Source organism: Hippoglossus stenolepis, chromosome 23, assembly GCF_022539355.2.
Source record: "Hippoglossus stenolepis isolate QCI-W04-F060 chromosome 23, HSTE1.2, whole genome shotgun sequence".
Lineage (NCBI taxonomy): Eukaryota > Metazoa > Chordata > Actinopteri > Pleuronectiformes > Pleuronectidae > Hippoglossus > Hippoglossus stenolepis.
Genome location: NC_061505.1, coordinates 16,103,874 through 16,247,373, shown reverse-complemented (window position 1 = coordinate 16,247,373; position 143,500 = coordinate 16,103,874). Strand labels below are relative to the sequence as shown.

General features: G+C 41.3%; 9 protein-coding genes and 1 non-coding gene across 14 annotated transcripts in view; 7 read left to right on the top strand and 3 right to left on the bottom strand.

Moving 5' to 3' along the window:
* Positions 1 to 5,019: 5,019 nt before the first annotated feature.
* On the top strand, positions 5,020 to 28,320 carry senp3b (SUMO specific peptidase 3b). Of its 2 annotated transcripts, none has more exons than XM_035148877.2 (12): positions 5,020 to 5,384; positions 6,547 to 6,672; positions 7,209 to 7,946; positions 8,488 to 8,601; positions 10,253 to 10,364; positions 10,909 to 11,056; positions 13,810 to 13,857; positions 16,675 to 16,752; positions 24,697 to 24,834; positions 25,955 to 26,038; positions 26,251 to 26,301; positions 26,739 to 28,320. In XM_035148877.2, exons 2-12 carry the CDS (start codon positions 6,585 to 6,587, stop codon positions 26,847 to 26,849), a joined length of 1,710 nt encoding a protein of 569 aa, XP_035004768.2. In that variant the 5' UTR covers positions 5,020 to 5,384; positions 6,547 to 6,584; the 3' UTR covers positions 26,850 to 28,320. The 2 variants fall into 2 exon arrangements, with proteins under 2 accessions (XP_035004768.2, XP_035004769.2); XM_035148878.2 differs by lacking the exon at positions 5,020 to 5,384 and adding an exon at positions 5,406 to 5,550.
* A 1,815-nt stretch (positions 28,321 to 30,135) lies between these two features.
* Positions 30,136 to 37,157, top strand: eif4a1a (eukaryotic translation initiation factor 4A1A). The gene is made up of 11 exons (XM_035148786.2): positions 30,136 to 30,252; positions 31,602 to 31,644; positions 31,829 to 31,961; positions 32,185 to 32,324; positions 32,760 to 32,928; positions 33,962 to 34,071; positions 34,286 to 34,429; positions 34,543 to 34,680; positions 35,195 to 35,284; positions 35,819 to 35,898; positions 36,370 to 37,157. The coding sequence occupies exons 1-11, from the start codon at positions 30,230 to 30,232 to the stop codon at positions 36,512 to 36,514; spliced, it is 1,215 nt and encodes a 404-aa protein (XP_035004677.1). The 5' UTR covers positions 30,136 to 30,229; the 3' UTR covers positions 36,515 to 37,157.
* Positions 33,060 to 33,198, top strand: LOC118103092. The gene has a single exon (XR_004694819.1). It is a non-coding gene; the product is annotated as a small nucleolar RNA SNORD10 (small nucleolar RNA).
* Positions 37,158 to 50,358: 13,201 nt separating the features above from the next.
* Positions 50,359 to 55,960, top strand: sox19b (SRY-box transcription factor 19b). Its single transcript, XM_035148329.2, has 2 exons — positions 50,359 to 51,425; positions 53,967 to 55,960. The coding sequence occupies exons 1-2, from the start codon at positions 50,773 to 50,775 to the stop codon at positions 54,226 to 54,228; spliced, it is 915 nt and encodes a 304-aa protein (XP_035004220.1). The 5' UTR covers positions 50,359 to 50,772; the 3' UTR covers positions 54,229 to 55,960.
* Positions 55,961 to 64,091: 8,131 nt separating this feature from the next.
* Positions 64,092 to 72,255, bottom strand: mpdu1b (mannose-P-dolichol utilization defect 1b). Its single transcript, XM_035149401.2, has 7 exons — positions 72,084 to 72,255; positions 69,217 to 69,282; positions 69,001 to 69,133; positions 68,734 to 68,819; positions 66,222 to 66,340; positions 65,162 to 65,272; positions 64,092 to 64,661 (listed from the first exon to the last, which is right to left on the bottom strand). Exons 1-7 carry the CDS (start codon positions 72,208 to 72,210, stop codon positions 64,527 to 64,529), a joined length of 777 nt encoding a protein of 258 aa, XP_035005292.1. The 5' UTR covers positions 72,211 to 72,255; the 3' UTR covers positions 64,092 to 64,526.
* Positions 72,256 to 73,933: 1,678 nt separating this feature from the next.
* mblac1 (metallo-beta-lactamase domain containing 1) lies at positions 73,934 to 77,609 on the top strand. Of its 2 annotated transcripts, none has more exons than XM_035148174.2 (2): positions 73,934 to 74,524; positions 76,966 to 77,609. In XM_035148174.2, the coding sequence occupies exons 1-2, from the start codon at positions 73,997 to 73,999 to the stop codon at positions 77,206 to 77,208; spliced, it is 771 nt and encodes a 256-aa protein (XP_035004065.1). In that variant the 5' UTR covers positions 73,934 to 73,996; the 3' UTR covers positions 77,209 to 77,609. The 2 variants fall into 2 exon arrangements, with proteins under 2 accessions (XP_035004065.1, XP_035004066.1); XM_035148175.2 differs by having other exon boundaries at positions 73,937 to 74,485; positions 76,966 to 77,606.
* A 1,167-nt stretch (positions 77,610 to 78,776) lies between these two features.
* LOC118102261 (lysophosphatidic acid receptor 6) lies at positions 78,777 to 82,452 on the top strand. The gene is made up of 2 exons (XM_035148328.1): positions 78,777 to 78,944; positions 80,534 to 82,452. Exons 1-2 carry the CDS (start codon positions 78,936 to 78,938, stop codon positions 81,482 to 81,484), a joined length of 960 nt encoding a protein of 319 aa, XP_035004219.1. The 5' UTR covers positions 78,777 to 78,935; the 3' UTR covers positions 81,485 to 82,452.
* A 1,534-nt stretch (positions 82,453 to 83,986) lies between these two features.
* On the bottom strand, positions 83,987 to 101,002 carry htra3b (HtrA serine peptidase 3b). The gene is made up of 10 exons (XM_035149586.2): positions 100,223 to 101,002; positions 92,791 to 92,890; positions 92,143 to 92,275; positions 89,622 to 89,711; positions 86,946 to 87,140; positions 86,826 to 86,858; positions 86,497 to 86,611; positions 86,364 to 86,421; positions 85,209 to 85,304; positions 83,987 to 85,098 (listed from the first exon to the last, which is right to left on the bottom strand). Exons 1-10 carry the CDS (start codon positions 100,635 to 100,637, stop codon positions 84,930 to 84,932), a joined length of 1,404 nt encoding a protein of 467 aa, XP_035005477.2. The 5' UTR covers positions 100,638 to 101,002; the 3' UTR covers positions 83,987 to 84,929.
* Positions 101,003 to 107,384: 6,382 nt separating this feature from the next.
* LOC118103062 (SH3 domain and tetratricopeptide repeat-containing protein 1) lies at positions 107,385 to 128,819 on the bottom strand. 2 transcript variants are annotated; one of them, XM_047338708.1, is made up of 19 exons: positions 128,663 to 128,819; positions 126,957 to 127,010; positions 122,937 to 123,067; positions 121,622 to 121,727; positions 121,293 to 121,433; positions 120,956 to 121,154; positions 120,747 to 120,823; positions 118,980 to 119,175; positions 118,734 to 118,864; positions 117,848 to 117,886; positions 116,388 to 117,746; positions 115,630 to 115,770; positions 115,323 to 115,544; positions 115,024 to 115,204; positions 114,697 to 114,847; positions 113,495 to 113,617; positions 113,106 to 113,256; positions 111,931 to 112,127; positions 107,385 to 108,254 (listed from the first exon to the last, which is right to left on the bottom strand). In XM_047338708.1, exons 1-19 carry the CDS (start codon positions 128,691 to 128,693, stop codon positions 108,018 to 108,020), a joined length of 3,867 nt encoding a protein of 1,288 aa, XP_047194664.1. In that variant the 5' UTR covers positions 128,694 to 128,819; the 3' UTR covers positions 107,385 to 108,017. The 2 variants fall into 2 exon arrangements, with proteins under 2 accessions (XP_047194664.1, XP_047194665.1); XM_047338709.1 differs by lacking the exons at positions 107,385 to 108,254; positions 113,106 to 113,256 and having other exon boundaries at positions 111,986 to 112,127.
* Positions 128,820 to 133,819: 5,000 nt separating this feature from the next.
* Positions 133,820 to 143,500, top strand: part of znf16l (zinc finger protein 16 like) — a 10,820-nt gene continuing 1,139 nt past the window's right edge. The window contains exons 1-3 of one of the 2 annotated variants that reach the window (XM_047338968.1): positions 133,820 to 134,672; positions 136,258 to 136,476; positions 137,048 to 137,611. In XM_047338968.1, coding sequence (XP_047194924.1) covers positions 133,946 to 134,672; positions 136,258 to 136,476; positions 137,048 to 137,571 — 1,470 coding nt within the window. In that variant the 5' untranslated portion in view covers positions 133,820 to 133,945 and the 3' untranslated portion in view covers positions 137,572 to 137,611. Of the gene's footprint in view, positions 134,673 to 136,257; positions 136,477 to 137,047; positions 137,612 to 140,563 lie in introns of those variants that run through there. The other variant, XM_035149400.2, reaches the window with a different exon arrangement.

Below are 143,500 nucleotides of genomic sequence, written 5' to 3'. Positions count from 1 at the left end.
ACAATAAGATCATTTCCAGGGCTTTTACAGTTACAGAAAGAACATGCATTATCACAGGCCAAGCAAACAACCCATTCCAAACAGGCATCAGGCCAAAAACAAGCACTCGCACTAGTTTATCTAATATACAATATTCAATGTAAAAAATTAAGTTATGCATGTGTTTGATGTTTGACACTAATGTTTTTATACTGAACATGACATAAGATGTATTCTGTAAATTACATATTTTAGTATAATGAAATTGAATAATTCTAAATGATATTTGTGCACACACCATCACACACTGCGGAATCTGGATGTATAAATGAAAACCAGAAGTGACACTAAACGCAGAGCCATTTCGGAGCTGAAACAGCTTCCTCTTATTGCTGAGCTGAGCTAAATCATCTGGATTCCTCATCACTCTGTAACCCTTTGATCCCTTTCTAGTATTCTTTTAATTATCTACACATTTCCAAGTATAGACTGGACTGAATATTTTCAGGCAAGTACTCAAGAAGTAGGGGTGTTCTTGTGAGAACTGCCAATCTCTCATTGTAGATTTAAACTGCTTTCAGACATGCGCTGAACTCCAAATACTCTCCTGAAATTATGAATTTAAGAACGCAAATCAAAGAGTCAGAGGCTTCGTATTTCCTCTGGAGTTTTCCCTGCCAGCTGCCCTGGTATAAAAACTCAAGAGTGAGCCCATATGATAATAAGATGTAACATTTCCTCTATGCAAACAAAGGGGCTTATCCCCATTTGCCTCACAGATTGCAACCCATCTCCTTTGCATATAGTTGATCATGTTATTGATTGTGGCCTGTGGAATATTGGTCCACTCCTCTTCAATGGCCAAGACAAGTTGCTGGGTATTGGCTGGAATTGGAACCTGCTGTCATGCATGAGTGCCGTGTGAGGGGCTTTTCTTGTTCTCTGGGTACATATTACAGAAGAAGAGAGCTGTTTTGTCTCCTAAAAACATAAACAGATATTAATGTCTCAGACATAGGCTGAATGTCAAGGAGGTCCCTTTCAAATTTGTAAAGGGACTCTTAACAAAGGAGAAGAGTGGAAGTCTCTCGATGTCAAAGACAGATCAGGAGAAACATCTGAAAAAGGCAGATAACAGACGCCACGGAAAGATCACCCTCCCACCTGCCATGCCTCCAATCCCCCCACCAGAGCACCAGCTAGATACCAGATGGAAACTGTGCATAGAACAAGGGCCTCATCAGCTCCAGGTCCTAATGGAGTTCCGTACAGGTTTTAAGAAAAATGCAGGAGATCCCAGTGTCATGGCAGAGAGCCAGAGGAATCCTGATTCCCAAGGAAAAGGACTCATCTGTAAGGTTGAGGGAAATATCTTCGTCAGCGTGGTGGCTCAAAGACTATGGCGTAACCTGCCAAAAAAACATCTGATTGGCACGTGAATCCAGAAAGCAGGGGTCTCAGGCTTTTCCGACTGTCTGGAACACACTAGCACCATCTGGCATCAGATCCAGGCCACCGGGAAGGAGAGGACAGATCTTCAAGTGGTGTTTCTGAACCATTGCCAACATCCTCTGGACTGCCTTTTTCAGATTCCCAGCGGCCCTCGCAGACCTCGTCAAGGCCTATATCCAGGACGTTCAGCTATGCTTGACAACATCAGACTTTGACAGGGCCCCCATTGATAAGCCGGAAATCAAAATTCCAACCCAAGGTTATTACGGACAGGTTCAAGTCCACTCTCATTGACCTCTCTACAGTTTTGCCCCTGAGAATTTACATCATTTGTGTCCAGTTCACACCCTATCCATCTATGTGGAGTGCACAAGTTGTGTATATATATATATATTTTATGATTATTGCAAATATATATATATATATGTATAATCTCCCTCCACTGAATACCTCAGTAGCAGCTGAGTCCCATGTTTGTTTTCGCCAAGTGACTCCCCCTCGCCCCTTCTCCTACTCAAAATTGTGAGGAATGTTGATCTACAGTGACGTAAAAGTCGCATTGTATTCCGATATGGGTCACATGGCTGTTCAGACTGAGGTCACATTTAAAAAAATCGGATCTTTATCTGATTTAGAACCACATATCGAAGTGGCCCAAAGCAGATTCCATGTTATTTGTGCTTGGCTGGGAGTGTCGGATTCGGGCCACTTGGGATGTTGACAAACCAGTCTCGACAACCCAACCTACACCTCACCTCCCATCTTTCGCTTTCCCACACAAGCCAATTGGCTTGCTAATGCAAAGTAATCAAAGTTGTCTAGCTATGAGCGACGACTCCAGTAGTAGTATGCACACACTTTTGCAACAGATATGTCATATGAGGTAAAGGACCTTAGGAGTTTCCTCAAAAGTCTGAGGGCTGAAGCGGCACGGAGGGGCAAAAGAGGATGGGGAACATCTCTGAATGGTGAACGATATTGTGGTTTAGGGGTTTAGTTTCAGCATGGACTCGAAAATGGCTCCCCAGATTCCCACTCACGAGAGGTTGCTAATGGTAGGAGGCAGCCCAGCTTTGATTAGAATGTTTTGACCGTTTCATTTATATATATATGCTATGAAGTAGAGCGCTCCCAATGGTCGAATCTATGTCAGCATTATCCCTGCAAGGTCCAAAATGGTTTGAAACACTAAATGGCGTCATGAGCCATGATCCACCAATAAATGTTACATTTTTTGTGTCAGAAACAGGCTCCATGAGGGTGGCACGAGGGCCCGACCTACTCTAGTGGGACCTGTGCTCAGCACTGTGCAGCTTGATTGGCAATCGTTCCCATTTTCTTCACAGATGATAGAAGTGCTTACAGGCGCGTGAGGATACCATGAGTTGCCGTGATGAAATTCATGTAAGTTGGATCAGCCTATGATTTACATTTTTTACTTAGATTTTCTGTGTGGTTTTGAATCCATTCATCCATTGACCATTGTTACGTCATATAGTTCTCCACAAATTATACAATGTACATCAGAAAAGATTTTCAACTTGAAAATTTCATTCATCAAGATCTGATGTGTGATTTAAGTGTTGCACTGAATCATTATGTTAGGTAGATATTAGGATTTTCCAGACCTTGGATAAACTTTCTTAATCTTGACCTTTTTTTTTTTTTAAAGATACCATCAACATTGTCTTTGCTTTTTTATTAACGCATGGTACAAAAACATAACTTCACTTATTGTATAAAATGCATTCATTCTAACCAGCAACTGCAGACTTCTATACCACTTTGGCCTTTACTCATAGGACAGAATTTAAGTGAGAATGTGGGAGAGAGCATGGGAAACACACACACAGCAGAGGTCAGAACCAAATCTACGGCCACTGCAGAGGACCCAAGCCTCAAGCTTGCTTTTTGCAATTTGAATTAATTATTTTCTAATACAGAGGACAAATAGTGCATGTTGATAGGAAAAGCTCAAAATGGTTGAAAGAAAAAAATATTAGAAAATAGAAAATTGTAGCCCAATCCTACTTTACCCCATGATAAATGATCTGTTTGGAAATACTGGTGGAAGGTTGGGACAGTGAGTAGTTACAGTAGTGGTGCCATTTTGGGAAGAGGAAAATATCCATTAACAACTGTACAGGGCTTTAGTTTCGGTTGGGGAATTGGGCAGATAAATAGGGTTTTAAGATCCCAGTTGCAAAGTCCAGACTCATCATCTTTGGTTTCAGAAGACAGGTATGAATCTCCTCGAGAGAGGTGAAAGAATTCCAAGGTGTTTGGTTTTATGAACAAATCCCTGTCTACATACTATACCAAGCAATGATAAATATGTCAAATTGATATGGAGATTTTATCTTTGTCTCTGCTACTGAGACAGTGCTTGAAATATATGCTGTAGACAAAGGCCAAGACTCTGCTGTGGGGCTTTTGGAACTTTAGTTCCTGCACAGGTTATTGAAATTGAAGAAGTGCCCTTCAGCTTGAGATGCATTAAGCTGATACTGTAAAACTGGGGGAAACTAACTGGCGAATCACACTTCTACAGTAAAGTGTATTTTTCCAGGGACTGGTGGCAAGTACAAAACCAGATAATTTCTCAAGGTGACCAGAAAACAGAGAATAGAGCAGGAAAGCATAGTAAATCATGCAGACTGAGTATGTATTCTTTTTAAGGCAAATGCAAGAATCAGACATTCATTTAACCTTTCTACACGATAACCTTGCAAGTGTGACAGATTCTTAAAGTAAGGGGAAATTATTTTAAAATTATTCTGATGGTTTGAAGAACCCAGAGAGTGAGAAAGGAGGACGCTGGGTGTATGTGGTAGGCTACAGCTTACATGATCAGTGTGTCACATGGAATCTGTTTTCACAACAGTTTTCTGGACTTTGTGGTGGACAGAGAATACCAGACCAAGACAAAGTATGTTCTGTTGGTTAAATCAGTATTTGCAGGAAAACATCCAACTGGAATGTTCAAATATGGAAGTTCTACAGTCAAGCATGTTTTTTCTAGAATGTGGCACTTATTACACAGAGAGAAAAGGATTTATAAGAGTTTGTCAAACCAAGGTGTTATTCTGTTGATTTGTTCTTTGGCCAAAATAATAGTTATCTTCTGTTTACAAAAACAATTACTGCAGGGTATAGATCAATATACAAAAAAATATGAAACGTGGTTGATTTCTATTCTGCAGGGGGAAGTAGTACGTCTAATAGCCTGTATACTGCCCAAAACACATAAGACGATTAACTCCTGTAGTAGAGCTTTCAGGGGCTCATCACCACATCCCAGTTTTTTTGGGAGAATGCAAGTGTATGCAAAGTGAATGCATGGTTCATTGTATCATATGAAATCAATGAACCATAACCAAATCTGACTAACCCAACAAAGCCAAATCAGAAGGAAAGATACAAATGAACCCTGTATTTAAACCGCTCACCTTTATTTAACTCCAAATACTGGAGGCCAATTTGTTTGGTTTCGTTCAATCTTAATTGTTTGATTTGTGTTTCGTAATAGACTATAGGCGAGGGTCCAAAATGAAAGGCTACCCTTAAAAAGCATAGTCGGTGTGACGCAATCCTTACGCGACGGAGTTGAAAGAGCGAAAAAGCAGCCAGCGGTCCGGGGCTCCGCCACCATTGGTCTCCGTACAGACATTTTAAACCGAATTGAAACAAATTGTCCCTGTCCATTTCACGTATGCCTTCGACAGGGATCCGCCGTCGCTGATTCGTATTTACGTGTTTTCGCTGAACCGGAAGACCTAAATGAAATCAAAGTTCGCAGGGAGGTGACATCTAGCCGCTCCACACCTGACTTCATTGAATTGGGTTTTACAACAATTAGCATTTGTTTTGGTTCCATCCCGACCCAGCATTAAACACGCCCAACTTCCAGTCCGAAGCAACTGGACTCACTCGTATAAACCTGCAGGCTAACGGTAAGCACGCCAATGCAACACTTCGCTATGCAAGGAGCACACGAGCCAGGAATTGGATTTTGTTGTTGCTAATATGGTATCTGCCTAAGTAACGCTCTGCTAGCTGACGACAACATGGCTAACAAGCTAACGTGTTAGCTCGGATGGACAACAAATTACTGATTAGGTCTGGTTATTTCGGATTCTTCGTAATGGTGGTGCGGTGGTTTCAACTTTCTATAGTGACCGGCAATGTGATGTTTTCAACCGGTGGGGTTTTTATGGCGGTTTAAGTGGTAGAACCGTGACGTTGTTTTGGCTAATGCTCACCGCGCACAAGCTAGCCCTGGTGAGGACTGCCCCCTGCATCGGTAAGAATGGTTCTCACCACGTAGCAGCTGCTCTGGAAGGTTTTCTATTGGACACGCAACCACTCCCAGCTAACGATTTACTATTATATTTGCGATTTAATCCCACTGCTCCTTTTATTCGCGCAGCCGAGCGTTGGTACCGTAAATCGAGTCAGTGTAGCTAGCAAGCTAAGTTGCACATCCGCACTCTTGACTAGGTGCACATGGCAACGATGTTGTTGCACTCTATTCTCATTATCTAACAATACCAGGAGGGTTTTACAACTGTTACAACAGATCCTGTGGGTTTAATGAAATGAAACACGCACACGTGGTCTGTTAAAAGACCTTTAGTCATTAGAGCTACTGTGTATTTCATTGGAGAAAAAAAAAGGGTGCCAGTTACATGACCGTGTGTTTTGAAAATGGACTTGCCGGTGTAGCTCAGTCAATATTGCGGGATTAGTACCATTAGTACCTGTCCAGCTTGGGGTTGCATCTACAATTGGACATGGGTCTTCTCACAGTTGTCTCGAGGTTGAATCGTGTATGGAGGGAGACTGGGGCACTGTGCAGCTGCTGTGTTCATAGTAATCTTCTGTCAGTCCGATATAACTAGAAATATAAAGTGAAGTGTCTTCCTCTGACATCGACTCAGGTGGTTTTCACAAAGCTGGCCGAGCTCTTGACAGACCCTGCTGTGACAGCAAAGCTTGTCCGGATCATTTTCCCGAACTTGCAACAAAATTCAGTTTTTCGAATCTAATTTGTGAGATGTCAATACTATTACTGCCACACTGTAAACTGTTTGATTTTTTTTGTTGTGGTTGTAGGTGACGAGCTGGCGCAGGTCGTGGGTTGTCCGTGGATAATGCGAGACAGTGGCGGTAGCCTGGCCCAGAACTGCTGGCAAGGCGACCTGGGTCTTACGGCTGTGGGGCAGGATGATACAGGGGGAGGTAGGCATTTCACCTCTGCTTAATAATATGTTTACCTTCTAGTTAGGTTTGTATAATTAAGAATAATGCTTGTGCAAATGTGTCAAGTACAGGTTATAAGTGACCGCGAGTACCTTCACATAAAGCATATTTGGAAGCACTTTACAAGCATTTATTTCTGCAGTTCTGTTGTTTGGAGCAGGCACTAGCAATACTTACATTTGTATTTAATCCTCTTCCAAGTGAAGTGCAGTTCAGTGTTGGTTAGCAGCAAGTATATCCTATGATGAGTAATAGAAAACCTCATCAACAGTTAGAAGGTACAGCATACAGCAGATGCCAGACATAAATCATTTCAGTAAATCCCCACCATCAGTTAAATAGCACTGAATTAATGAGTTGTTGTACTATACATTCCAACTATCACACAGAGTCGACCAATAACAAATTGTCTTGAAAGTGTAGATCTGAAGGAAAAAAACAAGTTGTTTGTGTCAAGACTGCACATGGTTGTACACAGTTGAAAAAAATTAATCACTGTTTATGTTGGTGTTTAGGTGGGATTCCTGGAGACCACCTCATAGTCCCAGTGTCAGGTCACAGTGTACAGAGTCCCATGCACCTCAGACTGGGGCAGAAAGAGAAAGTATGGACACGCGAGTATGTCGATGATGAGGAGGAGGAGGAGGAGGAGGATGAGGAGGGTGGGATTGAGCCAATAGGTGACGAGGAAGAAGAAAACTATCTGGATGGGGAGGACAAGGGTGAGTTTGAAGGCAAAGATTGGGATAACATTGAGGAGGAAGACGAAGAAGAAGAAGAAGAAGAAGAAGAAGAGGAGGTGGAAGAGGGAGGAGACCAAGCAGAGGTGCAGTGGGAGATCCCCGACTTTCCCTTTCAGTCCACCCAGCACTCTAATTCACAACAACTTCAACATTATGGACCACAACAGAAGGCAGAAGAAGGTGGTGTTGTCAATGTAGAGGATACTCTCTCCCACACCGAAGTAGGGGGCTTGATCAGGCCCCACCTCAGCAGGTACAGGGCTCTGAGGAGGTTCAGGCGCTGGCAGCGTTTGCGATCTCATGGAGGTCTTCAATTTCGGCTAAGTCAGCACTGGAAGAGCTGGCGCCAGCGTGCTCAGTGGATATGCTTTCTAGGGCATCAGTGGAGTCGGAAGGGGAAAAGCTACAAACTGTATGGAAAACAGAGGAGGATAAAAAGGTATCAACAATCCCCCTACACAGATGGAGAGGATGACAGCAACAATGAGCGGTTCAAAGAGTCTGACAAAGGTACTGACGTACACCACATTTACTTCTTAACGAGACTTGTTGATGAATATAAAGATGGCACAGTTCTATATTTTTCATAGGACAAGGAAAAGACAAAAGCAGCTAAACGTCATTCTGTTTCATTGACCTGTTTTTAATAATTGTTGTATACTAACAGAAAACACGTAACGGAGGTCCTCTCAGTTTCTGTGTTACTTCTGGATTGGCAAAGTATTTTGCATAGCATGCAATATTTGCACAAAAGAGCAGTAATTTGCACAAGGAAATAATTGCACAATAAATAATGAAGACAAGCACTGAATGCATTCAAAAGGTGTGTGTGTGTGTGTGTGCGTGTGCGTGTGCGTGCGTGTGTGTGTGTGTGTGTGTGCGTGTGCGTGTGTGTGTGTGTGTGTGTGTGTGTGTGTGTGTGTGTGTGTGTGTGTGTGTGTGTGTGTGTGTGTGTGTGTGTGTGTGTGTGTGTGTGTGTGTGTGTGTGTGAGAGATTTGAGTCTACGAATCTGCACAGGGAATATAAAATGTATTTTCTTTTCTCTGGCAGATCACCAAATAAATGGGCGCTCTCCAGACAACCAAGAGGACAGGGGGAGAAGGGAAGCTGAGGTCAAACCTTTGGAGCTGGCCCTTAACGAAGAACACATGAGCTGTGTGACAGGTATGGAACTGAGAGTTTTAGCTTGTGTTCACCGCCAAATAAATCTGCTGTGCTATGTCTAACAAGATTTTGTCTTAGCTTTGTGAATCACTCTGAAATACAAAAGCTGTTGGTGTAGCCTAATTTCCTATGGCCGTCAGATGATAAGTAAGCTGTTAATGTCACATCTGTCTTGGTCACACTTTTCATTTAGCTCCCCTTTTGTTTCCCTGTTCGCTTTGCTTTAAAGTATGGTTAGTGGATCATTATCTACATCTGGTGTAGATCCAGAAAATTGTCAAGAGAGACAATGGGTCTCATGAATGAACTGTTAGTATGAAGAGATGTAGTCTTTAGTTACATCTAAAAATGATTCAGCAGAGCTTGCCAACTTCACTGATTTTTTTTCAAATATTTTTAGATTTCCTTGCAGTACAAACTAACCAGATGTGATAGGAGTAGGAGGTGGGAATTGTGTAATATTGCAGTGAATGAGGGTGTTCCACTGCCTAATCCAGGAACAGCAGAAAACATGCCAGTGCAGCATCACATATTATTGCACATATTTTTCATCCAGATCAATGACAGACCTCCCCCCTTGAACTTCAACAAAAATGTTTTGTTTTTTTTTCAAGCATTTTCATATCAAGCCAGTTCTTTTTTTCAGTGACAGGTGACACAACATTAACAGTGCTGCTATAGTTGGTTTCTTAGTACCACTGCTGATGCTGCTAAAAATGATCAACTTTGCTCTCTGGATTTGTGAAAGTAGGACATCAATCTCTGAGCTTTTATTTTTTTACCTTTTTTTTTTTTAATTTAGTTTTCAACAACAAAACAACATGCATTTTCAGACAGTTACTTTCTTTGTCCATTTTGTATACATGATATCCAGGTACAGTGTGCAATGCATAGAAAGAACAACAAACATCAGATAGTGCTCAGTCCAAGAGAAAAAGAGGGGGAATAAGAATAAATGATTGATTACATACATAAATAATTAAATTAAAACAAAAAAAAACAAGGGATGCAGAAATAGTAATTGTCCACTCCTGAATGTAGTATCATAGGTGCTATATATGCTTTTCAGAGAGGATGGTGTATCAAAGACTTCTCTCCAGTATGTGTTTAACTTAGGGCAGAGCCAGAATATATGTGTGTGATTGGCAGCACGTGTTCCACAGTTCCGCCAACACAAGTTGGAATGCGTCGGGAATCTCTGAACTTTTAAAGCTCTTTTTACACTTTCATGACAATTTCATGAATGAACACTTCTTGACATGAGGCAGGAAGCATAGCCTTATATGGTATTATTGAGGCATTAATTATCCTAATTTGCCATCTGCTCAAACGCGTGAAGGTGGCATTCATCATGCTTATGCAGGTCATCTACACTCTTTTCTGAAGGTAGAAATGTTTGAATCTGACATGTCATGTTCTCACAAACAACCCTTAAGAATTTTAGGATAAGAACACGTATGATCTTGCATGAGCCCCAATATTTTAAATTTTTGCTCCTTTTTTTTCCTAATTTGAAACTGGAATTATACGCAAAAACTACAGAAATATTCTAAAGAAAACATTGTTCCACTTGCATGGACACCATAGTATATATATATGTCCGGATTTTTGTGAAGACAATTGTTTTGTCTTATGACTCCTCTGTCTCAAGGTATTCTCGAGGAGTCTCTACAGCAGTACGGCAGTTTGATCCCCATCCATGTGGATGACATCGTGGAGAAGCTTCAAGACATCTTCAGTGAGAGCTTCTCACAGCCGAACAGGTCAGACACAGTGTTTGGTGGCTACTTTAGTGTTTGATGATATGGTTTGTAGGTAATGGAGGAATTGTATATAGATAAAGCTTAGCTTTTATGATACCCTCTACTGTAACTCTGCTGTCATAATTTCTGTTTGTCTGTTTTGGTTCCTGACAAGACTGTAACAAGTAAGAGTTGGGTTGCAAAGAATAGTGTGACTGAACCGCTGTTAGGTTGTACAGGAGGCTCTTCAAATGTCATGTAGAGTTCTAATAAATCTTTTTTATTATTATTTAAATTTTCCACTCAGTGAATCATCAATGTTAACCACAGTAATCATCAGAAAACTTTATTCAGGCCAAATGCATACATTGTGATTACCCATAATGATGTTTGAAGTGAACAAATAAGACTTAGTTAGTTACAATCCAAGGTCTGGTCCATTGACACTGTAGTTTGATCCATTTCACAATTCATGACATTTGTTACATAATCCAGAGGATAAATTAAAATAATGGGTATATTTTTTCCCCTTCTAATATGACTTCATGTTTGATTTGTTCATTAGGAAAGCATTGGTTCAGCACCTAATACAGTCCTTCCAGCGTTCATCAGGATCAGCATTGGCTAAAACATTTCGAGTCAACTACAAACGCCACGTTCTGACTATGGACGACCTGGGCACTCTGTATGGACAGAACTGGCTCAACGACCAGGTGAGGCATGACAGACTTGTAACTCTTAATACAATAAACTGTTTTCATGTACGACATTTTACTTGTCACAGTAAAAAGCTTTAGTGAAACCCAATTCGTCAATGAAAAACATCAGAATCAAGCTTTGCTTACTTTTTCTATTATAATTAGGGTTGGGCGATGTCAACTTATCGCATATGACAATGTATGCAGTGAAACATCGCGATGCCGATCTAATATCTTGGAACATGTGTTTTTCAGACCATATTTAGTTGACCAATCAGCTCCACAATTTTATCATCCAGGAATACCTTACCATACCTTGCCTGCACAACTATGCTGGCGCACAGTGCAACAATGGTTCAATTCCATTATCTTCATAAGGCATTTCCAATTTTCACTTCTTTAGTCTCTGTCAAAAACACTCCCACATTTGAGATGATCTGATCCTATGTGAGATTTTGTAGCGGCATCTTTTAAAAAAAACAACTTTAAATCAGATAATTTCTTCTTTATTTCACTGACAATGGGACCCACAGGTAACACAGCAATAACGCCACTGCTTTAGTTATTTAGTTCCACTGTTGATACTGCAAAAACTAAGACTTTCCTCTTTGGATCTCTGAAAGCTTGCAGTAGGCTGAAAGGTCTCAAAAAGCAATAATGCTGCAAACTCACTCTCTGCATTTACCGCAGCAGTAGCATGTTACACTCCGTGTCATTTATTTCATTAGTGATATCACTGCCGTAGTCACCAAACAATCTGTCGTTCTTCGCCTCCACCTCACTCACAAGCTCCTCTGTGTCAGAAAAGATGCGCTTCTTCTAGCTTGATGAAATGATTCACCATAGAAACCCATTGATCATTTGGGTCATTTAATATTCATGAGGTGCTTTGCATTGACCATTTATGGCTGAATGTGGGCATGTAGAGGGTGGGTTATAAGGCAGATCAATCAATCAAATTTTATTTGTATAGCCCATATTCACAAATCACAATTTGTCTCATAGGGCTTTAACAAGGTGTGATATCCTCTGCCCTTAACCCTCCAGATCCATCTATGCACTTTTCCAGGTTTACTGTGATAAAGGAAACATTGCATTCAGGTGTGCATGCACATGGGTTTTATAAATCAGATTATTTTTTGGCTTGTGGATTTTCGGCTTTTGTGCGCACACGCTTTTGTACTCTTTTAGTATTAATCCTATGCACTGTTTTTATAAATTAGGCCCCTAGTACTCCAGGGAACCATGGTTAGAACTATTAGAAGATAATTGATTATTCTGTTGACTATTACTTCGATTAATCTATTATTAATAGATAAAAAGCTACATTTGAACTTTTCCAGCAGTTTATTCAATAAGCAAATTTGTCTTTTTGTATAATGCTGTTTCTATATGTATTACAGACATCTGCAACTTAATTATGAGTATAAGATATCTTTTAATGTTTAATGTCAGAATGGGGGTTCTCAACTGGAATTATAGTAATTCAACTGACTTATATGTATATATCTATGATGAGAAACCCCACCCACAAAATCTTGTGACTGTAGTATATTTTATTGTGTATAACTTTTCCACAATAAAATATAGATACAATCACAAGAAACGTTAACCAGGTGATTTTTAATTAGATTTTTAATTACAGTAAATTGGATTTGGAACCAATAAGGACACAACAGGTCCTTCGGCAAAGCCCATGAATCTGTCTCTTGGGAGGAGACCCAGAGGTGCACACCTGTAGACAGAGAAACACATTCACAGACAAACAGGAGCTAATTAGGCCTGGGCTAGAACAGCTTCATATGACAAACGTACTACTTCTCATAGGCTCTGCCTCTGCCCTTTTCTCTGCTGTATCATTTGTAGTGTTTGCCTTCCCCGCTTTCGAAGGTTTACACCAGAGAGGAGACGACAACGTCACATGAGCTACACAAGGCACAGCATAGACCATTTTCACACGGCAGCCATTCAACTCACACATGCACAACACAGCGGGAGGTTTTCGGCACGGACGTGTTCACAACAGCATCAAATCCTCCGCATTATTCAGACTAGAGGTGGAGCAGACAGAGGCAGGAAGTGATGTATTAACTCCGCTGCGAAGATCACGTGATTTTTGTTTACAGCACCTCAACACCGTCATCAGCTCTTATTACCCTAAACTCTTTTGACATCTTCGTCAGTGTCTTCTACGTGCAGGTCACTGGTTTTTCACTGGGAGATAAAAAAAATTAAATTTTTGTGTCTCATGTGTTACAAATGCCATCAACGTCATTACATGTGACATAAAGCAAACACAGCATTACACATTAAGAACATAATACCAACAGCCAAACACGGTGGTGGAAGTGTAATGTTCAAAATGATTGTACATTGGATGGCCCTCATGTTGCCTGTCTGTCCTATGTGTAAGTTGATGTTCAGTTTCTTCCTTGAGAAAAGTATCTTGAGACACAACCCTGGGTGTAATTACTTCAACCTTTTTGAAGTTTTGTAATGGTTACAATGATATAAATACTTTTAAAACCCCAGTATTCTAAGAAAACTTACCTCTCTGCCCGAATAAATGAAAAAAAAATTCATCGGACTGGGTGGCAGACTGCTTACACATGAGAAACTCTGCCATTGCAGCACTTTCTTTTCTTTGTGCTAAGAGCAGTGTTATTGTTGATCTCAGACAGAAGTTATTCACTGATCAGAGAATGTCCTGTATCCTTCTTAAAGATGTTTGTTTACATATGTCATCTTCAATTTTTTTGTTTTTTTAGGTTATGAACATGTATGGTGACCTGGTCATGGATTCTGTGCCAGAGAGGGTAAGGAAATAATAATGTACCAACTACTGATTTTACACAGAAACAACTCTGTGAAACAAGTAAAAAAAAATAATAAAGTTTGAAGCCCAGGTTTCTTTCTTCGAGTCCTCGAGGGGGAGTCTGTTTTACAAATTGCCATAGATCTGGATGTGATTGGTTTGTTAAACATGGTTAAAACCAAATCTGATTACATTAAGCTTCCTACGTGTTTATGCCCACGTTGCACAAGTTACTGAATAAGGTTGGGGTGTCGAATCTATTTCTATTCAATTTATAATTTGGTATCCAAACTTGATTCTCTTAGAGGCTCTTGCAATCAGTTGTGTGCATCAGGTGGGAATTGTTTTGTCCAGGATAATAGACTACAACCAAAAACTGCAATCAAATGCTTCAGAAGGAATTTGTTACCATTCTTCCTCACTAAACTGCTTCAGCTCAGCTGAGGTCATTCCACAGCACCTCTATTGGGTCTAGGTCTGGGCTCTGACTAGGCAACTCCAAAAGGTGGATTTACATTGTTTAAGCTGGTGTGTGTGTGTGTGTGTGTGTGTGTGTGTGTGTGTGTGTGTGTGTGTGTGTGTGTGTGTGTGTGTGTGTGTGTGTGTGTGTGTGTGTGTGTGTGTGTGTGTGTGTGTGTGTGTGTGTGTGTGTGTGTGTGTGTGTGTGTGTGTGTGTGTGTGTTCTCTATCCAAATAATTCGACTTAAGTTTCATCAGTCCACAAAATGTTTCCCCGGCAGTGTAGATTGTCATGGTGCTCTTGTGCAAACTTCAGGCGTGCAGCAATGTTTTTTTTGGAGAGCAGCGGCTTTCTTCTCGATGTTCTGCCATGGACACCCTGCTTATTTAAGGTTTAGTGTATGGTTGGCTCCTGAACAGAGATGTTAGCCAGTTTCAATAATTCCTTCAGGCTTCCAAAGTGTTACTCCAGTGTTCTTCTTTACCTCATTGAGGATTCTGCAACGTGCCTTTGGAGTCAACTTGGCCACTTGTAGGGAGACTAACCACTGTACCATATCGTCTCCATTTATCAACAATTTGCCTAACTGTAGACTGATGGAAATCTAAAGTCTCTGAGAAGACTTTGTAACCCTTTCCAGCTTCATGCCAGTTAACTACTCTTGATCGTAGGTTGTCTGAGATCCCCTTTTTCTGAGGCATGGTTCACATCAGCAGATACTTCTTCTGAATAGCAAACTTAAAAAGTTACAAAAATGTTTGCGTCAAACTAGCTTTATCCGACACCTCCAAATTTGTCTAACTTATTGGACTCCATATTGTCTTATATCTTTCTAAGACATTTCCTAAGTTTTTTTCCCCACACAACTAAGTACATGTGTCAAATTATTCCAAGGGATCTTGAGGGGATCCCTGCAATATCTTGTAGGGGGTCCTTGGCTGGGAAAAAACACTCGTACAAACACTCTTTACCTCCCTCCCCAGCACACAACGTCATTCACTACACACAATCACTCGCTATCTCTCATAAGCTGTTTTCAGACATGACCTCTGGTGGAACTCCTTAGAATTGGGTCCCTACTTTCTCCAGAGTTTGCCTTTCACACATGAACAACACAGCGTGAGATTCTCTGCTCAAAAGCATTCTCAACAGCAATAAATTCTCCAGAGCATTCAGGCAAGGGGCAGGACTGAAGGTACTAATTTTGCCGCAGAGATCACACGTTTTTGTTTATAGCACATCAACACAGGCGTCGTCTCGACGTGTATGACACTTTGTGCAGAGTTAATACTCTCACCCGGACATTTGCGTTCAGACATACAGCCCCTGCAGAGAAAGTCCGGAGGATCTTCGGAGTTCAGTGCATGTCTGAAAGCAGTAGATATCATTTTCCCTGTGTGCGTTCATGAGGCACACATACAATACTCAGCAGGCAGACAGACAGACCTCAGCTCAACACTGACCCTTTTCTGTAATGCCGTGTGGAATTACTTAAGTGATCCATTTTTTCCCCCCACCCCACCCAACTCTCAAACAGGCCCAAATATCCACATGAACACACAGGGCCAGTAGACATCAACTTGTTGAGGAGAGCGATAGTGCTGCCATTTAGCTATGCTCCGATCAGTACCAAGAAGTCTAACTGGTATTCCTCCAGGATCTTCCCTCTTCAATTCTTATATTCATCTTGAAAAAGAGAAAGCCCAATGAGTCAAAATGGACAATTGAGGTAATTTCACAGACATGAAGCTGCAGCCCATAGAACTGGACCAATTTGAACCATTTGAATCTTCTTTCCTGGATTGATCTTAATCTGTGTTCATGAAATCTCTTCATATAGGCTATACAGTACATACCAGAATCAAACATTGGGTGTACGCCTGCAGAACAGGCCAAGCCTACATAATAATTGACTAATTGAATAATAAATGTCTCATCTAGCATTATGAAAATGATCCCTATAGTGATATACCTTTTTCCTTCCCTTTTAAACCAAAATGAGACTCTTTGGCACATTTGCCAAACCCACCAAACTCCATTCAAAATCATTAAATATTCGCAATACACACTTAATACAAAGTCAACAGGAGAAGAACAAAACTCACTCAAACCATCCTGGCTTGTGTTTCCACTGTTTGAACAATCATTCAACACACAAACATAGTGACATCGTGGACATGTGTGTACTTGGATTAGGATTTAAAAGTAATTCATCATGTTTTATTTATTTGAGGAATACCATCTCAAAATATTGTTCACATTTGCCCTTAACATAAACGTGTTCACAATTGGGAGTCCACGATGATCACACATTTTGTTGACTCATCAGGCATAATTGTTCATTTCTGTCTTCCTCAGGTTCACTTTTTCAACAGCTTCTTTTATGATAAACTAAGGACAAAAGGATATGATGGCGTCAAACGGTGGACAAAAAACGTAAGTGTTTCCTTCTTTGAAAAGTCTTCAATTAAGTTGTTGGGATGCTCTCCTAGACCATCTTGTCATTAAGTGGCCAAACAAGCAGAAGTTTACCCCCCTGTTTGCTAAGCAGTGAAATCTGTCTCAAAATAAACAGGAATCAAACTTCTTTGTAAACATTTAGTACTAACAGGAACTCAAAATCCAATATAAAATATAGCAGATGAAACTGAGAATAAACAAGGAGCTGAACTAACTTGGTCAAACATACAAACTGAACAGTAATCAAACTTCTTTGTAAACATTAAGTGCAAACAGTCATTCAAAAACCAATATAAGATATAGCAGTGGCATCACTCACTCTGTTGTGATTACGAGCTGCAATGTATGAACAAAGCAGCACTCCCATGTTGTCCATGGCCTGTTTCATGTTGCTAGCATTGTCCCTAAAATGACGTGCACTTTAGTCAATGGAATATGCCACTGATAAACCATTTCCTTTGGCAGTTGAAAATGAGTCACTGGTGTGTGTTCTATGGAAGTTTTTTGCTTGGAGCATCGCACTGTGAGGCGTCCAATTTCGTGTCCAACCAGTGGACAGTTAAACCTAAATCAGCATGGCCCACATGTCCGAGCTCGAGATATCTGTGGTGAAGCTCATTGCTTTTACATCTTCTGTACACTTCTGATATGTCTGTTTGCACACTTTCTTGTACAGAAAATATTTTCTCGACGGTAAACTGTACCTTGATTCCAGCTGTTCAAGTAGGTGACGGAGCCTTCGTTTTCAGCGACAGACGGGGGTTGCACATCCAAAACATGAATGAATGACGTTGTTTTTGTCGCTTTCACGCTGTCCGTTGGAATTTTCTCACGTCTTTGCAGTTCTTTCGCCAAAGTTGACTGCTTCGTCATATTGTCTCCTTCTTTTGTTTTGTTCAACTGCAGGAACTTGGCGTGCTCTTTAGCATGATGCTTCTGGAGGTGCTTGATTAAGTTTGTTATGTTGCATTTTTGCAGTGCCACCGCCACCCCTCGCAACATCTCCTTTGCATATATTGCAAGTAGCCGTCAAACCTGTTAGCGTAGCAAGCGTGAAATACCTCCATACTGCTGACTCTTTGACTGGCTCCGTGTTGTTGTGAATCAAGTCTACCGGCATGCTGCGCGTGCGGCTGAAGCATGACGTAGCATGCATCGCCAACATAGAATTGACGTGAATAGATAAGCCCCATTATCCGATACCCGATCTAGCTGTTTAGTCAATATCGGATAATAATATTGGATCGGTGCATTCCTATACAAAATGTGCAGCCGTTCTTTCTAGGATTATAGATTTTATTGTTTGACAGGGTGCTGTGGCGTTATGCATGGCTGATGAAACAATGGAAACCCCCCCCCCAAGCGCTTTGAGGCACTTGGCTCAATATGCTCCTGTGCTGCCTCAGTTCAGCTGAGAAGGAATGAGAAGGATTGTCCATAATGGCTTCTGGTTTCCTCATCTTTTTAGTCACTGCCTCAACACTGTCAAGTTCCATCCTCATTACAGAGCTGGCCTTCCTCGCTGGCTTGTTGCCACCACCCCCCACCCCCACCCCCACCCCCAGCACACCACAGCAAAGAAAATGACACTGGCCACAACAGAACAGTAAAACATTTGTAGCAGCTGATTGCACATGTTAAAAGACCTGAGCCTTCTCAGAAAGAACATCCTGTTGTGTCCCTTCCTGTTTAGAGCCTCAGTGATGTCCGACCAGTCCAGTTTGTTTTTTAGATGCACTGCCTGAAACTTAGTGTCCACCATCTCCTCCCCTTCGCCATTAATCACAAAAGGTGTCGGGGATCTCCGTCTGTATCGGAGGTTCACCACCAGCTCCTTGGTTTTACTGATGTTGAACTGCAGGGGTTTTCTGCCACACCATAAAACAAAACTCCCGACCAGGTCTCTCACTATTCTCCTCCAACTGTGATGCAGCCGACAACGGAGGATTTGTCAAAGATCTTTTGTAGGTGGCAAGTTCCTATGTTAAAGGAGTTAAGGGGTCAGAGGGTTAAGGGTAGAGGATGTCACACCTTGTTAAAGCCCTATGAGACAAATTGTGATTTGTGAATATGGGCCATACAAATACAATTTTATTGATGTTGTAGTAGATGTTTAAGGTATAAAGGGTGAATAGAAATTGTGACAGGACAGTTCCCTGGGGTGTACCAGTGTTGTTCACAATCACATCTGACTAGCAGGCCTGCAGCCTGACATACTGAATCCTGTCAGTGAGGTAGTCTGTGATCCATGTCAGAGAGCTTCTGGGGCTGACCTGAGTCGCTGAACGGTGTTAAACACACTGGAACATTTTAAGAATATAATCCTCATGGTGCTCTGTGGCCTCTCAGGGTGTGTGTACAGTATGCCCTGTGATCCAGGGAGATGATGGCATCACCCCAATTATAGTCTGCTATGCAAACTATAGTGAAACCAGGTGGTCATGTATCAGTGGCCTGAGGTGCTGTAGGATGATCCTCTTGAAGGTTTTCATGACGTGACGTTAAAGCCACAGGTCTGAAGTCACTGGGAGCACGGATACGTCCTTTCTTTGGCACAGGGACGATGCAGGATGTCTTCCAGGTCTAGCTTAGTTAAAGTAGGAGACAGAGCTACTGTGTCAAGCTGCCACTCGCTGCGGTGCTCACTCACAACTCAATGTTTCAGTGTGAGGAATCAGCAGTTCTACTCAGTCTGCTCCACTCAGTCTCTCTTGTGCGTGTGCTGACCCACACAGACACACGCACACAAACGCAGTTTCATCGGACACATCTGTAAACTCAGACGAGATAAAATATTAATTTGGTGTTCACGAGTACAAATTACGTACATTTGTTTGCATATATAGCTGGGAGTGAAATCTGATCATAAGGACGTGCATTCAGGATGCGTTTTAATGTCAACAATCACTGGGGGTGTGGAAGTCACACAAAATATTTGTAAGTTAATGTCGAAATATTACTACATGGAATAAACCAATAACATCAATACCTTTTTTTCACTTTTACCTGATATCATTCTAATCAATTCCAGCCGCAGCCAGTTCATACAAAAAAGTAGGAAAGCTGTGATTTCAAGGCTTGCTACAGAATGTTCAAAATGTTACATTTAATTAAAAAGTATGGAATAAATTAACTAAATCTCGACCAAAACATTTGTAGGATTTGGTAAATCACAATCAATTTCACAAGGAAAACATTAACATTTCCTAATTATCTGGGTCCAATTAATTTAGATGTACCATTTATCTGCATAATATTAATTTATATTTAATAACTGTATTGGTGATTTAGATTTACTAATTATCTGCAAGAAATTGATTTGGAGTCACACATTGTTGCTTTACAGTGATCTCCTTATTTACCTCTACATTCAATACGTGTTTGAAAATTACAGTTTTAAATTGCATCACAGCACTTTAAAACTATTCAATATTATTAGATGTCACTTTGTTGCCATAATTTTCCTATTTAAAACGAACTTCATTATCATGCCTTTTCGGTGCACCAGTTAACTGAAGTTTGGTCAACAGATCACAGCGACAAAAAGAACAGCAGGTACAGTGCAACATGACAAACGTACTAAACAGTAGAGGTGTGCATCTTCACTAGCCTCACGATTCGATTACAATTCAGCTGTCAACGATTCGATTCACATCGATGCATTTCAATGTATCGCATCCACAGTTTCCTAGATTACTGCACATGGCTGCTTTTTCATCAATTAATAAAATCAGTCGGACGAACATGGACTCTGTTTTTATTTAGAAAATGCTTTAAAAATATTATAGATGGTTAATGTTATTACAAATGTGCTGCAATTTAAAAAATCAAAAATCAGACTACAACAGTAAGTTTATGACAGTGGTCAGTGCTCTCCACACTGATTTGACATTCGTTCAGTTTATACTTGTGTGCTGCACCTAAGGCTTAAAAGGACAAACAGAATATAGCCTTTACTGTATCAAGGTGGCCCCGCCTGGCCCACCTTGGCAGCACCACTGCACTGAGGAGCGTTACTCCGCAGGTCAACAGGTGACTCTGCTCCTCTGTTTTCTAATCACTCACAACTGATCTTTATAAAAACCTGCTGAATTTATGTTTCTGGATAAACAGGTCGTTGCTTCTTCTGCAACAAAGAAGTTAAAACACTGTGTCACGTCGTAATCTGCGGGAAGATCTTCTGTCTGCAGGAGTGTGTGTGTGTGTGTGTGTTCGTCTCTGTCTCTCTTCACACACAAACTGATAATCACATGTCTTTAATTATTTATCGATGATGTTGAATCATGACTAGGGATCTTTCTGCTCACTTTAACACTGATGTCCTGACTTTTTGATCACGTTACGTTACATTTGTCTCATAAACTCTAGAGCGAATCAAATCAACAAAAAGTAAACGTCAGTCCTGTACGTGTCCTAATAACTTGTGATCAGTCGTGGTGTTTATTGTTAAAGTGTAAAGTGAGCGCAGTTCAGAGGGGGAGTGAGGCGGAAACAGACTCCGACAGAGTGACGCAGGACGACCGGACCTTTTTAATGTGCGTCTGTCCTGAAGCAGCGCTGGTTATAATTATTCAGCGGTGGGACATCCTTAAAGCAATGACGGTAGCTGAAAACATGAATCGATTATGTTCTGTCACTGCATCGATGCAGAGTCGTCCAAGTCCGCGTCGCGATTCATCCAAGAATCGAGAAATTCCCACATCTCTAATAAACAGTCGGAGGGGCTCTAAGAAAAGCAATGGCAAATCTGTGTTGGGTAGTTGATAATGCAAAAACACCACTGGCCACAAAACGGTTGCCATTCTGCTTTTTAATGGGCAAAAGTTGATTTAAAAAAAAAAAAGTTATAAAATTCTGCACTGCAAAATATATGGTGTGCAATACTTTACTCAAGATGCACTCTATGTGAAATGGGCCATCACAGCATATTGTGTATTGGATATTGGCTTTATTTCAATAATTCATATTTCATACACAAATAACAGGGAACCAATTAAAAGTAACAGAACAAACTAAGTCAACATTTCTCAATGTATGATAAAAATCTGAGGGGTACAGGTTTACAACCATTGTCACCATGATCAGAAAATGATGGTAACAGTTTTGGAAAGTTTATAATGTGTTTTTCACTCAGGAAAATACCAAACACACAAGCTTTCAGAACCTTAAAAAACTGAACACTTAAAAACATTCTTAATCCTGTTTTAATTATGTGCTTAATACCACCACTGTTTCAACCGTAGGGTCTTTTTCAGGTAAAGATAAAATGAACATGCACCTATTTCCTTTGTCAGTCAGTGACAGACCATCACACAATAATCACCCAGTAATGTGAACTAATTTCTTATATGTAGGCCAGGATGAATAAACCATCATTTTCTATTCCTCTAATATTTTTTTCCATACCAATACTTTACCAAATAAATAATTGCAAAAATTTGGAGAGACCATTTAAATATTCAAACATGTCAATGGAGAAAATGTAAGGCTGGGCGATAAAACGATTGCGATAACTCATTCCATCCATGTTTTGACAGACAAAAGGAACAGCCAATGATAATGACAATAGAGCCGACCCAATCATGTGACCGGAATAGAGTTACAGAGAGACGAACACACACAAACATACACTCCTGTAGACAGAAGTTCTTTCCGCAGATTATGACGCAACGCTGTGTTTTAACCTCATTGTTGCAGAAGAAGCGATGCCCCGTTTTTTCCAGGAACATAAATATGAATCAGCAGATTTTTTATTAAGATCAGTTCTAACAGGGCCGTGCAGAGGCCTTTAGAAGGGCAGGTGCTCAAATTTCCAAACGGGCACATGGAAAAATTGTCATATACCAACATAACGTACAGCTACAAGTTGCTGTTGTGGGGTTTTTGGAGAGGTTGCTGCGGCTGGAGGGCTGTATTAATCTGAGATTCTAGAAATAAAAAAAAAACATGGTAGAGGCTTCCTCGGGCTGCAGCAGCACAGTGGTTAGATGGCAGATGGCGCCTAACGCTACTAGTAAAGGCTGCGCAGTGCACACAGCAATATAAACACAACCATGCATGCTCATTGCCTACTGCATTTATGTAGAAATACACAAAATATTGTGCACACTGCTGCAAACCCCATTGACGGGCATTGAAGAGGGCACATCAGGATGAGCTCAGGTCCAAACTCATGTGACTGACGGCAGCCAGGTCATTTTATTTATAGCAAAATTATTATTTATTGTTAAATGTTCTTCATGAAGGGCCATGGGCAGGATGTCTAGCAGGTCAGACTCTGCATCATCAAACCCTTATTCACAAACGCAGCTTGGTGTAATCTGTTAGCATTAGCAGCAACCCCTTTTTGAAAGCATATAGCGATGGAGAAATAACAAGAAATGGGCAGTTTTGCTGCCTAAATATCCTCTTGTGGCCTCATTGTACCGTGAACAAAGGCATGACAATACCTGGTTAATGAGCCTCAGTGAATTTTGGGTTAGCACAACACCAGGCAAAGGGTCTGCACAAAACACAATGACAGACTATCAATCAAACTACAAAATTTTAAATGAAGGGGCGATGGCGCACCTTGTTTCAAAATCAAACGAGAGAAATGCCTACTGATTTTTCTCCCGAAATATATGAAAATTTCTACAGATTGTTGTTTTTAACAGCATGTTACATAGGTAAAACCTGTATGTATACTTGTGTACAATTGTCTTGTGAAAACAAAATTAACTAAGTAACTAATATTACTCAACTCTGAGGGCAATGTATTTTCTCATTAATGCAGTCCCTTGTTGTTGGCTCATTCAAGTTGTTTGGGTGAAACACTATTGTAGGAAAATTGGATAAATTAATTTAGCGGGTATCTTGAAAGAAAAAAATGTTTTATTTGGAGAAGTAACATGAAACAACTTTTTCAGTCCTTGCCATGTTTTTAATCAAATCGTAGAAGATGCACTTTGACTTTTAGTAGTTAAGATGGCATATTGGGCAACGTTAACTTACTAACTTGTGATAAACAATGTTCATCTACTGCAAAAAATGTTACCTGGTAAAAATTGTATAAAACATGTTTTACCTTTTGGAAATGGCTACAGCATTGTAAATCATCTCATGTGACGCCACTTAACCAGTCAAATCTGTGAATTCTGATAACCACTCCGACACTAGATGGGGACCGAGATACAAGTAAGAATAGATTCCGAGAAAAGTAATAAAAGTTCAAGATTCTTTTAAACGGACAGTTCACCGAAAAATGGAAATTCACTCATCTACTCACCACTATACCGAAAGAAGGGCGGGTGAAGTGTTTGAGTCCATAAAACCCTTTTTTTGTCCCATTGTCTCTCACACAAACTTGTTGACCCATCAGAAAGGCCATCTGCAGCATTGTGACAAATCCTGCTCGTGTCTCTGGCCAGTTAAAAAACATTTACCCGACAAGTTTTTCCCCATCCTTGGCAGGCAGACAATATTCATCATAAACTGTATAGATAAAGTTATCTGTGAAGGTTATCAACAAGCATACAGCTTTCTGAAGGCAGGTAGAATTAGATCATCTGGAGATACCCTTACAAGTAATATTCCCACCAAGTTTAGTAAAAATCAATGCAATGTTGTTATTTTGTACACATACACACACGGTAAAATTACTACCCTGCCATTTTCAGTTTTTACTTGTAGCTTGGTTTAGTTTTAGTATTATGCTGTCTGAGGCCATAGTGTTCCATCATGACCCACATGTCATCTGCACAAACTCTTTCTCATCTGCATGGTTAATTAAATTGCTCACCACTGTTGGAAAAGAAAGCTAATCAATTTCTTCTGTACTTTCAAGTGGTTGGAAGCAGTATGTAATATTAAACATAACCAAATGTTTTCTCTTTCTGCTACTCTCTGTCCTCTCTTCTCGTCTTACTCGACTTGTATCAGGTGGACATCTTTCAGAAGGATCTGTTGTTGATCCCTATCCACCTCGAGGTTCACTGGTCGCTGGTCAGTGTTGACATTCCTCGTCGAGCCATCACCTATTTCGACTCTCAGCGGACCCTCAACAGACGCTGCCCGAAGGTAGGACTAGATTTCCACACACGTACTCGTAGTTTATTGAAAACTAAAAAAAAATGCCTCGAGACTTCTTTGGTGAATAGTGTATTAGTGTGTGACGTCAAATTAAACTTTCCATCTAGGCAGTGTCCAGGCTGCAGACTGCCTTCATATAACAGGCAGGTGTAGTCTATTCTGACACACCTCCTATTGCTCTGTTAACATGGACCATCAGCCTGTTTCTTTATCCTGACCTTTGGTCAGATTAACCCAGTTTATAATATACTAACATGCAGGGTCTTACCTGTGTTTGCAGAGGTCTTGGGGTGTTTTGTGTGTTTCAAGGGTTTGTGGTGCTGTTTGGGAATTTTTGAATTTTTGAGTTTTTTTAACGTTGTTTTCAGTTGTTTTTTTTATTCCATATTTCTGAAAGAAAGCTGAACATACTTATTTTACTTGTAAGGAAGTCTATTACTTTATTTTTTTAAATAAATTTAGATTACCTGAACATGTACACAGAACAAGAATAGACATGTTGATAGATTGTAAGTTTTTTGACAAATGCAGTGATGTGTGGATATCAGTTATACCTGCAGAATTGCGATTGATCTACAGGTCAAGCGGGTAGGGTTGTAAAAATTAACATTTCTGATTAACAGCGGCTGGGTTTAGGTGGGTGAAATAGGCCTGTTCTTTTAATTAAAGCCCTTTTAACACTCAGGCCACACTGGCTGTATAAGCGTTGCATGTGCACCGTGGAACGGTGCTTTTCATTTCGGGGCCATGTTATCAGGTTTGAGCATCCACACGTCGCTGAGCCATAATGCACTTCTAGAGATTTGAGGTCTCTCCTATTTTCCCTGCACACCATGCAAGATTCACAGCAGAATAAACTGGGGAAATGATCTATCGCCACAATTTCAATGTTTACTGTTGATTTATGTCCCAACATAAATATTTGCAACTCTTCCTGTACTCATTTCAAAGTAGAAGCACCCGTGTACTTGACGTGTATACATTGATTTGGCAGTTTATACACTTTAGACACACACACACACACACACACTGTACATAAATTCACACAGAAACCTGTTTGTTTGCTTTACCTCTATAGTCTTTTCATTGATTCTTTTGTTGTTTACAGCACATTTTTAAGTATCTGCAAGCAGAGGCCATCAAAAAAGACCAACAAGACTTTTTGACGGGATGGAAAGGCTTTTTTAAAATGGTGAGATGCATTGTTAGTTTTATTTTTTGTCCTAACTTGACTCGCTGACGCAGATTGAGGTTTCTCATGACACAAAGCCCTCTAAAGAATGAATTCAAAAATTGGTGATCTCTGTGGGGGAACGTAGGCTGTGGATGCTGAGAGTCATAGTTCATATTATTAGTGTGGCATCTGTGCTATGGTTTGCTAACATTACGGATTGTATGTTGCAGAATGTGGGTCGTCAGAACAATGACAGTGACTGTGGGGCTTTTGTGCTACAGGTGAGTTTCTCAACGTTTAACCCCTATTAACACATGCAGATTTATGTGAAATCTTTTGTAGCTTTAAAGTCAATGTTAGGGGATCCACTGTTTATCTCATCAGTATCTCCATCTTGATTCAAGCCCATATGCAGTCTCAGTTTCTGTGTCTATCCACTGTGGGAGCCTTAGAAAGACTACAGAGGCTATGGCTTTGAAACTAATTAAGTGTGTTTAGTCAACTCAGCCCACCCTGGTGTATCTAACTCAGGAAGTAGGCTGTTAGTTGCTGTAACTTGAGGATCTATGGAGCTGGTCGCTCAGCGCTGGGGGAACACACGCACACCTACGGGCTGATGTTGCATGTGGTGTAAATGCACTGACAAAATGTTTTGTTGTGAAACTGTTAATCTGCAGGCCTATAACTTGTTTTTCCCCCTCATATACCCGCCCTGCAGTACTGCAAGTGTCTGGCACTAGGGCAGCCATTCGGCTTTGGCCAACAGGACATGCCACGGCTGAGGAGGCAAATGTACAAAGAACTATGTCACTGCAAGCTCATTCTGTGACCAACCCCCCCCCAAACCAAGCCCACCATCTCCAGATGCTCCCACCCCTAACCCCAACAAGATGGAGGGACAATGATATAACAAGAAGAGGACAATGAGCAAATGATTGGACTGGAAAAAGACAAACTTTTGAAAAACTTTATTTTTCTCTGCAAATATCCAGAGAAATTACTTCTACTGTAGGTGATGTTATTATTTTGCTTTTTTGTCTCCCTTTGCTTCCCTTCACCCCCCCCCCCTTGGAACCCTCTGATTTCATGTCCATGGTTATTCCTTTGTGGTTGACAGAGGCCAAGACTAGCTTCCGGTTTGGAAATGTGCTCATCTTCCATCTTATTGTATACCATATCTATTTTTCTGTCTGAATGGGAGCATGAAAAAGATCATGGTTGGATTTTTAAAAGAATCCAGCCCAGATGAAGGCCTGAATCACACTTAGTCTGACTACTACTTAAAACGGAAGATGCCTAAATAGTAAGTGCAGAGGTGGCGTGAAGAAGATTTGAGCCAGTCTGTGTACGCTTGTTGTTAAGTAGTACCAGTGGATTTCCGTGCCTTCCATCCATCCACTCTATACATCAAGTTGTGTTCCATTCCAAGTGTTCAGTGTGAAACTCTGAGCCAACGTCTTTTGAAGAAAAAGTAGAAATACACTCCCCCATGCTACAGTCAATGTTATGTTGATGATGCATTCTAGTCAGCACATAATGTTTGCCACTGTAGTGCAACGTGACATTTCCAATGTATAATATTTTGCTTATTCATTTTCTAGAAGATGTTAAGATGGATTTAAAGTGATCCTGAAAATGGAAACATGTTTGACGTCAGAAAATGGCATAACAAGCTCTCCTGGTGCTTTTTTTTTTCTGAGGGAAACCAGTAGTAAAACATAATCCTTGAAACACATTACATATTGACTCTTTGTGCCAGAAACCCCCTCAGCCACCATCTTTATTCCCAGTCATACAAGTGGAACATCTGCACATGGGAGATTAGATCTGCATCTGTTGATCACCCCCCCACCCCACCCCCCACCAAACAAGCCAGACTGACATTGGCCTAAAGAAGGGGTAGCTTTACATAGCGTTTATCTTTTTCTGTGTTTTATCTCTGTCAGTAAATGTGTTGATATGCTTATTGCTTTAAAGAAACGGTGTTAAAAGGAGGACTACAAATTTGTGTTGTTTCGGTGTAGGTACAGAAGAGATCCTCATGCTAGTATGTCTTTGAAAGTTCAAGAGCCATTTTGGTGTGGACCATGACAGCTACACAATAGATGAAGCATGTCCACATTGGAGTTACAGTGTCCTCCTCTTCTTTTTGTAACGAAAGACAAATTTGTTGATAGCTGTGTTTTGGTTTGTTTTTTTTGTCTTTTTTTCAAACAGGAGTTGATGCAACAGAGATGACAGTTTTATATATCTTCTACAATGCATTATGGTTGCTAAAAATTAAAATACGTGGCAAACGAGATGTGTGTGCAATTTTTACTGATATTACTGAATGGGTATATGCTGGCTACATGCTATCTGCATGTTGTCCTGGATGTACACAATTGGGATACAGGTATTTTACTTGAGAGTTTCCAATTTATGCCACATGACAATACAACTCCAACATTCAGATCAGAATACTGCACTCATTTATTTATTTTTGTCACAAGTAGCTTAGCAAATAAAGATTTTTAATTTAATTAAAAACATGATTGATTTACAAATATGATGCACTGTTAACTAAATTCAACCCAGCAAGAGACTTATCAGAGATCTCTATAAGGTGACCCACAACTTAGGAGTTCATCATTATGACGAAGATAGCAAAAATTTATAATTCATGCTAAATTGTTAAAGCTATGTTTTTTGATATATTCAATAGACTTCACCTAACACATTAGGGCCTTGGTATAAGGTTAGGGGAAACCTCTTGATGAGGAAGCTTTAATACAACACTAGTAAAATCTGGCATGGCAAAGAAAAAACCTGTGAACCACTGATCAAAACAGAGGGAGATTGGGGATGGTTTGATGTGTGGATGTGATGTTTGCCAAAAGGACAGATCCATTTGAAAGCACTGGTTGTGATTCGTTTACAATTCAGAAACAAGACCATGTATTTCAATACTGGTGTCAGCCACTATAATAAGAAACTCAGAACTATTTAAAACTCAGAACTCTAAACATAAATAGAATTCCAATAATAACCAACTGTAAAATCTGTAGTATGTGTGTAATGTATCTGTGTGAACTTCTTTCGTTCTGACACAAACTTTCTCTGCTTAGTTTTCCTATTCAAGAAAGAGAAAATAACTCTTGCCTGAGGTTCGTATTTTACCTGTGGAGCAGTCAGAAACAGACCTTCAGAAAGGTTTTTTTTTTGCATCACTGATTGCTCAATGTTATGCATGAATGTGGAGGAAAGTTATGTTTGAAAGCAGCTTCAAGAGCTTTTTTGAGAAGATTGGCAGGCTTGAAGGGTAAGGATATCGAGGAGTAACATTTAACAGCATATTTTAGACTGTGGGGTTTGATATTAAGTTAACAGGGTGTTAACAGGGTTGCCCTCCAAAGCACCTAATCTGGACAGGAGTTTCAAACCTTTATTGTTCACCAAAGACGCAAGGAGGAAAAGGAGCAACAAAACATTTAAAAAAAAAGGGGAGTTACACACGATATCGATGAGATCTGATGTTAGTTAATAAGTTAGTTTCAACCTTGACGCTGGAAACAACATTTACAAACATTGTTAAAGATGGAAATGACTTTGGCACTTCTTTAATACTCACCAACATGTTTAGAAACGAGCCTAATGACTGACACTGTCTTGTTTTATTAGTGGAGTTTATCAGCACTTCTGTATTTGACCATTAATGTGGTTTAAATGAATTCCAGCATGAAACAGTGTGACACAATCTATGAGTGTGACTCATCATTACATCACTTGATGTGAAATATGTGCCTGCTGTAATTTTCCATTCTCTGATTTGCTACAAAGTAAAGTGGAATATTGTTCCCAGTAAACCAGTAGAGAAACGTAACCCCCGGGGACCGGCCCTTTGTCCGTGCTGATGGCTCAACTGATGTGGGGGGGCCTGGAAACAGGGTCCCGGGGCCGCCCGGCCGAGAGGGACCTGGCTACATCTTGCACTTTTCTCTTGCAAAATGTTAACTCCGCCCTTGTGCCGTGCTACGAGTGAAACAAATCCTGCACGCATGAAGGCGCTATGACCCGCCTACTTGCAATGTGACGCACCAGTCGGCCAATCACAAGTCTCGCTGGGCGGGAGTTCGCTTAAATGACGGCGGTGTGTTGCAATGAGAGAGCTTCTTTGTGTGTTGTCAAGGTATAAAAGACATTTCTGCCGCAATTTCTTTCTTTGGAATAATGTCGGCTGAAAGTGAACATAGGTAAGAGACCTTTATGTACCTGTTGCGCTGCGCTGTTCCCGGGTGTGTTCAGCTCAGTTAGTGTCGGTGTGTTACGCTGTATTATCGAGACTTTTCGCGATGTAGACAATAGCGGATTCGTTCTGGCGGTTCTGTGCTCGACTAACGCGAAGGCCTCGGGACTAACGTCGCAGTATATAAGCGGTCGCATTCCACGCCAGCTAGCTCCGGGACATCCAACCGTAGATGTTAGCATATATCCGAGTACAAGTATGTTGCTTACTACGGTATAATATAACCGTTGGTTTCAACGGCAGGAATGGCCGCCGACTGTCCTGAACGTAACGTTATTTAAAAAAAAATGGATGAAATGGCAGCCGGCGCCTTGGGTAGCACGTGATGGAGCTCGTACTAGGCCTCAACAATGTCATTTTTTCCCCGATGGCTCCGTCATTATTTTTCTTGCGCTCAATGAAAAGTCGCGTTGGGTCTGTACAGCCCCCAGTGTACGGGGAGGAATGATCGCGGTCGCCATGCGGAGATATTTGTTCTTCTTGTCCGGCCAGGCGCACATGGTCGAGGCGGTGTTAGCCGGCGGCTCCGACAATGCCGGTAGCGTAGGCCGCTAAATACCAGGGGGAAGCCATCTCCCCACCCCCCCGTATGCTGCTGTTGGTGACGTGCTACCACCGGGGAACGAACTGCTGGTTTGTGTCGACGTTTGCTCTCTTCAACGGACATATTTCACCCGACAAGGCTAATAAAAAAAGTCTTGTGAAAACGAGCCGGGCCTGCTGGCAGTGGATGTAGCGGTTTGGAGCTAATGCTAGCCGAGCAGCTCTTAATTATTGGCACACCCCTTGTGTGAAAACCACGTTTAAAACTCGCCATCCATCATGGTTTGGTGCTAAATGTGCAGTCTGGGGGATAGCCGATTGTTTTCTACGTGGCGATTTGTGATTTTAGTCGCTTCCAACGACCACGGCCTTCGGCGGAGGAACGACCATCTTGAATTGAAGTAATAGAAATGGCGGACTTCAGGAAAGGCGTTTACTTTCTAGAACGGCGTTAATGGCGATGTTTGAGTTTAAACTAAAATCCTTGACGTGGGTTCTCATGCCGTGTCTGGGAATATGATCAAGAATTTGCCGATTGTTTTTATTGATGATGCCACCTTAGGTGTCGCAGGGTTCGATTAGAAAGGGAACGTAGCTAGATTTTGGCCCACCGTTGTTTCCTTCCACAATCAGCACATTGTGATGCCAGCATTCCTGGGAATAGTTGTCTTGCAGTTTTGATATGTTACGTGTGTGATACAGAAGTAAGCGCAAACGAATTAATACCACGACTCTTTGTTTGTTCGTTTTCAGAGACAATGGCCCAGAGGGCATGGAACCAGATGGCATCATTGAGGTGAGTCTGATAACCCAAACCTAAATTCATGTCAAGATATCCTAAAGAAGATCTTTACAGCTTTGTTAGCCCCAAAGTGTACTAGGAACGGTTAAAGTATTACGGTTAAATGCACATATAATTACAACCTATAAAATGAATTTTGCATTGTTAATGTATTTTTCCCTTTGATTTACCTCTGCAGAGCAACTGGAATGAGATCGTGGACAGTTTTGATGACATGCACCTGTGCGAGGCCCTGCTCAGGGGAATTTATGCCTACGGTTTTGAGAAGCCTTCCGCTATTCAGCAGAGAGCCATTATGCCTTGTATCAAGTGTAAGTTGATGGTACCCTTTTATTTAATGCATCATTTTTTGTGTGCTTTCCACTTGGACTGCTGTCTCTGGTTAATGTTTTATTTATTTATTGCACTTACCCACAGAACAAGTTGACCTTTGTAGTTGATTATGTTTAGGTGGTAGCCCTAAAAGTTATTTAAGGTTAAACTGGGCATGTGTATACTTGCATAACCTTTTCTTGTATCCACCCCTCCCATTAGGTTATGATGTGATTGCTCAGGCCCAGTCTGGCACTGGTAAGACTGCCACCTTTGCCATATCCATCCTTCAGCAGATTGATGTGGAGCTTAAATGCACTCAGGCTCTGGTCCTGGCCCCCACTAGGGAGCTGGCTCAGCAGGTAACATCAAATCACAACCTCGCTTTTCTAATGTTGCATGAAATTGGCCATGGGTTCAGATTGGATACTTAATATCATTAGGCTTGGTATATTTAAAAGCTTCTTTATGATATTACCAGAACTTGAGGGAACAGTGAGCATCTCACTCAATGCCGATTACCCCAAATGATCTATAATTTTCTTGATCAGAAAATGAGACATGACAACTCATTTCCTCTGAATACAGCAACATTTAAGCATGATCCTCACTAGAGTTAAACTTTGTGCTACAACCAGTTTTGATATTTGTAGCAAACATGCCAAATGGTTAATTTCATTAATCCCAGACAAAATCCACCATACAACCTATAATATGTTCATTTTAAATGTGTTGACTTTTTTTTCATAGTTGTGAAAAATATGCATCAACAGACTGTTTCTTGCATCTTTAACTAGATCCAGAAGGTGGTGCTGGCCCTGGGGGACTACATGGGAGCCGGTTGCTATGCCTGTATCGGAGGGACCAACATTCGCAGTGAAGTCCAGAAGCTGCAGGCTGAAGCCCCTCACATTGTAGTGGGAACCCCTGGCCGTGTCTTCGACATGTTAACTCGCAAAAACCTGTGTAAGTCGTAAATAACAACCAATGATGGTAAATGGTTTCTGGATCCTGTACTCCAGTTTAGTGCATTTCAGATTATGTTTTTCTTCAGCCCCTATGCATACTGCTACACTACTTGAGAGAATCAGAAATGCTGTATAGTGATGAAACCCATGCGTGTCATATGATTCTGTTAACCGCTGTTGTGTTGTGGCTCTTGTCGGCGTTCTGCAGGCTTGAATCCTCAGTGCAGCAGGGATTCAGAGACATGATCACACTTAACTTCTGAATACAGCCACATTCACAGTAGCTCATGTTAACATGAGTTTTATTAACTAAAAAATTCTCAAACCATCGCAAAAGGAAATGCAATAGTTCTACACATGGTTTTTGCACATGGGACCACATTGTATGAACTGTGGGGCAGAAGGGGAGGATAGGTTTCTGATTGCAGGTACTGTTCAGTGCCCTCATGTCATGCATGTGCATTGTTTTAGGATAATGGGTTCAATGTGAAGTGCATTGCTATTGCATACAAAGGCTCGTTTGGTGCAGAATATAAGACCCCAAACATGTCGGACACTTGAGTTGAAATATTTGATACAGCCAATCAACACTGAGAATGAAACTCGCTGAACTCAGTCCTGGCACCAGCCCAAGCTATAGGGTGATATAACTGGTCACTGCCCAGCCTCGGGTAGCACTCCGACATTTCCTTAAGGAAATGGTGAAAGACTACAAACTGGTCTTATGAAGCCACATGGCCCAAACTACATCTCTCCTTATCTTAGCTGATTGCAGTCTCCCTGTTCTGTCATTCGCCTTCATGCTAAGTTTCTCTATTTAACGCAAATCTACATCCAAATGTTGCAAAATACTGCTGTACAGATTGATATGTGACACAGAATTACAACATGTGAAATGTTTTACTGTTGTCATACAATATATATTGTCTTGAGATAATGTGATTTGGCAGTATACACATTAGATTGATTGCAGTCATAGCCAGAAGTATACAGGCACATTAATGAAACGTGTTGCATTTATTTTTTTGCAGCTTCGAAGCACATCAAAATGTTTGTGCTGGATGAGGCTGATGAGATGCTTAGTCGAGGATTTAAGGACCAGATCTATGAGATTTTCCAGAAACTTTCAAGCAACACGCAGGTAAGACCAGAAAAACCCACAATCATTTAAAGCACTCGGCTGCTGGTGGACCACCAAAACAAAATTCCCAGTCTTCCTGTCTAAGAGGCAGGCAAAACAAAATCACTTGCCCTCTCTGTACCCGTCGTTCAGGCTGGCTAAGTCGCACGATATTTTTCGTTTGAGTTGAGCCAAATCTGGATTTAATCAGCCCCCTGTCGGTTTTGTTTTGCAGGTTGTCCTTCTGTCGGCCACCATGCCAACTGATGTTTTGGAGGTCACAAAGAAATTCATGCGTGAGCCTGTCCGAATCCTGGTGAAGAAAGAGGAGCTGACCCTTGAGGGTATCCGCCAGTTCTACATCAATGTGGAGAAAGAGGTGAAGAAACTTCTTTCCTGTATGCAAGCTCTGCAATATACATGAAGCTTTGAGGATCTGCTGTGTACAGAAAAGAGCTTTTTTGAACTGTGGGATGTGATGTTGTTCCTTAGGAGTGGAAGCTGGACACACTGTGTGACCTGTACGAAACCCTGACCATCACACAAGCTGTCATCTTCATCAACACAAGGAGGAAAGTAGACTGGCTCACTGAGAAGATGCATGCCAGAGACTTCACTGTGTCTGCTCTGGTAAGAGCCTCTACTTGGCATTTCTACATTCACTTTAGTGCTGTTGGAACACATTTCAGAAGTCTAATATAATTCAAATATTCAAAACAATACAATTAGTATGGTGTAATTACCACTTGGATTTGTAAATATGTTTTCTCTGGCTTGGCCTCCATTGCTGATCTGCTGCTTGCGTGTATGTGTTGTACACAGAGGTGGCGTGTCTGGTTTTGTTTATCCTTGTCCCGGGGGGAAAAAATGCAAGAGCATGCAACAAAAAAGTTTCCCTTCAATTGCTGTTTTCACAGCCTGGCATTCTACAGATTTTGCATCTTGTGGAAGTTGTACTGTTGCTGGTTTGATGTCAAAAAGACTTAATTTTCACGGCCTTCAGTTATATTTTCTGCTGTGCACAACACACATTAGATGATATTATTAGCATAGGAGACAAGCACTGTGTACATTTGAGATTACTAAAGTTTGTCTTCATCTCATTTTGACGTCTCAACCTGTATTGTGCCATCTTGTGTCTCAGCACGGTGACATGGACCAGAAGGAGAGAGACTTGATCATGAGGGAGTTCCGCTCTGGCTCCAGTCGAGTCCTTATCACCACTGACCTGCTGGTATGTATAAGAAACAGGCTCCGTCAATACTGGTCAAATCATAAGAAGTTTTCACAAAAGTATATGCTTGGAAGACATCTTGAGCTTGTGTCATGACTCTCCCTTTGGGGGGTGCACAGTCCACCTTAAGTAATACCTAGACTAGCATGTTTGCTTTTAAGATTAAGGCTGAATTCAGTCCAGGATCCCTCTCCTCCCAACTGTAGTGTTGGTGAAGGATAGAATGTTCCATGGTAGAGAAACTCATCTGCCCTCCACAGTGGCTGGGCTCAAATCCCTGACTCACTACTAATTGGCAGATCACACTTTTTAGAATGTGCTTAACTTTTAATAGTAATCTATCTGTATTTTAAATTAAGCCAGACAAATTTTTCTAAAACAGAATGTATTAATTTGGACAATAACGCCACTGTCCGGTTAAACAACTAAAATAGCCCATATAATGTGAAAGACGGCCTAAAACAAGAGTTTTTACTTGGGATTTGTTGAATGAATGGCTTTGTAACTGTTTTTTTTTTGTTTTTTTTACTTCAGGCCAGAGGTATTGATGTCCAGCAAGTGTCCCTAGTCATCAACTATGACCTGCCAACCAACAGGGAAAACTACATTCACAGGTAACAACATGAGTGCCAGTATCAAATTCCAATTAGCAACACTTTCTTTGACCTTGTTTCTTAAAACAAGGTAATTGGCTACTTCTAACTTAAAAATTATTATAAAAGATGCAACACTGCCTCTAGTCATGGATAAAAGGCCAAATGGACTATCTGTTCCTGTCATGACAGGTCATTATTTCCAGTTACCAAGTTGGTAATCAAACCTAAAGTCGACTATCTTTGCAACTAATTACACAACATCAGTCTGTATGTGTATCTCGCAAACCTTTTCAGCTTCAAACACATTTATTCTTAATTGTTCTGGGAAGTACTGTGCCCAAATCTGTGACTTTGACATGTGACACGTTCAATATTTATAAAACAAACAACCAACATTCTAGAGTCCACATGACTTATTCAGTTGCATTTGCTGTTGAAACTACCAGATGTTCCTTCCTTAATGAAGTCCTTTTTACTTCCTGCGCTCAGGATTGGACGAGGAGGTCGTTTCGGCAGGAAGGGAGTAGCCATCAACATGGTGACTGAAGATGACAAGCGAACCCTAAGGGACATTGAGACCTTCTACAACACCACCGTCGAGGAGATGCCCATGAATGTGGCTGATCTTATCTAGAAGAGTCCACATGCCCTTTGCGCCGCCCCCCCACCCCCACCCCCTGCTTATTTTAGAAATTGAACCTCATTACTTTATGATCTGAACCATGACTACACTCTGCAGGAAGGAAGATTGCAGTTCTTCTTCCTAATCTTTTGAAATAGTTTTGGCCATCGTGGAAGGATGAATTGCTGACAACTTAATCTGCTCTCCATAGTGTTGCTCTATATCGCCACCTAAATACTTTAAACATTAATTTGAACATTTCCAAATTGAAGTTTTGCAAAATTAGTAAATTTGGAACTGGTTCCCACTAGTGCAAAACAAGTGCGTTCTTGAAGGATCCTTGCTCTGACTGTGAATGATGTCTCAATTGGTAACTTGCAAAGTGAAAACTTCAGCTTTTGTCAAATGTCTGTGGGTTGTACCCTGACTGTTTCACCAGGTACTGCACTGGTAGTTACTTGTAGACTGGTGGCTAGACTGAAATTGGGTTTAGACTTGACACGTACAGAAAATGGGACATGCTCTATTTGACCAAATCAGTATTTAAACAAGCTTCAGTGTACTTAAAGCATCTATGGTCATGTTAAGAACAGGTTTTGGGGGGTTCTAGAGTACACAGGGCATATTCAATAAAAAGACCTGTATAGTAAAATCATTCATGAATGAGTTGTTTACCATTTTGATCCTTTTAACGCTGTTTCATGACTGTATTTTTTTTTATTATAATTTTTTTTGCTATTGTACATACTGCTTGACTTGTACAGTCACTTGTCCAGTAGCATTCAGTTGAAGACTGGCGGCCACAAGTGTTTGGAAGCGAAAACAACGGTGAGTTCTGTGGAGACTATAGCCTCTCTCGTCTTGCTGGATTGTCATCTTTTTCTCCATTCACAACATTGTTTATTTTGAGACAGAATTTGACTGATGGAGGTTGGGTCAATTTTTGTAACCTACCTTGCCAAAACGGGGGCAGGCTGGGTTTCTGAAACGAAAGGACCAAACTACCCATGATTGAGTGTATATGGAGATTTCTCTCCCTCCCTCTCCTACGCTTGTCATCATGGGCTGTGGTGTCTGGTTTAGGAGAAGCATTGTGTTTTGGGGGTGTACGGTCAGTGCTATTTTTTAAGATGAATATATGGAGTTGTTGACCTTTTTGAGACAGAAACCGTGTATTAAGTTTTTTTTACATTGGATTCTGTATAGTATTTATTTTAATGGTCTTAAAAATAAAGGTTTCTCCTTAACAGTGTAAACTGGCCTCTGAATTGTTGAATAGCATGAAAGCTCTTTGGGCCAAATCTTGTGTTGAAAGGTTGGTAGCCAAATTAATGGTTTCTCACAATCTTGAAGGTAACTGAGGCTCTGGGTTGTATTTATGCGTGAGGCCTGCTGCCCTGAAACTTGAGCATTACAGTTGGTTCAACTACAGATTTTGACAGGCTAGCAAGTGTACCTACTTATCAGGTTGTGGTTCAATGTGTTATTTGGATCAGCTTGGTGATTTTTGTCAACTGTAGAACGTGTCAGGCTCCGCCCCGGTCAGCCAAAAACAGAAGTGAGTCCACCGAGACCGGCTCACCAACACTGGACAGTTGAAGACTGAAAAACAGCCTGGCCTGAAGGATGTGGATTTCTGAAGAAGCTGCAGATGAAGTCACCAGCATGAATCCATGGAGCCAACCTGCCTTGTTTTAATAGTCCAGGTTGATTGTGCGAAATGTTTTTGTTACACTTTTATACTTAATATCATAAAATCAACCATGCTTTGAATGTCAGTCCAATAATTGTTGCAGAACTGAGGCTATTGGCGATCAAAAGGCAGGAACTACGCAGTGTTAGTGTGGTGTTCCTGATCAAGAGCTTAATAGAGAACATTTCCAGACAACATTAGCATAGGACTAGGATCTGGTTTAGTTCACTTAATAAAAGTTATTCCAATCTGAGCTTTAGTGTACAACTGATAACCTCTTGACATCACAACAACTGCAAGAAAACCTCGAACTGGAAACACATTTAAACAAATAGATTTATAATATATTACATAAACATGGAGCCATCAGCTCATGATTTTAATTATTGATTCATTACATATTTAGTTCGAGAGACAAAATACAGAACATTTCACACCATAGTTGATGCATACACTGTAAACAGAACGTTTTGATACATCTTAGCATATATTTGTAATATAACAGCATTTGGTCTGTAGCTGCACATCATGAGGTTCAACAAATTTCAAGCAAATGCATTGGCAAAATGGGAATGTTTTAACTTGTTTCCTCCACTAGAGGGAAACATTGTTCTTTCTTAAGTCAACCGGGGGCATCACAGTCTGAGAACGTGTGACTGCACGGTAGGTGGAAAATCATTCCGAAGGATTCAGAGCACGTTACCAACAGTTGGCAAACCAGAGCATTCTCTGTCTTCAAACAGTAACATACATGTATATGATCACATGGGCGGATTGGAGGAGCAGACAACACAAATGATTCTCTTCTTCCTGCCAGGACCTACTGACGGCACAGAGCGCCTCATCACGTCTGAGTCCGTGAATCTGTTTTGTTTTATTATCATGCCGGACTTTGACATATCAGATCTGGTGTTGATCTTGTAACATGAACATCTGTCTTCCTCTTTGTGCTGCTCCTGTCCTCCTTGTCTTTCAAGTTGGTTCACTGTGTGATCTCCTTTCACCATGGACTTTAAGTCAGGCAGAACTTTGGTATAAATGTGAAGGATTTAGTATTTTCTGTCATTTACTTTGATGGCTTTAGTATTTATCATGAGACTCTGCCAGATGTTGACCATGGGCTGAATACAATTACCGCTTTTATTTTTGAAATGTAATGCCGCACGTGAAAAATAATAGTAATTGTATTTGATTTGTTTTTTATTTTAAATTCTTAATTTGTATTCTATTGTCATGTTTATATGTCTTTATAATAAAGAGCTCCACTTTCCTTTACTTCGTTGTAATTTTAATCACATTTTATTTGAATGTTTGATATGAAATCAATATAAGTCAAGGTAATGTCCTCTTAAATCACAGCGAGACGACTGTGTAATGACACAAATCCCACAGGTCCCAGTTTAAATCCAGTGCCACTGAAAACCACTCAAAGTAATGTCCTTTTTGAAGAGGCAGAGAGTTTCTTTTTGTCCCTAACCACATTGTATCCTGACCTTGTCGTCCATGGTATTGTATAAAAAACAATATTTTACAACAGTCAAACTCCAAACCATGATATTGAATCTAGGGTTTTGCAGAATCAAGTAAAATTCACACACATTCGTACAGTGCTTTCTACAACTGACACATCCCAGTCACACGCTGCTGGCACAGCCACCAGGGACAATTTGGAGTTCGGTGTATCTGCTCTAATCTCCGAGACACAGCTGGATACTCACATACTTGTAAAATAGCACATAAATATTTTCTAAAGCCAAATCTGGCCACAATCAGATTCACTAGTTTAATGTCATGTTTCTCTTTTTCACAGGGGTCATGAAGCCCAAATCCTGTCCCTTTCAGTTCATGTTCTGTACTTTTAAAGGGTTAGTGGTGACGAAGAATGTGACAAGCCATCAAGTTCACAGTAAGTGACATTTTGAATTGCATTTTCACATTCTTTGATCAGTTGGTGCTCAAGAACATGGGGTAAAATGAGTGTGACGAAGAACTGGCTTGTTACTGACATGCTGGCACGCTGACCGTAAATCAATAATCTGAAGAACATCTTGTAAATGATGCCTGTGGATTGTCTTGTTAGAGTCGTGATGAAAGGTGAACCGTCATCTCAGTCTCACGTCACTTGCACCGTGGAACAGATTTCCTTTAAGAAGCTCTTATTCGGCTGCATTCGTCCTTCCCTCAGTCTTCTCGTCTCTGCAGCTGAGATGGGGCTGCCACCCACAGGCTTTACAACAGGGATGGTGCTGTGTGTATATATATACATATATATATATATATATATGATCAACAGTGTCTACTGGTCACTAGACACACTTTTGGGAGTTTATCTCATTCCACCAGAAAGTCTACAGTTAAGGTCTGAATGACACATTAAATGTCCATTTTATTCATTTTAAATTAAATCTACCACACCAGTTTTTTTAAGTGACATATCTTCTTTATGTAACACACATTTACCCCTGCATGCACAGTAAATATGAATATGGACCCTGCACCAACATGCATGAATAACACATCTCTCTCTCTCTCTCACACCCACACACACACACACACACAGCCACATCCCAGGCAGGTTAACCTCTCCTAACCTCCCTGGTGTCCCAATATGATGTCCATCAGCCTCAAAACATGTTATGTCTTTCTGCTTTTTTTTGTCCCATCTCAGCCTAGGTGGCCTGTCCTCCAAAGGCACTTTCTGTGGCGAAGATACCCCACGACCATCCCCCAACTGCCCAACACACATGCATACTCCTGTTACCCACTCCACCCCCCATTGGGTGCCGGATAGTAGGGTTGAGAGATGGTGGGGTGGAGAGGGGGTGGGGATAATGCGAATGTGAGCCTCGTAAAGGGCCTGCCATGGTCTTTCTGTTGTGTGACGGATGGCTGGGAGGCTGAACAGGCCTGTTTTGCATGAGAAGAGAAGCTAGCAGAGGGGAGAATAGAGGTCTATTCAATGAGGCCTGTCACCCAAAACCACCCTCCTGCACAGAACCCTCACACCCCACCCCTCCATCATCCATCCCTTCATCCTTTCATCCCTCCTCCTCCTCCTCCCTTGTACTCCCTCTCCATCTCAGTCTCCCTTTCTTCCTTCATTTTGTGGTTTTTATTTGCCTGTCTTCACTGCTTCGTTCTCACCCTATAATCTATACCCCACCCCCACTCCGCTGCTCTCCTTACTTCTTCTTATTTCATCCACTTAATTTCTGTTCATTCAGATTTCCCCTCCTTTCCATCAAACACTTTTTTCCCTCAGTGGGTTTCATAAAATCTGAAAACTCATTATTTTGTGGGTATTGTGAATGAAAAACTATAATGGCATGTCAAGGTCAGACTTCTTTAACACTAATAGAAGTCATGTGACTTGATGCCCTGACAAGCTGACTGGGTCTGCATTTGAATCAGCAGGAGATATTATGGCATAATTAGGTTAAAGATGGATTCAATAGTTTTTAGCTACTGGGAGCCGAAAAAAAAGACAGATACTCCGCCTCAGTTCCAGTTCATAAAGCTGATACAGCTAACAGATGAAGTTAGGGGGGGTGCTGTTTGCTGCTAGATAGTTACCAGACGGCAGACAATGGTCACATTGGGTTTATACGTTGTTTAAAGGGATTGATGAGAACTGCTGGATTCAAACCTCTTTCCCACTTGGCAAACAGCCCACTAACTACTACCAACATCTGCCTTTTGTCTCCTGTTGTGATAGTACAACCAATGTTGTGTGATTTTTACCCTAAATATAAGCAAAATAAGTCATATTTTTTATTTGTCCCATAGTACAGTGGCATGCAGGGACTTTTACACACAGGTGCGTTCACTGAAAGTTTCTCCTATAGCTCCCTGCACTCTACTTGAACATCTACATCTTTCTGTTCTCTTTCCTGGTGGAAGAGATATTTTATATATATATAAAACTCCCCTGTGCACCGATGAAGTCACCAAAGCTGAGTATTGTTTCCCCCCCCGTGTGTGGGACCCCCTATACGCCCCTGGTATTAGCATGTGGTTTTTGTGATTCGATCACAAGTGGACAGCTCTAAGTACAGGTGTGAACGCACTCAGAGTAGATAGTGATCTGATCACGCCAGACCACATGCGGAGGTGGTCAGGGCCCCATTTAAGGACCGCCTACTTTACTGACGTCCTCTCTGTGTAAGTGGATGTACATACACATAGCAGTGCCTGAGGCGTCATTTAAACTGCAGCAACAGGCAACAGGTTGTCTGGGATATTTTGATTTCCTACCATGCATTGCTTCATTGTGAATAGAAATTATGTACGTTTTTTATTGATATATATGGTGGGGAAGTGAGATGTTATCAGAGATCTAATCACGAGACTCATATGGGGCCACATTTTAACGCCAGGTGTGACGTACGCACTCAGAACTGTCCACGGACCACAGGAAACACATGTTACAGGGTATGTGTGTATGTACGTGTACAAAATTGTACGTATAGATCGATTCTCACCGAGATCAAATAAGAATATGGATCAAAAAGCTTGGGACAGAATTGTTCCTATACAAATGCTTTTTAAATAATTTGGTGATAGTGATCAAGTAGTATGCTTACATTGTTCATTTTGGGGTCTTATCTATGGAGCCTGATGAATCTCTAATTACTTAAACTTCAGGAATCTCTTAAAGACGTTATGAGGCCCTTTGAGTGGTTAGCTTAGGGAGAAAATGTAATTAATGACATGCTCAGTTACTTTGAATTGAACTGAACGAGTCAACTCGTTCTTCAACCCTTGTCTGCTCGGGCAGTGGAGTATGCCAGGCTCAAATCCATCATCTCCCTCTCCAGTAAAACGGGATCTCAAGGACCAAACTAACACACATTTTTCTCAAAGATGTTTTTTGTCATTTTAGGTAGTTGTAATCACACTGATGTATGTACAAGCACAAGTTGCTACAACGATGGGGTGAAACTTCATGATTGAAAGCTAAGACTGACTTGTCATATGAATAGAATTCAAGCTCCTGCTCCTCACATATAAAGCCCTTAACAATCAAGCCCCTTCATATATCAAAGAGCTCATAACACCATATTGTCCAAATAGATCACTTTGCTCCCAAAGCACAGCTCCCTTGTGGTTCCTAGAGTCTGTCAGAGCAGAATGGGAGGTAGGGTCTTCAGCTTCCAGGCTCCTCTCCTGTGGAACCAGCTCCCACTCTGGGTTCGGGAGGCAGACACCATCTCTACATTTAAGGTTAAACTTAAAACATGAACCTTTTTGATAAAGCCTATAGTTAGTTCTGGATCAGGTGAGTCCTGAACCATCCCATAGTTATGGTACTGTAGGTCTAGACTGCTGGGGGAACTCCCATCATGCACTGAGCACTTCTCTCCTTCTCTCTGTCTCTCTCTGCCCCCACATTCATTTATTTACATGTCACTAACTATGTGTCTTTTTCCAGAGCTGCAGGATAACCACTATTATTATTATTATTATTACTATTATTAGTAACAATAATACCTATTATTACTTAATTACTATATGAACTGTCGCTGCTATCATTAACAATCAATAGTATCTTTACACTGTTATTGTTTTCATTATAACTAGTCAGAGCTGATACCTGATGCTGCACAAGTGTTCCAGGTCTCTCTCTCCTCTCTCTCCTCTCTCCTCCCCCTCCCCCCTATATCCCTCTCTCTCTCTTCTCTCCCCTCTTTTCCACCCATCTCTCCTCTCCTCCCCATTTTCCCCTGCTCACCCCAACCGGTCGAGGCAGATGGCTGCCCACATTGAGTCTGGTTCTCGAGGTGTCTTCCAGTTATTGAGGGAGTTTTTTTTACTCTCCACAGTCGACAAAGTGCTGCTCATTGTGAGAACTGTTGGGTTTCTCTCTAAAAAAAATTTGAGGACTGTATATTATGATTTGACGCTATACAAATCAAATTGAATTGGATTTGAATTGATTGGTGGAGCACGTGTATTGGTGGGATCCAGATGACATGGCTCCATACCCTGATTGCTGCTGCATTAGACCCTGGCTCCAAATGACATCATTGACGCAAGATGGCAGCATTTGTATCCAGGATATTTTGGCTTTAATTTAATTTCCTATTTTATGTAGGGTGAATAAGGGTAATCTGGGATATTGGGTAATGTGGGACACCCAAACTTCAGTCGGTTTACATCCTGTTCTAACAAAATCTAGTCAACAATCTGAAATCACATGACTTCATGGGGCTGATGTCACAGAAAGGGGCGGGGCAAATGTCAATCATAACCCCCCCCTTTGGAATTGCATGACATAGGATTCTGACGAGATTAATGTTAAGGATATACATTTGTCATAAATAAGACAATGCTCTTAATTGTTATCAAATCATGTGTGTGAGGTATTCAAGCACAAAATATGCATTGAGTTGTTTTGTTTTAGCTCTCCCACTAAATCAAATATGATTGATAATGTGGGATGAATGGTTTAAATGGTAAAATACAATACAATAAAATGTATAAAAATTGGTTATAGTGAGCTTGACATGCAGAAAGGTGATTTAGGCATACCAGATTACCAAGGCAGAAGTTTATTTTTTGCCAAAAATAACACTGAAAGCTGTGCCATGTCTCCTGCCATGAGTATTATATCTCCAGTCTTTCTTCTGATGTGGTTAGAAAACATCTCAAGGATCACAGAAAGGTATGATACGTTGATCTAATGTGTAAATCAAATATCGGAATAAGTGGAAGAATTCAAAATTGCCAAATATGTCCCACATTCCCCCGAACTCACCCGACACTCTACAGTGAAGACATTAGATGAATTAAGCAACCAGTCTTGTGCTGCTTTGAGTTTCCAAGTTCCAAGATTATCCCGGCTGTTGTTTCTATTATAACTACACGCCGCATCTATTGCACTTCTGTCTGTCCTCTGAGGTTTCGATGGATAGTGTCTCCTCACTCTTGTTGAGGGTTAAGATCAGAGGATGTTGCACCTCGTTAAGTCCTACCAGACGAATTTTGATTTGTGAATATGGGCTATACAATAAAAATTTGATTGAATTAATGAAACTTCTTTCTATAGGTTTCTGGAACGTCACCATGTGCTCATCCACTGTGGTGGTGTTTGATACAATATGGGATAACACACACCAATAAAGTTTTATCACCTATAGTTACTTTTAAGTAGATGGTTAGTGACCATATAAATGTCTATGAAAGAAAAGGGGTGATAGGAGTTATTCATGTGAAATTCGGAAACCAACTCCAAAGACAATTAGCGATATGTAAGGGTTGCCTACACACCAATGTAGTGTCACATACATTTTATATTGACATTTTGACCAGGATAAAAACTTGGTCTCCAAAAACCTTTGGAGGCCCAATGTAGAGAGGGAGGAAGGGGAGGGAATGACAAAATGCAATGTGCACACAAGTGAAAATAAGAGTGTGTTAGGGGACGGAGGGAGCTGAAAAACTCAATAATATTGCATTCCATTTGAAATCACAGAAGAAAGGCAGATGAAGAACAGCTCAGAGTGTGAGTTGTTGTGAAAGAGTAAAGGGAAGCCGAGAGGGGAGGAGGGAAAGGGCCAGGTTTCGAAGGGATTCCACACAAGGTTGTTATGGAGATGGAAATGGGAGAGTGGAGTCTCACAATTCCCAATTAGTCACAAACACATGGTCACAACACACACCTGCAGCATGTATACAAACTGGTGAGATGTCTTACACACTCGCGCACACACACACACACACACACACACACACACACACACACACACACACACACACACACACACACACACACACACACACACACACACATACACACACAGTTGTGTCACCATGACTTCAGAGGACGTTACATTGACTTGAATACATTTCCTGACCAGGTAGTAATCAATTAGTCTACCTCAAATCTGAATTATTTAACCTCTGTAATGGTTCCCATGATGTAACTGTATAAACAGATTTAGGTCCCCACATGAACAGTACCTACATTACACACACATATAAGTTTATTCGTCTTCAGGTACCTTCTTTCTCAGGTAAACCAACAGTTAACATCAACATCCACAAAAGAATGAGCACGTACTTAATCACCACATTTTTGTGAGAAGTCCCATGACCTTAAAGGAATAATTCACCCAGAAATAAAAATGCACTCATTATCTATTCACCCCTTTGCCGATGGGGGTGGTGGGTGAAGTGTTTGAGTCCACAAAACACTTTTGGAGTTTAGCTGTAAACAGTGTAGCTGATTAGTGACCTATCTTCAGACGTAATAAAACAAGAGAAAAAACATAACATGTCCTCCATACTGCTCGTGTGGTGTCATCCAAGTGTCTGGAAGCACCGACATTCATATTAGACTCGAAACGAGGTCATTTACAACATGTTTTAAGCTAAAAAAGTCCAACAAAAGTGGCTAAGTTAGCGGACGTTAGCATTTCCGACAGTTACTAAATGCGCCGCGCCGGAAGTTATCAGAGGACATTAGGGCTAAAAACTTGGTGTAAATGTTTCGAATCGTGATGGTGGATCATGATCGTGGTGGCAGCTGACCATAGACTATGATAACAACAAGACTGCTTGATATACAATATGTCTACTCAGATACTCCACCATTACTGACAATAATACCTCAATTCATTTACCTTCAATTATGCTACAAAGTGTTTATTCTAACCAATGCTATAAATACTCTTATCTTTCTGATGTTCTGCTTTACACGTGACATCTATTGCACTTCTGTCCGTCCTGGGAGAGGGATCCCTCACATGTGGCTCTCTCTGAGGGTTCTACCTTCTTTTTACCCTGTTAAAAGTTTTTTTTAGTAGTTTTTCCTTACTCTTGTTGAGGGTTAAGGGCAGAGGATGTCACACCTTGTTAAAGCCCTATGAGACAAATTGGGATTTGTGAATATGGGCTATACGAATAAAATTTGATTGATTGATAGCTGAAAGCTCTGGCTCCTACTCTACTTTTAGAGACTGATTGATTGATTGATGGTGATCTTGTTTAAAGAAAAAATGCCTTCACTACTGAGTCTTTTCTAACTTAATGGGAAATGGTCTGCATTTATATAGTGCTTTTCTAGTCCTGATGACAACTCAAAGCACTTTACAGTACAGTTATTTGCCATTCACCCATTCACTCATTCACCCATTCACACCCACATTCATACAGTGCATCTATGGGCTTTTTCTATGAGAACGGCACAGCTGTCAGGGGCAATTTGGGGTCCAGTATCTTGCCCAAGGACACTTCCATGCAGACTGGGGAAAACCGGGATCGAACCACCAACCTTCTGGTCAGAGGACAACCTGCTCCAAGCCCTTGAGCCACAATTAATATGTTGGTGCCTTTCTTTGTAAAGAGAAGGCGATGTAACTGTCACTCCCCTCTTCTTAGTCAGGAAAAGACTAGAAGAAAATAGTCAGTTTTTGGGATAACTGATGGAAAAGTAATGTCACAGATGTCACACCTTGTTAAAGCCCGATGAGACAAATTGTGATTTGTGAATATGGGCTATACAAATAAAATTTGATTGATTGATTGAGGTTGTCCAGACTTCAGTGCAAGTCTGAAAACAGTTTAAGTAAAGTGCCTTGTAGAACCATAATGTATGAAGTGATTTGGCGCTGTTCAAATCAAATTGAATTAAATTGAACTCAACCATTCACTTTATTTATTGTACTTTGCACATCTGCGATTATGTGAGGGTCTACTAGCATCAAAGTGACATAAATTACATCATTATCAGGGGGTGTATGCACAACTGCTTGTGGATTTGTGTGCAACCACCAATTTGTTGTGTAGCCACTACGCTGCAAGGGCAACTGCTGCACACGGCCCAGACCAAGCAGACTTCAATCATACTAAAAAGTGGCAAAACAAGAACCACTATATATCTGTGGTGTCCAAGGCTGTCCATGATCGCAAGAGAGGCCTAAACAACAACTTTGAGAGTAGCTTATCTCCAACTTGTGGATGTGGAAAGTAATACACTGAAACGCAGGTTGGCACTTTTACGACAACAGGCCTATTAAGTGCTGATTGGAATTTCCACAATCGATGATAAAGTGCTAATATGCTACTGTCGAGCCATTTTCAGACATGATCCAGAGTTTGCCTTTCACACATGCACAACACAGCGAGAGGTTTTCTGCACAGACACGTTCACAACAGCAACAAATCCTCCACAGTGTCCAGGCAAGCAGCGGAGCAGCTGGGTGCAGCAGGCAGAGGCAGGAAGTGACGTAATAACTCCGCTGCGGAGATCACATGATTTTCTTAACAGCACAGACACCGGTGTCGGCCCCTATCTCCACAAACTCTTTTGACATCTTCATTGGCGAAAAAGCGGTGTCATACGCGTAGAAGACACCGCTTTTTCACGGGGAGATATTTGGGTATTTAATTTTTAAATACGTCTGTCGCGTATTAACCCCCCTACTCGCTCGCGGTGAATCCAGCGGGGTATCCCTCGCTTTGTTCAAACATCGGATTCTCCAGGATTACAGACATGCACCTCCTCCTCCTCCTCCTCCGGAGGAGGAAATACGGAAGAACTGCAGAGTTCAGTGCATGTCTATTGAAAGCAGCTGCGGAGTACATGTCAAATATATTCATGAACCTGATTGGGGCAAAGTGAAGAAGATGAAAATATAGATCAATGATAACCTAATTTTGGTGATTTGAAGTTGAAAATTTTTTTAGATTATAATTGAGTGTAAATGTCTTTTTTTCATCTTTTTCCCCATTTAAAAGATCTTGCCCAAGAGCATTTAATAACTCTATTTCAACATGTAGTAAATTTAAATGCAGAAAATGAAATGCTGTTAAAACAAGTTGTGCAGCCTATATTCAAAACCTCTAATAACTATATATATTAAACATACTTTCAGCTGCACTACAATCATGCTCACTCAGAAATATGATGTCACCCAGAATCAAATTTGATAACTGTGACAGGAATGTGTAATCGGCACAACAAATCACATCACGAGAAATGATTCTTCATAGATCATGTATCCAAGAGACACACAGATTTGTTCTCCTTAGGGCTCCAGTAGTGATGTGTTCTCTGCTGTCTTTCAATGCACTTATTTTTGAACGGCCCTTTGGTCAGAGCGACAGAAACCTCGTCGTTGGCTACTTGAGCCTTTTCCTTTTACAAGTGTGCCCAAAGTTTGCTGCATTAAAGCCACGCGTCTCCCTTTCATGAGCACTGTGAGAGATAAGATTTCCATACTTTCCCCTCCTCATTAATTATTATTCCAGTGATTATTTCACACCTAACTTTGGTAAACCCTTGCCCCCTAGACAAGAATGATGAGCCTGCTCTTGGAAAGGCACGGAGCCGTATGATCCGGGTTCCTTCAAAGAGCCCGGATTCCCATCAATACACCAACAATGCGGCCTTTACTCTGAAAAGAGTCAGTCTCCTGACACTGATCAATCATAAAAAGGGGTAATGCTAGGATTGGGTCTTGGGTCTTAAAACTAATGTTTAATATGGATTGTATTCCCCTCCCGTGCTCACATGAACGCTTTGACATCGACAGTGTTGGAATGAGGGAATGAGGTGCTGCACCAGACAGCTGCTTCAGGTTCAGCAGGAGGAGACGGGTAGAAACTCAGGGCCTGGTGAAGAAAGCTTTCACCGAGTCAGTCAGAATCAAACCCTGAATGCACCCCCCCCCTCTGTGGTTTCATAATCTGTGACAGCCTTTAATTCCCTTTGAAAGACTGCTCTCAGAGTTGATATGTGGTGTTTGTTGCTGCCAATTTGTTTTTGGATGTACGCAGATATATCACCACATTTCAAGACAAATAAATATTTTAATGAAAATTAACGGAGGCAGTGCGTTTTAAAAAAAAAAAAAACTTTAAATAGCCTCAATAGCGGATTGGACAACAGGGATTATTTGCAGTGTCAATCAGCCCCTTGCTCTTTGTGTGGCGTCTGATGTTTACACTCTTCATTGAGAACTTTGGTAAAAGCCCTCGTTTAAGCTTAATAGTTGTTAATAATTGATTATTAAGATACTTTTGTGGCCTGAAGGCCTCCCCCTCTCCCCGCCTCCGCCATCAACAAGTGTCTCGTGCACTGCCGGGGGGGGGCTTTTGAGTCGCAAATGCACGCGCACGGGCGGAAGCTCCGCGCCCTCCCATTGGTCCAGACCCGGCGGAGTGCACGAGAGCAGGGGAAACTTTTTTGGGAGTGAGCGGGCGCAGGAGTTCAGTGTGCGAGCCGAGCGTCTAACAAGTGGTTTCCCGCTGAGAGCCCGCAGAACAGAAGCGCTGCGTCCACCAGACAGACCCTCTCTCTCTCTCTCTCTCTCTCTCCCTCTCTCTGCTCCAGTAATGCCTTCCACAAGCCGCCTGCTCATTTAGGATCATTAGAACCAAGTGACCGCTCCTGTCTCCGGTGCGCGGCGGCTAATTGGTTAATTTGGATCACCCGGCGGCCCCCCGGCTCGACCCGAGAGGAAACCCGGCCACGAGTCGCCAGGTGGCGGGCGACAAGCAGGTCTGCAGTGCGCTCCCGTGTCCTCTCCGTGTCCTCTCAACTCACCCGTCCTCTGCCGCGTCCGGCCCAGGCATGTACAGCATGATGGAGCACGAGCTGAAGCCGACCGGCCAGCCCCCGTCTCACCAGACCTCGCAGGGGATGTCACCGGTCACCATGGCCGGGAACATGGGCGGCAACGGCAACTCTCACCCGTGCACCAAGACTGCGTGTGCACCTGGGAGCGACCCCATGGATAAGGTCAAGCGGCCCATGAACGCGTTCATGGTCTGGTCCAGGGGCCAGAGGCGCAAGATGGCCCAAGAGAACCCGAAGATGCACAACTCTGAGATTAGCAAGCGGCTGGGCGCCGAGTGGAAGCTGCTGACCGACGCCGAGAAGCGGCCCTTCATCGACGAGGCCAAGCGGCTCCGGGCCGTCCACATGAAGGAGTACCCCGACTACAAGTACAAGCCCCGCCGCAAGACGAAGCCCCTGTTGAAGAAGGACACTCAGGTGGGCAAGTACCCGTTGTCGGCCGGGAACCTGCTGGCCGCGGCACAGGGCCAAGGTGGCAGCCCGAGGATGGAGAGCTACGGCTGGGGTCCGACCGGGGGCTACGCGGGCATGCAGGGCGAGGCGCTCGGCTACACGCAGCAGCTGCACCGGTACGACCTGTCAGCGCTCCAGTACCCGCCGGCCATGACAGCAGCTCAGTCGTACATGAACGGAGCCAACTCCTACAGGTGAGCCGCATCCCAGTGTCTAGGACCCAACTTTTAGTTTTCTTTGATTGTCTTAACTTTCCTGGTAATATTCAGCAACAGGTAAGGACAATTAGAATAATGACTTCCACGGATTATTCCCAGTCCCCCCCCTTTTTTTTAAAGTAATTATTTAATATGTCTTAAACGAGCTGTAGAATCCACCTGTCAGACCTTATATTCCAAAGTGGGGCCTCAAAGTCTGAACACCAACTTCGTATTCAGGTCATTCACACGCTCTTAAACACATGCACACACATTCACTTTTGTGGCTTGGTGAATATGACTAAAATGTCCAACATCCACCTCAAGTATCTCAATTGAAATACTTGAGGTGTATGTTTTGACATTATTTAAATGTGTGTGTGTGTGTCTGAGGTAAAACTGACTAGCAGTTAAAGTGAGACTTAAATCAGGTAGAAACTCTGTCCCCCTTTTGAGTCAGGAACTTTGCATATGATGGAACAACAGGCTTCAGTCTGTTGCCTACTTGTTATGCATGTGACACTGTTCAGGGCTGGGTCCTGCCTGGAATGTTGATCAGGATGACTCGATGGCAGGCAGGGCTGCTCTGTGTGTGGTCCTCCACCCACTGTCCCTTATTCCTGCAAACCTTTGTCCCCCAGTTCCACTTGTGGGCCTTCGCCTCATTCCCTGCGAGCTGCGCAGTTTCCACACTTGGATAAATGTTCTGGTGTAAGATAGATTATGTTGAAGTTAAGTCCAATTTCCCAAATTTCTATATAGCTCTTTGACTAATGGCTCAACAGCTTTAATATTTCCGACATCAGGGGACTACATTTAAAAGCACCATGATGTTTTGGTGTTAGTTAACAGTTACCTTCATGCCAACTGTTGTTGATGCTAAAAAGCTGAAAGAACTCTTTTGGTTAGAACAACTTGTCAAATGATACACAGACAACTTTATAGATGGTGAGCGTGAGGTCCTATGGCTAAAATACAAGTGATCCTCAGAAATGTTTATTGTTTATATTTTCACTCTATTTAAGATTGCCTGATAGTTTAATTTATTCAATAAATATATACTTAAAGTTGTATGTAAATTTTAAATGCTTCCTCCCACTTAGAGGCTTATTTTTTTCCCCCAGTTATCAAATTAATGATTTCAAAAGACCAACAATGTGAAAGTGATCAATAGTAAATTTAAAAGATATGTTGTCATCGTTGCACCTTATTGTGTATTTAATTCTCTTGTGACAAATATGCAGATTGGAAAGCAGAGACCTGAAGACCGACTGAGTTTTGGGAGGGGGCAGCAGAGTGATACTGGCTCTGTCTCAACATGCAAATAGGCAATATGAATAATCTGCCAGGGTTTGAACAAGAGTGTACTGACTCTCTCACTCCTTGCCTGTTTTAAATATACATGCAGTAGTTTGATGTGTTGGCTTATTCCATTAATTGACTCAGGTGTAGGAACACCACAATATATAAGTCCTCCATTACGTAAAGAATACTAAATGTAATATGCAAAAGTATCAAATTTAAAACAAGTAATAATAGTAAGGACACAGATAGTATTTTTGACCATATAAAGGGATATTTCTAAAAGTATACTTGCATACCTACTGTTAATCTGTGCTTAAAAGATAATTGAATCAGTTTGAGTGTTAGCAGGTGTTGGAAGTGAGATCATCAATCCACCAGTTGAATTGAACAATTTTATAGTTTTTTCAATAATATAATGTTTGACGTTTAACCATTATTGGACACAGTGACGATGCAGCACATTATTACCCCAATGTTTGGTTTGCCTGAAATACAGTTGCAACACAATAAATTGTGTTAAATTGAATTTTAGTAGTGAAAACATTAACAATAAACTAGCAACGTAATTTTCTCATGTTCCGAGGGGAGTGGAGTCTCCCGTTTCAATGGCGTCCAACGTTATTAAGTATTTAACCTGAGATTGCACAGCAATTGAAGATAAATATCATGGTGTCCACACTATTATACCATTAACAATAATTCAGATATATTCAGTAACCATTTCACAGAAGTTCCAAACCATGGTTTCAGTCCTTGCCCAACCAAGTATTGGGAAAACTGAAAGACCTCAAGTCAGTTCATTAGTTTTAATATTACAAATTTAGGACAGTAAAGGTTGGGTAGTTTTCGTTGTCACATTGGCATCATGTTGTCCAACAGATCCATCCCACATTTTCTTATAATTAAAATGAATTCAGGAATCTCTTTATCATTGGCTACTGAATTAAATGAAAGATGGTTTTCTGAACCTCAATAATACACTGAAGAATGAAGCACAGCTAAATGACAAGAAAGTTCATTTGCTTAAATAAATTCAAAGTTGTCTTAAAAAATATGGGAGAAAAGTAAGTCTGCTATGTAAATGTGGATTTTAGAGCAGTAGATGGTCTGATTCACTGTGTTAGCATAGTTTACCCCATGATGAGGATTTCTCATCCCAATGTGTTTATGGATTTTTTTTTTTTTTAATCCCCCAAATGACATCTAATTTGTTCTGTCTTGTCCTCTGCACAGCCCCATGTCATACGGTAGCAGTCCTCAGCAACCAAGCCCTGTCACCATGTCCATGGTGAAAGCAGAACCAGTGTCTCACTCGCCTCCAACTGGGACACCAAACCACCACAGAGGGCCTCTGCAGGGAGACCTCAGGGACATGATCAGCATGTACATTCCGGGACCAGGAGGGGATGCCGGTGACCCCACATCAACACAGAGGGGCTACACCAGTGTCCAGCAGCACTACCTCACTGGAACTGTCCCGCTCACACACATCTAGGACTGTGGGAATCATGGGGGTGTGGGTTGAACTGAGTGAGAGAACCAGAAATGCTCATGATGCACAGGTCAGTAGGTGGAGTCAAAGAGATGACGGATGAAGGATGAAACGTGAAGTGAAAAACTTTATACCTGGGTTAGGGTTAGTCTCACAGTTCCAGATGTGCCTGCAGTTCCAGACGTGCAAGTGACGACTAAATGTTTGTTTCACTGAAAAGCTGTTTTTCTACCTCTTTGGTTCAACATCAGTTAAAATAAATGCCACTCACACCCTCCACCATTCATACTGAGCCGAGTCTCGTCCCTGCCCACCACCCGACAAGCGGACTTCTCTCCATGCAGTGAAGATTGGGACAGCTTTAAAGCATGTCTTCAACCAGCTGTACCGGTTTCTGTACAAATTACAAAATGTTTGTCTTTTTATATTTTTAGAACTTATCCATAATGAGTCCCGGTTATACTACCCAAACACCTGTGACCCTGGCACTCTTTTCAGTTCCACCACCCACAGTCAGTGCCTGGACACTGCTGTGCGAGCAGATCTGAGAACAGCTGGGTGCTGGTAGTGAACACGAGAAGGAAATGCACAACTTAAATAACGGCTATTTTGAAAATGAACCTTTTTGTGTCTTGGCTTTGGTTGAGTACTATTGTGTTTTTTGTATTTTAACTGATGAAATCCTATTGGACAACATAGAGACACCTTTTGGACAATCAGCACTGCATCCACAGGAAATAAATACAACACAATAGCATCTATAGTCTATGGTGTTGCTTACAATGAAGAATCAGCTTGGTTCCACCTTAAGTAGATCTCATGTCAGAGTATGAGGAGGTCCGCGACACTTGTTGCTGCCAGTTTGAGTTTTATTTGTTATGATTAGTTCTAGATTTGTGCTTTGATATTAATTTTTAAGATGCATTGTTCTGGCAGCATCCTGAGTGTAATTGTCACTTTGCTATAGGCAGGAGTTGTATTGCTTTTAGGCTTCTTATTGAGTGAATGAATAATATGAAATGCTTCATTTCATTTGTTTGTTCCAAATAGCAGATTAAGACTTGTGGAAGCTTACTTGTGAAGCCAACCTTATGTTGACAAAAGGCCGTCTAGGCATGTGTTTTGTTTTTTTAATGACATGTCTTTTTTGTGTTTTATGATTACCAGTAAAGGGAATGTACCAGTTAGTTTCGGGAATATATCTCCAGCAAACAATACATCTTATTTCTAAACTGTTTAGAGTAACTTCAACGATGGGTAATTTTTTTATTCTCTTAAATAATAAAACTGTTTTAATCCCAGTTCTTTCAATCTGACGGCACTGTCATTCTTCTGTCGAGCCTGCTGTCTGCTTACTAGTGCTGCTATGGACCTAAAGGAAAGTTTTATTTTAAACAAACAACTAAGTATTGAATGTGTTAGATAATTCAGACAGTATTACAAACTACACTTGCAATGGAAACAGATGCCTGAGTTATTTTTTGAAAGTGAGTAATGCATAAATGTTTACATTGATGCCCAATATTTGAAAACCTAACATTTATACTGATTTTAGAATGAATTCTGTTGTATGTAAATGCTGCCATGTGCTAGAGTTATTGTATGTAGCATTCATGTAAATAATGTATACATTTTTAGGCTCTTATACTAAGAGTCTTGGTTCTTTTTTGATTATAAAAAAATCTTTGTTATGGCATTCATGACAATATTAATAAAAAGTACAAATCCTTTTTCATTCATGTTACATGTCTGTGTGAATTTAGTTGAAAGATTGATGGAAAGTTGAATGAAGTGTTTCACACTGACAAGAATCCATTCAGTGGTCACTTTCTTATACACTTGTACAGTTTAAGCTTTCTTACACTTTTATCAACTGATGAAACCTAAATAGTGTCGACAGCTGGACATTATCAGGAAGACATAAATCCAAATGTATATTAGTGTTACACTGGGTGTGAAATATTGAAAGCCTATATACATACTTGAACATTCAGGTCAGTACATCTGGCCCCAATAATAAACATTGTTAAATAAACCTTTCGGACTGTGTCAGCTGAAACTGAACATTAATCTTTGTAATGGTAGAATTTATAGCTTAGCGTTGTCATACCCTAAACAATTTTAACAGTATAACACACAAAGTGGCCACGAAGGGCCACTTGTACTGCTTAGCATATGTAGTCTGGCAATATGCTGTGTGTTAAGTTTTATCCCCTGAACCACATAGTTGATAATACTTGACTAAACGGCTAATCATTTTTGAGTAGTTTCAAATAATTTTTAGATATACTTTCCCACCAGACAATCATCACAAGGATAAAACTAAACAACCAATTAAACACTTGTCCCAGTGAGCATCAAGTCAAGTCAACTTTATTGTCATTCAATCACATGCACAGTACACGGCTGAACAAAATGGTGTTTGCTTTAGTCTTGATAAAACATGCAGTGGGGAGTGGACAGTGGCAATGACACAAAATATGCTTATTTTGTGTTCAAGCACATATTCTTATCGAATTTCATATACAAAGATCTTCATGGAAACAACTGACTACCAGGAACAGTAGGAATAATTAACTCTACAACAACAGACGCTCAAATAATTTGGATTTAATAATAGTGTTCTGTACACACACTTTTGACATCAGGCTATGAGTAGGCATATTAGACTCAAATGAATTACCGGCCATTTGCCCTCGGGCAAAGTGGAAATTGAAAATCGATCATTATAATCCTATGTGTTATTGGTGTTTCTCGGCTGCTGTTACAAACGTGAGCTCATCCATCCAAATGATTCCAGAAGATAAGAATGGCACCGATCAGAAACGACCTTTATCATTTGCACAGCCTGCTCACAGACGTGGGCTCTGTGGCCCACTCACACGAACACCCCGCACTGAAGCGAACAATGGCGGGGGGGACATGGGCAGGAATGGGACGATGTGATGAGAGAGGGCGAATCGTACATAGTGGCCAGCATGATTTAAAGCTTGATTATTTACTTTCTTATCTTTACTCTCTTTTAAAATTCACTTTCGCTGTTCCCCCTCCTCCTCCCTTTCACTCCCCCAACTCCTCCCCCACGTCTCTCCACAGAGAAAGCGGGTGGATGGCCCGTGCGTAATTGGCCGTTTCGGAGGCGCATTGTCCGCGGCTTTTCAGGCCGCAGGTGCATATAGTAAAGCCGAGCTCTCCGCTCCTCCCCCGGCCGTCTTTGTTCCCTCTCCCCGCTTCGCCCACTCCCCCGCCGGGCAGAAAATTAGGGTTGCTTTTGGGGGCTTCGTCCTCAGGCTTAACCCTTTCACCGACCGCCGCCTTTCTCATGGAAATAGGAGAGAACCCCGCACTGGCTAATCGGTCAGCGAGGGGAGGGGTGGGTTGGAGAGGAGGGGAGAGGAGATGCGGGCACCGGGATCAACAGATGCAAAGGAGGGGACTTTTCAAACTTCTCCAAGAGCACACATCAGAATGTGATTACATTTCATTGGTGGTGTATGCATAAAGTGTTGAATGAAGTATTTAATTATGAAATGTGTGTGCAGAGAGGTGGTTTGAATTAGAGTCTAATAATAGTGGGGGAATGTTTGGTCTCTTAAAATGGGTCTAATATTAATTAAGAGGACAGTCTAGACCTACTCTATATTAGAAGTTCCCTCAGGTAACATCCTTTATGATTTGGAGCTGTACGAATAAACACAACTACTACGTCCAGCATCCCTGGAATCGAACCCCCTGAGGGATTCCAGAAACCCTCTCAGAGAACTTCTTGATCCCCTCAAGGATCCTTGGAACCTCATTTATAACCTCTGTTAACTTAAGAACTAGTGGAACCTTACAGCAAGACACATAGGGTCACTACAATGTTATTTGTCTTGGGTTTATAAATATCCTAAACCATATTTTACACAGTTCAGTTGATACTGCTGCTTATACCGCTTCTTTTCATCACTTTTTAATTAGAAGTGGCTTTTTAACTCCTTTTAGTGGACAGTGTTTGAATATGCAACATATTAAGTTTGCCAAATTAGCAAATAAACATTTGTTGCTCTAACTAACTAGCGGAAGTTACAGCATATATTTGGGTTGTTTTGGCTGCAGTCCACGGGTGGGTACAGATGGGGCAGGGAGAGGGAGGGATTGGTGGAGAAGGGGGTGGAGGGAGTGTCAATGGAAGGATTTTCTGGTCCAATACATCCCATCACTTAGCAACGAGCAGTGAGGCTTCAACAAGTGGTTGCCATGGATCTGTAGAGAGTGACTTAAAAGTCCCTACAAAGAGCTGTGGTCAGCCTCTGTGTGTGTGTGTGTGTGTGTGTTTGTGTGTGTATGTGTGTGTGTGTGTGTGAGAGAGAGAGAGAGAATCAGGTGGTGGTTACCAATGGGTTTTTTCTTTAATTGTGAATTGGCATTTACAATCTAGACACAACCACGATGTTTTAGCAGTGATCCCGTTTGAATGCCAGCTCCTTTAAAGTTAATTTATGGTCTCTCACTTGCAGGTCAGTCACAAGCTGCCGTTGTCTGTTTCTTCCATCAAGATTCAAACAAATAAGAGGCAGAATTTAATGCATATCATCACAAAAATACAGGATTTCGTTCACCAACACCTCTCCAGCCTCCAGGAAACCACAGCTTCAAAAGGGGTAATTGAAAAACACAAGTTTTCATGTAGGCTGCAGAACATGGTGCATTCCTTCAGGACCCCAGATGGCCTACGACAACTCTCAGCAGAGATTACAGGGCAAACACCACCAGACATGCACACATGAACAGGAGCGATAGGAGAGATCCACCAATGTGTGGTGTGTAAATAGTCAGACCTAAAAAGCACTCTCATTATACCATGTAGAGATGTAGCAGAGCATAAACACACAAATGTATTTTATCTTAATTTGTGTTGCACTGTGTTGTCTTTTTTTCTATTTGTCATTATTGTTTTTTCATGCAAAACACTATTAAACACCATCCGGCTGATGCTGCCTGGTCACGTTTCACGCGCCTGTGGAATAGAGATGCTCTATTTTCCCGTGTCACCCTGATGCACAATCATTGTGGTCATCAAATGTGAATGGTTGACCACAATTTACTCACATATTTCCCATAGATTCACATACAGATGTCACTTCAATCACTGATCAATTAAGAAAATAACCGGCTGAACGGACGCTTCCAGAGGAATCTATCTACTTGTTGATTGGCTGATACTATTGTTAGCATAGAGCCTTCATGCCGGCAAAAGACTGTGTCCGGAGGCATTATATAACCTTTTCTTCTTCTTACCGTGCAGTTTTTATGTTTAAGGATGTCTCATGTTCTTAAAAAACCCACCCTGGACCCGGAGGTTTTAGCCACCTACAGACCCATATCCAGTCTGGATTTAGTGCAGCACTTTCGACACTATCGATCATCAAATTTTATTACAGAGACTACAACAGTTAATTGGCATTGAAGGAACCGCCCTGAACTGGTTTAAATCCTATTTTTCAGATCGATTCCAATTTGACCTGCAATTGTCTCTTATTAAACTCAAATAAAACAGAGGTTCTAATACTTGGCCCTGAACAACTTAGAGACACATTATCTAATGATATAGCTGCGCTAGACGCCATTGCCCTTGCTTCCAATTAAACAGTCAGGAACTTGGGAGTGATCTTTGATCCCGATTTGTCCTTTGATTGTCTCTGCTCTTAGTTATGCTGCTATAGGTCTAGAATGTCGGGGGACACATGACACACGGAGCTTCTCTTTCCTCTTCTCTCTCCTTATCACATCAAAGAAATTAATATCTCATCAATACATGTTACTGACTTGACTTCTTCCCCGGAGTCCCTTTGCCTTATCGTCCGCAGATCCAGGGCCGCAGCTGTGGCCACATCGTGGATTATGATGGTGGATCGCGAATCACAGATCGTGATCGTAATGGTGGATCCTGTATCGTGCTGGCTGATCGTGATAATAATGGCGGATTCTGTATCGTGTTGGCATCTGATAATGGTGGTGGACCACGATCGAGGTGGCAGCTGATGATGGATCCTAATGGCGGCAGTGGACAATGACTGTGGACTATGGTGACATCCGATCTTGATGGTGGATCATGATCGTGGTGGCAGCTGACCATAGACTATGATTGCAGCAGGACTGCTTGATATACAATATATCTCCTCAGATACTCGACCATTACTGACAATAATCCATCAATTCATTTACCTTCCATTATGCTAAAAAGTGTTTACTCCAATCAATGCTACAAATACCCTTATCTTTCTGATGTTCTCCTTTACACGTGACATCTATTGCACTTCTGTCCGTCCTGGGAGAGGGATCCCTCACATGTGGCTCTCTCTGAGGTTTCTACCTTCTTTTTACCCTGTTAAAAGGTTTTTTTTTTGGTAGTTTCTTCTCACTCTTATTGAGGGATAAGGGCAGATGATGTCACACCTTGTTAAAGCCCTATGAGACAAAGTGTGATTTGTGAATATGGGCTGTACAATTTTGCTTATTTTAAGTAATATTTTCACCTTGGCCTTAATTCCATGAGAAATATCTATAGAAAACCAGGCCCTGATCATCACCTGCCCAATACCATCCCAGTGGTGAAGCTAGTTGGTGACAACACCTAATCCGTTAAGGTTAAGGGAAATCTGAGCTGAGCAAAGAAGAGAGATATCATTAATGAAAACAAGGAGTGAGGTTTGAATTTATAGTTGGGAAGGCAACAGTTGTTACAGCTGAACCATAGTTTCACTTAGCAACCCTGTATCCTAACATGATGGGACGTTAACACAGCCTGCGTTTCGATCCATATTACAACTAATGATGACTAATAATGATCCAAAAGATGTTGTGTAACCTGTGCAGAGGCAGATTATCCATACCTAACACATACAACAAGGCTGAATGAGTCCGAGAGACACTTGGTGAATAAGACAAATTAAGTTGTGACTCAAATGTGCCACATCTGTTTGTTCAAGTGCTTCTTGTATCTACATTTTTTAAATGTTTAATTAATTACGTTTAAAAAAAATTAAAAAAAAATAAAATAAAAAAATAAAAAAATTAAAAGCTTAAGTTGCCTTAAAATGACAGCTTTCCAGTAAGCAAGCAATGCACTTTTATTGTGAAGCAGCTTCAAATTCCTACACTTTTTAGTAAAGTAGAAGGTAGTTGAGGAATTTTAAGTAAACGGAGTCTCACCCCTGATTATGTGATATGGACCAATTGTTTGTAAGATATAACTTAAAGCACAGAGCTCCCATACAGTACTGGTGTGCAAACTGCATCCAACACAACACGTCTTATATGATGTTTAAAACAGGATCATTTACTACTTATTTAACTTTAAAGGTTAAGTGTGTAGAATTTAGGGACATCTAGTGGTGAAGTTTCATGTTGCAGCTGAATACCTCTCACCTCACCCTCCTTCCAAATATGAAAGAGAACCTGTGGCAGCCTTCAGTTGTCATAAAAACTCAAAAGGTGTTTAGTTTGTCCAGTTTGGGCTACTGTAAAAAAGATGGCAGCCTCCATAGAATATAAAGGACCCATTCTAGGCTAAAGAAAATAACAATTCGTACAATTTAGATGAAACACACAAGTGAAAATATCACTAGGATTATTTTATATTCAATTTCTGCCAATAGATCCCTTTCACCTAAATATTACACACTGAACCTTTAACATCATCAAAAAAAACTTCCTTTTATCACCTTTGTGGATAAAATTGTCCACTTCCTAAAACTACTATAAAACATTTACATATTCATATATTTATCACTTTTTAATCACTTCAACCAATCATTCCTGATCATAAATTCCAAATATTCATTCATTATTAGTATTCTAACCCCTTTAAATACCAGTTTGTTTACATGTTGCATTGTATAAAATGAAAGACAAACAAACAAAGCATTATTTTCCAAATGCCCTAATGCAAGGTGGAAATACATGTTTATATTTGGATATGTCAATTATTAGCACACTGAAGGCTTAGCATGCTATAACTCATATACAGAAATTCACAGCTTGATTGAGGTTCTATTGACTGTGACACATGCATGTTTTTGTGTGTGAGTGTTTGGATTGATGATGGTGTGAACATGTGTGTGAGAGAGGGACAGAGAGAGTGAGAGAGGAAAATAACATTGCACAATATTATTTCTCTTACTTTTCTACCTCTGGACTCTTAATCCACACACAGTTTGTTTACGGGTTCCATTATACAGACGTATATATTATATATATACAGAATTACAGGAAACAATGCCAGTACAGGAAACTATAAATAAGTAAGTATTTAACCTATATGTAAAATATGGGAAAATGGATCAATATGATATGAAATAGTAAAAAATATACATTTGAAGCAAGGACCTCCGAATATAAGCATAAAAACTTGGAATGCATGATTCATTGTTCTAATGACAGCCCCTGTCCTGGCAGTTTATGTGTGTATGATCAAGACAGTGTTGCACTACATGAATGTGTGTGTGAATTAGTGAATGGCAAAAAAAATTCTGTAAAGTGCTTGTGTTCATCCAGAAAAGAAAGTGTTGACTGACTCTGAGTATGGGAGCATGCATGTCCAATCCAATTAGCTGCAGACACAATGGAAAATTCACCTGCAGCAAATCAGGATGAAATTTAAAAATATTCTATCAAGTGATCTGTATGAATATTTCTCATTAGTTTTTCTAAATTGCAAAGTCACACATCAGGAAACTGGATCCACTTCATCATCTTCATCACAGCAAAAGTTTTTCTCTCACGTGTTAACACTTGCAGTAAGGTTACATTTCTAATAAAGAGAAAATAAATCTATAGTTCACGCTGTGATGTGTGTTTGCCTATCTTTGGCACAAACTAACAAAAACCACAGGAACAAAGACAGTGAGTCTGACAGATAACTGTATTTTGTAGTTTGAAATAATTCATGTAGTTGTGTCTTATGTACAGTTCAGGGGGAAACTATTGAGCATTTAAAAAAGAAAACACCCTGTGGGTCATAAATTGCTGTAAATATTAGAATAAAGAGATAATAATGCTTAAGGAATAAATAAAGTTATTGTTTTGGTACGATCAGATCAAAAACCAGAACATTGATATAAAATGATTGATGATGATTCATAATCTCTCTCATGAGCTCATGGGGCTTTAACGGCATCAATCCTATAGAAACATATGTTCTGTGTGTTGACCTGACGACACACATATAGACCACGTATCTTTATGCTGTAGATGACCTGCGATCACATAATAACCGTTAAAAACCCGACACACGTATCCAGCACTTTAGTGACAGCAAGTACCACCTGTGAAGGGCACAGATACAGTATTATTGATCATGTTAAAATTGATCAGATATCTCAACACATAGGTGTGAAGTGTCCGATGGCAAAATAAGGAGACGCAGTTTGACAGGGAGGAAATTACTCCGGTGAGTAGACGTCTGTTATGAGAAATGATCAAAGTCACAGATTTCACTCAGATGAGAATCGATGTTTCATATAGAACATGATAAAAATCAATATGTTTAAAAAGAACACATGATCGGGGAAGATCAGCGGATTGTGACGATCTCTAAACAGCCTCTCCTGCGGATCCAGCCTCGCAATCCTTACTCCGATGTCGATTTGCGTCTCCCCGTGTGCAGCATGTTTTGGACTGGATAGTGTGCGGTGGGGCGGTGCTTATATACTGTAGAGTAGCATTGAGTTAACCATGAACAAAAACTGCTCAGAGCAGGGTAGAGCTGCAGCGCAAGTTGTCACGGCATCATACCTCGAGTTAAACCTAACCTACTTTCATAGAACCGGTTAACCACAAAGTTACCCCTGTAGACAGTAACCTCGCTTTTTAGTACAGGCCCCTGGTGTGGAATCATTTTCATGTTTAATGACGAAACACAAAATTCTCCATTACATGCAGCCATGGTCAGTTTCAAACCATTTCCACAAAAAATAAAATTAACAGGCAAGAGCATGCACTCTTTAACAATATTGAACTGCATCAAGAGGAATGTAATAACAGTGGGAGTCTGACCCCAGCAGCTCTGCTTAGAGCTACACAACCAGCAACCACCAGCTGACTGTCAATCATAAAGCCAGAGGGCCTACACAGAAACAATAGAAAACACTACCTAACATCTGCTTGGCAAGTATTACATCTTCGCATCAAGGTCAAACGTTTGTCCACCAGACGCAACGGGGCTCCAATTTCCAGTCAAGTTTTGAAGATGTCTCTTTGTATCTTAAGATTTGCGAAGAAGAGTAACTCTAGAATTAAAGTTGAGCGTTGTTCTCTGCCTACACCATCTTCTTTTTCGTCTCTGTCTTGTGTTCTGGGGAACTGTTCCAGTAGTGGAGAACCTGCAGAGTGATGATGCCGTTACAGGTGGAGGATATAACATAGGTGAGGGCCATCAGTGAGTCTCCAGTTTCCTGTGAGGAGACAATATGGATCAGAACACGTGGACACGAGCTGATAACATAGTAAATGTATTTTCTAACGTGCAAATGATCCTCCCGATACTGAGCCACGAGTATCGGGAACCTCAGGAGGAGGTGGAGGTGTGAACGCACAGGTCTTAGTGAGAGCCTCCTGATTTTCTGTGTACTCTCTTCACCTGGCCCCCTAGGTGTCTGTATCTTTTTGTCATTGGAATATGTCATTTTAATTGAAATATAAGACGTTAACAAAACATCGTTAACACACAAGCGAAGCCTCAGACGGCTGTAGCAGAGTGCAATGCCAAAAACACATATTGCAAAAATATTCATAGGTTCACTGCTGTGCATTATTAATATAAATACTCCCAAAAAAAACATTCAAAACTATGTGACAGTATTTTTTTTTCCAAAGTTAGGGTTGTAGCCTAACCAGGAAGAGACCATTTATGTGTGACTTGTATGTGGTGACCCTACACTGCACACCCTCTTACCTGTAAGGAGGTGAAGATGCGGGCGAGGGATCCAGCAAACATCAGGAAGACCGAGACAGCAGACAGCTGGCCAGTGTGTCCATTACTGTAGTTAGCGGCTGCCTGGATCAGCTGACACACACACACACACAAACACACATGGTAAATGCACTGCATATATTTAACACTTAGACTACTCACACCCACATTTAACCATTCACACATATTCATACAGCCCTTTTCTATCAGACATCCCATTCACCAGTGGTATCTTGCCCAATGACACTTCGGCATGCAGACTGTTTGCACATGATATATCCATAACACTTCCGTCTGTCTCGTGAGAAGGATCCCTCACTTTGGACTCTCCCTGAGGCTTCTGGGTTTTTTTGGAAGTTTTTCCTAACCCTAGTCTAGCGTTAAGGACAGAGGATGTCACACCTTGATTGTTAAGCCCTATGAGCTAAATTGTGATTTAGGAGTATGGGCTATAGAAATAAAATTTAATTTAATTCGAATTAGTAACTTCCTAAGTAACCCTAACCCTTCTATATGTTTTTTTGTATATGAGCAATACATTTCTTCATGGGTTGCTGAATCATGGAAGCCATGCAGTAATAGCTTCTAGCAGTAGCTGTTTGTACATAAGACAACTATCAGGGGTTAATACTAATGAAAGTGTCGGACCTATGAGGTACTGAGAAGAAGAGGGTGTACATGTTTATGCACTGTGACATACTCCGACATTCTAATCTGAACCTAATAGACAAAGACAACAACCTCATTCGTTCTCAAACATCTCAATAGTTATAAACACAAGAGCAACGCATTGACAAGTTGAACAGTGAACCACACAATGATTAAAGAAATCGTAATAATAAAAACAACTCTGCCATTCAGACCGTTCCGTGACATAAACATCAACAGTTGCGGCTAAAACGGTGAGGTCTTGGCATCAGCGAGGACGATAAATACTTTATGGAGGATAGTTCGAGCAAATTACAATATGGTAGGCCACCACAGTCTTGTTAATTAATGGGAAACGCTGTACATGTATTAGACGGGTGCTGTCATTGCCTACCCTGCCAATGATGACGGCTGGCATGTTAAAGGCCTGCATGATGGTCACCACTGACATGGGGGTGACTCCAGACAGCAGGGGGAGCAGCAGGACAAAATACAGCACCAGGAACAGGAGACCTGGGAGAGAAGGAACTCTGTTAGACTGAATTTGGCTTTGAAATGAACGAGTTACGGGTGGAAAAATTCCCATGAAGTGGGTTGTTACCCCTTTTGACTGGCCGAGACTATATTTTAGTCAAGGTGATGTACATTTGTTATGTCAAGTTTGATATTTTCTACAGCAACCTGGGAGTTTGATCCTCACGGAGGGAATGCACCTGCAGAAAGCTACTGTAAATTACAAACATACAGCAAATGTTTACTGCACACAGGTTACCTGGAGGCAAAATGGTTAGTGTAACACAATCTGATGTGTGTCACACTCAAATTCTATTTTATTTGTATAGCACCAAATCAGAATATACATACATCTCAAGGCAGTTCACATAGAAGGTTAATACCTTAAAAAAAACAGTTCCCACAATGAGCAAGCACTTTGTTAATGACGAATTAATTGAATGGTTAATTTGTATACGACACCATTCTTTACAGACGACTGTAAAAACAGATAGAAGCTAAAGAGACTAAGGCCCAAAACACTGCCTGCGTTATGGGTGGTGGTTTGCCATTTTGTCTCGGTTGTTCACCACTAGGAGTTGTAGGTAAAAATCTAAGTGAATAGAGAATAAAGCAAAGGACACAGTAAAAGATTATGAGGGTCCTTCTTTATTGCCCTTTAGTGCTCAAGAGTGCTACAGAACAAAAGAGAGCAGTAGACTTGTTCCATGTTTATGTTCTTCCTTTGAAAAAAACATATAGTGCTGCACCACTGGCCAGCAGCTGTGAAACACTGCAGTCCATCTGTGGAATTAGGACCACGGGGCCGCAGTCATCATTTTGTGCAGATTTGGTTACGTGGAGGAGGATATGATGAGTGTGAAAGATTTGTTGGTCGGACTACAAATCTTTTTCAATCAGAGTTTGATTTTAGTGGCTGTTTCTCACGGAGTTTCTCACAGAATTGCTTCAGACTATGGCGGTTCACCCATTCACACACACATTCATACAGTGTACAGCACTTTTTGGGGGTAATTTGGAGTTCACAGTTTCTTGCCCAAGGACACTTCAGCATGCAAATGGGGAAGACCGGGGTCGAACCGCCGATCTTCGGGTTAGAGGACGAACGCTCTAGCCCCTCAGCGACAGCCACCCAATAATACATTACATTTCTTTTTTTTTTAGCAGACGCTTTTATCCAAAGCGACTTACAATAAGTGCATTCAACCATGAGGGTACAAACCCAGAACAACAAGAATCAAGAAAGTATAATTTCTTCAAAAAAGCAAAACTACAAAGTGCTATAAGTAAGTGCCATTTAAGTGCTACTAAATTGTTAGTTTAAAAATGTTATTCAAGGTATAATCGGAAGAGGTGTGTTTTTAGTTTGCGGTGGAAGATGTGCAGACTTTCTGATGTCCTGATGTCATTGGGGAGCTCATTCCACCATTCAGGAGCCAGGACAGCAAACAGTCCTGATTTTGTCGAGTGTTTAGCTCGCAGTGAGGGAGCAACAAGCCGATTGGCCGAAGCAGAGCGGAGTGAACGGGCTGGGGTGTAACGTTTGACCATGTCCTGGATGTAGACTGGACCCGATCCGTTCGCAGCACGGTACGCAAGTACTAATGTCTTGAGGCGGATTCGGGCAGCCACTGGTAACCAGTGAAGGGAGCGGAGGAGCGGAGTAGTGTGAGTGAATTTAGGTTAAAGACCAGTCGAGCTGCTGCATTCTGGATGAGCTGCAGAGGTCGGATGGCACCAGCAGGTAGAGGTAATACCCAATACTAACTCAATATGAGTACAAGGTAAGAGTATGATTTAGTTGCTTGGCTCTGGATATCTGTTATCGATATCGGGAATGGCTAGGGTGGCTATGCTAACAACAGCTATAGCCAAGGTTAACGATAATATTAACTTTGGGTAATTCGAAAGTCAGAATCAGGAATACAATTTGAAAATATTATATTGTGCTATCAGTTTGAAAACATTCAAACGTATTCATTCTTTTATTCACAGGGCTATACTAACACTTTCAAGAGGGTCCACTGACATATATTTATTTGTTTTTCATATATATGTATACACTGTTACTCTTTGATGTGAGCAGACACTTTCAATTTATAACTAAAGAAATCACTCTGACCTACCCATTCCCCAAAATTATAATTTAATCCTGTAATACTGTGTATATTCTGCTCACACTGAATATATTGTTTTTATACTGTATATATATTTTATCTTATGGATTAAATAAATGTAAATCCAATTTCCTCTTCACTTTTTTGAAATATGTTGTCATCTTTAACTGTGATTTAAATTGGTATTGTAATTGTATTTGATAATATGGGTCATTGTTGAAATACTAACCCCACAGCGCCTCAGTAATTAAATAGTGATATGAGCATCGGTGTTACCTTTACTGGTTTTTCCTCCGTAGTGCAGAATGAGGAAGCCAATAGCGACGGTCTGCAGCGTGAGGAACAGAGCCTCCCCCCAGGCGCTGTGGTAACATTCAGCAAATGTCGATCAGTTAGTTACACAATAAGAAACGAAAGGAGGAGAAACTTGTCTGAATTAACATACAGTGCAATTATTAAGTGATGGCATGATAACAGCAGAATTGTAGACGTCATAGTGCTCCATGTACATAAAATATTAGATCATTTGAAAAATATCCCCACCTGAAAGGGAACTTGTTGGCGATACTGTAGGCCATTGTTCCTGTGATGGCCAGCAGCTCTAACAGCACAGACTTGAAGCTCAGCCCCTCAGCGCTCTTTGCTCCCATCAACTTTAAGATCTGTGGCAGTTTCACTGTGGACGAATGTTTACGTTGACTAAATTGGAGTCAAATTCAAGAAATCAGGTGAAAGAGAGGCAGAGTTGAGGTGGTTTACCCATCACTGATCCCAGGATGATGCCGATCCCCAGGCCTTTGCTCAATACGATCTTCAGACATGGTACTGGCACAAAACATACAAAGAGGCAGATTAGCCACATTGTCATACATCACATCAGACTTTGCACACAAAGTGTATGTGTGTGATTAAGACAACAACATGGCACAGAGGAATACAATTAATCAGATGTTATTAAACACATATTACTGGCTTGTGAGATTAGTAACTTGTTGGTTTGGCTCTTTATAGGGAATTTGTTGATGGACTTTTATTTTGCTGATTAACCTAGGATGGCATTTTCCAATATGGCTGGGATAGCTGATCTCTGCTGGGAGTTCATATGATCACACTGCTAATCCAAGTGCACTGGCGATAAATGGTTTGTCTTGCCATGCTTATCTTGCTGAAGCATGTTGACAGGTGGAGCTGGGGATCAAACCACTTACACTATACTTGATGACTAACCTGTCCAACCGAGTGGCCTCTAGCCCACACCACAACATCTGGACCTTTGTGAGACCTGTGGAGTGTCTCACAAAGCAGGCTTGCCAATTAAACAAGGCTTATTTCAATATGTAGAGCTAGTTTTAGGGTATGTTTATGTTATAAAGTAGGATTAAGTCTGAGCAGGGTTATTGTAGACACCATCAGGCTAGTTTCAATGCTTAACTTAAATTGAATCATATTTAAATTGCAGTGATTGAAATTTTGTGATTGAAATCTCACATCTTTCTCATTCGAATGTATCCAAACAGTATTCCAGACATTACATGGTAAAAAACCCTTCCAGTGCTTTACAGTGCAGTTTTTTAGCCACTCACCAATTCTATACAATTTTGGGGTTCAGTATCTTGCCCAAGGACACTTCAGAATGCAGAATAAGGAATAAGACTGTAATTGAACTGCTGACCCTCTGGTTACCGCCCTACACCCTCAGCCCTATCCTATGTGCTTTTAAATACAATGATTTCAAATAAAGTTATTGTCTTATCGTAGTAATTATGACAGAAATATTTTTTTCTTATTTGGTTTGTCAAAGTTTTTTCATTGTATGTTCATCTTATACATCTGTGTCTATCTAACGCATGTTGTCAAAAATCAAAGCAAAGAGATGCAATGAATTGAGTTCATCCCGTTGACTGAGTATGAGCTCTCTGAGGACTCACAACATGCTCACCGAAGGTCTCCTTTGCTTGGTTTGCTGCAGGGATCTTGTTAAAAGTGCAGTTCTGCAGAACTTAGTGACATCTAGTGGTAAAGTTGCATACTGCAAACAACTGCATATCCCTCTCCTTTCCCATCCATTTCCAAATGTGTAGGGAAACCTACCATGGCCTTCCTATAATTCCCTCCACCAAGGAGATTGGGCCTCACTCAACAATATCTTTAAAATAAGTTTTTTCCTTAATGTGTTTTCAAGAAAATTGGACATCAGATTCATGACGTGTTCTTAAACTGCAGAATTGTTTGCATCTGTGTTTTTATCTTGATGAATCCCATTGTCGTCATTAGTTGAAAACACCTGCCAGTTATACCTAATTTGCATAGGTCAACACCCCACCCATGCCCATAAAATGGCATGAGACTGCAGTGTGGTGTGCACGCACAGAAATTGAAAAGAATATGCAAGAAGTCAAGAATGCCGAAACGAAAAATCGAAAGACAGTCGAGCACTGGACAAAAAAAATATTTTGTAGTGTCAGCAGTGGATATGAAATACACAAATTAATAATTGTTGATTGGGATGCAGTTACCGGTTCAGTGAACACTGTACTGGGAGAAAGTTGCACAGTTGATGGAGAAAAAATAATTGTTGGATCCCAAATCTAAAGTCAAAAGGGACATAGTAACCTAAACTCTGCAGTTTACATTAACTGCATTGGACTCGGGTCGGTTATGGACTGAAAAACACAGAGTTTCTGTCAGGTCTGGGTCAGGCTCGATTAGTTTTCTCTCTGGCTTGCACAGGTTCAGGCGAGTGAAATGTGGCCCAGCCGCACTCCAACCTGTACACAGACCTGAGTGCCGAGTGGTGCATTTGCATCTCCTGGGCTGACTCCCGGCTCAGAATCAGGAAGTAAACTCTTTTTCAGAATTACTAGGCTACAATTGGATGGAAAATTGACGAGGAGACTGAGGTCCTTCGGAGCGTGCAGGACACTATTAAGGACTTTTCGTGACAGTGTGGTGGCTTCTGCAGTGTCCTACACTACTGTCTGCTGGGGGGGGTGTGGCGCACTGAGAGGGACAGGAAAAGACTAAATTAACTGGTTAAGAGGGCCAGCTCCGTCTCGGACTGCTCTGTGTACTTCACTGAGAAAGTGGGGGAGAGGAGGAAGATAGCGAAGCTTAAATCCATCGTGGAAAATACCTCTCGTTCCCTATGTGACACTGGGAGGGCCCTGAGCAGCCCTATCAGCAGCAGACTGTTACACCCACAGTAGGAATCAATCTCATATCACGACTACTTATCAGGACTTATACTTAATATATTGAATTACATTTAACTCCGTACATTGGTGTCATCCTGCACATTACTTGTATAACTTATATACACACCTGCATACCTTTTTATATTCATATTATCTAGTATATTGTGAGTTTAAACCCACATATTAATATACATCTTTTTAGAGTTGTATTATATGAAACCACTAAGACCAAGAAAATAAACGAGGAATGGCCTACCAGCTATTAAACCCACATTTGAGCCCAACATTAACCTCAGAAGAACGACTGGGCAAAATGACTACGCCATACATGGCAGACCAACCCGGAAGAACAAGCCGGTCACCTACATACTGTAACTCGTTTGGCTTAACATTAGCTGGAGCTTCCCGAGGATTCATCAGTGTTCGTCTTACCGTCCAAGAAGTTGAAACTGAGGAAAAACTCGTCATAGCATGACTCCGGCATAAAATATGTCAACAGGAGCCCCTTCAGGGGATCCATAAAGGATGACCCTCGGTTCAACGCTGCTTCACTCGCCATTGTCAACAATACAGTGACGTTGTATTCCTTGTTTTTCAGGTTTTGTCACGGTGGCAACCGGCAGTTTAAACTGCGCTACCGCCACCTATCGTGTTGGAGTGGAAGGACATAGAAGTCAAACCCAGCATTTATCTCTGATTTTCGGTGAGGAAACTTTTAATATATTGTAATACTGAATTCTACACAGTTTTTTTTACAACAGCATCTCCTCTGATTGAGGAAGCTGGGTCTCCACCATTCAGTTGTTTAATTTCAGTGAGTGGGATTACACTGTCAGAACTCTGTTCAACAGATTCACACTCTGTTCACACTTTTATTCTCTAGCAAACAAATCCATGTATATATATATTAAATAACGTTTTACATAAAGCTATTTTGCACCTCATTTCAATTCAATTTTATTTGTAGAGCACCAAACCACAACATAAGTTGTCTCAAAGCACTTTATATACTGTAGTAAGGTCGGGACATTACAAAATTAGAGAAACCCAATGGTTCCCACAATGAGCAAGCAAGTGGGGAGAAAAAAAACTCCCTTTTAACAGAAACTTAATATGAATTTAAATGCTCTCTAAAAAATAAAATATTGGACTGCATTTATACATAGCTTTTCTAGTCTGAACCAAGAAATAAACTATACTGAGAAACAAACATCATACAGGTCGGCCGAGAAGAACAACTGCAGCTGGTGACAGAAACAGAGACCTGCGAGGAAGATTTCCCAAAACCAAGATCCATAGATCAAGAGGGCAGTTATCAACCCTGAGTTATCAACCCTGAGTTATCAACCCTGAGTTATCAACCCTGAGTTATCAACCCTGAGTTATCAACCCTGAGTTATCAACCCTGAGTTATCAACGGTTTGGTGATGTCAGTGGGTCACAGGCTTGATCCAGTCATTACAAGAAAAAGCTATTACACCAAGTGTAAGATATCATCTAGTTGAACTTAAACACCATCTGTTTAAGATTGGAAAGTGTTGATTTTAAGTTTCTTCTTATTAAGTATTAGGAAAATCTACTCAGATTCTAGACAAGCCGTAGTACTCCACATAGCCCAAAAACGTGTCAACAGCAACAAAAAATCAAACATATAATCAAATCAGAAACATTAATGGCATTGGGATAGAGGAACTATGGGCGAACTATTCAAAGAAAGACAGTAGAAAGGACAGAATATCAACAAGCGAGACAGGTAGTTAAATATGCACCAAAGAGGAATCAGATTGCTGTGAATATCAGAGAGAGATGAGTTCAGGGGATGTAGGTTACAGGGATATTTTCAGATTTCTAGCAGACACCAGCGTTTTAAGGAGAATTGAATGATTTAATACTATATTGAGTCACACTCTGATCCGGAAGGTGGTGGTAATGCATGTAAAAGCGGATTGCCAACCGCATTAAACAAAAACAGAAGAACAACATGACGTGGCCCGAGAGCAGCAGGTCATCATACACAGTCAGATACTGTAGGTGGCAGTATGCGTCTGAGAATCAAAGAAGGGAATTAATATCAGGATTAAAAGACGAAGAGCAAAATATCACATTAAAAAACTTGTTAGGAAAGACATCAAAGAATACACATCATCTTCTGATGAACTACTTAAGAGAAACAGGACTTAAGAAGAAAATAATTCAATTTTACTTTAGTTGAGTTTGCTGCCAATCTACTGTTCCGCACTCGTCCAGAAGGTGGCGATAATGCGCCTATACGCTTGTTTGCCAACCGCCAGTAAACACCAGAAGAAAGCAGTGGCAGCGTGCACCGTGATGGTTTGAATTAGGTCATGGAGGTTGCGGTCATGTGCTCGTCCGGCTCAGCTCCTCTTGAGGACTCAGCGGACATGTCGGGGACAGGCAGTGTCCTGGTCTCTGTCTCTGACCGGTATCAAACCATCCCGCTGCCGGAGCCTCACGCACACTTTCCTGGACAGCCATACTCCGTGTCCGTGCTTAAAGTGGGATACTGTCTTCCTCAGCCCGACGGGACATTCAGAGCCGACGGGACCATCACCCTCATAACGGGACCCAAGATTATTCTGGTGGACACGGGAGGACCATGGGACCGGGACTTTCTCCTCACGACGCTGAAAGAGAGGGGCCTGGACCCGGGGGACATTAACTTGGTCGTAGGGACTCACGGGCATTCAGACCACATTGGAAATCTGGGACTTTTCCCGACAGCTCTAACGATTGTGGGATATGACATCAGCGAGGGGGACACGTACCGTCCCAACAGGCTGGCACAGGGACATGCGTACACTGTTGATGAACATGTGAGTGTCACGTCCTCACTCAAAACCTGTGCTCTGAAGGTAAACGTATCTGAAAAGTCAAAGTAGTCAGAGATTTGTAATTCTTATAAGGGCCCCAAAACGAATGAGAGCTCAAAGGGAGTTCAACCTGAAGAGCGGTTTTTTGCAGGCTGCCTAAAACACACTGGGTGGAACCTGTGTGTTTGCTTAGAGAGCAGGACTAGCTGTCAGATCCGAGACTAAAAGTGTTCAGGTCAAACTGCAGCCTTGAAGAAATAACAGCTTTAAGATCAGACAGTTCCCAATGTTACTGTGTGTTCGAGGCTGATGAGAGAATATGCTGTGTTTGACAATCTCAGGTTGTGAATCAGTTAAAGACCACAGAGAAACAGGGTGATGTCTTTACAGCAGGACCAGAGGCAGTGCCATCTTAGCAGACAGCATCACAATAATGTTAAAGGGGACATATCATGCAAATTCCACTTTGTTAGTGCTTCTACAGGTTAATGTGGGTATCTGGCTCATGTCTACCAACCGAAAAACTCTGGGGAAAAAACACTCGCGCGTTTTGTTATAGTTCCTCTAAGTCAGAAAGGTCATGCTTGAGTGACTGGAATGAGCTTCCTGTGTACTGTGTCGTCACTCCCTACATGGCCTTGCCCCCCCCCCACACACACACACACACACGCACCGCTTTTCTCCGCGCTGGTCAGCCCCATAGACTGTATATATAAGGTCAGCCCGCGATTCTGCTTTCTCCGCTTGTTGTTGTACCCGTTGAATGTCGGGGTTCGGGGTAAATGATGGTCTTCCCCCACCCCTCTTTCTCTCTCTGTCTATCTGCTTGTGTGCTTGTAGTGGATGGGCAGAGGGGACATTTAATTATGTGATTGGGAAAATTAAACTCCAGGACAACAGAAGGGAATACAAAGTATGGGATGCATATTTGATAATTTATATCATATAAAATATGTAATTTATATTGTTTAAAATCATGGGGGGAGAGGGGGAGGGGGAGCTGGCTCACTAGCATTTAAAGGAACAGGCACTCAAAACAGGTCGCTCTGTGGAGGGCTGTTTTAGACAGGGTAAAAAGGGTGCTGTTTTATATGATCCTTGTGGTATTTTGACCAAAGTATGTTACAGACATTTCATTAAGACCCCAAGGAACCATATCAACTTGTGGTAAAATGGGCATGCTATGTCCCCTTTAACCTAAGTTGTGCTGTAATTAAAAAAAACAAAACTATTTTTATTGGGCGAGTGAGGGTCCAAATACAGTACATTCAACATGTATTATTGATATTAATAATATTATTATAATTATGATTATGAATATTTCTTTAAAAAAATAAATAATCATGATTAGACCTTGTTTAGGTTGCTCATCTTCAAGTACCATGCAGTTGTCAACACAATATCCCCACCCACATAAACATGCATACTTATCACACTCATACTGAAGACACACAGTAAGACTGAAATCTCAATTCCTCGTTGAAAGCCATAATTTACAAAATGACTGGATCATCTTATTTCACATTTTGTGGTTGGGCAGGCCCTCTAAATACCCAAATATATCTGCATGGCATGCGCACTTGAGAGGTGAGTTTTTCAAATGAGTCCCTTTTTTTTAAATGGTCTCCAGTGGGCTCTGTGTGTCTGACAGTACAGCTATGTTTACTACAGTGATTTTATACCAAAATTACTTGGTGATACATTGACAGTGTTTGAAAATATTAAAAACAAATAATAATTGCTTGGTTCTGCAACTCTATAATGCTCACGATGCTGGGTTAAATGTTTACGATAAAGTGGATCTATAATCGGGCATCAATTCACAACCTCCCCGTCTGCATTGCAAATTTCCAGATTGCATAAAGGTTCATTTTATAGAGCCCAACGTTTGTGTGGGAACTGGTGCATCTTTCTCGCTGTGGCTGGCTGCAATATAGGTCAAGAACTTCACCACCTCCATGTTGGTAGACCACTTGATCATATCTCACATCCCCCCTTTATATGCAAATAAATAGAGACAAAATGATGTGGTTTTCTGTTTGTGTGTCTCTGTGGGCAGAAGTGATAGAAAGGGTGAGAGAGAGCAGAGCAGAGAATCTATGTGCATGTGCACTAAGAAGACTTTTGGTTAATTATGAAGCTGTAGCAGGTCCGAGGACTTCAGCTGTGTAGATCTACATGTAGATGATAAGTATTTGTGATGTGATGTAATATGAACTGTACAGCTATAAACACAAACGTATGGATAGCATGTTTATGTGAGTGGATTGAGGTGATGTGCAGGTTCATAAAGTAACAAACATGGCAAAGCCTCTGCGCACACACTCAATCCAACTATAGCTGACAGGATTAACACTACATAAAGCAAAAGAGAAGGCAAAGTAAAACTAGAGTCAGACTGTGATGGAGCTTAGAGGCTGTTGTGCTGGTTTTCCCTCAGGCTCTGACAGTGTCTGTCTCTTCTCTCCTTTCCTCTCCGACAGATATACGTAGTTCCAAGTCCAGGCCACACGGGACAAGATGTCAGTGTTCAGGTGAAGGGGACCACAGCAGGCACTGTGCTTGTTGCAGGGGATTTATTTGAGTGCTGCTCAGACGGGGACAGCTGGCGGGATCTGAGTATGAACACTGCAGTACAGGAGGTCAGCCGCCAAAGGGCGTTACGCACTGCTGACGTCATCATACCGGGACATGGACCCCCATTCAGAGTCCTCAGGAACTGCTGAACCAACCCTGAGGACATCAGTTATACAACTGAAATGGGCCTGCTAGACATAGGCACTCAGAGCCGTGTGAACAAACATGTGGACAGCTCTAAATAACAGGTGTGCATGCACCAAAGCTACTTTAAGGACACATTTGAGATCCGATCACACAGACCACATTTGGAGGTGGTCTGGGAATGCGTGTGGCCACATTCTTTTCTCTGTGTAAACCCTGACCCGCGACAGTTTTATTATGAGCCCAAAGCTTTTACACCTCATTTTTTACCACACATTATTTTATTTGTGGCCACCAACACAATATTGACACTGAATGATATTTATATATGTATATATATATATATATTGATTTTCAGTTTTTGTTACTATTTCAAATGAATAAAACCTTATGTCACGGTAAAGTTGTGTGCATTTTGCAAATCCCCTCCTTGCCCTGTTCTCTCTCTTTCTGTCTGACACACACACTCTCTCTCTCTCTCTCTCTCTCTCTCTGTCTCTCTCTCTCTCTCTCTCTCTCTCTCTCTCTCTCTCCTCTCTCTCTCTCTCTCTCTCTCTCTCTCTCTCTCTCTCTCTCTCTCACACACACACACACAGAGCTATAAAAAAGTAATACACATCCTTTGGGGTGCCAAGGATCACTTGTCCATGATATTATACTTCGTCATGGCTACCTGTCAAGACTACCTGGCCATGTCTGATGAGGAGCTTGGGGTACAAATAGTAGATGTAGTAAATATGAATAATAAATAGAAAATATGGATGAGCTCTTCATCGTGATCACCAGGGGAGAAATCAAATCAAAATGCTGTGGTAAGCCTCTCGCTCTCGCTCTCTCTCACACATTTTAGTTTGTTTAGAGATTAATGACCCAACATTAGCCATGAAAAAGGAATGACCCTGACTGACTTTAACATAAAACCTTCTGATTTGGAGTCAGTCAGCCTAAACACAAATTAAACAAACTGGCGCCTACTCTATCTGGGTAAGTTTCACAGAGAGTCAATTATCTCCATTACACAAATGACTCACTGTTTACTAAACAACGTGTATACACTTTTGGTCTGTCCCATACAACCATTTCTGGTTACATTTTCAGTTATTATGGTCTGTAAATGTGCTCATTTATTAGCTGCTAGAGGGCTGACTCTTTGTAAATATAGCTTACATATCAAATCAGGCAGTTTATTAGACTATTGTTAGTGAGCTATTTACATTAAAACATCAGTTTCTGACGCTTTCAGAAACAAGAATGCGGTGAATCACATAAAGGCTTTTAATTATATGAGTAATTTATTCTGGTGACTCTGACTGGATTGTTTCTATTCACATTACTTAAAAGAATCACACCTTCTCTTTTTGGAGCACTGTAAGATCTCCCTAATAATATAATTACTTTAAAAATGGTCATTAATGTTACCTTATGATTTACAAATTGTATCATTACATTTTATCTGGAACCTGTGTCTATAACTTAATTTTCTTGTGAAATAAACCTTTTCCCTTCGATGGAAACACAAACGTTAAAAAAAAGACAGAGATGTATTTCCACAATAGCTGGTCTACAGGAAGTCCGCAAAAAACAGCAGACACGTATGGACCAACAAGTCACAGGAGATGTCGAGATGTGTTCGACTTCCTGTGCTGAGTTTCACACACCAAGACTCTGACTACATGCTGAGGTGACAGCCACACAGTCTCTTCTTTCTCCTGGATCTTCACCTAATTTCAGCATGCAACAGGTACAGTCACTCGATCTCCTCGTTTCTACGTTTCCTCTAAAAATGTACTAATGCATTGCTTTTGTATTTCAGTTTTATAATAAGTACAAATCTGTCAAACAGGAAATAGATACACACTGATGGGAAATTACACCATCGGTATGTATACAGTATGTGTACAGTATGTTTATACCTCAAAAAGGGTAGACATTTATATTCAGAGAGCAGATTATTAGTTACCAATAAATGCAAACAAAAAGTGATGAGTTTTTTCATTTTTCTCCATCATATGGGTGGATATTTTGCATATAAATAAAATATTTGATATACATTAAAACCATCTATTTGAGGAAAGTACATTTTTCTGAAGCAGAAATAATAAAGATACTTTTGTCAGCTTGTTGCTGAGTGCATCAGTAACACAAACAACACAAGTTCTGCTTTGTGCAGGACAATCACTTTACTCTGAGAGAAGAGACTTTGTTCCTCTTTAACAACTGGGAATGTAGTTTTACATACTATATTAGACTACACTGAAAAATATACATTAAATGAATACATTTTCATATGAATCTCTTCAAATTAAATGAACAACAAATGTTATGTAGATTAAATACAGCTCTCAAATACCGCTGCAATGTGGGACACCGGGAGGTCATTCGTGGTTAACTTGACTATGAAAGGAGGTTATGTTCAACCCGAGATTTCCTGCCATTGCAACCTCCGTTGCAGCTCAACCCTGCTCTGAGCAGTTTTTGTTTGTGGTTAACGCAGTGTTCATCTCATATAATCATCTCTATAAGCATCTCTATAAGTATCTCTATAAGCATCACGTTTCTCCTTTTTGTAGCACAGGTTGTTTCCTTTAAAGCTAGGGCCTAAGACTTCTATGCAGTTATCGCTCTGATCTTTGCCTGCGCCTGCACTCTCTGCAGTAGTACAGTCATGTTGCAACCATTGTGATGTGATTATCTAATGTTAGCCACCAGTCTCTTCAAATTACATAATACTGTGTCAGTTACGTGACAGGGACGTGAGTGAATCAACCCTTTCAAAAATGAAATAAAATAAAAATATTTGCATTAACAAAGGTCACATTGCTATATTAGGATTGGGTTGAAACATCTCACAGATCACGATTAATCAAATATGAAAAAAAAAAAAAAAGTATTTGAAGAAAAGTAATAGCGTGACATGTTGCTATCTGGAAGGGTTGTGTCACAACCACTTTAGACCTACGCCCGTTTCCCACTTGATAACACCCATCTGTTTTTGTACTGTCTGTGGGCTATATGCATACTGGACATATTGTAGGCCTACTTGAAGCCTCAGAATATATTTTAAAAACATACATATTGTCACATTATCAACACATGATCAACTGAAGCATCTCACATGGCAGCTCCAGCACTAACTAGGAGAAAAAACCTGTAGCTGAGATGCAATGGGTCCATTTTACCTGTCTGCAAGGTAGCTATAGAAGCTCACTATAATCCTCCTCATCTACCGGAGTCAGTCACCTTTTTATCAGGTTACCTGCATTAAAGAAATGGCATAGAAAGAGTATTGGGCTTTTTCTAACTCCTCTCTCTCCCTCTTCTGTTTCTCAGGTCATTATGTCCAACAACTCCTGTCAAAATGGCAGTACAGACCCATACAGCATCTTGTCTGTGTGCGTATACTCCTTCATTTCCACAGTGGGCCTCGTCTTTAATGTCACAGCACTGGCTTTTTTTTTCAATCACACCAAATCCAGGTCACAAACAATCGTCTACATGACCAACCTTGCCATAGCAGATACACTGCTCATCCTCACACTGCCAATGAGGATCTACTATCATCTGGGTTTTCTTGGTCTTCCTCAGTGGCTGTGTGATGGCCTTGGGTTGGTTCTGAAGGCCAACATGTATGGGAGCATCTTCCTCCTCACTTCCATAAGCTTTGACCGTTGCATGGCTGTCAGCTTTCCCATGTCTCTGCCTGTTCAGGAAGGGAGACGGAAAGCGCCCGTGGTTTGTCTCGGAATATGGATTCTCACCTTTGGAGCCAGCCTGCCCATCTACCTGTTCGGGCCTTCATCGGGTTCCCATAACAACTGTTTTGATAACCTGCCTGTCTATGCCACACAACCTGTGGTGGTTTTACCCACGCTGTTATTGGGGTTTGCCTTCCCATTAGTAATCATGCTGATCTCTTCCTGGGGTTTGGTCCGTTCTGTCCAACAAAGCACTGTGGCCCAGACCAAGCTAGTGGACAGCAGAAAAATCTACAGGATGATCGCTACCAGTCTCCTCATTTTCCTGATCAGTTTCCTCCCTTACCATGCCACCCTGGTTCTCCTGTCTCTTAAGAGTTATAAAACATCATGCACTGTGCTGACTGCATACCGCTACAGCCTGATGGTGGCTTGTCTTAATACAGTACTAGATCCCATTGCATATTATTTCACCACAGATACGTTCAGGCGGAAAGTTGATATAGGCGCTGTTCAGAGGATGTTCCCCTTGAATAGTCAAAGCTCTGAGGTGAATGGCAGGAGCAGAGGTCCTAGAAATAGCTAAAGGACTGTTGCAGAACCAATCAGTGTTATCATCCAAAAAACCTCAAAGCTGTTCATAAAAAAAAGGTGATTTCAAATTCAGGATGCAGTATAATTTTAAGATTATTTGGTTTTGGAGTGTGGATACCCGACCCAAGGCCATCAGGCCCCATCAGGATCCGACAAGCCAGGTCGGGTTAAGAAATTTAGAAATTATATTTTGGGGGTTGGTCTGCTTGGGTTTTTCAAGCATTGCTTTTCCACTGCTCATGTCATGTATTCATGTCAGGGACAGGGTAACCCCAACCTGGTGCAGCTCACATTAACTGCTCGAAATCTAACTATGCAGTTAGATTTCTCTCGGGCTCCTACTGGTTCAGATGTAAAAAATTGGCCCATGCAGCACTCTAGTATGGGTTATGCATTATTCTTATCAGTGACCCTCATCAAATATCTGAATGTTTGCATGATATTATTGTACTAGACATAATTGGAATTTGGTTAATGCCTGCCACAATCCCTAACAGCAATACTGCTTTTGGCTCTAGGTTATAGTTATGTGGTTGAATGTGTCATGTTGAGTTGTTGAGTTCATGTTACAATATCACACAGATATATTTAGGATCCAACTGTTTCATCGATCCGCTATCTCCCATGGAATAAAGTAAGCACCTTGGTCTTTTATTGACAATCTTTGTTTAGCTCCAGTGGAAATGAAACACAGAACTGTGATTAACACAAATAGAAACGGACAATGTCTCTAAGCTAGCACTGCAGAGTTTAGGGAAGTAGTCTTGGTAATCTACGCAACTAAGGTGTTAAAGAACCAAATAATGTTCAGCTGCCTTTGACGGTGTAAGTCTCTAACATGGGAGAAATGTTCACTGTGTGCTTGTCTGTGCTTCACACATCTTTCTGCGTATAAACGGTGTATCTCTTGCACTCTGTCAAAATAAAGGTCAATCATGAGTTGTCATGAGACAAATGTAATACTGTGTGTTTATCTTAATAGTATATTTCATGATGAATCCTGATCAATTACTGCATGCAATGGATGTTTGTCTGTTTCTGACTTCAATCAGAAGGCAGAATACATCAGGACATGCATCCATATACATATTAGACAAATTGACTTTTTAAAAATCAATTTAAGACAATGCACTGAGAAAACTATTTGAAACTGTTTTCAAGTATCACAATGACAACTCAGTATAATAAACTCAGCAACACAAATAGAGTATGTAGCCTTTATTTTCTTCATGTATATACTTTATAGGGACAGACATGAGTATTGAACGCTCACTATTACATATAGTAGAATTTATTGGCTAATCAACATTTTTTAGATGGACCTCCTTGAAAATGTAATATGCATAACACAATAAAAACATTGATAAATGGTAATAGGGCTTGAAAATCAAGGTGTTTGCTTGTGAACACTTCCACCACTGCATAGATAAGCATAATCTCCATCCTGTTTTCAACTCTATTTGTCACAGCTCTCAGGCTATTTCTCATTAGTTTATCTGTTTAGACAATTTACAGGGAAGCGTATTGCATTCACGGTTTTTCTGAGATAAGCTATTTTTTTTTTTTTTTACTCTGTAAAAGAAAGTCCTGCTAGTAGAAGTTGTCTATTTGATCTGTTAACAATTTATAAAACAAAGATTCGGTTCCAAAAATATTCAACAATCTTAACTTGACTAATAACTCAAGTCGATCAAAACAAATAATTTTTGTACAGTCCCTAAGCTATATGATGTTTGTGTGTTGCCCAATTTTTAAATAACAAAACAATTTAAAAACAAAACATTTGATGTTTATTTTTCACCTGGATAATGTACTTGATAAAAGTATAAAAATTGAAAATAATAAAATGAATAAAACAAAATACACATTCTATCAGGGTTTTTTTTTTATCTCAGAAAAACAGTTAAAATGAAAGACAACTTTTTCTCGGAATTTCCGAGATAATTATCTCAGAAAAACAGAACTTTTTTTTTTTCAAGTGAATGCAATACGCTTACGTATATTTATTTAATGCATAGCCACAATGTTTTTTTGTTCAATCTACTGTTTTTACACTTAACATAATATAAAGAATACACATTTTTTATAAATAATTTTGATATACTAACAATACTTTATTTCCCCAAATAACATTGTTAGAGTAATTTGATTATTCTAAAATGTATTAGATCATAATTATCAGTAAGGTACATATGTATAATTTGAAGGTAGGGTTAACAACATAATACACTTGTAGTAAAATTCAGCTAATATCTCCTCACGGCCCCCTAGCTGTATATTTTGTTGTGCTCAGAAAAATGATTAAATACACAGCCCTGGTTTTTATTATTATTAACCCTATTATTTGGGAAATAAATAAAGCTAGGGCCCATACTATGACGCGATCAAGTTCAAACAACCGGGGATATGTTTTGTTGCACTACTGCTTTTACTCCCAGCCCCTTAGGGGCCACACATCCTGCAAAAGTGGGTTTGAGTGTGGACATAATTTCGATTCAATTTTATTTGTATAGCGCAGAATCAAAACACAGAATCAGACCATACATTATTATAGGGAAACCCAACAGTTCCCACAACAAGCAAACAGTTGCCAACTGTGGACGGAAAGAAAACTGTTTAATGGGAAGAAACCTCCGGCAGAAACAGACTCAGTGTGGACGGCCATCTGCCCCGACTGGTTGGGGTGAGCAGAGAAAAATGGGATGAGAGGAGAGAAGAGAGTGAGGAGGTGGGGAGACCAGGAACCGTTGTGCAACAGTCATATTCAAGCTCCATATGACTGGTTGTTCCAGTGGAAATAATAATAGGGATAATTAATGATGTTATTAAGACCTTGGCGTGCTGACACCCAATACAATATACAGTTCTGAGGAGCAACAAGGATTCTGGCCTGGTCATTAGCTCCATACCCATGCATAGATATTGGTGAAAGCATTGGAGTGCTGTGGGTTTTACAATGCATATGACCATCATACCCTCTCTGGAAGAATAATCTTTGCATGAAAAATGCTTATGAGAAAGTAAATTCATTTGATTATCTGTGTACTATCAACACATTTTTAAGTAGAATTTTATTCAATTTTATTAATCAATTCCACAGTACATGATTCAACTTTGCTTTTACCTTGTCATTTCCCACATGTGCACCATAAGGTGCTGCCCAACAGCTGTTGTTGTTTAGTTATTTTCGAGCTTCATTTAAATCTATATACTGACTGAAACTATCGTTGTAAAAGAAGCACATAGTTAACATTCATTAAATGGGTGTGGGTGACTGCAGGGTATTCCACCATTGACCTGATAGAGGGGGTGGGCATGTCCCATGTTGTCCTTAATGATACTTTCCACCTTTTATTTTGATACAGTTAAGTTGTACCATCCACCAGGTTCTTTTCCGCTGTAGGCCTGACTCTGCAGCAGTGCTGCGTCGACAATGTCTACTGCATAATGATGTCAGGTTCGATATTAAAGAGCAGGTCATCATTATCCCTCCTGACTTCCAGTAGCAAGGCTGTCTCCTCCTGCAGCGCCCCCTGCAGGTCAGCTGTTGTCATCAGTGGTCTGCCATTTAGTTTCACAATAATGTCACCGTCTCGGATGCCACCTCTGGAGTCAGAGAAGAATGAGGAGATGGTCACTAATCATTATACTCTAGAAATGACTGACAAACACTGTACGATATCTGTTTGATCGAAGAATGAAGAAATGAAACTTACTTCTGTGCAGGTGAGTGTGGGACGACCTCGTGGACATAAATCCCACTGGTAACATCAGGGAAATCTGGTTTCTGCTGTTTTAGCTCTTCAGTTAACCTGGAAAACACACACACACACACACACACACACACACACACACACACACACACACACACACACACACACACACTTTACTTCAATACAAAAAAAGTCCATTATCTAACCCAAAACCCAAATATTTGTAATTTTACTTTTCTAATTCAGAGATAAGGAAGTGTATAAATATGAATCAATAATGTATATTTTTATCTAACCCTTATTTAACCAAGGAATTCTCACTAAGGTTTATTGTCCTGATCTAGAAACGGACAGAAATTAATATGTAATATATTCATACAATATATGTATAACCTAAATGACACCCAACAATCCAAAGCGCTATAAATATAAAAAGCGTCTATAAATATAAAAAGACTAGCCTAAAACAGTAGCTCAGAGATTCTAAGATACACAGAAACAAAAAGAAAGTAAAACCAGTTTCTACAGCAGTTATAAATATGAACAGCTCCATTTTGCTCATTGTGGGAACTGTTGGGTTTCTTTATACATTTTTAAGGTCTTGACCTTCTATGTAAAGTGCCTTGAGATAATATTTATTTTGATTTGGCGCTAAACAAATAAAATTGAATTGAACTTGAATTTTAACCTTTTTAAATGTAACTGCCAAAGGATGTTGGAAGAGAGAGCCATTAGCTGCTTTACTCAGTTTTACTGATAAGTATGTAAGCACTAGGATACATGCAAGTTCATTGTATCTCCACAGCCAAGCAGACAGACAGTTTTATTTACACAAATGCAACAACATGATATCTGAAAGACTTTGGGGACAATCAAGATTATTTATATAAATTCACTATGCAGAGGGGAAGGACTATTTGATGACTGTCCATTGAACAAACCCCAGTTGGTTCAACTTTTGCTACAACACAACGTGATGTCATCTGGCAAGGCACTGCAGTGGCCAATCACATACATGCAAGCACAATTCTTGGGGGATTACTTCCTATTGTGAGACTCAAGATGCAGTTGCTGCCGTAAGTATATTACAATCCACTGCTCGGTGTTTTGCTGTGTATTTCCCATTTAAACAAAAAGGTATCGCGAGTTCAGACTTACGCTGGTGTGATTGTCAGCATCCGGATTCCAATGAAACGCTTCTTCATTACGCTTACGTCTGAAAGAAACTTAATTTAGTTGATTTACATTTAGAAGGATACTCAAATGTCTTCACCATCAACCTCAGACTCACCCTTGTTATGCTTGTCGAGGGAATCATTGAGAAAGCGAGTGATCCTGTCAGAGGGAATGGCAAATGAGATTCCCGCTGCAACTTTCAGGGTGTTGATGCCAATCACTTCCCCATCCTCAAATACACAAATGTAGGTAAATAACAGTGAGTATACAAGTAGTAAACACTTTTAAATTTGCCTGTTATTAATAACATGAGTTTCTGGCCAGGGCCAAACCACTGCTTATGCAAATACGGCTGTCATGCAATTTGTATTGTAGGTTTTACAAGAATCGAGTAGAGAGAAGTATTTTACTGCATACATGAAACCCTCGAGGTAGAGAACTCACCAAATTGACAAGAGGTCCGCCGGAATTCCCGTACTGGGAAGGGGAAATAAAAGACAAACAGTGATATTTGATATTTTGAGATTACATGTTTTGGAGATTACACGTTTTCTACCTTCTTACATTGATAATAGCATCCGTCTGGATGTAGTCCATGTCCGAGTCCGGCAGGCCCAGCTCCTTGCCATCTCTCTGTGCCGTGCTGACGATGCCAGTGGTGACAGTGTTCTGGAGGGCAAAGGGGCTGCCAATCGCAACCACAAACTCCCCCGGCCTCAAGTCTGCACTGTGGCCCAGAAACAGTACGGGCAGCTTTGTCTAGAGGTAAGGAATACACAGATACAGTGGGCCAGGGTGAGACATCTCTGTAGTAGGGTATAGTAGAAGACAATCCATTTTATTTATATAGCGTCAAATCACAATATAAGTTATTTCAAGGCACTTTTTTATACAAAGCAGGTTTGGCTCTGTATACAATTTTGAGGGATCAGACATTCCCTCATGAGCAAGAACTTTGCAACAGTAGCAAGAATAATGTCCCTTTCAACAGGAACAAACACTTAGCAGTCAGAGGAAGTTTGGGGAGAAGGAGAAAGAGAGGCAGGGCGAGCATGTCCAAGCAACAGGTGGGGATATAACCCTCATAATAAGGAGACAGAAAAAAGTATTAGTGGATCCAGTACACTGACAGCAAGCCAAAAAACGTAAATGTCACACTGTTAAAGTTTATCTTTAGTATTACGTTATCTTATCCGCATGTTTAAGGAAGTTTCCCGCACAATATCTTATTTTCCTTATGTCAAATCAACAGCCAGCTGATCAGAACAGTGCATAAAATGCTCTTTTTGTTCATCTTTACTTATCAATTGATTATGACTCGTTCGTGATGAAGTCAAGTACAGAACTTAATTAATCAGGTGCCAACCAGTCAGAGATATACCAACTGTATGCCTGCACCAGCAGTCCCATTCAAACATCCAGTGCCTGGGGAGAGAGCCTGCAGAAAAAGCCTTACCCTGAACAGCTGGGACCCCGTTTGTTACTGTTTGAAAGGCAAACATTTTTAGTTTTTCGAAACTCTGAGATTCTACTAACAATTTACATAATTCGATTTTCCTATCAATCTCACATTTGAATTTGTATAATGATTCTGACATTCACTAATGTTTTCTTAAATGGGATTTGTTCTTACGTAGGAACAGAACCTACACACATGGCAGAGCACTCTGAAATGCTTCTGTAAAGTCTTTAATCAGTTCTTGTGTTTTTTACTTTTAATTCTACAGTTGTATAATAAGATCTAAATTAGCATAATATGTTATCAATTTTATCTTGAAGGAAAACTGACAAGTTTCAGCGCACATTAAAAAAAATGTAAACGCATCGAAATGTTAAAAAGGATAACACACATACACACAGACTATTTGGTCTATACTGCAAAAGAAAACACTTTTTAAATACATGAACATGGTGAAGAGGATCTTTAGGTTTTACATACTGCATATAAAAAGTGTCACATGTTCCATAGTTTTATTGCTACAGCTTTGAGTTAAAATCTTCCGTTAGTGAGTTCTTTCTGTTCTGAGATGAGAGATGGCTCAGGAGATGCAACCACACCACACGGTGCACCCCACACACACTGGCAACGAGCCGGACTGAACCCGGATATTATTCAAAACGTTTTGTTTTATCATTCCCTCTGATGAAAATCTGTATCTCTCATGAAGATACTCATCAGGAGGCAAAAGGAATTTAGTCAGTCATCTGAAGACCCTTGCCCTCCTCAAAGACCCTCTAACAATCCACATCGAAAAAAACGGCAAGCTGATCCACAAACGGTGCGCACTGAGGATTGCCTGCAGAATATCACGTGCTGTCTATTTAGTTTGCCTTAATGAATATGCAATATCGGGCGTTTCTACCTGAGTGCACAAAATATTGGGAGGAGTAGATGCAAATACTTTAATTTAGCACACACGCATTGTGATTTACAAAGCCTTAAAAGAATTGCAGTGATTGTGACTGTGTCAATATTTAACACGTTTGAATGGTACAGCGTTGCACACAGATGGCTGCAGCCAAACAACACTGAGCATTCACAGCCACTAAAGAACAGAAAAATGTACCTCAAGCCTAAAGAAAAAATTAACATTGACATTCATTATGTCCCCCTATTTCCCTCTTTTTGCCAACATAACATTTTTAACTTGGGGTTTTCTTTTTCCCAAGTTGCCCTTGTTGTCTCCAGTGCGTTCATCTCCTCCGGTGCACTCTCCTCCCTCTCCGCTCCCCGGCTGCTCCGTTGTGGGACCCCTTGTATTGAGAGTCCTCACCACTGCCTGAACCCCATCTTCGATCCCTAATGCCAGCGCCCCCTGGTGGCCCACGTTAGACCAGATACAGCGCTGACCAGCTGCCTGCTGTGCGCTACAATGGCCCGAGTATGTCCATTATTTTATTTTAAACTGAAGGAACTACATTTACCACACTATGGTTGTATGCCTTTCGCCAACCAGTGCAGTTTCCGTGTACATATTTCATAATTTAGTTTGAGTTATAAATGCTTTGCGTTTTGCATTACCTAAAATTCATGGCAAATGATCTAAAGTTCATTCAAACAGAAATGCTGGGAGATATCCTCCTTGTTTATTGTTCAGCAGATCTGTCCAATATTCTGTGTTGGTTGAATTCATTTTTTGCCATTTGAAAATCAACGTGATACAGCTGAATCACGTGTTCTCAGGTTGTGTATGGATGATAAAGGAACCATTTCCTGTTTGATGAATGATGTGAACTCACCTGTGAGTTGATTTTGATGGTTGCAATGTCCGATTTTTTGTCCATGTCTTTGATGCTGGCTTCATATACATTTCCATTATGCATCTGGACCTTAAGGAAAGAATGGAAGCATTACAGATTAAACCATACATCACAGGAAAGAATTTGCTTGATTGATTTCTAAAATATAAACCTTGTATCAGCTCAGTATGGTCATGGCACATAAGCTCAAGAGCGCTCAATAAATAGTTTTAGCATTTTGTACATGCACCTGTATCAGAAATGATGTATTTAGATATATGTGTGGGTCTTGACCGCTACTGTCACAAAATGGCTATAGGGTGCCCCCTTGAAAACTTCACGGAGGTAAGCCGATGTACCAAAGAGATTTTGATTACCTGTAGTCCCTCAATAACAACTTCATATGTCAGAAGGGCAACTGCATCTGATAAAAACTCACAGTTTTAACAATTTTCTGACCTTGGTTGAGGTGGATGAGAATTGCTACAAAAGATAAAACATGTATCTCCTGTTGTCAGTAGGTGTTGACTTTATCTGAATATTGGTACACAGATAGAATGTGATGGTTGGGGCATATACTTCCTGATAGCAGAGAAATAATCTCTTAGGGGCATTCAATATTATTATATTATATTATACAGTTCAAGGTTAGAATAAGTCAAGTTTAGGTCAAGCTGTATAATATACAGTAAGTGGACAATACAACACTGATGTGATCCTATTGTAAAAGAAGCAGTTCAGCATTTTGGGAAATACACTTTCACTGAGAGATGCAGTGACTGTGTGCATCCTCATTGCTCTAAGGTTTCCCATATTTATTAACCACACCACAACGTATACCCCTAAACGAACCTAGATAAATTGATATTCTTATTCTAGCACATGAAAACCGTTAATTTCCTCTATGCAAACAAAAGGCTTATTTTTCTCAAAATTCTGTTCTCAAATTTGTTCAAATCTGTGTTAGTGAGCACCTCACCTTTGCCAAGATAATCTGTACACCTGACAGGAGTGATATATAATAATAATAATATTGTTTATAGCACATTTCAATGCAAGTAACAACGTGCTTTACTGCAAACAATCCTAAATTCCCCAAAATCTGAGTAAGGAAATAATAATAATAAAGATAAAAATAATAACAGTCATAGACATCATACGATAAAAGATAAAACAGGTAACGGATTCTGTTGGTCTAGTCTCTTCTGGCAGATTGGTCCAAAGTGTAGGGGCCCTATCAAAAGATGCTGTTTATAAAGCTTCTTTTTTTTTTTGCACAGACGTGCCTTGGACTTATTAAGAAATAAAACTCTATGTCTTGTGCAGTATGTCTTGAAGAAAGACCTTTATAAGGCACTGAACCACAGTTTTATTAGGGTCGTTTTTTGGAGTCGGTATGCGGTATGACAACCATTGGCCTCACATAGTGATCGGTTTAATGATTGTGGCATGTGGGATATTGGTTCACCCACTGTTTCATCTGCTGTCTGGCTGGCTGATCTCAAAAGATCTCCCAGGATGAGCTGCTAAAGTCTCTGAAATGACGTTGGAGGTGACTTATGGCAGTGGAATGAACATTCAGTTCACAGGCAGCAGCTCTGGTGGACATTCCTGCAGTTTGCATTGCCAATTGCACGCTCTCTCTAAACTTTGTGGCATCTGTGGCATTGCGTCGCATGAAAGAACTGCATATTTCAGAGAGGCTATAATAATGATCTTTGGATGGATCATCTTAGCAAAGGTGACGGCTCATTAAAACTTATTTTAACACATTTGTGAACCAAATTTGAGAGAAATAAGCTTTTAGTGTTCACAGAAGAATTCATAACTGAAAAATGGGAGTAAAAATAACAGTGTGGCATTTATATTTTTGGTAAGTGTATATCAAACCCTGATGCCTGGATGTTTCTGCAAGTCCCTCACGTCTGTACTGATCTAAGTATGTTTATATACGGTGTGGCGCTGTCTTTAGAATTTCGTGGAATCATTCTTTGCTTCTAAAATGTTCTTCTCAGATTCTGTGATGTCTGTGTGAGCACACGGCACTGAAGTCTCATGTGCTTTTATGGGCGTTGACGGGGCATCTTACTTATGCTAATTAGAAATTACTGGAAAGCGCTTTCAATTTACGTAGATATGGCATTCATCAATATAAGAACACAGGTAGGAATTCTGCAGTTTAAGAACGTGTCATGAATCTGACGTAGAGTTTTCTTAGAAATCTTCTCAAGAACTAATTTAAGAAAATTCTTAAGACGATATTGTTGAATGAGGCCCATTAAGACCAGGATGACTTATTCATTTTGACATTTAATCTCAGACAAAACTAAAGTCACTGTACTTGGCCCTAAACACCTCAGAGAAACATCTTCTGACCAGATAGCTACCCTGGACGGCATTAGCTTGGCCCCAGGAACTAGAAGAGGAGATCATATTACTCCTTTTTTAGCTTCTCTGCATTTAACTCCCTGTAAAATTCAGTAAAAAAAAAAGATCCCTGTAGAAAAACTGGATTTTGTACCTTGATATGTTGTTGACCGGATACTGGAGTAGTGCTGGAGACTACATGGGCATTAGTCACAATAAGTCCATTGTCTGTCATCACAAATCCAGATCCACTAGATAGAAGGATGTTGCGACCAAAGAGAGGATGCCTGGTGTGTGAGGAAAGCATCAGCAAGTTTAGTCGAACTGGATTGGAGAGATGATTTCTGATATTTTTTTTGTCCTGCTATCTTAATATCAAAGCTTGGGATAAAAGTAGAGGTTATATTTCATATTTTAAGCATCTTTTTCGAAGGGAATAATTTGTTATTTCAAGGAAGTATTCAATTAATCTACCTAAGTCAGGTTGAAATATGATTGAACAACAGTTAAAGAATGGATTTTTCCATTCAAATTGGACTGACTGGACATAAAGCATAAATTTCTACATTAATGTGGACATGGCTTGTATGAGTGAGCGCCACTTAAATAAGCTAAGGTATCCAAATGATAGACTAAACATATTGTATGGCATCCCTTTAAAAAAAAAAAACTATTTATTAAACCTAAAGCAGTTGTTTTTCATGAATTCTAAAAGTTGCCATTTTAATGTCACATGTTCCACACCGACATAACCACTGCTAACACACAAACGCACAAACGCACACAAACAAACAGTGAATACCTGAGAAAGAGCTCGATGTGGACCACAGCAGGAGCGATTTTCTCCACTACATCAGCTATGAAGTTGAACTTGTAACGAGGACTGTCGGCATATGAAGGATCTATACTAGCAAGAAGAATTACACATTTTAATAATCAGTCGACATGGGCCATAGGTGGCTGTGGCTCAGGGGATAGACTGATTGTCCTCTATCCAGCAGGTCGGTGGTTCCATCCTAGTCTTCCCCACTTCCGCAGGCCCTTGGGCAAGATACTGAACTGCCTTGTCCCACCTTGTTCCTTCTCAGAGAGAAAGTGCTGCACATAGATGCACTGTGTGAATAGAAAACAAATGTACTGTAAAGCTTTGAGTGGTCATCAAGACTAGAAAAGGACTATATTAATACAGACAATTACATTTGCAAAGGCCAAGAAGAACGCATGTTATAATCATAAACTTAATTAGGCATGAATAACTTTACGACTAAAGTGAAGTGTAAAGATGGATCTAAAGGATGCATGACAGGTTTATGATCCACATTAGTACACACGGCACGGACTAAACATAAACTGACCACATTTTCGGCATAAAGGCTGTGTTGGGTTTCCAAATCATTCGTACATTCCCTGGGGAAAACTGCACGCATGAAGGGTGCACAGATATTGCCGACTCATTAGGCCAAAGCCAGAGCTACGACACTGTCTACAGAAAAAAAGTGTTTCCAGTCCGCATCCTCTGCCAGTGGGTGCTGGCTAGCCTCCAAAACCCACATGACCGGCAGTGATACGCACCAAATACATATTAAATGTGGAAATAGCCTTTTGTTTGTCAACCAGGTCAAGCAAGAAGAACAAAATCCCCCTCTCTGCCCTGCATTGCTGCCACAACAAGAGACATTGATGGTGTGCCAATTCAACTGTATTTTCCTGAGACATTCCCTTCCCAGCACCACAATCAGCCATTCTTCAGCTCAGAGAGGTTTGGCTGCTAGCATAATGTCTTTGTAATGGTAACTTTCATTTGACCCACACTGAGAGGTGTAAGTATTTAGCAGTAGATTAGTTTGTTTCAGAGGGTATATGCATGAAGAATCATTTGAAGTTGTGTGAGAGGTTAAATCTGAGCCTGTATCCGGCTCAGATTCAGGCTTGCTACTTGTGATCCATATTACTCTTTGATCATCTCTCTCTTTAACACTGTGAAGTTGCAGACTAGACAGTTCCCGACATAGGCGGTTGCCTAGGGCGCAAAATGCCGAGAGGGCGCCACAAGAGACTGATTTACTGTATCATGACATGATACATGCAATGTTAACCAAGGCGGTAACGTCACACCATCATCCTCTAACCCCGGGGACACACCAGAGGCAGAAGCGCCACGAAAAGCTGTCCGCCTCCTTTCCGCGCCAATGTTAATCAATTGGGCCGGCTTGCGATCTGCAACGATGGTTTGGGGGTCTGTTCTATTTTTTCCGCTTGCAGCGAGCGAATCGGGCCACAAAACACACTGAAAATCGATATTAAACGATATAAGTGATATATTATATATTATATAAATGATTAAATATGCATCCCATACTTTTGATTTCCCCGCTGTTCTCCTGGAGTTTCAATTTCCCAGATTTTTGCCCCCATATGATGAAATTTCCCCCATCTTTTATGGGTTTTCACAATGATTCTGACATTGACAAATGTTTTCTTACCTGGGATTTGTTCTTATGTAAGAACAGAATCTACGCACGCTGAAGAGCACTCTTACACACGCCTGACAACTGAAATGCCAATGAATCAGTTATTTTGTTTTTTACTTTTAATTCTACAGTTTTATAATAAAATGTAAGGTTCATCATTCAACAACAAATAAAGAAGCCCTGATTTTCTCTTATCCCCTCAATATATGTATACCCCTCAATCTAGAATGTATACTTAAAATCAGAGCAATCACAAACTCTGTCTTCATTGTATATTTCTTTTTCATAAATATTCACCATTCCAGGGAATACTCCCTCAACAAATACTGGCTTATCATTATCTAAGTCCTCATCAGAGCAATTTATCCCCGCAGTATATTCAACAGATTGCAGTCTATCAAGGCATTTCATCTCCTTTTAGCAGCAAACAGGGTTATGGTTATCTCCGGTCAACACGTTTTATATCCTCTCTGATCTGATGAGCATTCATTTCCTGATTAACCATGTGTATAGCTAACGTCTTTGTTGAGGAATTTTTGACCATCCTCACAAATTACTGTATATGCCACTATATATTATGTATATTGTATATTACACTATATCTGTAGAAGAGAATAGTGTCTGTCTAAATTCCACAGATACTCCCTTCTCTCTCTAAGCAGTACCCAAGGTCAGGTTATAGATAAAGGGCCAAACAACAGTACATTGTAGTGTCTATGTTGAGTTGACTTTCATATCTAACTCAGATGCTCCAGACAGAGAGGCACCAACTTCAACTCTCACCGACTTTAACTCTTTTGCATATTTCACCAGTGGTAAGATGTGAGGACACAATGTGTTTTAGGCTCAACTATCCAATATGGTGCAATCACCCACATGTAACATAGAGAGTGACAGCAATTCTAGCCATTCATGGATGTGCTGTTAGAATGGGTGACAAAAGTAGAGGGAGATATACTGGGATGCTGTGGGAGACATCTTCAGACTTGGGGGTGACAATTGCTCATGTTACTCTGTTAGCGTTTGTATATTGTTTCACCTCCTTGATGCATCAAATCTACATTAAAATCTTCTGCATAAGACATCAGCTGCTGCCTGAGTTCTCCTTTCACCAGCTTCCAGAAAACGTCCTCAACAACCTCCATTGCTATAATTTGTTCTGCTCTAACATATGGCTGGCCTAGCAATACTAGAAACTCTCACAATCATTTTAAATACACTCTTCCTCAGATTTTCAAGTTTTAGTCTTTCACACAACATTCAATTTTGGCCTCTTTGACCTCATTCTTTCATCAAGGTCAAAACAACTGTAGCGTTGTGATGGCTGAAGTGGGAGAGACGAGCATGTCTATTATTTGGCAATATTTTGGATACAAGAGAGATGACGTGTTACAAACACAGGTGCTATGCGAGTCATGCCGAGCACTTGTGGCAACCACCAGAGTAAACATGACTAATCTCCATAGCCACCTACAACACAACCACAAAGATCTATATGAAGAATTCCCTAAATCTAACATAAGCAAAAGCAGAAAAACTAACGTTAAGTTAAGTAGTAGCAAAACAGTCAAACAGACGTCCAATTTTCACATGAGTTTCACAAGTGTAACTCATTATGAGAAAAACATGAAAGGAAGTGGCGTTCCAACATGTGTTGAAAATCACCTATCCTGGAAAGATAGTGTTCAAGTATATACGAAGGCCCTCCACAAAGCAAGAGCTGCCACTACTCCACACTAATAGAAGAAAATAAAACAACCCCAGGTTTCTCTTCAGCACTGTAGCCAGGCTGACAGAGAGTCACACCTCCACCGAACCCAGTATTCCTCCATCCCTGAATAGCAACATCTTTATGACCTTCTTTAATGATAAAATTATGAGAAATAAAATCAACCTTCTCCTGCCCTCTGTTGACGCAAGTACATCATCAAGCACAGAAATCGTGTATTGTGTAGCATGTTGCTTTATAACCTACTGATTTTAAGCTCATGCACACACAAGTTAGTCTACTTAATGGTAGGTGATTGCTGTCTGTCTCAAATGCTGTAGTATTGGTATTATACTTATAGTTATTGAAGTTATAAAATTATATATTGCAGTTGTTATTTTTTTACCGGTAGGTTTTAAATCATGTCTTGTTTTCTCCCCACTCCCCATAAAATGCTGTTAAAGATGGCCCATTGCTTGAGCTGCTGGGCTTTGCACAAAGTTGGTGGGACATTTCCCCCATAGCTAGAAAGAGAAGGTGGAACTGAAAAACACACAGCAGGAGCACAGCCTCCCGGAGCATTCACTCTTCACAGAATGCCCAACCAGGTCGGGTTCCTCCAGACAGCAGCAGCAGGCCTCATCCGACGTCCTCTCAGCAGACAGATAATCAGGGTATTTGGTTCCCACTTGGCAGGACCTGAATGTACTTGAGAATGTAAAACAGGCATTACAGCCTCTGCAAGAATTTACAGATGCTCTTTAAAGGGAGAGTTACGTGAGTGTTTCCTACGTGAAACCAATCCTTCATCTGATGAAGACATCAGTTCTTTCAGAGAATTATTATTTGACACAAGGGCTGTTGATAAAATATTTCACCAAAACAAATCATATATTGCAAGATCTTGAATGGAACATAACTGAATATGCAGCGCAACATGAATAATGACGTTTTTGCTGCTGTATTCTTCTCTCTGCTCTAGTAGAGAAGCCCCACTGACCCAGATGCCCACAGCATGGATCCATCCAGGGCCTCTCTGAAGAAGGCAAATAAATCACTGTGCAATTCCTTCAAGACGGCCCCAAGACCCTGCCTCATCTTCTGTGATCCCGTCTCAGTTCTGCTGCTGCCTGCCTATAGGCAGAAACTCAAACGTGACACAAGGAACATGTGGGCTGGACAAACAACCATCTCAGACTACAAAGGAAAGACCAGCAGTGCTGATGTAGTGTCTGCATCTCTCCCAGAGGAACTGAACACCCTTTATGCTCGCTTTGAGAGCAATTCCCCCGGCTGTGGAGATCCAAGAGGCCCAGGAGGACCGCTGCCCCCCTGTAACATCCAGGGCAGATGTGTGGAGATCACTTAACCGGATCAACACACGCGAGGCACCTGGACCTGATGGCATCCCTGGCCGAGCTCTCAAGGTGTGTGCAGATCAGCTGGCAGATGTGTTCACAGACATTTTCAACCTGTCACTGCTCCAGTCTGTAGTCCCCGCATGTTTCAAGGAGACCATCATTGTCCCTGTTCCCAAGAAAACCAAAAACCCTCTGCCTGAACGACTACCGCCCAGTAGCACTCACCTCCACCATCAGGTGTTTTGAGCGGCTAGTCAAACCCTTCATCACCTCCTCCCTCCCTGACTCTCTGGACCCTCTTCAGTTTGCCTACAGGCCAAATAGGTCGACTGCAGATGCCATCTCCCTCACCCTTCACACTGCCCTCTCCCACCTGGACCAGAGGGACACATATGTGAGAATGCTGTTCATTGACTACAGTTCAGCATTCAACACCATCGTGCCCCTGAAGCTCGACACTTGGAGACCTTGGGCTCAACATCGCCCTCTGTGTGGATTCTGAACTTCCGGCCGGGCAGACCACAGGCGGTGCGGATAGGCAGCACCAGATCCTCCACCCTGACTCTAAACCCCGGTGCCCCCAGGGCTGCGTGCTCAGTCCTCTCCTGTACTCCCTGTTCACGCATGACTGCGTAGCCCACAGCTCCAACACCATCGTTAAGTTTGCTGATGACACGACCGTCATAGGCCTGATCACGCCGATGAGGCCACAGAGGTAAGCCTGCATCTGGTGCCAGGACAACTCCATCTCGGCAAAACAAGGTGATGCTACGGCCATCAGGACGGAGCGGTCAGCAGCTCAGGTTCCTTTGAGGACTGACCTGACCCACTTTTTTTTTTTTGCTTGTAATATTCTGAGCATTGCTAGAAGAGAGCCTGTGACCCAAGCATTTCATTGCCAGCAACTGCTTAATGTAATTGTTGTGCATATGAGACAATAAACTCTTGAATCTTGAATCTGTGCAACTGGAGCAAGCTGTGGAAGCCGAACTGTACAGCTACTTCCTGTCCCCCACCATAGACAATGAGGCGGACCCTCTGGCTTGGTGGCAACTCCACCAGGTCAGCTTCCCACAGCAGAGTAAACTAGCCAGGAAGTATTTATGTACAGCTGCAAGTAGTATACCCTCAGAGAGACTTTTTAGGACATAAGGAAATGTTGTAACATGCCAACGCACGTTTAAAAAACCTAGCAAAGTAAAAGCATGCTCTCACAGGTGTGCAGAGAGACACACATACATTATACATACATTTTCTCACAATTTGGCAGCCAAGCACACTTTACTCCACTTAAATCCCCCCCTCCCTTCCTACTGCAACACTCTCATACCCCAACTACTTGTTCCAGGTGGTAAGCGATGTTTTTAGCAGAAAATGTTTTAATGGGGGCATTAAGATGTTCTGCTAAAGTGATCCAGCAACTGCATGCCATTCATCTAACTTGGTTCATTGACAATATAGTGACTGTAGCCAGGTGGAATTATTTCAAAAAAGCATGTTGTGGGAAAGAAATACTGCATTACATTTTTTGTTTTCAGTGTCTGCATAGGCTACTCACTATCTGGGGTCTATGTTAGTAGTATTTTTTTTGTCATATCCCCATGGCAAAATTCACCATTATCGCATATTGCATGTTTTCCTAATATCGTGCAGCCCCAATCTCTATTAGGTAATGTCAAAGCCTTAGCAGTTTGGTAAATTGACAGTATTTGTATAGCCCTTTTCTTGTCTTATCAACCACTCAAAATGATTTACAGTACATTTCACATTTATACCCAACCAGCAATTTGTGTTTCAGTGTCTTGCCCAAGGGTACTGCAGCACGCAGACTGGACGATCTGGGGATCGAACCCCCACCGAACCAACACCTCTTATATGTAGACCATTGAAAAAAACCTCATAGAGCAGTTTATTAAGGCAGGGGCGCAGGGCCCAACTGTCTACTGGCGATTCAACATGATATTGAGGGAAAACAGGATTCTTTGACAGTAACAGTAGACAGGTTATTTTTTCGACCTTAGAAACAGCACTTGAGAAAACCATCTCACCACAATGTTCATTTTGTAGCTGCTCTGGACCTTAAGATTTTATCACATGATCATCATCAGAACTTAGCCCAATTGACAGAAAAGCTACTGGCCATCCTTATATATATATATATATATATATATATATATATGTGTGTGTGTGTGTGTGTCTGTGTGTCCATCTGTCAGACCTCAGTGTCATTAAAAAAAATGATACTGCACACATTGGAATTACACTCACACCCATATATTTTTGAACTTCATTTCACAAGTGGAAAACATCAGTAATCTTTATTTGCTTATTTTAACTGACATGAAGCTGCATGAGTGCAAACGACGCAAAAATATGTTTTTTGATTGTAGGCTACTATGAATGCAAGTTTGTAAAGAAAAGATAACTGTCACTGTGAAGAAACAGAAGGATTTCCCAACATGACATTGATGCCAAACACTGCACTTGTGTTTTTTGATCTCATTTTTAATTCTTATTTCTCATTTTAAAGCATTTTTATCAGATGCCTGATACACACTGTCACTAATTTGACCTTTGGGTATCAAGGAAAGGTAAAAAGGACGCTGAGAAGGTCGGTGGGTTTGTATTGGAAAGAGCTTTGTCTCTACAATGTGTCCTGAACTTCTTACAGACCATAGTTGAACAAAATCGTACCTATGCTGGCGTCACACGCTCCACGCTGGACCTGGGTGATGCCGGGGAGTCCCAGCTGCAGGGCCTTCCTGCTGCTCGTCCTCAGATGGCAAACGTTGACGTAGGGTTTCCCGTCGCTGCCGCAAACTACGTGGCTCAACTTGCACTGGCAGAATCCGCTGGAGAAACGCTTGCTCGCCTTGTGTTTACACTGCAGGCCGACCCCGCACGGCAGATCGTCCCGGCGGCCGCACGGCTCTCCCTCCCCCGGGGCGCACACCAGGCAGCAGCTGCAGCGGTCCAGCGCGTAGCCGTTGGGGCAGCTCGGGCCCGGGCAGGTAGTCACATCGCACCGTGTGGGACATGTTGCGTTCGGCTCGGCGCCGGCGGACTGCGTGAGGTAAAAGAACACAACTGTGTACACGAGGATCAGCATTTTAAAAACGGAGGATGCGGGGCTGACACTGATACCAAGAAACTAAAGAGAGTAGTTGATGTTTTTACACATCCGCACTGATCATACTTTTTCTTTTGTTTATATGGAGGGATGGAAATCCACATACAAAACAGTTGTCTCCTAAACACCGCATAAAAGACATGAGAGTACTTTATCCTAAGCTCGGAAGGTGACCGGTGAGACGCATTCCTACGCGCAATTACGCGTCCAGCTAGGACATTTATCCGGTTGCGGGTTGAAAGGGGGGCAGCTGGAGTTAGAAAAGATTTCCGTGTTTCCTCTGTCCAGTTGGAGAACACTTCCAGTCTGGCAGTAACAACTTTGCCGGCCGGACAGAGGAGGAGGAGGAGGAGATGTGAGGAGCAGCTCCCTCCTGGAGGCGTGGCGAAGAAGATTCCACTCAGATGATGGGAACATGACCTCCGAGTCCTACTCTGTACCCCTGTTTATGCACCAGCTTGGTAACATATGTGGGGGTTTTCGTAATTAATTTAATAAAATTGCATTTATGTTTTATAGAGTTTTATTGAGGATCTAAATTTTGATTCATACCTTTTCCACACTCCCAATACACACAGTGTGGCTATTCTTAATCCTTTATACAGGACGGAGGGGTATGGAAACTCAAACCATTCTGAGGACAAAGGTGTCCACAGCATCGTCAATTAAGTGTCAAGTTAGTATTGATAGCTTGATACTCTTATTCGAATTGCTTACTGATCCCATGATCCAACATTTCCTCATTAAAATATTTTAGACATTCAGGGAAATCCTTGAGCAGTTGAATTAATGACAAGTGTGTGGTCAAAACAGGCGTAGAATCCTCACAGTAAGGTATCAGTTAGGCCCAAATGCAGTCCTGCGTTGACTTGTAGCAGAATTAAAATGTCATTTTTAGTTTAGATATTTTTTGCCTGTTAAAGTGTGAAAGGGTGTGATAGAGTAGTTGGTTTAAAGTCTATTTGTATTCAAGTCTAAACATACTCGATCTAACCTAACCCATCTCACTCAAATTAGACTATTATTTACTAAAATACTGAACTACTCCATTAATCTTAAGTCTTAGCAACAACAGTGTCACACTAAAATGACTTAGTAGAGATACTAAGTCATAATTATGAGATACAGGATTTTTATTTTCTTCATCACGGTGGCGGAAATGTGCTTCCATACAACCCTTTCCACAATCTCTCAACCACTTAAAGAAATACAAATTTACAAAAATAAAACTATGCACTGGAACTTATCTGCCTTTTTCCCCCCAAGTATGTGTTTCTTGAGATTAATTGTAAGCTATAAAGAACCAGATACAGGTAGAACGTTAAAAATGACTAAATATTATGGTGCTTTAAATCAAAATAACATATTCACGTTTTATTATACAACTACAGAATTGAAGAAAACATAATAACTGATTATTTTTGAAAGCACGTCAGTAGTGAAGCGGGCAACGTGTGCTTTTGAGTGTCTGTAGATTCTGTTCTTTCGTAAGAACAAATCCCACACAAGAAAACCTTGGTAAATGTCAGAGTCCTTATAACAGTGGGTGAATGACGCGAGTGAAACATTTCATTCTTGTAAATTGCCATTACTGTTGAGGAACAATGGAAGCACATGTTCAGCATTGAAGGTTTTTTGCTATATGTCAAAGCTGTAAAATGTCAATTGAATGTCCCCATAGTCCGTGTTCAGCTTGGTTTCATCTTTGAGGTGAAGGGCCAAGAGGCAGCTAAGCCCCCGAATCATGATGCTTCACAAGTGACACTCGCTTTTTCCCTCATTTCTTTCCCAAACAATGAAATCATTCATTCTTTGCTGCGGACTGTGGGTTTGAGGACAGATTTCATTCCTGTCCCCTTGTAAGGGCAATTTAAGACCACCAGACCATGCAGCCCCACTCCATTCCAAAGATCCTGCTTTTCCTCGGAAGATTCAGACTTTTGGTGGTTTGAGCCACAACCTCATTTTCTTGTGATGCCGTAATAAATAGTTTTCTTATGATTCAATTTGACTTTTCTTCAGAAAACAAGAAATATCATCGATCATTATCCCATGAGACAAAAATCTTCAAATTGTCATGAGGACATCTTTCCTCCAAGTCACCAACTTCCTTTAACGCACCCATATTTTGTCCATTCACAGTTTCATAATATTCATTTGGGGTCCATACTTGGATAACTTTACATACTGTAATGTTCAAAATACACATTACTTCTCTCATGTGAGACATGTTAAGCAGTGGTTTTTATTCTTGATGCCTATAAGCTGAAAGGAATTGAGTGTGCACTTAATGTGAGAATACCAACAGTAATGGAAATGTTAAGAATGCCTGTGGCTAGTTGTTTGGCTGTTGCTTATTTTACATGGTTAGAGTCTGGATACTTGGAGGCGTAAAACATTTTGGCAAAGTCCAATAGGAACTTAACTGATAACTGATTAGAATACCTTTAGTACCGGACCGATATGCAGTATCAGTAAGAGTACCCATCCCTTACAACCATCATACTATACTATAATAATATGTTTAGGATATAGAGTTATTTTAAAAAAAAAGAATAAAACAGATTATTAAATGCTCTCAACAAGGCTGCCAGTTTTGCCCCTTCTTTTGCCCCAGTCTGTTAGCAGTAGGTCAAATGGTTTGGCGATAAATAAATGTGTATACATATATTCAGTTTCAGTTTATGTCATAGTTTTTAATACCTGATAGTTTTCAGTCTGGCTGCTGAGGTTGCACACATGTGCACGTTTCAGGCGCAGACATTTTCCATGCTTAACGTCCTGTGTAACAGGAATGCGCTGGAGCAATTTTCACAGTGTGGGGGTCACAGCCCTTAATGCTCCTATTCAGACTTCACCCTCCACATGTGTTACAGTTGTTCTATCAGCTGCTGGAACTTCTTGATCTTCTCCTGCTCCTTATTCCTGATGTTGCTGTCAGCTGCCACATATCTATCGCTACTGCCACCCTCTACTCCATCTTCTACACTCAATCGGAATTTTACGTGCCACAGAATATCAGCACTGTTGTTAGTTCCATTGGGGTTTAGCTGATGACTGGTGGGACTTGATGTTGATGGCTTGGATCGTATTCCTTCCATTGAGCTGGCTTCCCAGCATCTGTCTTACCCTCTGGAGGTATTTGGGTGTGACTGATCTCCTCGTCCTTGACCTGTCGACCTCAGAGCATGTCTGAAAGCAGCTTATGTCTGTTGTCCTTCATTCTGGTCATTCCACCCCTTAACTACCATTCCTCTTTTTTGCCACTATGCAGCCACACTATTGATCAAGGTATGAGGCAGGCTTAAGAATCAGATCTCATACTGGAGGCTTGCTCTGACCGCAGATTGTCCGATTTGGGTTTGAACCTTGGTTAGGGCAAGCCACTCTACCTTAGATTGAGAGACAACAAAACAATGGGAGCACCAGAGTTGTTGTAGATGTGGAATTTATTTTGTAATCCACATAACTTTGCAAACACCAGCTCATGTCATCACCTACACCGAGGAGGTTATGTGTTCATTGCTCTTTGTCTGTCCTTCATCAGGATTACGCAAAAAACTACTGAACCAGTTTTATTTAAACTACGTGGAAGAGTGGGGGGTGTGGGCCAAGGAAGAACCCATTCACTTTTGCAGCAGATTCAATAAATGGTCAGATTTTTTTCCCTTTTCTTTTTATATTGTATGAAAGGATGTTAGGCATATTTAGGGGACTGGTATCAATGAGTGTGTGCAGTTTGGTGCGGCTTGATTGAATTCAACTGTTCACTGTTGGTCCTTGGGAGAAGTATGTGCCCCAGCTGAGTGCAATTCTAGTTACATATTGTGCCCGGCCAACTGGGAAAGTGCCCAATACTCCAGATGGTCAGCCTGGTTTCCCAATATTAAACTGCTAAATGTCCTGAGCAGAGTGGTGGTGAATAAAACATTACTGACAGTTGTTGAGCTGATGAAGGACGAATGAAGACAAAGATTTCTTAACTCTCAATGGAAAGTGTAATTTTCCAAAATGACCTCACTTTGCAAAAATGTCTTTTCTCTCAGAGCCTTTAAGGTGTCTCTCAAATGGGAATATACTGGAACAACCCTCCCCTCTGACTCACACACACACACACAGGCACACACACACACACACACACACACACACACACACACACACACACACACACACACACACACACACACACACACACACACACACACACACACACACACACGCACACACACACAGTAGATCTAATTCTCACTATCCTCTGACAGAATGATGTCACCGAGGGGAAGCAGGCTGGACACTGTTCATGTCCACGGATCAACTACAGTCAAAGTTTATTTGGACAGACAAGAGGGGTATTGGCCGAGGCATATGCTTTTCACCCAGTCGTGAGTGTGTTTATTTGAAATAGCCTGTCACTTGAGGAGACACAGGGCTCCTTGTTTAGCAGGAAAACACTCTTTCTGAGGGCAATAGAGGGATGCAGGCGGCACGTGGTAATTCTTTTCTCTTAAATTACATTTTTAAGTTTCTTTTCCTAGGACTATATATTACTTCTTGTGTCTATGCATTATGACTCATTAAATAGTGTAGGTATTTTGAGGTTGAACTGCTTTTTAAACAAGCTGAACATTTTGTGGGAGAAGAGTCTCCCCCTAGATATGCTAGACAGGGGCATTTCAAGGGACTTTGGTGGTTCCAGGAAAAAGCGTTGGGATATAATTGTTGTGGCTATGGACTAATATAATCCAGCCATATTCGGAGGCCCCTTCTCAGCTCAGGTCCCCAGGCTCCATCTTTGCGGAAGAGCCGATCCTCATCCCTACAAACCCACTGTTTAATCCCCTGTTCCTCCCACCATATGGACTCTGAAGCTCAGGGCCTATTGGCATCGCTGTTAAAACTTGAACAGGCCAAGTCTGTGTATAATATTTGTGTAAATGTGTTCACGTTTACATTTTATTTTTTGTGTTTATCCAAGGATGCTTCTCCGTCAGTCATTATGCAATGACTGCAGCCTTTGGCCAGGAGGTCATCTCATCAGATGCTTTCCAACAGTGTTTCGACCCTGAACCATAACACTCTACTTTTGGCAGGTCAGCAGTGGGAGCCAGCCACTACTCAGGCCCTCCTAGCTTCCAGCTTAACTTCTCTCGCCTGCTCCATATCCGACAGGAGGCTCCCTCTCCTGCTTCCCCCAATCTCCGTCCCGCCTTCTTCTCTCCCTGTCAAACCTCTGCCCCCTAATTCAACCTGATACAGCCATGCCTGCAAGCCTCCGTCCCTGCAGTCCTGCACCAGGTATTTGGAGCGTTCAGATTTTCTCTCAAATACCTCCTAACACCCCTCTTCCCACGGCACAGTCAGCTCTACTAGGATCATCTTCTTTCCTTCAGTGGAGAGCAGGACTGCCTCGGGTCTCAAGGCGGTAGAGACGACAACTGACATCCTCCTCAGGTCTACCCTCAGCTCCCACGCTTGGGCTGACTGCAGGAGACTCGCCCTGGTTTTATTGGGTGCTGCTGGCTTTGCTCCTTCCTTAACGAATGTTTTCACAGGTGGCGTCTTGCTCTTGAGTTGATGTCTCCTGGTTCTCTCCGGTTCTAGAATGTCTGCGAGCACAGTCAGTACTTTGTCATGGCACCACGGGCCCTGGGTCAGAGCAATCTTTCATCTTAGACAGGATGTGTGCCATGGGGCCCTTTTGTCATAACGTAATGACAACCTCGGCCAGGAGGTCATGTCTCAGGTGGGATGTTCCATTTGCCCACAAGAGGAGGGGGAAGTATGGATGTCTTGTAGCTTTATCAATTTATTTAATACTCAATAGTCATGTAAAATCAGTTTTAATATTGTTAGAAGATACAATTTCAGCAGGCCTAGACTGCTGGGGGAACTCCCATCATCCACTGAGCACTTCTGTCTTTCTTTCTGTCTCTCTGACCCCACATTCATTTATTTTACTACATGTAACTAACTTTGTGTTTTTTCCCTCCCATAGTGTCTCTCTCTCTCTCTCTCTCTCTCTCTCTCTCTCTCTCTCTCTCTCTCTCTCTCTCTCTCTCTCTCTCTCTCTCTCTATCTTTGCAGGCATCCCTGACTCCAGAGCTGCAGGATTCAGACAAATATTAATATTATTATTATATACATTTTTGCTGCTATCATTAACATCATCTTTGCATCCATAATCATCCCTCTTATTGTTTTCATTATAACAACTAGTCAGAGTTGAAACTTGATGGTACATAACTGTTCCTGGTCTCTCTCTCCCTGCTGCTCATTGTGGGAACTGTTGGGTTTCTTTATAATTTTTAAGGTCTTGACCTTCTATGTAAAGTGCCTTGAAATATTGTATATTGGGATTTGCTGAACAAATAAAATCTCATTGAATTGAATTGAATTGAGAGTTTGTAGTGATAAGAGCTTATGCCGGTGTCGGGGTGCTGGAAACATGATCATGTGATCTCTGCAGCAGAAGGAATACGTCGCTTCCTGCCTCTGCTCCCCCTTCACCTGAATAATGCGGAGGATTTGATGCTGTTGTTAACATGCCTGTGCAGAGAACCTCCTGCTGTGTTGTGCATGTGTGAAAGGCAAACTCCCGGGAAACTCCGTGGCCAATTCTCCGGACTTTACCCGCAGGTCATGTGTGAAAATGGCTATAGATCCTCCTCTAGACAGTGGCAAATATGAAAATATGTAAGTACATAAAAAATGTCCATGACATTATCCTCCTTTTGATCATCTTTAAGTCCAAGAGCAATTTAATAAAGGCTTTACAACACAATGTTAAAATTCATGAACATCCTTCAGTGCATTTAGACATACTGACATACAAAATAGCTCATCTAGTCAGGTTGTATAGAACCAGTTTGCATGATGTAAAGATCTATGGTGAGAGAAAATTGCAAGAGCTCATTTTTACACAGTTGTTTGCGAAGCTAAATCAAAATAACATGAGTGTAACTGTGTGTAAGGAATCAGGGAAGATGATGTGGTTTGAAGACAGTTACCAAACAACATAGTAGTCTCAGATTTTTTCAATTGTGCTCAAAATGAAACCTCTGACAATTGGAACCAAACAAAATGCTATTCTCATTAGCACTATGAAAACAACTACTATGATCTCAGCCAATTTAATAAATGCAGACACAATTTTCCAAACCCGTTGTCAGAATCGTATTTGCATACAGTACAATGCAGTCAGCAATTTAAATGGACAACTGAGCGATCATCATCTTCATCATCTCCATGGAGGGTCTTAAAAATTACATCAAAAAATCACCATCCATCACCTGAGCTTTAACTTCTTGTGTGTCATCTAGCAAAATGTTCGTTTTTCTTCTGATCTTCACATGTGGTCTTTTACTGTGAGATGCTGCTTAGATGCTTATCTGATGAAATGTCAATCCTTCTCACATTCAGCTCTGCAGCGAATCCTCTTGCCCTCTGGTAAAAGAAGAGAGACAGCTCCCGGTCTATGAGGAAATTGTGGTAGATGGTGGCGAGGTGTGTGCACAGCTTCAGCTGAGCCCGCTTGTTGCCCAGGTCCATGGCTGCAGCCAGCGCCAAGTGGTAGTAGCCCGCAGCATCAAATGGGTCCTGTAGAGATGACACCAAAATGTACAGGCGATAAAAACAAATGTTTGTCAAAATATTAAACGTTTTATTTACGAATTAAACAGGGGATACTAAACTTAATATTCTGGTAATGAGCACATTCATACAGAAGTAGCCTATATTTTTTAGTTAGCCTATTTAAATACATTTTCGAGTTAGCCTATTTAAATTTAAATTTTGTACAGTTGTATGCCGCTAAAGAATTTGACCATTAGTACCACTGGTTTAGGCAGTCCGATGCAATGATGATTGGGAAACAACCACTACACAAACAGATGGCACAGGCCAGGACTTAGCAGTTCACTTACACCTCAAGGACAAGGGACACTCTTTTGAAGATGGTAATGTTATATTTTGGCTGTTGAAAACATCACTTAACAGGAAGTGGTTTAAGACACCAACTTTCATCCACCACAATGCTGTCCTTGTTACACAATAGCAATGCTGTTCACACCTTAACACCAACCTTCTCCTCTGGGTGTCAACAATCACAAACAGGACGTTTACCAGTCCAACAACCAACTCCACCCTTTTCCCCACCACCAGCCCCGATGGCCTGCTGTGAGGCAGACTCCCCAGGAGGCCAGGCCGTCTCCCTCACAGACCCAAAGGGGAGCATCATACTCTGGCACCGCTTTAAGTTCTGTGCGAGGAAAAGGGACAAACGAAAGGTCCAGCTACGTAAAGAGAAAAACTCTGATGAGGAACCAGTCAGAACCTATCCTATTGGAAGTTTCAGATGGCAATGATCAGAGCCACTATGTGTTTCCACCATGAGCGTTGTCTGACATACAGGAGGTGGCCAAACTGCTTCCTGGTGTCACTGAGGGAGGGGAAGAATTCAAAACCCAAGTGAGTCCCTTTAAAAGTAGTGAATTGAAACGTCTCCCCGGTTCACCTCTGGGCTGAAGATGGACACACAAACCGAACTGACAGAGCAATGTTTGAGATGGCAATGGTTGAGAACAACAGAGGCAGAGCCTAACTTAAAACAGTCCCACTCGAGATTGTTCGACAATCTAGAAGATCCTCTTGTTTCACTGACCCAACCAAAATCCGGATAATGAAAACATCAAGGTATTAACTGTGTCAACAAAAACGATTGGAAACCAACACCAGCACCTGGAGTATGTTGAGATAATAGTTGCATTATCACACCTTCACATCCTTTATATTGATCTATTTTCATTGACACCATTAATTACTTATAATGATTCACTATGTGTGATTATTCACTGTCTTCTTTGGTGTATATCACTATATACAAATTTGATATATATTTATGTGTAATAGAGCCTCATAGGGCATTTATACTCTAGGTGCTGAAAACAACGGTTACATGAGTGTTGAGACTGTGCATGACTGCTATGTGATTTAAAGGCAGTATTGGCTTAGTTGAAAGCCCTGAGGCATGCTGAGAGCTCCTAACCATATATCCTTTCTTTGTTTCAATAACAATAAAGTTCTATTGGCACCCATAAGAACCAATCGGGATTTCAAATGGGACGTCAAACCACAGAAGAAGAACCAATACCCCACCACTTGGGTGGAGACCCCATATGAGTCCCTGCTACATAAATATGATGTTTTCACTGACTCTATATATATGTATAAATTGAAGTCAACATAAAACAAAGCTCAGGACTTGAACTTGAGGAAATAGGACTTGTTGCTGTTCCTTGTTCCTGTCTGCTGAGAAAAAGGAAGTGGTATTTGTAGACTAACATCCACAACGCACTCGGTTTATCAACCTTGAAAGACATCCCCTGGCCTCTCCTCTAGGATAGGCTTGTCTGGAGCTTAAGGTGTGTGCATGAATGTTTGATTGGTACCAAAAAAACGGAGTATCTGTGACAAAGGAATTTATAGTTGTAGAAAAGTAACATGTGTATTGAAGTCACAAAGAAAAATACTTTAAGATTTGCAAACGTATAGAATCGCCTTTCTCTAAATCTTCTCAAATTCCTTCATTACACATGCACAAATCCTTAGGTATGAATCCGAGATTTTTTCGACAATTTGCCACGACAAATATTGTGCAAAACTTTCACTCAAAAGAACGTGAAGTCATAGACAAAATTTGCACAACTGCAAATCAGCATGGCAATTCATACAATGAGAGTTCCACCTATTTTCATACAGAAAACTTTTCTTTTTTGGTTATTTTTCGAGCACAAACACAAGTCAACAACTAGAACTCCTTGAATCTGCCGCCACACGTCTCGAATGCTGTAGTTTCACCCAAAATGGACAAGTTCCATGCACGTGGCAATTATCCTGTAAACTGAATGATGTTACTATGTCATTTTTGGTTAAAGATTTGTTCAAAGTCTCAATCCATCATCTGCATTGGTCATTTCTTTGTATCTGTGGGCCTGTGATGGAAATGGTCTACACTACACAGGCAGGCAGGACTAGAAGATGTTATCTCCCTCACCCAGTAGAACTCACTCCCAGAAATGACAACATGTGTGTTGCACATGTCCCTTTTAGGAGAGAAATGCAATCAGTGGAGGATACAAAATCACACATGAATTAGAAAGAATATAAAAAAAACTATTGTGTATATAATGCCCCTTTCTATTAATGAAATCTCTTTATGGTTTTGGCTTGTTTAAAAAATATGCAGGTGACAAAGTTTAAGAAAAGTGCAAAATATATGCTCTAGAGCTAAATCCAACAGATATAATACACTGTAGTTGTGGTAAAACAAATATAAGAGAAATGTATCCTTTAGATATTGCATCAAGCTCACATAACCCTGTTTGTCTTCTTGGCTCATTTGGATGAGGACTGAACTATGAGTTTTGGAAGCTTACGACTGTTTCAGATTACAAGTTAGACTGGTGTTGCTGAAATGTACTTAGAGCAGCCCCCTGCTGGCTTTGGTTGTTTTTTTCCAGACCCTGTGTGTCTCCAGCTCCTCTGTCCATGTGTGGCCTGAAGCCTTTCTGTGGCTTGTGTCCCTTCCTTTGCAGTTATAGTTAAGTCCATCCAAAACAAACTTCCTGTGGTGAAATTCACTGCAACACAGCGACTCATCTTCTGCTAAATGCAGCAGTGCTAGATGGCCCTTGTACGAGGCAGCTTAGAAAAAAACAATCTCACGGTCTGGTGCTGTTTCAGCATCTGTTGTGGCGGCCTCTTCCTTCTCCATACGCCGTAGTTCCTCTGCACTTTATTCTGGTTCATAAAGTTGCTCTCAATGTCTGAGTTCAGTACATTACACTACTAAATAGTTTTCCTCCATAACTGTCCACATAACTACATGGCCTTCCAGTGGGTTTTTTTTAGACAACTGATTTCGAACAGGATGTTTTGATTTCGCTGCCACCCCCCTCTCAATCTGACTGTTAGTGGGCAGGCATACACAAAATGCAGAAGTGCATGTTGTAGTTAGGGCGACAGCCAGTGGGCTGCAAAAAGTCAGCAGGGCCAGGCACAGGCGAGAAGACTGCAAACGTTACATGAGATATGACGCAAAGTTTGAAAATTTATAGTAATCAGCTGTTTAATGTTTATTACTGCACTAAAAGCTCCCTGGTGGTTCCTGGGCCATCAGAAAATACAAAGTGGAAGGAGTACATTCCACACTCGTATGGTTAGTGTCCGTGATTTGAAATGTAGAAAAATCACACCATATATTTGAATCCCTTACCTTTAGGTCAAAGAACATGATGTCCCCTAGTGTCTGGTAGACCCTGACATAGTACAGTGTTTCCTCATCAAACTGCAAAGGTGTCGGACAATGGGTCAGAGTCTTCAGGTAATAGTGTTCAGCCAGTTCGTACTGCTCCAGACAGTGGTACAGAGAGGCCAGGCGGTGGTAGGCCACGCGCTCATTCAGACGCTCACCTGTCAATCCAACACAAATGGAGCAGAAGACAGTTATTCAGTCATAACCCATTACATGTCAAGAGAAACTCAAATTGGATGTGTCTTTTTAAGTTTGAACACTTGATTGTTGTAACTCCATAGGGAATTCCAGTATTTTTCCACCTATGTTTATAAATATGGGTATGTAAGTGAAGTGTATGTAAAGACTTGGAGATTCACTCCAAGTGACTCCTGAGACTCAGGGTGTTAGGAGTGTTCAAATTGATGTGGCGCTGCGCAGGGCTGACTTAACGTGATGCATGCTGGTCCTAACACAATGCATGCTGGTTTGAAAATCTTGTGACCATCTTGAACGCACCTTGTGTCTCACTCTCAAGTCCCATGAGACCAAACGGACAAAATATTCAGCGCTGTTGATACTACTCGAACAGAGAAATGTGAAATTGTTCAAATCTGGTAAGTTATTGTAATTATTATTAAGTGGCTTATATCATTTCTTACAGGTAGGATGTGGATGGTAGGCAAATAACGTGGCAAACTATAGGGTAGGAAAAAATGACAGTTTGGTGCAAAACATGATTTACTCTGACATTAAATTCACATAATTCTATTAAATAAATAGATGAATTTCCTGATCAGCTGCTTCCTGGCAATGTGCTCAGTGCTGACCAAATATTTTATTCAATATTCCTACAACATAGCTTCCACAGCCACTGGCAGTGTTGAGCCTCTTTGCACCGCATATTTGCTCTGCAGGTTGCCTACCATCCTGTGAATCTGGATTTAAAACTTCTGTATTGTTATAAATGTAATGAGCGCCTGAGCGTTAATTCTGAAATTGCATTGTAAATGCATTTCATACATGATATTATTTATCCAATATGTCAAATGCAAATGCACTGCAAATTATTATTATAAGGACTAGATCCAATCTTACTAAATTGAAATCCGAAACCAAAATAAATGTTTTATTTTTGTGTTGGAGTTTTTTCCTACCCAGAGTGATGCTGATGTCCAGTGCAGTCTGAGCAAATTCAACAGCTTCCCCATACAGCTTTAGACTGAGCATCACTTCAGTCAGTTTATTACACAATCTCAGCCTGGTACGAACACTGCTGCTCTTCACTGCGATGGGCATAGCATGGTCCTATGGATTACACACAAACATGCAGAACATTTTGAAAGGTTTAAATGATAAACTCCGGCTTATATTAAGTTCTATTTGTGTAGTTTTGGTCAATTTAAGCTGGGTGGAATAATTCTCAAGATTGACATTTATTTTATCTATATCATGGGTATTTGTTGGATGAGGGCCTTGGGTTGGACAATGGATACATATTTTTTTAAATAATCATATTTCACAAGTTGTTTTATCCAGAACATACCCTGTAGAAGGTGGCAGCCTTATTCCTGCTGTGGCAGCTGTTGAAGAAAATGTCTCCTGCAGCTTCCAGAAGCTGGAGGATGAAAGTGGTGTCTCCTGTTCTTAGGGCGACATCCTGAGCTACCTGACAATGACATCAACAAATGCTTTTAAAGATCATTTCCACTGTCTATTTCGCTGTGAACTGCGCGCGGCATGTGGAAAACATAGGCAAGACCTTGAATCTCTAGAAAAACTGCGCTGAACTAATTAATAGTTGTAACTTTAAACCACACGTGAATGTCACTTTCTACATTTTTGACATGACACTGTATTCTGAATGAGGCGCGCGATATTTCAGATTTCTTCGACTTTGAGTTACTGTGTCCGCTGCATCAGCCCCCCCGCTCCTGGTTGGGCCAAAAGAGGTGGCTGAATGTTGAGCCTGATTTAATAAAGAGGCATAGTAAAATGGACTAAATCAAGTGCGGCATCAGCATGTATGGGGTGTGTGTGTCGTGTGCGTCCATTCCAAATGGTCTGATCAGCCTTATTTTATGTGACTCCCATTTGTCTCATTTGTTGGTCAGTTGCTTCTGTCCATTAACTTCTTATATCAATACTGTAGTAGAGCATCTGTAAATATTAAAACAGTATGTAAGTGAATTAAAGACCTTTTCAACTGTATATGTGTGTATAGGTGGCAGCAGTGCAGAGTTTTGATGATGATGAAGAAGATTTGAGATTGTTGCCATTAGACAAGCTGGTTTGTCTACTTCTAAAACTGCTGATGTCATTTCACAATTTTCACACGCAACAATCAAGAGCTTCTCCTTAGAATGGAGCCAAAGACAAAAACATCAATCAACATCGAATAATCAGTCAATCCTTCAGTCCAAGTAGACATTTGTACCAGCGCTAATTAAATTCCTGAGATATCGTATTCACAAGTATGGTACATACAAGAATTGAATAAAAGGTATTCGTGTATTTTGTCATAATTAGCGTATGTATTCCTCCATTATGGCCAAAATGAAAATATAAGGTCACGCTGACCTTGACCTTTGACAGTCAATTATTACAGTTCATCCTTGAGTATAAGTGAATCTTTGTGCCAAATTTGTAGAAATTATCTTGAGGTGATCATGTGATATTGCGTTTACGACAACAGGACTTGGGCAGGTGTCGTATAGTGGGGTTTCCACTAACCGGCTGTTCTCAAACCTGAACATAAAGGTCCACCAGTTCAGTCTGTCCCAGCAGGTGGTATATCTTCCCGGCCTGCAACCAGCCCTGTGCCTCTTTCTCCCTGCAGCCCAGGTCGATGAAAATTCCCAGACTGATCTTGGTATAGTCCAGAGCGGACTGGTACGCCCTGAAAACATCGATATTTGAAAATTTGCCATAATGTAAGTGAGTGAATCATTAATACCTTAAGACTAACGGCTAACGTGATTTCATTTTCAAGGATTTTACTTTTTTATTGAAAAACCTGTCACTGAAAGGTAAAAAGAAGGTAATTGATTATATCACATGCACACACACACACACCTTTCTGTGCCCAGAGAGAGGAGGAGCTGGCTGATGGCCTCCAGTGCGTCTCCCTCCTGCTGTCTGTCCCCTGTGTGTCCCAGCAGCTGGACCTGGTGCTCACTGTAGATGATGAACTGTGCCTGGTCTGGACTCTCACACCCATAAAGATGACACAGTTTTCTCGTGGCAGTGAGTTGATCTGACAATAAGCAAGAGTTCATTTCAGATCAGTGAAAAGAGCAAAAATCATTTATAAATATCCACAAAATAAAAAAAAACTGAATATCTGTAAGAGGCTGTGTGACTTACTCACTTACAATCTAACAGGTTAGCATTGATAGCCAGCAGCAGAGCCCACTCGAAGCATCCCTTCCCATAGTGTATCTGCTGCTGCTTCAAGTAGAGATCCCCCAGCTCAAGCAGCACTGTGATGAAGTTTGCCTCATGGCCTTCTTCCTCCAGCCCCGAGAAGAGCTGCACAGCCTCGATCAAGTGGCCCTGTGCGAGTCGTTTAGCTCCAGCCTTCAGACACAACAGCCCTTTATGAGGATGAAGGACAAACCGCGTCTCAACAGCTGAACACCATTAGAACAACCATCCGTCATAAAGCCTGTGCAATCTTACCGAAGTTTGCCTGAGTGACAGCCCAGTTGGAAAGGTCCTCATACTCTTGGCAGATGTCAGCTGCAGCCTGGTAGCTCTCTGCTGCCCTCTGGAGGTCACCCGTACATCGAAGTGCCACACCACGCATGTTATGGACTACACCTTTATGTGCAATTAAAAAATATATATTTTGGTGTGGATACAGTTTTTTTAAACACATGTTTATATTACAAAGGAGTCATTTAAGGAATAATATATATATATGATAGTATAATATGATATAATTTCATTTCTTCCCAAGAAATAAATCTTATAGCAAACATGGATAGTGTAGCTTAGCATAGAGATAAGAAGAATGGGAAATGGCTAGCCTGGCTATTTAAAAAAATCATGAATACACTTCCCAACATCTCTAAAGTTTACTCATTAATATGTATGTTGTGTAATCATTCTATACACAGACGTATATGCAAAACAACTATTTGTGGTGTAAGGGGTTTACACGCTCGAACTATCTGTTGGGGATCAACAGCTGAGTGCAGTATATATAAATTATGTTTCCAGGTTTGGGCAGTTGGACAAACTGTTCCTCCTGAATGTTCACTATGTACTTTACTGTTCAGAGCATGGCAGCAGTAGCACCAGTTTTACTTTGCACCCTTGTGCCTCTAATGTTGTCCTTTGTTCAGTCTAATGTAGAACTTACTTCAGGTCTATCATGAATGGATTATATAATTGACAGATGGGTCAGATAAGTGCATGTAACCATAGAAACTGACCTTCCTGAGGGGTTGTGCAGTGTTCTGGCGTGGAAGAGAGGACGGAGTCTAGTATATCCAATGCAAGATTGGGCTGGCTGTTGTCAATGTGAAGCCATGCCAGCCAGATAAGGGCACTGCTTCTCTCTGACACAGAGATGGGGACATTATGTAAAGGTGGAGTGTTGTTTATGAGAATGTGCATTTGGTGGATTGCGCGCTCAACCATTTTGTGCTTGTAAAAAAGTTGGCAGAGACAAACAGTAAGTTGGTGGCTCAAAATGTGGTATTGGTTCCTGCCTCCTCCTTGGGCTTTGATCACAGAGAGGGCTTGGTGTAAAAATGGGGCCACTTCAGGTGGGATGGAGGCTTCCTGTTCTGTGATCCCGTACAGTTTGTTGTAATTATCCAGGACCAGGGCCATGCTGCTGAGACAGTCACTCAGTTTGGCAGATGGCTCAAGAGAAGCTCGCCTGGCTGAGCTGACACTGAGGTGGAGAAGGCAGAGTTCACTGTACAGCCTCGCCAAGGTCAAGTATCCGTTACTGACTGAAAATGTCCATGGTCTCTGAGCTTCAGTAGAGAGAACCAGAAGTCTCTCAAGATATGGGACAACTTGAGCCCGTCCAGCGCTCTCAGTCCAGTGGTACTTTGCCAAAAGATAACAAGCCCAGGCCTCCGCCATTTTGTTGTGAGAGACAACAGCTTTCTTGAGGATGTATTTAAGTACAGCGTTGTCCTCTAAGCTGTCCAGGCAGCCAGGGATTCCTAATTGCAAGGCAGCAAGTCGCTCCATCACGGAAAAGAAACTTTCAGTATTTTTCTGCAAATGATATATGGTAGCCAGGTTAGAGTAAATGCTGCCCAACAGTTTAAGGTCCCTGAAGCCTTCTTGTGGAACACTGAGGGCCTCCTCAAAGTAAACCCGAGCCTGGCTGAACTTTGACCTCCCAGCACAGAGCTTACCTAACAGGAAGCACAAACGAGTCTGTGACCAAAAGAGTCGCTTTTTCCTGGCTGCTTCCCTGGCAACAGCCAGGAAGGAAATCAGCTCTTCCTCGTCAGAGTGACCGGAGAAGGCGGTGGAAGCGAGGAGCTCTGAACTCAGTCCGTACAGGACACTAAACTCTACTTTGCATTCTTGTCCCTCCAAAAAAGTGAAAAGCGGGTTGAAGTTGTCAGTGTTGTTTCCCTCCACAGTTGGGTAAACAGTGAAACAGGGAGGGCTTGGGTCTTTTGCCTCTGTAGGTGCGACTGAATCCTCCAAAGTCCTGTTCATGGTCGCAATGAAATCTGATGAGTCTTTTCCTTCATCCAGAATCCTCTGCATATTCCTCTTCAGATCAGTCTGCTGAGGATCAACTTGACATGAAGAGTTCACTGCAAAAGTCGAAGGAAAAAGCAATGCTAAAATAAGGAGGAAAGATACTTTGATCAAATTAAAAATAAAAATAAATGTGACATTATATAGTAATACTTACATGATGGTATATTTTCAGAGTCTTGGCAACGGACAATATCTGAGATTGAACAACAAAAAGTGCAAAAACGTATATGAGATATTTTCCTAAAATCTCAAAAACAGTTGATTAAAGCTCATGAATAACTCAACAACAATTCAGTTTCAATAAAAAAGGAAATTTATGAACATTGATGTTCTTGATGTGTGTTCTTAAAAACAACACATTTACAACAGGATACAAATGTATTAATATTCGTTTTATAAAAAATATTTTTGGGCTGCAGTAACTGATGTTTAGAAAAATGTGATCATTATAAATAATAAAAATATCTATCATGCATCCTATTTGCACACTGGAAAATATAGTGCGACTGATATTGGAACTGAATATGGATGTTTTCCTTTTGTTTAGCACAGTTAAAATAATAGTTTGGGCCGTGGATGTAACTGTTTTGAAAGTGTAGGGTGTTAAAAATTGTTGAACCCCCAGTGAGTCAAGCAGCGACAGGTTGGACTGAACCAAGTCAAAAAGTGACAGATTTCTTTATTGTGTTTATTGTTTTTGTCCGTTGATGATAATAGTCTGATCATTGATATAGGCTGTTCAAATATATTAACCTAATAGTAAGAAATTTACAAGGTTTATTTTCAGAAAGAGAAAAAATGTAGTAGCAAAACCATAACTTTGCTTTGTTTTCTCATCAGTCTGAAGTATTGGTCCAGCAAGTCACATTATATACGTGTTTTGTTCCTGAAAATATGAAATTGAATCTTGATAAGCAGCTGAAAAGTAGGTGTGCTAACTATCAAGTAACTTCCACCTGTATCTGTGGTAGAAACAGAAAACACAGTGATGGAAAATCTGTAGAAATCGGTTTGCCCTGCAATTTATTTTGCAGTCTTACCCAGTTTATAGTTATGACCAGTGTCATTTTGAGATTTCTTCTTCAATAAGGCAATTGCCTCCTCTATGACTTTGTCCTCTTGCAGACTGTAGAACATCCCTTCCTCTTCCTCCAAAACTTCATTTGCTGAGCTGCAATGGTGAAAGGGAACAGAAAAACATACAGTTTTGTTATTTAGTATAATCTATCATAAAACAAGTTTGGTAGGCAATAGCAATAACATTAATACAGTGGTAATGCACTTACTCAGAAATGTCAGTTAATGGTTTCACTAGGCTTGTCTTGACCAGACCCACTTCCCCTGTCGCCTCCTTCCTTCCTGTGAACCAGTCGAAACAAGACACCAGGAGTCCCACAATGATGATGCGATCACCTGGTGCCATGCTCAGCTCGTATGGGCCTTCAGCATGATACTCCACTGTGGCCAGACACGTTCCTCTGGCTAAATGGAGGAGAGTGAACAGAGATGAGACTAAATGAATTCATATTTGAGTCATGGGTTTATTTCTCAAACAAGAAGGCCGTAGGCTCAATCCCAGTCTTCCCCATTCCGAATGCAGAAGCGTCCTTGGGCAAGATACTTAACCCCAAATTGCCTCTTCTCATAGAGAAAAGTGCTGCACTACACCCAGGTCTGTGGGTGCGACATGCACCAAGTCCGACCTGAACCGACAGGCATTCGGTCTGTAGTGTGCAAACAAAACCCAAGTCTGATGCTGTTCATGTAGTCGCACTGAGTTTGTGATACTCTGTCCCTCACACATGGTTATTGCTTGTTTTTTCCGAAATTACAGACCACACCCGAATATTATTTAAAACATTTTGACCTAAATGTGTTCCGTCAGGCTCGGCTCGGGTTCCCACAGGGGCTCAGCTGAGGGTTCACCTGCAGTGCTGTGTTGCCGATGATGTGCTGCTCCAGATCAGATAACTCTGTGCAGCCTGCCCCCCCAATGACAGTGACCACAATCTATATACTCATATTTATGAAATAATTTGAAAGACTTGAAGAGTATAACAAAAACTCTGTCTGGTCACTGATCTCTTAAGAACATGTGTAATGTAATGTTATGTACACCATTAGCTGAGCACAGAAAGCGCTAGACCATCTGAATGGAGAAGAAAAGGCTCTCCCAAATAGCAGGGACACTGTACATCTGCTGCCATGGTCGATGTCCAGCTGGTTCCGCAGCTGTGTTGTTGGTTGTCCTATCTGATTTTGGTCCCAGCCAGCGTCTCATCTATTTCCTGCCCTGCCCATCCCCAGTTGACATTCCCTACTGAAACTGCCAGAACTTTTAGACCATCAATGACCAGCCAGATTGTCATTTGCCTGGAGCTTTAGTTGCCAGCCTCCATTGCCTGCTTCTCAACTTCACCTTTCAGCCTGTCACCCTGTCAGTGGTCACATTCTTTGGACCCCAGTATCCTTCTCTACCTCCAGATGAGACCTGCCTTTGCCAGAGGTATCTGCCAGAGGTATCTGTATCCTAAAGAATTCTGCCCTCACCATCAGCCTCCAACGTGGTCCTGCCTTCACGCTCACCTGGCAATTCCCCACCAGAGTGGCCCTGCCCTCGCCTCTACCTTGTAGGGCAGTCTTTCATTTGTCCCTCTATCCGCCTGTCTGCTCACTCCTGAGGGCCCTCATATCGGTCCAGCAAACCACCGAGGATTTTCAATTCTCTTGCTCTCCAGCCCTCAAGCCATCCACCCAAGATGTTCTCTGAGTTCTTCAGATCTGCATTGTTTGTTTAGCTAACGTTCAAGAGCAAGTCATCAATGTGTGAGCAAAAGAGCTGTTTTGGAATTCTTAAAGTAAGTTGCTGTCAAAAAGCAATTCCTAATAGAAGTTGAAATGGCTGTTCAAATAGTAGTACCAAAGAGGCAAAAACTGTGCAAACACTGAATTATAAACATGAATATAGGGAATGCCATATTTTTATTGATTTATATATATTTCTAAAATTATTTCTGAGTGAAACTACCCTCAATAGATTTTACTGCACTTACCAAACTGCAGGGGGAAGTCACAGGCAGGTTTCCCATCTCCAACTAAAATGCTCTCAGCACAGGATTTGAGAAACCATCTGTGAAGAGACGGGATCATAAGAGCACAAAGATAGACTACCTCCTATCAACCGCTGTATGATTCCAGAATAGTAAAAGCAGTAGGTATTACGGATATAAGACTACAGACACAGCATGGAGAGGTGACTCACTGATGGAAAGGAATCACTGGCTCCAGATCGGGACTGGGTGCAGTTCCCCGGGCTCCATCAGATAGGCATAGAACGGTCCAGCCTGAGCCCAAGAAGGGAGGCTCAAAGTGAGCTATGTCACCCTGCTCCAGGTGCAGGTCTCTTCCAGATGTAGAGCTATCAAACATTTGGTTGGCACGACAAATAGCGAACAAAGAACCTAAGGACAGAGAGTGGCAGTAGCAGATGACTAATAATTGATGTTGTTTCTCACAGTTTATACCACTTTTAAAACTCTATTATCAATGTTGTAAAGGTCATGTATCGTTTAGAACACCACACTAGATTCAAAACCTACCATCTTGCATGAGGATGCCTTTGTAGATAAGATTCAGTGTTTCCTCCTGAATGGAAACCGCAATAGCGACGTCCTCCTCCAAAGAGCTGAGCCAGAACTCCTCATCTAACAACAAATTCTCCATACACCGACCAAGGAAACCTGGAAGACGGAGAATCAGCAGAAAAGGGATGCTCATATTTGTCTATGAAACAAGAATTGCATACAGCTTTAATACGATGTAATAATTATCATTTATAATACATTTGCACTTTTGAAGTAATGCAACAACAACAAAATACTGCAAAAGGTGTCATGGAAAACAGCTTTTTTTTTTATCCCAAACATACCTGTTGTATAATATGTGGTGAACTTCCATATCTCTTCAAATGTTTGGAATCTTACAAATATAACATTTTCTTCACTATTGATGGAGATGACATGAGCAGACAACTCCTGCACACACAGAGAGAAAAAAATAGACAAGACAGATATGTATGATTTTGTAACTGCATGACAACCTTGTTGAGGAAACATTTAGCAATCATTAGTCCAATTATAATGATTTTGTTTTATGTATCACACCACTGATCACCAATTTATATTCTACTGGCACAAGGGATTCAAGACGTCAGTACATGATGACTGACAGAAAACCTCTGACATCGCGGTGCTAGGACAGCCGTCAGCTGTAGTTGAAAGTTAATGTAATTCGTTTTTTGTAGTTTATTAATTTGCAAAACTGAACTGTAAACAAGATTTGACGGGTTGCTGCTTTTTCTCAACGTGTGCTGCGACAACCTACGTGTGTGAGTCTAGTTTTTAAACTCTAAAAGTTCTTTCTACAAAACACAGACCATGTTTACGCGTAGACAATGACATGCTTATTGGACTGAGAGACATTAAGACCAGGCTTGACACACTGTGAATGAGCCGCCAAGCCCACACCTCCCACTTACATCCTCTCGCTCTCACACTTCCTGACACACGGCCACACACAGTTGCGTCTGCTCTCCTCTTTTGTTCTGTTCCTATCTGTCAACACTTTGTTGAAAAGTTTATTATTACGTAAGAATGCACTCTGGAACAGATTTTAGTAAATAATATTCTTATATTAGCAGAATAAGTTTCAGGCTTCACAGTGTCCCTGTATATTTTGTTTATACTGAAACACGACTCTGTCAGTTTGATAAAGATCTCATAATTTTACACACAAACATATACACACAATGAAAGACATTTATTATAAAGGAAAACAGTAACCTAAGGGAATGATTAAAGTTTAGAAATATAAATGCAATCTTTGTTGTAAAATGCGAAAAGCTTGAAAAAGAATGGCTTATATATTTATTTGTTTGTGTGTACTTTAACAGATATCTTTGTGAGGACCATTTTCATCCTAGACCTGAAGGAGTGAGGACATTTAGGGAAAGTGAGGTTATTTTGTCCGGTCCTCACTTTCTAAGAGTTAGCGTTAAGGTAAGGATTAGGTTCAGGCATTTACTTGTGATGGTCGAGGTTAGGGTAAAGGGGCGAGGGAGGGTTATGCCAATTCAAATTCAAAACAACTTTATTTGTCCCCAGAGTGCAATTCTAAATGAGTGTCCTCACTAAGACAGAAGAACAAGGTTGTGTGTGTGTGTGTTTGTGTGGGTGTGGCTATACCATGAATAGAGCGTTGACCTCGGTGCTGTCAACCTGCAGAATGCGCAGTTTCCCTTGCAACATTTCTTTTAACTTCTCATTTCCAGGAAGACGCTCGGGACCCCTGACCACATCCAGCTTCACAGGCAGAGCTGAACACAGAATACAGATTCAGGGCATGGCACGATTTCATTTTCTGAGTGTTTTAAAGGTTCAGTGTGTAAGATTTATGTAAAACATTTAAGATATTGATTCACAATCATGGAGGATTACATCTGTTTCCATTTGGGTTATTTCGGAGGGATACAACAGAAAGCAGAATAATCAATTCCAAATGGCCCTGCTTAAGTTTGCACATGTATGCATAGAGGCTTATTTTAATATTGCAGATTATCATTGATATATAAGTATTAGCATTATGTTGATAAGTAACAAATAAGTAACTAGAATGTCACTCAGTAGAACCCATACTTCTGCCAAGGTCCAATAATCCCCCTCAAGCTGCACCAAATTCTACAGTGTCTGTTTGTTAGGAGCATTAACACTACTTACCAGGTCCGATCACAAAATTACCACAAAGAAGGATGCAGAATAGGTCAGGGAAGAACTGAATAATATCTCAAAACTTGTGTAATTTGCTGCAGCGTCATTGAATTTAAAGGGACTTATGCAAGAGCTATGCGCTCTACTGAGTGCCATAGTTTTTAATGTAATAGAAATATGTGTATCTATTTCCTGCCTTACAAACATTGGAATAAGTCAAGCGAAGAAGTAGTTACTGTCTCTGAAATAATGGAGTTAAGCCGCTAATGTCCTTCCATTGATTTATGAACAGCCAGTTTTAAGCCTTGAGGTTGTAAACTTGAGTTAGTTTACATGCAGGATGTGTCAGGGGGTGCCCACTTCCCCCATTGTTATCACCATTGAGCCACTGCCAATTGCCCTGAAGGCAGAAAGAGGATTTAATGGGATTCAGCGATGGGGCACTGAACACAAAATCTTGCTGGATGCCGATAGCCTCCTCTTACATGTGTGGGACAACGAATCCAGTATCCTGCATTCTATCCCTTCTGGAAGTTGCAGAAATGCCCCATTGTCAGTACCTTTCAAATTCTCCAACTCTGGCCTTAAATACGTGAGCCTTTCAATCACACAATCCATCCGCCCATTGCGGGAACAACATTTTACTTGTCTACCTATCTTTCTTTCTTGGTCATTCATTATGTCTATTGATAGCATTATTTTCTGATCTATTTGGTCTGGTTAAGAGCAGGTACAACTTTCCTTCAGAGAAGCAGGTCCATGGGTGCGCTGGGCTTACCCATGTTTGTGCGAGGAAGAGGCTGGTCCAACTAAAAAGCTTACCTCAAATAAGCTTCACCATCCTTTGCTGACTGTGCTGACTTTGTTACAATATTGCCATCCCTGCTGTCAAACGTCCCACACACCTGCCAGAGCTTCCTTTTCAATTTTGTCAGTTTCTGCTTCCGTGAGGTGTCTGGATCCGTATGTTACAGGTTTCCACAGCTCTCTGTTTAGCAGAAGTAGCATGCCCCCCCAAGTCCATAACTACTTGCATCAGCCGACACAGCACAAGCCTTGCTCATGTCATATTAGGCGAGTACCAGTGCAGCAGTTAACAGCACCTTAATGTGTTCAAAGGAGTGTTGTGTGTTCAGTCTTTAATGTCTCATGCTCACCATATGCAAGTACATGTCCTCTGTTGTTCACTGTCTCATCATTCTCCTCACCAGGCTCATTTGAACAGATAACGGCCTGCTGAGTAGGTTGTTTGTATTTCATGTGGACTTTTTAGCAGGGCAGTTTTCATCTTTACTGGACCACGCTTCCCACACGGCCTCTCCCTGCAATGCTGACTCGTGAAGCCAACTCCTTCAACTGCCTGAACATCTCCATGGTCAACGCTAGCATCAGATCCTTCGTCAGCTGCACCTTGCAAGAGACGACTCTGAGATTCCGAACAACAATCAGGTTGCAGATATTTTCCTCTCTGCTTGCAACGAAGTCACGAGGTCAATGTTAATACAAAGCCCTGATAAAACGCTCCGATTTCTCTCCCAGCCTTTGCTGATGCTGATGGAAACATGGTCGTTCATTTATCACATTTTTTCTTTGCACAAAATACTCGATAAACTTTCCGACTTCTTTGGCAGAGACAAACAATCTGTAGTCGTTTGTCACCTCGCTTGCCATGGCATCCATCGGGCTGCTCACCTGCACAGTTTTCTTTGTGTTGTTCAGTGGCCGACCTGATTCTCACAAAGCATTGCTTTCAATGTGGCTACTCTCCAGACTTCTCTCCAAAAGAGACGTTTGTTGGGAGATTAAACTTGACTCCTCTTGTTCCCCTTGTTCACTTCTGACTTGAGACAGAATTAACCTTGCCTACCTTATTAGCATGCAAACAAAGAAATACTGAAATAAATAAATGTAGAAATATATAAATACGGAAATAAATACAAATATATATAAGTAAATATTTAAATATATAAACAGCCCATCCATCACCAAACTGTAATCATTTTTTTATTTATTTATGTATTTCATTATTTATTTTGGCATTTACTTGTTTTCGGTCCTGAAAATACATTTAAGACTTTAACTGAAATAAATGATATCTTTCAAGCTAAAGAAGAAAAAACACACATTTGTACGTGTATATATGGAATGACATTAACACTAACAAATTTTGTATGCAAGAATTAGTGGGCATCAAGCTTACAACAAGCACATACGAGCAGATTAAAGCAGAAGGGTGCATGCTTCCACCCAGAAATCCAACAATCCATGCCATTATTTATGTATTCCCCTTCCATGAGCACCAGTGGTTTGAGGTACACCAGTAGCGCTCCTGCCGCCTCTCTCTTTCAATAATAATTGTTTAACGCAATCTCTAGAACATTTTATGACACTTAATTTAGTACCTAATTTAAGACATCTTATTTATTCACACACACGCACTAGAATAAAAGTATGTCTAAAGAGTTACAATGCTACAAAGAAAGTTCCAGGTCAACAGCAAGAAATATCTCAACAGCTGGTAAAATATGTAATATAAATTCATAAAGAGGTCTGGCATATTCCCCTCTCTGTTGGTTCAAGTTAATTAAATTGTAGAACAGAAGGTATGAAATAATATACATAGACTTTATACATTTAAAATAAACCAGTAACAATAGGCTACTTTTATTATGTAAAAAGGGGGTCAAAGCATGAATCTATGAACAATCTAAAGCATTTTAAAAAATGTCATCATGGTTAACATTACATTTTTGACCAAACATTTTCTATATTACCACTTTTTTCAACAAATGATTGTGGATATTGATTTAGATATTATATTTATTTTGACTTAGATTTGACTCTTTTATCCATTAACAAAAGACAGACTAGTGAGCAACCTGTACTATAAACTCATTCAGTAAGTTGAGTCAATAATGACCATGTGTGACTAACTCAGATTAATAAGTGACTTTAGAGGACATCACAGGTTCAAGGTATAAACCTCTTAAAATTCTATCACATGATTTTCCACTGAGGTCATTTTCTTTTTACAGGTATTATGTTTGCTATGTTTGCTATTACTTTGTTTTGTATTTTCCTATTTAACCTAAAAAATGTCTTGTCTACCAATATTATAAACACTAATAGCTGCCAAAGGGAAACTGTTTCTTTCAGCAGAACACAAGTGCCCTGGTGCATTTCTGTGTCAAAAGGGCAGTTTAACAGCAATGGCGTATGAACTGGCATTTGACCCTACAAGACTGGTACACCATTGTTATATGACAAAAAGGAGCTGTAACTGCAATGACATACCTTTATAAGGGGCATATACCAGTGGAACATCAATTATATAACATTCGGGTAAGGTGGCTTATCATATAATTTCATTGCATATCATTTCATTTTAGTCATATTGGCACTAAAACAGGAGTGGCGTACAATCTGCTACTTTTAAATCTCCATATCCCCGGTGATCTATTTTTTGAAACTGGCGTGTCTGGAATGTGCTGTAGTTACCAGTTGGGACGTTTTCCTCACATGTTGATAGAGTTCCCTTCAGGCTTGCAGCATCTGTGGAGAAACTCTGCACTGTTAAAAACATTCAAAGGACAGCTGAAGTCGCTCACCTAACCACACTTTGGAAACGTCTTGTACATTTTACTTCACAAAAGGACATACATAAACAACATGTGCAAAAGTGCAAAAGGACTACTTGATATCCATTAGCAAAATTGGATGTATAGTGACCTGGATGACTGAGAATCTTCAGAAACATTTTCAGTCATGCTTGACTTGAAAACAAAACAAATGTCTTCACAGTTCCTGTGAGGATGAGGTGAAAGGGCGCATTTGTTGCTCCCTCATTACTGAGACAAGCTGTCACGCTTCGTCGGCTGCATTCGTAGACTGATAGCATCCCAGAGACGCAACTAAACTGTCCCAATTCGAAGGCTCCTCCGGATGCGGCCGACAAATGTGTCCTTGCAGCCCCGAGCAACGAGGGGTCCACCGGGTGAATTCTTCCCTGCCCAACATATCCCATGATTCATTGCGCTTCAGTGATGAACTGTTTTTCAAAGAGGTGGCGAGGCGAAAACGTCAGGAGAATTTCGTTTTTAAATATGAGGACTCAACCGATTAAAAAAACATTTTTAATCAACCTAAGAACATTTTTGTCCATAGCTTTGTTGCTAGGCGGGGACAAGCTCGTAACGCAAAAAGAAGAATTCTGTTAATAAGTATTTTCATATAACAAATAGAAATACAAACAGAACATATCCACCCAGCCCAAAACACCCACCAGACCTGTGTCATAGAATTAATCTTTGACGACTACCACAGTGAAGAAACATGAATATCATCGAGGCCTCCATATTTTCTACAAATGTCAACAATAGCTGCCAAGTAACATAGAATTTCAGAACAGACACAAAATTCCAAAATCGTATCTTCACTTGCTTAACATACTGCATAGCCTCTTTGATCGATTTAGAATACTTAGGGGGGAGAGAGTCTTTCCATCTTAATAGTATAAGCTAAATGGCCAGTAAAATACAGAGGGCCAGCATGTGGCACTTTTGATTGTTTTGGTGTACCACCAGTGGTTATCAGAGTGAATCCTTGGTATTTTATAGGAATAAATAGATTGTGATTGTTAAAGTATTTATAATGGGTTAACTGCATCATTTATTTATTTTTCCAGTGGTTAAATCCCCCTAAAACTGACCAAACAAAGTGAATGGCAACCTTCATTATAACTCTTAAAAGGGCCTTAATCAATAAATGGATTAAATAAGTTGCACCTTTAATGGACATTTCTTTAGGGCTTAATGTAATGTTATTATATAGATTTTAATAGATATTTACCACTTTAAAATGTTTAGGATATTCAATATAATTTAAAGTTGAGATATTATAAGCCATGTTTTAAAGCCCCCAGTTCATTTATGCCCTTCTACATCATTAATTCAGCCCAGTATATAATGAAAATTGTAGATGTTTTAGGTTGCTTTATCTGAGCAACAGATATTGTTCGGTATCTTACAAAATAATATCAAAATTGTAATTGATTTGTCGTCAGTTATTCCATTATCAATCCCTTTAAATCGAAGAAAAAGTAAAGTATGGAATTATGGCCTATGAGGTTTTAACACATATGTGCACAGAACACTCAAACGATCCCATTGTAATAGGCTATAGGAATATAAATACAGATAGCCTACCCATTCTTTTGTGTCGGGTGGATTTCGACATGATTTCTTCTCACTTGCTCTTGCTGCTGTCCGTGTGCAGAGAACTTTCTGCGGTATCTGTCTCCCGCTATCTGAGCCTGACCTGGCAGATGTGTCCCATGCAACCTAAGGGATTGGCGAGCAGTGACTCCTCTCTCAGTCCAACACACAGTGCTGTCAAGTGACCACAGTGACTGTCCTAGTGTTTCTTTTCAAAATAAATGTCATGTTGTCAAATACAATAGCTGTGGGTAGGAGAGGTATAGGCTTTAGTATTTTGATTATGTTTTATTAACTTTTTTGTTTCTTTTATTTACTTACTAATGTATTTAATTTTCAAGTTATGGTTTATATATACAGGAGTAATTTTCCTGTCAACAGTTGTTCTTTTGCTCTGATGATAAATTCATATTTTGTTAAACATTTCTTCTTCTTTGAATCTACTCACTTATCCACAAAATCATAAATGTATTGTATTTAATCTTTGTGAATGAATTATTGATATTTGGGTCGCTCGCTTATTAGGGGACATGGTGTTTGTATTAAATATGTTAATGCATTCATCTATCAGTAGGCTCCTTTCATTGGACCTTTGCATTTAAATATGTAACTCATGTATGCTGAAAAGTTTACTGCAGATGATATACGACGGCAAGCTGAAGAGGATTCTTTTAATTTGAAGTTACACTTGCATAGTTTCCTGTATTACTCTGGTTAACTTGACCTGATACTTGTACCTAGAACCTTATCAGTATTACAGTATATTGTTTGAATTTGCCAATTATATCTGCTTCTTATTTCTTCTGTAGAGTGTATAAACAAATATTAATTAAAATAGTTCTACAAATACAACAGTTCCTAAAGTCTTTCCTTAAAATCCAAGTGCACAGTTTTCCGGTTAATAATCATTCAGTGAACAAATAAAGCTCTCCCCATTACAGGGTCAACCAATAGGATGGGGGTAGGGACATATAGGCTCAAGTAATTATTTTAAATAAAGATTCATTACATTTACTTCCCTTATATAAACAAGAATTATCCACACACACTCACACACACACACACACACATACGCACACACTTTCTATCTTAAACGTCCCCCCCACCACAGTTTCCCTCTCTGTTTCATTGTGTGTGGGTTTGGTTCACTGTGTAACCCAGAGTGTGTTTTTAAACATACCAGGAAAAGACTCAGCATTTCCTTTCCACCAGTCAGTTCCTCTCTCAACTCAGAGTTGTTTTAAACCTGGGGCAACATGTCAAGTCTTTTTACCAGCTGCAAATGGCGTGAATTTCCAGTTTTATGATGGCTCAGCATTTTAGTAATACACATGCACGAGGTGTCATAAAATACTTTTTCTCCTCATTACACCTTTTTTTATTACACGGTTGTCAGATGACTAAGTTTATGCACCGATCCCTAAATGTCCCCCCCCTCTGATTATGTAGATCACAGTTGTATTTTAAAACATCAACACTTCTTTTGAGACATGATTTTTAAAAGAGAGTTAACTCTCTCTGACTTGCTCAGTTAAACTATTTCAAAGGTTTGGGGCCACCCGCAGTCTCAAGTTTCGACCGGAATCGAACCTTATCTGAGGATCTCAAGCTACAGGCTGGTGAGTCCTGATATAGCTCTCTGCCAAACAATGCAGGGTGTTAAAAGTCAAGGGCAGTATTTTAAAATCAATACTGAATTAAACAGGCAGGCAATGAAGGGGAGCTAAGAGTGATATCATAAGAACAGTAAGGTGTCACAAACAGGTTAAGCTTTGGCACCATAAAATCAAAAAGTCATGTCTTAGAAATTGAGGGAAATTTGACCTCCAAGCTCCAAAGAGATATGTTATACTTAAACCCGTCCAAAGCTCATAAGATAAATGATGAAAGTTAATGATTTTATGAAGACATTAATTAACTTTGTCTCAGAAAAGAATTGCCAACTCTCGGGAGGATCTCAAAGTGAAGTTTGTCAGAATCAGAATCAGAATCAGAATTCTTTTTATTGCCAAGTATATTTACACATACAGGAAATTGCCTTGGTGTGGTTGGTGCATTTCGACATAAAAACAACACTATATACAGAAAGAACAATAAGTTATGTTATGGGCACGTGCGGTGCTAAGGTGCAGTGATTGGTTCTGGGATAGTGCCAATAATATATAAGTTATAAATTATGTGCGGGGGGGGGTGCAGAGTCAGTGTGATGCAGGGGGCTTGTTTGTGAGCCCCACTGCCATGGGGAAAAAACTGTTCAGGTGGCGCAAGGTTTTGGTCTTGATAGCCCGGAACCTTTTTCCGGATGGGAGTCTCTGGAATAGGTGGTGGCCGGGGTGGGAAGGATCTGCAATGATCTTGCCTGCTCTCTTACTGGTCCTGGAGTGGAACAGGTGTAGGAGAGCCGGCAGGTCACAGCCGATGACCTTCTCAGCTGACCGAATGATCCGCTGCAGTCTGCCCTTGTCCTTGGCAGTGGAGGCAGCGAACCAGACGGTAATTGATGAGGTGAGGATGGACTCAATGATGGCCGTGTAGAACTCGACCATCACTTTCTGCGGCATGTTGAATTTCTTCAGTTGCCGCAGGAAGAACACCCTCTGCTGGGCCTTCTTGATGGTGGAGGTGATGTTCTCCGCCCATCTCAGGTCCTGTGCGATTATAGTCCCCAGGAATCTGAAAGACTCCACTGTTTTAACTGGGGAGTCGCACATGGTGAGGGCGGCGGTTTGGGCTGGGCTCCTCCTGAAGTCTGCTACCATCTCTACAGTTTTCGAAGCGTTCAGCTCCAGGAAGTTCTGGCTGCACCAGGAAGCCAGGCTGTCAACTTCCTCTCTGTAGGCGGCCTCGTCCCCATTGGAGATTAATCCAATTAGGGTTGTGTCGTCTGCAAACTTCAGGAGTTTGACAGAGGGGTGGCTGGAGATGCAGTTGTTGGTGTAGAGGGAGAGCACACAACCTTGTGGGGCTCCAGTGCTGATGGTCGGGGCTCAGAGACAAGCTTGCCCAGCCTCCGCCTGCTCCTGTCTGTCAGGAAGTCAGTGATCCACCTGCAGGTGGGCTCAGGCACGCTCAGCTGTGTCAACTTGTCTCGGAGAAGAGCTGGGGCGATAGTGTTGAATGCGGAGCTGAAGTCCACAAACAGGATCCTGGCGTAGGTGCCGGGGAGTCGAGGTGCTGGAGGATGAAGTGGAGTCCCATGTTGACTGCGTCGTCTACAGACCTGTTGGCTCTGTAGGCAAACTGCAGTGGGTCGAGGAGGTGGTTGGTTATGGCCTTGAGGTGGGTCAGCGAGGCGCTCAAAGGTCTTCATTACTACAGAGGTCAGGGCGACTGGTCTGTAGTCATTAAGGTCTGTGATCCTCTGCTTTTGGGGACGGGATGATGGTGGATGTTTTGAAGCAGGCAGGTACCACGCATTCAGCCAGTGAGGTGTTGAAGATGTCCGTGAACACTGGAGACAGCTGGTCCGCACAGTACCTTAGTGTGGACGGGAGACAGCGTCTGGTCCAGCTGCCTTGCGGGGGTTCAGTCTCTTCAGTAGTTTGTTGACATCTCTCTCCTGAATGGAGAGAGGTGTGATGGGGAGGGGGCAGTCTGGGACCATTTTGTGTGTGTGTGGGGGCTGGGAAGAAGAGGTGTGATAGCTGTGGGGGGGGGTTCGGAATGTGGGGTAGGGTTAGAACGGGTCCATTGTCTGTCGAATCTGCAGTAGAAGTCATTCAGGTCGTTTGCAAGTTGAAGGTCTTCCACAGAGTGGGGGGGATTTGGTTTTGCAGCCGGTGATCACCTGAAGGCCTTTCCAGACTGACGAGGAGTCGTTGGCTGCAAATTGTTGTTCCAGCTTCTTGGAATACTGTCGTTTGGCCTCCTTAATCTCCTTGCCAAACGAGTATTTAGCCAGTCTGAACCTATCCTTGTCCCCAGTCTTGAAGGCCACCTCTTTCTCCAAACGAAGCTGTTTGAGTTTTGCTGTGAACCAGGGCTTGTCGTTGTTGTAACTCACCCTGGTGTGTGTTGGAATGCATCTTTCCTCACAGAAGCTGATGTATGACGTCACAGCATCTGTAAATTCGTCCAGGCTGTTGGAAGAAGTTTTAAAAATGTCCCAGTCTGTGTTGTCCAGGCAGTCACGCAGCTCCTCCACAGCTTCTCTGCTGCTCCAGTTCTTAGATCTCAGCAGAGCAGGTTTAGAAAGTTTGAGTTTCTGTCTGTAAGCCGGGATCAGATGAATAAGAGCGTGGTCGGATAGACCCAGAGCAGCGCGGGAAACTGCATGATAAGCCCTGCTGATGGTACTGTAGCAGTGGTCCAGAGTATTCTCCCCCCTGTAAAAAGGTACTGCAGAGTACCGATGAGAAGAAATAAGAGAGAAAACAAAAGCTGAAACAAAACTATCTTCAAGAATGAGATTCTCAAGTAAAACAAAAAAGGAACATTTTTAGATTTTACTGTGGGATAAATGCTTTTCCGTGGACTACATTTTTGTCAGGGAGTTTTGTGCTAATTAATTGCCACATCCAAGATGTAAGAGCTCAAATTGAATGTAATTATATTGGAACAACTATTTACATTCGTGGATTGTTTGTTTGCTTAATAGCTCCACGAGTGTTGATACATCTCATTTGACTAAATATTTACTGATCAGTTATAAGCCATTATCAAGAACAAGTCCCTGTGACATGGACCCTGGCCAAGTCAGACGACGTATTTCTTTGAGACAGCTACAGTCTATCACAACCAAAATTAATTCTACAAAGTAATTGATAATCTATTTGTTGTTACGTCGTACTACAAAAACTACACACTTGGTTATAATAACAGTAAAGGACATGGTAACCCAGAAGTGACCTTACTAACGGATAGAAACGGATCTATAAAAGATGAATAGATCATGTATTAACTTTTTACCTAAGGCTCCCTGACTAGGTGGTTGAACAATAACGTTGACACAAGGGTCACTGTTCGTTTTGTAAACTTTAGAGGGCGCTACTTAAGAAAACGACTCCATTACTCTGTTGTGTGTTTTTTTTGTCATCACACTAACGGCAGAAGTACACTTCCTTTTACCGATTCCAGAACAAAAGTCCAGTGGACGCCCCCATATCTGCGCGATGGCTTGACGCGACGGTGCTTTTGTTTTGAAGACAGGTTCCTGGTGCATCCGGTGTTACTCGCGCTGGCTCGGACAAAGCTAACTACTGTCTATCAGCATCACCCAAACATTAGCTCCCCGAGTAGCTTTGTGGCTAAACTCCCCACAAACTCAAATAACCTATGAGTCGCAAAAGAAACTGCAGTTTCGCTGAAACGAGCCTGTCTCCTCCACCCCACGGCGCCCTCATGGAACCTTCCGGGTCAGCGAGCCGAGCCGACGGCGATTTCCTGGAGCTGGAGCCCGACGAAGAGCTGCTCTTTTCGGTCAACGACATCACCGAGCACCTCGGCAGGAATATCACCTTGGTGCTGGAAACAGCGCTCTCCGAGATCCGGAAGATGGTCAGCATCAGGATACGGGTCCTGAAAATGGAACTGCGCGAGAAAACGGAAGAGATCGACGTGCTGAAGGCGAGACTGGACACCGTCCAGAGGGATGGCAGGGACCATTTCCCCAGCGCGGCGACCGCGGAGCCGTCCGCCGAGTCCGGCCACAGGAAGCCGAACAACGCCGACCCGAGGAGAGTCAAAGGCGTCATGACCGCCGTGAAGAAAGAGAATATCGATGCCATCTGTGACTATCTGATGAAAGACAAGAACTCGAGAGGTGGCACCGAAATGGACGGAGACCAGAGCAGCCAGACCAGTGGGGAGAGGGAGGCTCGACCGGAGCAGGACCCGCACCCTCTCGCCCTGTGGCCTGACAGTGGGATGGCTGGCCCCGGCTCCGGCCACGGGGACTCCGAGTCCACCACGGATGACATATTCAGCATGCTTCCCTCTGGCAGCAAGCGGATGTATGATTACGAGTGGATAACACCAATCGAGTATTCCTCAGACCTGAAAGGTAAATTGTACTGGGTGATGCGGTGGGTGAGTCTTCAGGTGTCCTTTGGGGGGACACTTCTGAAGACATGCCGTTGCGTAGCCCTTATGAAAAAGACCTATGTGCACATCAGAACGGATGATGGGTGAGGAAGATCAGAATAAACCAATTCTGCAAACTCTTACAGGGATAGTTCACCCAAAAAATGAAAAGTCCCTCAATGATCTAGTCACCACTATGTTGCGATGTGGGGGGGGGGGTGATCTATCCCTTTAAGTAATGGCATAACATGTAAAGTTGAAAAACTTTTCATTTACAGGAGTTAGCAGAAGTACCTGTGCAAATATGTCCCCACTTCCTCCCACTGTACACAAATGAAGCCACACGTATTATGTCATGTCACCTGGAGCTAGAGTCTGCCCAGCAGCAAAGCCTGGGATGGACCTGCTGTATAGTAACCATGCACGTACATCCACCTGACCAATAAGACAAGCCAATTTCAGCTGTCAATTATGAACAGTCACAATTCAGTTTTCGAGCATCAAATAAGTAATTATTCTGCAGGAGGGAACCGACTGTTCTGTTGTGTGAAGGAATCCTGCACATGCAGGTAATGGACATGGAGTCTATTTTCTTTCTTTTCTAAGTAGAGAATGAGATGTTGTGTAATGTTTCAACTAGCGTGACAACTGAAAGGCAGAATGAGACAACGATAAATCCATACAGTGAAGAAATCTGAAAGTGTCTTGTGTGGCAACTCTTTACACACTATATTGACTTGTGCCATAAACACATAAACACATGACAAAAGACTGGTAAAAACAGAATTAATAAGAAAATTATGTTAGGGTTGGGCACCAAAACCTGCTATTGAACAGGCCTCAGGACTAAGCACTAGGGCTACATGCATTCTTAATAATTGAAGCATCGTTTTAAAACCAAAACAATCTTTGTCGAGGCAATGTCATAACTGTAAAGACCCAATCAACAACTAGTTGTTGAGTGTCTACGTCACTGTTTCCAAACATCTCTGTTTCTGTGCATCCAGACTAAAAACAAGGTTGGAAAATATTGTTTTCTTGACCACATCCACGCCGTTTAACGAAAAGCCCTAAAGCTTAACAGTGTAGAAATCACAATTGAACAATTGAAGCTAAATGAATGTGCTGAACTGGATGTGATCCTATCTTTCGGGCAGAGAGCAGTGTAGAAGATCTAACGTTTTGCACAGGGTGTGAAATTCAGATGTATGTAGAGGACAATGTTCTTCACGTCCACTAGTGCAGTGCCCGTTCTAAACATGTCTGTTTGGAGTGAAGTGCTGTCTTTGCATGTAATAATGCGCTGGGGCCTACATCTGAATTATTCCTTGGCATTAGCGAGCGCCGTTCAAACAGTTCTACAATATACTGTCACTTTGTATTGTTTGCATGCTGGACCAATGCTAATAATGTAATCTTACCATCCCTTCTCTTAATAGACTATAAAGAGCTCCACAAGGGGACACTTGCACATCAACTTCCATGTTGTATGCTAAATATAGTAACCTTGGTACAACTTTCCCCAGTAGACGATTCAAGTTTTATGTTATCATATTTTTTTGCAGTTATGAAGGACCCTGATTGTGATAACACCCTGACTGGCGAGACGGATGATGATGATGATGATGAAGAAGATGAGACGTCGAGGAGGGAGGGGGATGGACTTGACCAGGCCCAGGTTCCGCTCTCGCATGTCCAGCCCTCTGACTTTACTGTTGAACCCCTGAGCTCTTCAGGGGATGGAGGTAGTCCCCTGGAAGGCAACACAGACAAGCCTGAGGCAGGTGGGTAAGAATGGGTATAAAGAAAATGAAACAAAAAAAACAAAAAAAAGACTAGAAATGTAAATGGTGGATTGATGTTGGTGGGAACAAGGGCTGGATGAATGACTGTACCACTCTGGTGGTGTAGTGGTCCCTGGAGAAGTGGGTATGCGCTTAATAATAAATGTTTTTTAGGCAAAGAGTACATGTAAGACTACTCTAAAAACACTAAATTTAGTTTACTAAACCCTCGTGTTGTTCCTGGGTCGGATTGACCCAGAGTGTGCGTGCGTGCGTGCGTGCGTGCGTGCGTGCGATCATCCGCAAGCCCTGGCCGGTCAGGGTTAGGGTTAGGGTGACCCACGGATTTTCATTCTCGATTTTCCTGGGGGTCATTTAGACCCACAGAGAGGCCGGTGTGTTTTTCTCCCGAGAACACAATTGGAATCAGCTGTATTGTCGAGCAAATTGAGCAATTCCCCACCCCCAACGTGTGTGCGCGTGTATAGGGATATTTAGATTACTAACAATAAATCCGGTACAAGTCAGGACACGTCCTCTCCTCTCCTCCTCCTCCTCTTCTTCTCCCCAGGCCGGTGTCCTTTCCGACAGTACATGCCCAGCAAGCCGGCGAAATACGGGATCAAGTCGTGGGTGGTCTGCGACGCCAAATCCAGCTACGCTCGGAAGATGCAAGTCTACACCGGAAAGCCGAGTGGCGGACGCATCCCCCGCACGGAAGCGTCCGCCGCGGTTGTGAAGACTGTGAAAGCCGCCGCCGCCGCGCGGAGAGCTCTTGACCACGACCACGACCACGACCACGACGATGACGACACTCGACCTGAGCGTCCGGCCGCCCCTCTAGCCCTAGCCCTACAGCGACCCGTGCGTCCGGCCGCCCCTCTAGCCCTAGCCCTACAACAACAACCCGAGCGTCCGGCCTCCTCCCTAGCCCTAGTCGCCGCCGCAGCAGCCCCGCTCGGGGCGAGTAAGAGGAAGAGGTGTCAGATATGCCCCACGAAAAAGGACTGTAAAACTCACACCGTGTGCCGCGGGTGTAACAGATACATCTGCAAGGGCTGCTCACTTGTCTATTGCCCTACGTGTGCGTGCTAATATGTGGTGGGCTATGTGAGGGGGGGGTTAGGGTCCACAGTCCAAGCAGGAGGAGGAGGAGGAGGAGGAGGAGGAGGAGGAGGAGGAGTGGGGACAACACAACAAGGGTTAGTTAAATCAGTACCCAAACGCTCACAGCCAACAGCCGGGGGAAGCAGGGACAACACAAGGGTTAAAGATGGGCCACTAGTATTTGTACATTGTCACTTAATTTCTGATGCAGATGCAGATTTTGCATCAATACTGGACCACAGACTTTAGGATGAGGCAACTACATGATTATACATTTTGAGTCAAGAAAGTTTAGTCTATGGGCCACTAGATTCTTTTGTAAACTGTTACTTGGAACAGCTGATTTGCAACAGGTAGTGTAGGCCAAAGTGTGCCACCATTATTATATTAACATTATTTGTCAAGGGACAGTTTAAATATTAAAGTTTTGCCAATATTACTATGTAAATAACTCCAATGCATTTTGCATTCACGCTCTGCATGTCAATTTATTTCACCAATAAGATGGAGCCCTGCTGCCCTAGAAAAAATTTGGGAACACTTACTCGTCACAGTATAACAGCAAGTCGGTCAAATTCCAGGGATCTGAAATCCCGCTACAGTTTAATTAGTTTGAAATGACACCACAAAATGAATAAACTTAGTCAATGTATGGAGAGCTGTTGGAGATGGTGGGGGCGCACTCAGTTTGGCTGGATGGGTTTGGTGCACAAATCTGTGATTCATCAATATGCTCTTACCTAAATTTATTCCCAGTACGAACAAATTTAGATCTTTCTCAGACCACGCATACCCACAAGTGATGAAGGACCAGCTGTCCTGGAAAATGTAAACACACACCCTATTAACTAAATGCATAGTATATTAAAACTCAAAAAAAAAGTCTTATATAGAATAGACAGATAGATGTTAAATAGACAACAATAATTAAATTTACTAATGCATTGACCAAATGTATTAAATAACCATGACATTGACGCATCATCATTCATTGTCATAATTCAAATCTTCAACTATACCAGTTGAGATAGTATATTTAGTTTACAATAGAGTATATACGAATTTGTATATTGAAATGTAACAGAGAATCAAACAAACACAAAGTAAACATCAGTCCTGTACGTGTCCTAATAACTTAAAACAGACTCCAACGGAGACACAGGACGACTGGACCTTTAATGTGCGTCTGTCCTGCAGCAGCGGTGTTATCATTATTCAGCGGAGTCCATGTCGCCATGCATCTAAGAGAAATGTCCACTCTGGAGGACACACTACAGAGAAGTGTCCACCTCCGACACAATTGTTTCAATTTCTGCAGTAAAATTATTTTTCTGTCTACTCTATGGGGTCTAGTTTAGCAGTGAAACCAAAGCATTTGTTTATTTATCGTCATCCCAGTTTTCAACAAAGTTATCACATATTGCATGTTTTCCTAATATCTTGCAGACCTAAATGGCTTTTTAAATGAATGCTGCATATTGACCAGCTAGCATAAATAGCCAGGAGCCTGTAGTAGGACCTGGGCTGGACCCAAAGTGTATTCTTTTTGTGAAACAAGTTATTGGCATCTCTTGCTCATGTGCATTGTGGCAGATATGATGAATTGCACATTGCGCAACAACGGATCTGAGTGTGTGTTTTGAAGTTATGATAACTTCCTGTGTCATTGCGAAACACAAACCTTCAATGCCAAGCCACAAGTCAGGCTATTCGATGTGGACAAATTCTTTTAAAGGTTTTTGATCATGCAAGTGCCTACATCGCACACAGTGATTTTTTTTTAAGTCGATATCATATAAGCTGTAGGGGGATTTGTTAAAATGCAACTTGTGGACATTGCAAAACAAATCATAAATTCAAAATGGCCAAATTCCTGTTGAGTGTAGCCAAAGAGGCTTTGTACATCTACATCTGACACATATGCTTACTGATTTTCATGACTATCGGCAACATGTGCTACGGGTGCTGATTCGTTTAAAAGTTATAGGGGGTGCTATTGAGCTATTTTGCCATTCCCAAAATGTACTTGAATATTTATTTATACTTCTTACTTGAACCCTGGTACACTGGCTGTATGCTTCTCGTGCTGCGCGCGGCAGGTGAACTGAGCGATCAGGTCCTAATAAGGACCCAGTAAACCTTTTGTTGCCCCTGTTTGATACACCGGCTCATTCATGTTAACAAGCTCTGCTCCTCTCATCTCTGTTTCACTGTCTGTGTCTCTCTGTGAGTGTGGGAGGGGCCCAGGCCCTGTGTGTGTGTGTGTGTGTGTGTGAGTGTAAAGTAAACTCCACCTCGCTCAGACACAGAGGAGATTGGATGAGAGGAGCGACACAGCTCGCTAAAATGTTGGTGTTATTCTTAATTAAAATGGGGTCACTCAGGAAAAGGCATGACATTTGTATTCCTTCTTTGTATGAATAGATATTGGATCAATTAAAAGATCAATTTTAATCAGAGAACCGCGGGACTGTTGCTCAGGATGATCAGAGTGATCTTTTCTTTAAAGATCACTCTGTTAAAGACAAAAGACATCCCACGCAGAATGGTCCCTTACCCCGCGTTGTAATGATTTGCCTTGCATTACTCTATCTCTCTCTCTCACACTCACACACACACACACGGTATGGCCTGTATGATGATGATTTGAAAAATGTGTTAGTTATAAAGTTTAGCTGCACTGTCCCCAAACACAGTTCAACAGACAGTGTATTCAATACCAGCGTCTTTTACTACATTTTAAATGTTACAATATTGAATAAAATGTTTTAAAAAACATTCTCCATTGGATTCAAATCAGAAAAACTTTAGCAGATTATAGTTCTCACTTTTTTCTTCACTTTTTGAACACTGTGATTGGTGCAGTGTATTGGATCACTTTGACGTTGTACTATGTGTTCTGTATTTTGTTTCTGTAGCCTACCTAACCTGTGTTATTTGAATTATAAATAAGTTAAAATACTCTGCACTCTGATTTCAGGTCAACAGTTCACCAGTCACACCTACATCTGCTCTCTATGTGGAACCTTCTGCCCTGATTCTATGTTCCTGGAAGAACATATTAAGCTGATACACTCAGACTCTGCTGGTGCCCAGACTCTTCAGGCCCTGCAGTCCACCTCCTCCGCAGTACCCACCATGGGGAGCAGCAGCAGTGACTCCATGAGGAGTGAAAAAGAGCCGCACGAAGATGGCACAGGACCAGGAGCTGGTGTCAGCATCAGTCGGGGAGGAGGGCTTGTGAAAAAGGAGATTAAAATTGAGGGGGGTTATGAGTGTGGGGACTGTGGCCGCCATTTTAACTACCTTGGCAACCTGCGACAACACCAACGTATTCATACCGGCGAAAAGCCCTTCATGTGTCCAGAATGTGGGGAGAGATTCCGGCACGCAGCCCGGTTAAAAAGCCACAGGCTGGTGCACAGTGGTGCCCAGAGCCCCTTCCCCTGCCCTCAGTGTGGCAAAGGTTTCTCAGTGCTGTCTGGACTCAAAAGACACCAACGGGTCCACACTGGTGAGAGCCCATACGCTTGTCCTCAGTGCGGCCGCCGCTTTAAGGAGCTTGGGAACCTGTACACTCATCAGAGGATCCACAGTGGGGCCACACCTTACTGTTGCCAGCAGTGTGGACGCAGCTTCCGCCACCTGGGTACCTACAAGAGCCACCGCTGCACCCCGGCACAGTAAGCAGAAATTGAACGGACATGGTGCTGGTTCTGAGGGTTGTGTCTTCATTGTGTGGCTGTCTGTCGTCACTGTGGGAGGTACTGGTCATGTGGAGAACAGGGCTGAATTTTCTGGGATGCTGCCCAGGCTTTAGTGTTCCGTCCTTGTTCATTCAAGGCATTTTACCTCAGTCCTCAAGAAATGCTGTCATTGAGCTTGAAGGTTTATTTCAGACTTTGGAAACAGCAGTTTTAGTCTGAACTCAGAGTTATACTTACTTGTAGCAAAGCTTTCAGTGGTCTCACACACAGGGATGTACACTATGGATTTAATTCAACTTTTACCAATAACCGATAATTACCCGCTTTTCGTGGCCGATACAATAACCGATCTCACATTTTTGTATATTTAAAAAGATACACACTCCTCTGCGTGCAGTGTTTCTCATGTTGAAGACTTCATCCAGCCACTGAGCCACTTAACTCAGAGGTCCATATGGCCACCATAGAACTTATGTTGGTGTTGATCAGACTAAGAATGTGTGTGGTGACCACATCGTACAGGGTAGAGTTCCTCATGGGTCCAAAATTTTGTGCCCGAACCCGAAAAGACCCAGAAATGTTCTACCAGAAACCAAGCAGGGAGAGTCAGACCCCATAGGCATAGATTTCACATCTGATGGCTTTAACAAGTTAATTCACAAGGTGTCATAACCAAACTTTGTGTCTTACCCAATGGAACGTTAGCAGCCTTCTCCACTGTGCCTGGCTGTGAAAGCATATGATCCATCCTCTAAGATAGTTTTTGAAATACATCCAGGTTTTCTGTTATTCCCCTTGCACACACACACACACACACACACACACACACACACACACACACACAGACACACAGACACACAAGGCTCTGAACCCGTTTGGTGGGCCTGTGAAGACCTCTGGTGCAGGGCAGGTAGGAACATGTCACAAATGCACTGTTAGCTGGCAAAACTCAGTCTTCTCCCACTGAAAAGGTCTGGTCATCGTACAGGCGATAAATGATGTGATTTTGTTGGTTGCTTTATCTTTTGTCTCTAGTTAACTTCTTGCAGTTTTCAAATGCTTGTCGAATGAACAAATCTGATAGTTAATTATTTTTCACCTTAACGGCTGCTTCTTATTCCTTTTCTTTCACCTTTCAGCCGATTTAGGAGATTTGTTACATTTAAACTTGCAATCTTTTGCCCTCCTCTCGGGAATCCAGTATAGTGCATTGCTGCCACCTGCTGGCCTAGTTATGTTATTGCAATTGTTATTACAATAATGTAAAAGAACATATATTTCCCTTTATTGGCCGGAAATAAATCAGCCCAGATAAACATGCAGCCCTAATCAAACACTCCTCAGCAACTGATGGAGTTTGCTCAGTTGTCAGAGAATTTGCTTTCAGTCTTCATATCCTTGTGTATGCCAACACTGTTGAAAAGCCTTACATGTGCTTAGGAAAATGCAAAGTATGACACTCGTACTTCTGTTACAGACTAAACAAACTTCATTTGTTGATGGAGATTATTTTATATGGATGAAATCTGTAGAGCAAGCCAGTAAACTTTAGATGAAATAATCAGGTTGTAAGATATATTTATAATGAAAATCTTCTAGGTCTCTGACCCACAAAGAAGAGAATCCCTTTCTTTTAGACCAGACTGCATCAGTAAAGAGCACATTTCCTATATGTTGCATTTACCTCAAAGGATAATTCCTGTTCATTACAATTGTGCTAAGCGAGAGTGCTTTACTTTGGAACGGGTAAAGGAAGTATTGCAACTATTTATGTTTATGACATATTCTACAGATAGACACTGAAACTGTGGCAAAATATAATTTTCACTGTCTATTTGGCTGTGAACCACACGTGGGGGAAAATAGGCAAAACTCCAACTCTTAAGAAGAGCGGCTATGTGAGAAAACCCCCTCAGTCAAGGTTAGGCTCTGTTTGCTAGTTCACCAGTTCATTTATCAAACAAAAGATTGGTAGTGTTTCAAACTTTTTAATCCAAAAATAATTCAATACGTTTTAGAATGAATTTGTTGTTTTGTTGTTTTTTTGCCTTATATCTCTTTTTTTGCTGCGAGAAAACAGACTTCGAACTTTTAGCCTCGAACAACTTAGATGAGTAACCACCACCACAGGCTCATCACCACATAATGACTAATGCTTTTCTTAAATTGGTAAAGGAACAAGATTCACTCAGCCTCTCCCTCTCGCTCGC

What these genes read in the sequence shown, in the direction of transcription:
- senp3b (XM_035148877.2), top strand. Translation starts at nt 6,585, where the DNA reads ATGCGAGACAGTGGCGGTAGCCTGGCCCAGAACTGCTGGCAAGGCGAC. An exon ending in GGAAAGGCTTTTTTAAAATG is followed by an intron (nt 26,039 to 26,250) that starts GTGAGATGCATT and finishes TGTATGTTGCAG; the next exon opens with AATGTGGGTCGTCAGAACAA. An exon ending in GTGGGGCTTTTGTGCTACAG is followed by an intron (nt 26,302 to 26,738) that starts GTGAGTTTCTCA and finishes CCCGCCCTGCAG; the next exon opens with TACTGCAAGTGTCTGGCACT.
- eif4a1a (XM_035148786.2), top strand. Translation starts at nt 30,230, where the DNA reads ATGTCGGCTGAAAGTGAACATAG. An exon ending in TCGGCTGAAAGTGAACATAG is followed by an intron (nt 30,253 to 31,601) that starts GTAAGAGACCTT and finishes GTTCGTTTTCAG; the next exon opens with AGACAATGGCCCAGAGGGCA. An exon ending in ACTTCACTGTGTCTGCTCTG is followed by an intron (nt 34,681 to 35,194) that starts GTAAGAGCCTCT and finishes CTTGTGTCTCAG; the next exon opens with CACGGTGACATGGACCAGAA.
- sox19b (XM_035148329.2), top strand. Translation starts at nt 50,773, where the DNA reads ATGTACAGCATGATGGAGCACGAGCTGAAGCCGACCGGCCAGCCCCCG. An exon ending in AACGGAGCCAACTCCTACAG is followed by an intron (nt 51,426 to 53,966) that starts GTGAGCCGCATC and finishes TCCTCTGCACAG; the next exon opens with CCCCATGTCATACGGTAGCA.
- mpdu1b (XM_035149401.2), bottom strand. Translation starts at nt 72,210, where the DNA reads ATGGCGAGTGAAGCAGCGTTGAACCGAGGGTCATCCTTTATGGATCCC. An exon ending in CATCCTGGGATCAGTGATGG is followed by an intron (nt 69,134 to 69,216) that starts GTAAACCACCTC and finishes ATTCGTCCACAG; the next exon opens with TGAAACTGCCACAGATCTTA. An exon ending in CGGAGGAAAAACCAGTAAAG is followed by an intron (nt 66,341 to 68,733) that starts GTAACACCGATG and finishes CTTCTCTCCCAG; the next exon opens with GTCTCCTGTTCCTGGTGCTG.
- mblac1 (XM_035148174.2), top strand. Translation starts at nt 73,997, where the DNA reads ATGGAGGTTGCGGTCATGTGCTCGTCCGGCTCAGCTCCTCTTGAGGAC. An exon ending in TCAAAACCTGTGCTCTGAAG is followed by an intron (nt 74,525 to 76,965) that starts GTAAACGTATCT and finishes CCTCTCCGACAG; the next exon opens with ATATACGTAGTTCCAAGTCC.
- htra3b (XM_035149586.2), bottom strand. Translation starts at nt 100,637, where the DNA reads ATGCTGATCCTCGTGTACACAGTTGTGTTCTTTTACCTCACGCAGTCC. An exon ending in GCGGACCTCTTGTCAATTTG is followed by an intron (nt 86,612 to 86,825) that starts GTGAGTTCTCTA and finishes TGTGTATTTGAG; the next exon opens with GATGGGGAAGTGATTGGCAT. An exon ending in CCACACTCACCTGCACAGAA is followed by an intron (nt 85,099 to 85,208) that starts GTAAGTTTCATT and finishes CTCTGACTCCAG; the next exon opens with AGGTGGCATCCGAGACGGTG.
- LOC118103062 (XM_047338708.1), bottom strand. Translation starts at nt 128,693, where the DNA reads ATGTCGAAATCCACCCGACACAAAAGAATGG. An exon ending in TGTCACTCAGGCAAACTTCG is followed by an intron (nt 115,545 to 115,629) that starts GTAAGATTGCAC and finishes ATCCTCATAAAG; the next exon opens with GGCTGTTGTGTCTGAAGGCT. An exon ending in CAATGCTAACCTGTTAGATT is followed by an intron (nt 115,205 to 115,322) that starts GTAAGTGAGTAA and finishes GCTTATTGTCAG; the next exon opens with ATCAACTCACTGCCACGAGA.